Here is a 144,179-nt window from a genome sequence, read left to right as displayed (position 1 = left end):
GAGGAACTTCCCTGGATGTCCAGTGGTTAGGACTCCATGCTTCCAATGCAGAAGATACGGGTTCGATTCCTGGTCAGGGAACTAAGGGGAACTAAGATCCCACATGTCGTGCAGCTCAGCCAAAAAAAAAAAAAAAAAAGAAAGAAAAAAGAAAAAAACACCACAATGATAATTACTGTTGACTAGAAACACTGACCATTGTGAAGATTAAGGAGAAACAGGATATGTTTGAGAAAGAGGGTATGTTCATAGTCTCGAAATATCTCCACCAATGAATATTATTTACAAAGAATTAAATTGTAACTTTACCAAGAAGACGTCTGACAGAAACCATCCTAACCAAGTAATTTAGGTTAATATTACTAGTAATAAAACATATTATCATCATGCACATATTAACTTCAATGCATTGAGGGTACCTCACAGCCGTGGTGTTCTTTTCCCAAATCCATAACCTCAATCTAATCATGAGAAAACATCAGAAAAACCTAAACTGAGGCGCATTCTATACAAAATACCCGATCTGACTCTCTGAAATTTCCAAGGTCATAAAAAACAAGGAAAGACTTAGTAATTGTCACATATTCGAGAACAGCAAGAAGACACCACAAGGAAATGCAAGGTAGGATCCTGGATTGAATCCTTGAACAGAAAAAAAAGATATCAGTGAAAAAACTAGCAGACTCTGTATAAACTCTGTATATACAGTAGTCCCCCTTATCCTCAGTTTCACTGTCCGTGGTTTCAGCTAGCCGCTGTTAACAGTTAATGTTAACAGTAAGTGGGAAAATTAATATTCAATTCATAAGTTTTAAATTGCGCACCATTCTGAGTAGCTTGATGAAATCTCGCGCGATCCCTTCTGGGGCGTGAATCATTCCTTTGCCCAGCGTATCCGCTCACAATTACTTAGCAGCCATCTTGGTTGTCTGATTCGCTGTTTCAGTGATGCGATGGTTGAGTTCAGGTAACACTTATTGTACTTGAAAATGGTCCCAGGGCTTCCCCGGTGGCGCATTGAGAGTCCGCCTGCCGATGCAGGGGACACGGGTTTGTGCCCCGGTCCGGGAAGATCCCACATGGCGCGGAGCGGCTGGGCCTGCGCGTCCGGAGCCTGTGCTCTGCAACGGGAGAGGCCGCGACAGTGAGAGGCCCGCGTACCAAAAAAAAAAAAAGGTCCCAAAGTGCAAAAGTAGTGATGCTGGCAATTTGGATATGCCAAAGAGAAGCCGTTAAGTGCTTCGTTTAAGTGAAAAGGTGAATGTTTACTACTTAATAAGGAAAGAAAAAAATCGTATGCTGAGGTTCCTGAGATCTACGGTAAGAATGAATCTTCTGTTGGTGAAATTGTGAAGAAGGAAAAAGAAATTTATTCTAGCTTTACTATTGTACCTCAAACTGCAAAAATTATGGTCACAGTTCATGATAAGTGCTTAGTTCTGAATGGAAAAGGCATTAAATTGTATAATAAGATATTTTGAGAGAGAGATCACATTCACATAAATTTTATTACAGTATATTGTTATAATTCTTCTATTTTACTCTGAGTTATCGTTGTTAATCTCTTACTGTGCCTAATTTATAAATTACTTCATCACAGGTATGTATGACTAGGAAAAACCTGAGTGTATATAGGGTTCAGTACTATCTGTGGTTGCAGGCGTCCGCTGAGGGTCTTGGAATGTATCACCCGTAGATAAAGATTATTGTAGTTTAGTTAATAGCATTGTGCCGATGTTAATTTCTAATTTTGATAATTTTACTACGGTTATGTAACATGAATGTAGGGGGAGCTGAGAGAAAGGAATATGAGAAATCGCTTTACAACCGTTGCAACACTTAACGTCTAAAATTATTTCAAAATAAAAAGTTAAAATATTAAGTTTCTCAATCATAGAATTTACTTTTAAATAATTTTTCAGAACCTGCTGTATGCTCTTCTACTGCACAAGGTTAAACATGTTAAGACAATAATATTCTGCTGGTAAAGGACCATACATTTAAGAGATATCTTTAAATCTGTGTAGTATTTTTGTTAACTTTTAAATCTTAATAACAGAATTTCATACAACTCAGGCCATGTTTATGCTGACTATAAAAATCCCAAGTTTATCTGCATATATATTACAACTTTTTAAGGATATATCATGATTATTACATAATATTGAAGATTCAGTCATGCTGAAGTTGATGAGTATTGGATTTAAAGTCAATGACTTAGTTTGATTCCAAAGTTTGCTGCTGATACTAGTTATGTGAACTGGGGCATGATTTTGTTTTAATGAGTTTCAAATTCATACTGAGTTTTAAATTCTTTCTTTAACAATTAGAGGTAATTATAATTATCTTTCTTGGTCAACATTTAAAGATTTATAAAAAATAGAAATTATTATCCCAATTATATGATATTTCTGAAAATATGGAAAATTTAGAAATATAGAAGGAAAAAAATGATTGTATATTTATTTTTATCTTTATGCCTATGCATGTATTTACATAATAGGAATCACCCTACATAAATGATTTTATTACTTACTTTTTCCAAGTAACATTGTGACAAAAATTTCCTGTTATCACAAATTATTTGCAAGCAAATTTTAAATGCTGTGTAATAGATATAATAGATACTGGTACGATGACACATGCACATGTATGTATATACATACATGTAGGTGTGTGTATATATATAGTATATAGTATACAACCTGTTAGAATATTTAGGTGTTTTCAAGCTTTTCCTTAGAGTAAGATCCCTCAAGAAACCCATATATTTTCTTCTGTAGCTGAACAATTTATTTTCTATTTGGAATTAATAAATCAAAGCAAGTTGCAGATTAGTTTCCCCAGAAAGTTGACTTCGAGACAGATTACTGTCCAGGAAATATCCCTGTGGGGCAGGGCAGGGAGCTAGCTTAAAGGGAAAAGTTGGTTTGTGACACTTTCTCAAAATGGTCTCAGACAACTTCTTGTCAACTATCAAACTGAGATGGCCCTTCCGAGTTGTCCTGAGTTGGGGTGAGTTTCCAGGTGTTTGTGGCAAAGCACTTACTAACTTATTGGATACAAGGTGCCCAAGAGGAGGGTGAGACATTAGGCAAGAAGGCTTCTTCACACTTTATCCCAAAGAGGGCTGTCTGTGGCAACACTTCACGAAGAGCTGGAGTGTAAGTTCTTTCCTGAGGAGGCGGCACCACAGCGTTCAATATAAAGGCTGTTCAAAATTCTTTATACATTCTAGTAAGTAGCTCTACAAAACTATGGTACAGGGCTTCCCTGGTGGTGCAGTGGTTGAGAGTCCGCCTGCCGATGCAGGGGACACGGGTTCGTGCCCCAGTCCGGGAGGATCCCACATGCCGCGGAGCGGCTGGGCCCGTGAGCCATGGCCGCTGAGCCTGCACATCCGGAGCCTGTGCTCCGCAACGGGAGAGGCCACAGCAGGGAGAGGCCCGCGTACCGCAAAAACAAAACAAAACAAAACAAAACTGTGGTACAAATGCAATTAGTACTACTGTATTAGTTAACTGCTAAAAGTTGCTTTAAAATAGTTCACCTAGGGACTTCACTGGTGCAGTGGTTAAGAATCCTCCTGCCAATATAGGGGACATGGGTTCGAGCCCTGGTCTGGGAAGATGCCACATGCCGTGGAGCAACTAAGCCTGTGCACCACAACTACTGAACCTGCGCTCTAGAGCCCGGGAGCCACAACTGCTGAGCCTGTGTACTGCAACTACTGAAGCCCGTGTGCCTAGAGCTCGTGCTCCGCAACAAGAGAAGCCACCGCAATGAGAAGCCCGCGCACGGGAACGAAGAGTAGCCCCCGCTCGCCACAACTAGAGAAACCCCGCGTGCAGCAACAAAGACCTAACACAGCCAAAAATAAATAAGTAAATAAATAGTTCACCTAAAAATTCTTAGTGTATTTAGTTTGTTTATGGAGTCTTACACAACATAAACATTTTAAAATGTTACTTTATCCTATTTATACATTTACTTTTCCTTGGACTTTATAAAATGTTTAAATATGCTTTCTCACATCTTAAAATTAGAAAAATATTCTACTGTATCTTAGTACTTCACAGTTTATTTCCATATATAACCTCACAAATTTATTTCTGTGTGTAATATAATACAGAAAACATACTTTTCCTTTGTTTTCAAACGGGTCGTCATTTCATGAATAATCAATCAAAGCTTTCCTCATTGATTTGAAATGCCACCTTTATTACACAGTAAATTCTCATATACACTTATTCTCTATGCTTTCCATTGATCTATTTGCCTGTGTCTCCATCAGTACCATACTTTTCATTAATAAAGTTTTATGGTGCATGTCCCTCTCCATTCTTCTTTTTTCCTCATTATTTTCTTGGCTATTTCACACGTTTAATTTCTGAGATGAAATTTAGAATCAGTATGTCAAGTTATGAAACAACCACACCACAAAAAATCAAATCAAAAAGAGATTTGGGGTGAATTTTCATTGAATTTACATATTAATTTGGAAAGAATTGGCATCTTTACAGTACTGAACCTTTTCCTCCAAGGGCGTGACACCCATTTCATTTAGTCAGGTCTTCTTTTTTCTTTTTTAAAGCTTTTGACAAGGTTACTTACTTTTTTTTAAATTAATTAATTAATTAATTAAGTTATTTGGCTGCATTGGGTCTTTGTTGCTGCACGCCGGCTTTTCTCTGGTTGCAGCGAGCGGGGGGCTACTCTTCATTGCGGTGCGTGGGCTTCTCATTGGGTGGCTTCTCTTGTTGCAGAGCACGGGCTCTAGGCACGTGGGCTTCAGCAGTTGTGGCTCGCGGGCTCTAGAGCACAGTCTTAGTAGTTGTGGTGCACGGGCTTAGTTGCTCCACGGCATCTTCCCGGACCAGGGCTCAAACCCGTGTCCCCTGCATTGGCAGACGGATTCTTAACCACTGAGCCACCAGGGAAGCCCTAGTCAGGTCTTCTTGTATGTTGTCATGGAATTTTTCAGCTGATTTGGTATTCACCTCACACAAAATGAGAAATAGAATGAAACATCTGTATAAACTGATTCTAGGAAGAGTTTGTGTCAGGATGACCTAGAATGTTGGCAGTCTGTTTCTAACTGTCCAAACTATAACATCTATACCTTTGAATTTTGTATAAACTTTGTCATCCTTAAAGTATAATCCTTCTTTAGTTGCTTTTTTATGTTTTTGCCTGTATTTTGTATAATAGCTTTTGAATGCAGCAGTATTCAAATAGAGAGCAATCTTCTTTCAAATAGAGAGCATTTACTAACTTTTAAAAATAAACTTAGAACAAGGATAGTAGTTTATCTGAGTCCAAGCTTTGTTTTCTGTGACAATGTTCTTAGATTTTTCTTATTTATAAAGGTCATTTGTTTAAACTTTTACCCACCCCCACCCCAGATCTCTTACTTTTTCATTTTAGTGTAGACATCTTTTCCAGTGTAAAGTTAAAAATGATCATTTACACTTCCTTCTACTGATTTATATTTTGATTCTTAAATTATTTAATATACTTTATGATTGCAGAGTTAACATGTTTTTGTAAAAATTTTAGAAAATGTTAAAAGGCTCTTGCTTCAAAATAAATTTTGGTAATAATAGTAAACTTGAGAAACCACTCTACAGATTTGAGCATTTTTCTCTATCATTTTATATACATATTAGTAAGTAGGTATTTTTATTCTTTTAGTAACTTTTTTTACCTAAAGTATATTTCAAACATGTTTTGTGACATTATTCTTTAGCTTCATACTTTTAGTTGATGTATAATATTTTACCACATAATGTCATAATTTATTGAGCTAGTTCACTAGATGTGGCTATTAGGTTGTTTTCAATCTTTGTTCTTATAAAAAATGCTGAATATAAGCAAATGCTTATTTCATTATTATCAATTCCCAACACTGAAATTACCAAAAAGAGAATGTGGTCATTTTATGCTTTGGATGTATGTTGCCAAACTGTCCTCTGGAAATTTATTATCAGTTTACAGCTGCATATATGTTTGAACTCTAATTAAGTTCCACACTTAATGGGAATTTTTAGCAATGGGAATACAGCAGTGAATGAAACAGACAAACATCTAGGGCATCATGGAGCTTACATTCTAGTAAAGAGAAATCAAAATAACGTAAGATTTATTTATACATACATTATATAATTGCTGTAGACTGAATTGTGTCTACCCCCAGATTCTAAGCTCTAACCCTCCTTGTGACTATATTTGGAGAAAGGGCTTTTAGGAGGTAATTAAGGTTAAATGAAATTATAAGGATAGGGTAATACTCTGATAGGATTGGTGACCTTATAAGAAGCAATCTCGCTCTCTTTCTCTTCACCTGCACACACTGAGCAAAGTCCATGTAGTGCACAGTGAGAAGGAGGCAGCTTTCTGCAAGCCAGGAAGAACACAACTTCCAGCCTCCAGGACAAAATACCATTGGCTGGGTGTCTTAAACAACAGATAACTTATTTTCTCACAGTTCTGGAGGCTGGAAGTCTGAGATAAGAGTGTCAGCATGGTCAGGTTCTGGTGAAAGCCCTTTTCTTGACTTGTAGCTGGCCACTTTACTCTGTGTTCACATGGCCTTTCTCTGGTGCATGACATTGGAGAGAGAGAGCGAGCTCTGGTGTCTCTTTCTCTTTTTATAAAAGCACTAATTCCATCATGGGGGTCCTCATGGTCTCATCTAAATGTAATTACCTCCTAAAGTCCCCATCTCCAAATATCATCACATTGGAGTTTTGAGGGGAGAATAAAAAGCAGACTTTTGGACATGTTACATTTGACATGCTTATTGGACACTTAAGTGGAAAGGTTGGTCGGCAGTGGATATGTGAGTCTGGGAATTAATGGAGAGGTAGAAGCTGGAAATCTCAGAATACAGATTTGGAAGCTAGGATACTCAGAAACACAAATGGAGAAGGGGGGGTGGTAAAAAAAGGAAAAGTATTCCGACTGAGCTCTGATCTTCCATGATATTTCTAGGTTAGAATGTTGAGGAAGAGCCAGCAAAAAAAGACTAAAAAAGAAAGTCTAGGATAATGGTAGGAGTGAAACCAGTGAATGAAGTGTCCCAGAAGCAAGTGAAAAAGTCTTCCAAAGAGAATGATCAAATGCTGCCAGCTGAGCAAGTTAAATATTCACTGCATTTATTAGTCATTGGAGATGTTCACTGGTGACGTTGACAAGAGCAGTTTCAGGGGATTGGAAATGGGAAATCCTAGATTAGGTGGATTCTAGAAAAAAATGAGAGAATACATGTATAAACAATGCATTCAAGAAGTATTGCTGCAAAAAGCATGCGATAAATAAAGGCAATATCTAGAGAGAAAAGTAAAATAATAAAGTTTTAATTTTTTCCCTATTTGCATACTTATTCTTGAGATGGGAGAAACCATAACAGAGTTTATATTCTAATGGAAATGATCCAATGGAGAGGGAAAATTGATCGTGTAGGAGAGAAAGAAGACAATTGCTGAAGTATTTTCCTCAAATAAGTGAGAGGGGTTGGAGAGACTGGTCATGGCCAGGAGCACATACAGTGTATCCATAAGAAATAAGGAGACAATGAAGAGTATATGGGTTCTGATGAAATCAGTGTGAGAGCGTGCTTGTTTCCTGTATTTGGCAACACTGAGAATGATGTCTCTTTTTTTTTTTTTTTTTTGCGGTACGCGGGCCTCTCACTGCTGTGGCCTCTCCCATTGCGGAGCACAGGCTCCGGATGCGCAGGCTCAGTGGCCATGGCTCACGGGCCTAGCCGCTCCGCGGCATGTGGGATCTTCCCGGACCGGGGCACGAACCCGTGTCCCCTGCGTTGGCAGATGGACTCTCAACCACTGCGCCACCAGGGAAGCCCTGATGTCTCTTTTTTAAAAAAATTAATTTATTCATTTTTGGCTGTGTTGGATCTTCACTGCTGAGTGTGGGCTTTCTCTAGTTGTGGCGAGCAGGGGCTACTCTTTCGTTGCAGTGAGGTAGCTTCTCTTGTTGCGGAGCATGGGCTCTAGGCGCATGGGATTCAGTAGTTGCAGCTCAAGCGCTCAGTAGTTGTGGCTCCTTGGCTGTACAATGCAGGCTCAGTAGTTGTGGTGCACGGGCTTAGTTGCTCCGTGGCACGTGGGATCTTCCTGGACCAGGGCTCGAACATGTGTCCCCTGCATTAGCAGGCGAATTCTAAACCACTGTGCCACCAGGGAAGTCCAAATGCTCTCTTTTAAAAATAGGTATAAACATCAAATCATCCAGTTGGAGATAGGCCTTGGGGCTATAAGGTCGGTGGACTTGGGATTTGCCTCCAACTTTTGGCCAAGTAAATTAGATGGCTCTCATAAAAAAGTAGAACGAAGCAAATTCACTGAAAGAGCAAAAAGTATTTAAAAAGTAGACCATTCAATCTCAAAAATAGCTGCTTTTTATATGACATTCTCAGCTTTACATTGTACATTTAGAAATTAGGTTCTGTAAGTGTCCCATGTATCCATCTAAACTTGAGCTAATTTGCCTAGAAGTCTATTCTTGAAATCATATGGTCCATAACTAAGTCATGTGGGGGCTGTGTGTGTGCCTGTGTGTGCACACGCCCGTGCGCATATGTGTGTGTGCACACCCAAACACTGGTTCACCTTTAAATGTTATGGGAACTTCTGCTTCTGGCTATGACAAAAAAGAGTATATCAGACTCACTGTTCTAATGACAGCAACTGTAAAAGCTATATTTAAATAATATTTTAAAAATCTGTTTGCAGACACCAGAGAACAATCAAGGCAGCCAGATCTTGATGGGTACAGTTTCGTCAGAGAAGGAAACACATTGAGGTGAGATCTCTATTTCCTTTTGGAGCATTTTGCTTATTCTCTACAGTAAACATAAATGCCAAACAGAATACAGCATCCTAGAGCCTATGGCAGTCTCTCAGGGCTTTACAGGTAAAAATGAGAGTTCAAGGCTGCCAAAGCAGCCTTGACTTGAAGAGTCAGAATCTTGGAGAAGAGAAAACTCTAGAAAAGTACAGTGCTATTTTTCCTGCAACTTCTCTTTGAGGCATTTGCTGATTCTTAACTGTATAGTCCCAGGGCAAGTTATTGAGAATCCAAGCAGAACATAGTTAATTAAAGAATAAAAAGTTAAGCAAAGAATACAAGAAATTAATTTAGCTGGAGAGACAAAAATTGGATCTCAGGACTTACCAAGTAGTAGGAGCCCTGATAAGGCAACCTAGACTTTCAGCTGAGATTCCTTCTCTGGTAATGCCCTAACAATAAGAGAAATATAGAAATATTCCAGCACAAAACAAGAGATCTAGCTAGAAGTCATGGTGATCTGCCCATATTCTATCTATGCACTATTCAGAAGTAAATTGATAAAAAACCAAAGCCAGAGCACAAATTATAAAATAAATCATAGATAAAAAACACATTACCTTCATGGAACAAATGATAAAATTAATTGCCACTTTTTAATCCGAAACCATGGAAGCCAGACAGCACAATGACATCTTAAGGTGCTAAAAGAACTGGCAAACTGGAATTCTATACTCACTGAAAATCAACTTCAGAGATGGAGTGAAATAAAGACATTTTCAGAAACACAAAAAAATGAGAGAAAAGTAGTAATAATAGTCTTTCACTAAAGTAAATACTGAAAGTATTTTCCAGGAAAAAATAAGATGATTTTAGATGCTTGTAGATTGTAAAAGTGGCCAAAATAAGCACCCCTTCCTCCACCCCCTTCCTTGCGATTTGTCATTGTAGATCCTCCCTTAAGATCTGGGTCCCTTGTATCACCAATTGAATCTGTTTGCTAGGTTGTATGGATTGAATTAGGTAACCCCTCCTAATTCATATGTTGATGTCCTAACCACCAGTACCTCAGAATGTGACCTTATTTTGAGATAAGATTTTTATGTAGGTAGTCAAGTTAAAGTGAGGTCATTAGGTGGCTCCTAATCCAATATAACTAGTTTCCTTAAGTAAAGGGAAATTTGGACACAGAGATATATATAGAGGGAAGACAATGTGGAGAGACAAGGGGAGAAGATAGACATTTACAAGCCAAGGAGAGTGGTCTAAAACAGATTCTTCAGTCAAAGCCTACAGAAAGAACAAACCCTGTCAACATCTTGATTTTGGACTTCCAGCCTCTAGAACTGTGAGAGAATAAATTTCTGTTTTTTAAGCTAGCCAGTCTGTGGTACTTTGTTATAGCAGCCCTAGCAAACTAATACACAGATATACTGCTTTGGCCATTGGAAATTGACAAACATGAAACAGAGGCTTGAAAACTATAAATTGCTCTAGCCACTCTTTGGAACTGTGAAGCCAGCATGTGAAAAATGGTGGGCCAGTCTAGTGGAGGATGAAATACCACATGGAATGAAGTCCCCATGGAAATAAATCCTAGACCAATGAGCTTACCAGCTACCTGACATGTGAGGCAGGCCATTCTAGATCATCCTGCAATTAGTTGACCTGCAACTGACCACAGAAGCATGAGAGAACTTAGCTGTCAGCTAAGCCAGGCCACAATCAGGCTGATACATAGAAACTTGAGCCCAATAGAACAGTTGTGTCAAGTCAACCACTATAATTTGAGGTTGTCTGTTTTATACAAAAATCTAAGAGGTACACAGATAGAAGTAAGAAAATTCAGGAAAGGAAGAATAGCCCTGGAAAAGGTAAATACATGAGTAAATACAACTTACTTTTGACTCTAAGACAAAACTAATAATATTTTATATGGTTGAAAATATATGTCAAATAGAGTAAAATGCCAAAAATAGCCTCAAAATGGCATGATTATAAATAAAGGTAAAGTGTTATAAGGTGCTTACCTTTATGAAATCTGCATTTGTTTGTGTATTTAGGAAGATTTTCTCCACAATAACATAAATATTTGTTTTCTGGTTTTGTTACTTATTTATGTAATTATGGAGAAAACATATACTCTAATATTTTCTTCTAATACGTCTATTTCATGTATTTGTTTCTTCAAATTCAATGTTTTTTTCAATTACCTACAACTTATTTTGGGGAACAATGTAAAATACAAATCTATGATGACTTTTTTTTCAAATAGCTAACCAATTGCCCTAATATCTTTCAAAATATACTTCTTTTTAAATGTACTTAAGATGCCCATTTTTCATATATTAAATTTTATATGTAGAAATGATGTCATTTAAAAATATATATTTTTTCATTTCCCACAATAAGTCATTATGTCCTATTAGTAATACTGCATAATTTTCATTGAATTTTCCAATGAACTTTAATTCTCACTGACATTATTTAGTTACAGACCCTCATCATTTCATATTTTATGTTTTCTAACTGATCTACCTATTAACATAATACTAAAATAAAATATTCTTCCCCTTCTTCTGCTGACTCTCAGCTTAAAAACTTTACTTGTTTTAGATCATTATTTAGGCCTACCCTTCAAAACCCTTGATCTGCTTGCATAATTTTTTTTTTAGTTTACCTGTTGGAGACAATTCTTCATGGGTGTCTCACATTTCCATATATCTTCTTAGAGGCCTTGACAGATTTTGTTCCAGGCTATCTTCTCAAGAATATTTGTATAGCAAACAGCCTTGAAAGATAGAGACTGTATCTTCTTCTGGGACAGAGGTAGATTTGTTTGTTGTCCAGGATAATAATGTCTCCCTCTGGGCAAAGGTAGGGCAGGTTTTCTAGCAGCCCTCATTAAAAGATTGGAATTTTCTAGGTTCGAGTTCCTCAGGGTTCCTCATTGACATAAACTACCTGCATCCACCAGGGCTGTTCCATAAAATATCAATGGGACTTGGGGACAAGCAGAGCCATAGCATACATTACATTTAAAATACCTGCTATGTCATGAGTAAAACAGTCCTCTGTCTCTGACTCAGCATCCATAAAACTGTAGCAGGCTAACTTGTTAACTTGGAAGTAGGGTGTAATTCCAGGCTATTCTAATTCTTACTGCAGTGCTTCAGCCAGGCAGGTTTCCTCAGGCGACCCCACCCAAGTAAGACTACTGTTTTCTGTGGAATTGGTTTCACAGTTTTCTTTCTTTTTTTTTTTGGCTGCACTGGGTCTTCAATGCTGCCCGCGGGCTTTCTCTAGCTGTGGTGAGCGGGGGCTACTCTTCATTGTGGTGCGCGGGCTTCTCATTGCGGTGGTGTCTCTTGTTGTGGAGCATGGGTTCTAGGCACGCGGGCTTCAGTAGTTGCAGCACATGGGCTCTAGAGCGCAGGCTCAGTAGTTGTGGCTCGAGGGCTCTAGGGTGCAAGCTCAGTAGTTGTGGTGCTCGGGCTTAGTTGCTCTGCTTGATGTGGGATCTTCTCGGACCAGGGCTCGAACCCGTGTCCCCGCCCCTGCATTGGCAGGTGGATTCTTAACCACTGCATCACCAGGGAAGCCCAGTTTCACAGTTTTCTATTGGACTTCTACAATATGTTAAGAATTATAAGTTTCCATGGTTATATGACACTGCAACCATTTAAAAAAAAAATTCTTTTTCCAAAATTGAGATATAACTGACATATAACATTGTGTAAATTTAAGGTGTATAACAGGTTGATTTGATATATTGCAATATGTTTACCACAGTAGCTTTAGTTAACAACTCCATCATGTTACCTAATTATTATTTCTTTTTCTTTGGTGAGAACATTTACGATCTAGTGTCTTAGAAACTTTGAAGTGTGTAAACAGTGACAAATAGAATCATATTGCCTTTCTAAGTGCCCATGCTCACTCTGATATTTCAACCCAGGATAACCCAAGCATGTAACAGATGATCTATTAAAATAACCCACTTTAAAGATAATTGACATGGGACTGTCTAACCTTAGATACATTCATGGCTTATTTCAGCATTATCAACCTTCTGATCCTTTTGTTTTTTTATTATCCTCTCTGTTATTCTTTACCGTGATGTTACCTTATATATTTGATAGGAGAATTCTTTAATATTCCCAAAGACATAGCTTGCATTTATCCTCAAGTGCTTTAAAATCTTGGCTTTTGAGGATATACATTCACCTTGCTCATGTCCTGGGACTGCACTTCAGCATTGACAATATGAGTATGTTCCTTGCTCTTAGGCACAGCCATCTGTGAAAATAATATATATACATAATTATATATATATATATATATATATACACACACACATACAGTTCTATAAAATCCTTAATATAATACTTAATGAATACTTTTCACATATAATTTATCATTTAATTAATACACCACCAGTATAAGGTTTTATACTCTCCTTTATAAAAACGAAGGCAATAAAGGCTTAGAATAATGTGATGTGCCAAAGGCACATCATTATTAAGTGATACAGCCTTGTGCTCAGGACCCCAAACTCCAAATCTCAGAGTTAAATGTAATCATGACTGTAACTACTTTGTACTAGGCATTATACTATTGGCTGAGCATACAAAGATGAATAAAATAAATCCCTTCCCTTTAAAGAGACGTTGGAGAGAGAGTGTGTCCCTAGTCTACATTTATCCATTTGTGTCAGTGACCAAGTTTCCTTCACAAATCCTCAGTAGGCAGCCTTCTCTGAATCGTGCAGCTTTTAAGGACGATTCTGGGTGAGTGGTACATATTTGTGAGCTGTAGCTCTAGCTCTACATGTCTCATCCACAAAATGTGTGGTCTTCAGCAAGATCATAAAATTTCTATGTCTCACTTTCATTCTTGGTGAAAAACATGAAAACTACTAGAATAGTAGATGATCCCTGAATGGGCACAGATGGTTTCTGCCTCAGGGCCTTGGCTTTAACCTTTCTTGTTAGAAGACTCACTCCTTCACTTCTTTCACAGCTTGCATCAAACATGTCCTTCTCAATGCAGTATTCCTTAACCATTCCATTAAAAATAGCTCCTCTTGCTACACCTGTCCATTATAAATCCCTTTATCCTGTTTATTACTAGAAACTTCACTGTATATAATTAATATGTCTATTTTCTTTTAGTGCATTCTAGAATTTAAGCAGCATGAGGGCTAGAACTTTGTCTAACTTTACTATTTTATTTCTCAGGCCCAGAGCAATGTTTGGCACATGGTAAGCACTCAATATAAATTTGTTGAATGAAGTAATTAATGAATAAGAAAATATTTGTGAAAAGTAAATGAAGTAATATATAGGAGGCTGAAAATGAAACCCTTCTATGGCATTTTTTTTTTTTTTTTCCGGTACACGGGCCTCTCACTGTTGTGGCCTCTCCCGTTGCGGAGCACAGGCTCTGGATGCGCAGGCTCAGTGGCCATGGCTCACGGGCCCAGCCGCTCCGCGGCATGTGGGATCTTCCCGGACCGGGGCACGAACCCATGTCCCCTGCATCGGCAGGCAGACTCTCAACCACTGCGCCACCAGGGAAGCCCCTATGGCATTTTTTTTTTTTTTATTATAATCTTTTTATCACAGGTGAAGAATTCTTCATAGGTGAATAACACAGGAAAGGATTATAATAATAGAATAGAATAACACAGGAAAGGATTATAATAATAGAATATCATGAAAGTATTTCATTTTCAGTCTCCTATATGTTATTTCATTTGTTTTTCACAAATAGTCATTCATCCATTCATTCATTTATTCAACAAGTTTATATTTAGTACTTGCTATTCTTTCCCAATGGGCACCCTCTCATTGCTAGGGTTTCAATGTGCCTACGTGGTCTTTAATTAAGTGGAATTGTGAAATTATACCAGTCAATGATGCCAAATAGGACCAGTGAATAATACCAAATATTGTGCCAAATTTCTGCAGGAAAAGGATTTTGATGCATCTTTCAATAGCAGCAGTAATTGAGGTACAAGCAAGAGAAGTTGCCCACTGGGAATGAAGGATTTGGGACAGAGGTAGCAAGTAAGTGTTTTCTTTTCTATAAAAGATGTGGTAAGAGGTGATAGATTAAATGGTGAAGACCCAGGAATGAAAATGAGAACAATTTCCCCAGTCCCCTATTGAGGTGAAGGCTATACTAGTGGCAAGCTGTACAAATTACAGTAATGGGCCCCAGCAGGGCCTGAGAACAAAGCACATGACTGAGGAACTGGCAAAGGTGAGAGTCTGTATTGGTTCGATGTAACTGCACGTGGCTGAGGCTTTGGCACTTTGCGAGAGAAAGGTTTCTATATGCTAAACCTCATGAGTGACACAGATAAACATGTAACATTTTTAAAAAAATAAAAGTTTTCATTTTCTAAGCATAATATCTAGATGTGACATTTTAAATTATTGCAATGTGTTAAAGCATTTCTATAATCTTTTTTGGTTTTGTTTTGTTTTGAATTCTTGCTAGGGAGTATCTCAGTAATATCTCAGTAAGCAGCCATAGGTACAAAGGCTATTCCATTCTTTCTCTGGGAACTAGGCAAAAGTCTGCTACTCAGGTAATTAGCAGCTCTCCCTTTATTACCCATTTGAGTTTGGAACTAGGCTTTGAGTTAGTGGGATTTAAATTTGTTGCTGGTCATAGACCCTTTTAAGAATTTAATTTTGGCCCAGGAAAATGCATACACACACATGTAATTTTTGGCATATAATTTCATAAGGACTAGAGACCTCCTAACACCTATCTATGAACCTAGGGAAGACTCTACAATTTTAGCTTCTTCTTTACTTAAGCTGAAGTCCATACTGCTTTAGTTGTCATTGGGTAGTGGCCCCCATAAATTTCTTTGTCAAGAGGTGATGTCTTTTGTGTCATTCCGTAGGTCTCTTGAGTTTCTCCAAAACAGTGGCACTTACACATCCATGAATTGACTTGGATTGCTTCTCTTTCTTCATCTGTCAGCCCTGAGTTCCAAACAGCTCAGACTCAATAGATTCCTTATTACAAACATCTTTGGTTTATACCTCAATGGCCCTTCCCTGCCCTATTACTTTTAATATGACAATGCCTGGGACAGAAAAAGACTTGTTATATCAGTTTTTGATTTGATGGTCAGCTGTTTGCTCTATCCTTGGACTTAATTTCTGTTCTTCAGGCAAGATGGTTTAGACCCCTTTTAAGAGCTAATGCAAGTAAGTAGAGTGAGTACTAAGTTTTTCTTGAAAGCTGAGTGGAACCTCATATCAGGGGAAGCATGACACCCCAAAATCTTTTAAGCTGCTGTTTTAGATTGTTGTGCAGTCTAGCATTTGCATATGCATATGTTTACCAGGCTGTCTATATGGTTGTGCAGGGTGTTTAATGGATAGAGTGAATCCATAAGTATGACTATGTATTACAGATTTCTCTGAAGTGCTGTCTGTTAAATCATGCAGATTTATTTTGTCTGTTCAGCCCGATTTATACTTATTATGGCCAGTATTTTCAAATCATGCACATAACAATGAGAGAATGAATATTATATTAATAAATGTTTTCTCATTGATTGAAATGCAATACCATTCAATTAACATAATATTTTCTCATTAACTTTTACTTAGTCAGTAATAACTGCAATAAAACAAGGGGACTTCATTTAATTCCAATAGATGTTTTCAGGTAGTTAAAAACAGAAACAAAAGCAATTAGCAAAATCCTGATGAATATATTTGGTTTTATTTTTCCCTTAGAAACTAAGGTTAATCTTTAGCATATCATATATTTCATATTATCTTGGATAATATATTATCTTGAATTTTATGTCCTTTTAAATGGCATAAAACATGAACCATGATTTCTATTTATTGTGAAATGTCTCCCTGACCTTCGTCTGTGATATTTACTGAATGAAAGCATTTTAACGTTTTTACTGGAAATGTTTACCTGCTTTTAATTCAATTTACAATAATTAGGTTTATTTAGTCTGCATGAAAGCTACTTATCATGGATAATTGTAGCAAGTAGACAGGGAGATAGTACAAAAAATTGGGTTTCAATCCTAAATTTGTCTCTCAACTAATGAGGACTTTTAGAGTTGTCATTTACAGAAAATCCACCCCAAATAGACTCAAGCAAAAATATAAAAAATAAAAATGGAGGAGAGATTTATTAGTGGTCAAACTTTACGTACTACTCAATCTAGGAGTTCAAATGCTATAGTTAAATATTGGTTCTCTCCCTGTATTAACTTAATTTCATCCACTGGCCTCAACTTTCTGGCAAGCTCTCTTTTTGTTAGACAATAACTAACAGCGCCTGCTTAATTTTTGAGTTCACCACGATTAGAAATAACATATTTTTTGGTAGGTCAGTTAAAAGTTAGACTAATTCCTTGGACTTAGGTCATGAGCTCATATCAAACCAAGCTTAGGCTTGGGAACTAAAACACTCTGATTGGCCAAGCCTGCTTTGTATGTCTGCCATCCCCCCACCGCCCTCCCCAAACTGACAAGGGCAGGAGTCAGCTCTAGCTATTTAAAAATTTTGTGCAATGATTGACTTATAATGAATTCTCAATAAATATTCGGTTTCTTTTTTCATCCATATCTCCCTACACTGCCTGCTCTCCTACCCCAACGTCAAATGTATGATGTACTTATATTCTGTCCAAAACATAAATATCTCTTAAAATTTGGATGAGCTTGTTAGAATATGTCTTTCTCTCTCTTCTTCCCTCCTCAGCGTACCTTTCTTCCTTCTTCCTTCCTTCCTTCTTTCTTTTCTCCATATTCTCTCTATAAGATCTTTAATCATTACATTAGTTGATAAGAGCAAGCAGGATGAATTCCAAGTTCTAACCTCAAAGGTTGCATACTTAAAGCAGTCTGAGTATAAAGTTTCGTGGCAGTAATTGTGAACAAGCACATTTAGCATTGTCCCTGTAATTTGAACAACTATAATATCAATGTTTTCCAAATGAATGATTTCTTATTTAAATATAATATTATTTGTACATATCCTAGGTCAGTTCATGGTAGTTTACATTATACCTAGCTTAAAACATTCACTGAGAAATGACCTAAATTAAATCAGTAATTCTTTCTGTGCCACTGCTGTTAGGTTCAATTACTTGAGGTCAGAGAATTAATATTAGGGCTAACAATAGTTACTTATATAACATTATATCTTAATGAGGTTGAAGTGTTAACACGGGCTAGAGTTATGTCATGAAACTAGTACACATTAATTGAAAAACTGTTGTAATCACACACTGAATCAAATAGTCCAGACTCCTTGACAAGGGCATAATTCAAAAGTAAAGCTCCATGGCTTTACTAAGAGCACCTCAACGAACCTTGAAAAATTTCACAGATTCATTAATCCTCTAACACAATTATGTGGAAATTAGTTTGAACTTTCAAACAGATTTTTAAAAAGCATTATCCATGCCATATTAGGTTTACTATAAAGAGAAAGATAGAAAGACAAACCATAAAAAAAATTGTTAAAAGATAATTTTTGTTTACTACAGTTAAGCTGATTTAGTTTTAATTGCATAAGATACTGTAATTTGAATTCGAGCAGTGTTTACCTATTGAGTTTCTTCTTTTCTTGAACATTCTGAATGTACGTTTTAGCAACTTGTTTCTTTGTAGTATCTATATATTTTAGGAGAACAATTTAATACTTTATAAGAGACACCGTCATTAAATGAAATGAAATCTCATTTGTTAAAATACTGTAAAACTTGAAAACCCTGATTTTTTAAATTGCTGAAATGCTTGTATTTAAATAAAAATATACCTTAATCAAATCAAATACCATGTTGTTATATCTCCTACCTTAACCTGCTGGAGAATGAGCTATCACATTTATTTTTTTAAAAGTTTGCAATCTTAGGCATTTAGAACACCAATTCTGAGCAATGATTGTGCTGGTATTTACTGATAGTGCTAAAGGAGGGAGTGCGGTTTGAGGTGAAAGCAGGGCTCCTTAGGATTTCCATTAAAAATGCCATTAAAAGGCTCCCCTGGTGGCGCAGTGGTTGAGAGTCCGCCTGCCGATGCGGGGGACGCGGGTTCGTGCCCTGGTCCGGGAGAATCCCACATGCCGCGGAGCAGCTGGGCCCGTGAGCCATGGCCGCTGGGCTTGCGCGTCCGGAGCCTGTGCTCCGCAACAGGAGGGGCCACAACAGTGAGAGGCCCGCGTACCGCAAAAAAAAAAAAAAAAAAAAAAAAGCCATTAATTGTTCTAAAAAATTTGTCTAATTGCCAAGTTTCTCTCTCTATGTTTTTCAAGGAACTTCTATTTTCAGAATTTGTACCACCTGATTTGGTATCCTACATCTCTTATTTTTCTTATTTTTTGGTCTTTATTTTTAAATCCTACATTCTGGCATATTTTCTTGCTTTTGTCTTCCAAACCTTCTGCTAATTTAAAAAAGTATTCTGGAAATTTTGTTTTAAAGTTGTAAAATCAGAATAGCCAAGTCAATCTTGAAGAACATACCTGGTGTATTGATATACCTAGTATAAAGCCACAGTAATGAATACAGTGTGATAACAACATAAGAGCAGACCAGTAAATTAGAAATGAGAGTCCAAAAAGAGACCAATGTGAATATGGTCATTTGATTTATGACAGTAGTAGCCCTGGAGTGTGATTGAAAAAAGATATGTTTCATTTACCAATAACTGTTGCTGAAAATATTGAATATTCATGTGAAAAAAATCTTGACTTTATGATATTGTATTGCAGATCAAAATGTGACAAGTAAAATTGTAATGTGTCTACAAGAAAACAAAAATATCTTAATGACATTAGGAAACATAAAGATTTTTTTTTAAGAGCACACAAAAAGTACAAATAGGAGAAAATTGGTAAGTTGATCAATGTTAAACATCAAGAGGTTTTGTTCCTCCAAAGACATCATTGAAAGAGTAAAACTTACAAATTTACTTTACAATTGAGGCCATTGAAATTACCAAGAAACATATTGACTAATGCTAAATTCATTAGTCATTAAGGAGATGTAAATTAAATCCCTATACCCATTATGACTGCAAAAATGGAAAGGCTGACACCAACTGTTGACAAGGATATGGAGCAACTGCTACTGAGAATGTAAATTATTAGAAGCTTTTTGTAAAGCAATTTGGTGGTGAGAATGACAGGAGCTTCTGTGATACTGATAATATTCTGTCTCTTGATATTTATCTTATCACAGGGATGTATTCACTTTGTTAAAATCATTGAGCTGCACAACTTTTGATTTGAGCACTATTTTGGATGTAATGTTTAATTTAAAATATTATATGAATTTCTAAGATGTTTTAAAATTCTTTGTTTCTTTTTATTTTTCGCATGAGCCTGTTCTTGTTTTATATGCTCTTTTTGATGCTCTATCCAGAGTGAAATTTTAAGATGTTTAAACTTTCACATGTTCCTAGGATTTTCTGTTTTTTGTAGATTATTTTTCACATTTGTTACCTTTATCATTTCTTTCCTTCAGACCATATCAGATATCTGTTGATAAATGACTTCTATACCTATTCAAAATGAATCAATGGGAAGAATTACAATGCACTTAGTGTACATGGGAAGGCTTATTTACCTGCAAAGATTGGATTATGGCAAGTGAACAATGAACGAACCACTATGTTGGCATTTCCCAAAAGAACACACTTACGAATACTTTTCTTTGAAACACACTGACATGGACTGCTCTATTTTTCCTCAGGTAATTCACTGAATTTATTTTGAAAATAATTATCTTTTTGTTTGTCCAAGATGAATGCTTAGACACTGGTCGTTTCCTTCTACAGTTGATAGTGATCATTGGTTGCGGTATAGGTACAGAGCATGTAGGCAAGAGACTTTTGAATACTACTGCAATTAATTCTCCAATTTTAGTCCCACATCGTATGCTTGCATCCTATCCTGTCCTAGAATCTTTCCAAAATTCTTATTAGGAGAGTGGTTCTTTCCTGGCTTATAACCTCCCTCTACTCATTCCAATTTGTGAAACTTTCGCTTTGCTTCTTTAGCAACTGCACCTCCATCCATACTCATTTTCCAGAAAATACTTGAAATCTTTCATCTTTTGATGATCTTTCCCTCATGTGGGTTTATAGCTTTAAAATCATTTTACTATCATCTTTATAGTGTCTTTGGAAGGAAAGTATAAATGTATGGACTTAATTTTTAACCTTGAATCACAAGGCATATAAACATGTTTAAATGTGTTTCATGCACATGTGTGTGTTGTAGTTAAAACAGCATTGTAATTAGAGTCAAAAGATAGACCTGAATCTAATTTCACTACAACCATCTATCCAGTAGTTGACCTCAGCCAAGTACCTAATAGCTCTGAGCTTAATTTGTTAATCTAAAACATGTTAATCTAAAACATGAAATGCATCACACAAATTTTGAAATGTATAGTTGTGAAAGATTTATTATTTTTCTCTTTATTAAAAACAATGTGTATCATCTTATTAAACAAAAATATAGAAAGTAGTATATTGTATAATTTTTAAAAATCTTGGTTCACATTCAAGGCAGTAGTAATTGATGAGTCATGCAGATTTTATTCTTGTGAATAATACTAATTACAATAATCAAGTTATTCTGTTTATACTATAATATTTTCTCAAAGCAATTAAGAAAATATAATAAATTACAGTCTCCCTATTTCTATTCAACCTATTCAATTATCTTTACATATTTCATAGCTCTTAAGACTAAAATGAATGCATTATTTTTTTAACTTAGAAGATTGTCAGTATGAGAATCAAAAATATGCACACGTTAATCATGAATAATGTGGTGATTTTGTACTATGTTAATTTAGCTAAAATGGAACTGTGCTTCCAAGAATTCTGTTCCCTGTGTGATTCTCAATTCTCCACAAGAAATAACTGTAAAATTTGGAAGGCAGAAAAGAAGCAGCAGCCGTGTGTAGGCTTGTCAGGTTAGTTTTGGATTAGGTGCTGCCAACCTGAGTTGTCACTCCTTTGCTTAAAATATTCCAGTGACTTCCTAGGCTTTTAAGATATTGTGAAAATTACAATACTGGATAAATGGAATCTATTACATCTAAAATTTTGTTTTGAATTTGTCCTCCAATTAATTATTATACTCTTGACAACCTATACTTAATTTAGTTCCATGTGCAAGCCAAGGATTTTGTCACCTCATGTTCTACCTACACATACCTGCTGGTCTGCTGGTTCTTCTGCTTGGAAAACTTTTATCCTCAGTTTTGATTAGTCTCACTCCTGTAAATTCTTTAGGACTGAACTCAGGGAAAACTTTCTGGCTCCCTACCCCCTAAAATGGTTCTATTCCCTTATTATACAATGCATAGTTTTCCTTTATGGTACTTAGCACAATTGTAACGAAAAACATTGGTATAAAATTTGTGTTAAATCTCCTTCCTTACTGGAAGCTCAAACTGAACAGGAACTGTGTTCCATAGCAACATTTCCTTAGTATTTGTTAAATAAACAAACGAAGGAAGAATTTCAAGTCTGCTCAGGATACTCATAATTGTTAAAAGTAGAAAGATAGTATTTCTCATAGTGTTAATTATATAAAAACACTAGAAAATGCCTTGAAAAGGAAACAAAAACTTAATTAGTAAAAATATGAGTGTCTGCTGTCTCTCTGTATACACACACACACGTGCACACACACACATATTCTAAAACTCTATACAATTAAAATTTAAGAAATAAGCTATATTTCTGTAACAAGACAAAATAAACAAAAGTCATAACGAAAAGGAGAAGGTTTTGAAACATGTATGCCAATATTTCCAAAGGAAAGCGAAAAAAGCAACAGCAAAAACTCATGCCATTGGGGCTTCCTTGGTGGCGCAGTGGTTGAGAGTCCGCCTGCCGATGCAGGGGACACGGATTCGTTCCCCAGTCCGGGAAGATCCCACATGCCGCGGAGCGGCTAGGCCCATGAGCCATGGCCGCTGAGCCTGCGCATCCGGAGGATGTGCTCCGCAACGGGAGAGGCCACAACAGTGAGAGGCCTGCGTACCGCAAACAAACAAACAAACAAAAAACTCATGCCATATTGGTTTCTAGTTCATATTTTATACTACTTTTATACTATACCTTGAGTGAACTCTACAACATTGATGTGTTAATTAACTTTGGGAGATATACACATTATATTATTATTATTTAGCTAGATATAGCTCATTTAAATTAAATGAATGTAGCCTGTTACCGTGAAGTATCAATCATGAGAAAATTTATGAAAAATACCTACTGAAAACACAAAATTTGTTTTCAAGTACTGTCTTTGAATATTTATTTCTATTTTCAAGTTCAGTAATCCAGTTATCTTCAGTAATCTGTGTTGGTGGATCCCACATCAATTTCTTATTAAAAACACATTGTAAGCATTTCCATTATAATGAATTTCTACTACATGACTCAAACTTCATCAAAGATATGAATAAAGAAGAATGATAATATATTCTTTGATTTCTAGGACTCTGTATTAAAATAAAAAATACTATGACTACAGTATTGGAGAAACTAATAAATTGTCACTGGCAATGGGATAATTTATAATTTCCAGTTGATAGGCTAACAGTTCATGAACTAAAAAAAATGAAACAATTTTCAAAATACTATTTTATAATTGATAGTGACAAAATTGTCTTACTCAAAGAAAATGTACCAAAAAAACCCCCTCAGAATCAAATGAGTGAAATTCTTGTAAATAAATACTATCTTTGTGTTGCTTACATAAACAGTTTAGAGCCTACAAAAACTCCTGTCCTACAATCCACTGGATTATCCTTTCTCTGATACCTCTTCTTTATTAATCAGGATCTTTGTTAAGGCACTAATTCAGTGCAGTGAATTTCAGTGACTGAACAATACAGTTTGCAACCGTTAATTATGACGCACATATAGGAAATATTGCATGAAGGTCCTTATTTGTCTGACAGTGAAGAGAGTTTGAGGAGATCTAATTGATGGGAATGTATATGCATTGGACGGATTTGATAAATATTTTTATTGATCAAGAATGTTATGATAGTAACTATCTCAACAGCAGTGATTCCACTATAATTTACTAATAACTGTTGTTATTGTAGAAGTGCCAATTATTTATTGAATCAGTGACTGGATTGTATATACCTGCAATTCAGTCAAGGATTCAATAAATAATTTTTGAGCATCTAACATTTGTTAGACACTACTCTAAGCCCCAGAAATATAATACTGAACAAGACTAAAGAGTTACCTTTCATATAATGCTTCCAATATAATAGCGTACAGACAGAAAGTTTAAAGAATATTGTAAGAAAAGTGAAAGAACTAAATATAGATAAAAGGAAATATAATTTTTTGAGGGTGGTTCTAAAATTTGTCTAGAGAATTATTCAAAGTGGTTTTCCCAGAATACCTTATTTTTTCTTCAGTTTTGAGATATTATATAACTTTCAATGAGATTTTATAATGCTTACTATCTATCTATATCTATCTATCTATCTATCTCCATTCATATTAAAATACAATCTTGGATGGACCATATCATATGCATTGTCTATCCTTGATACACCCTTGAATGTAGAAATGTAGAGAGTACTTAATAACTTTTTTAACTTGAACTTAAATGCTTATAGTTCTTGGGTAAATGTTGAAAACCAGAGAGGTGCTTGCAAAATTACTTAAGTAGCTAAGTACTATATTAGTACATTAGCTATGTGAACCTATAGCCATAGATAGATGATGTAATATCAGTATCATCTTTCTCTTTTAAAGAGGGGAAAGAGCAGGCATGGAGGTGGCCAAAAGACAAAATTTGGCTGGAGTTAGATTGTGGAGAATTGGAGTATGAAAGACTCACCCAAGACAAGCGAAGATAATGAGCTTGGAGAATAGGGCTGATCCAGAAATGATAATGAGAAGGTCAGATGAGAAAACAGTGTAGTATCTAGTAGGGGCCTGAGGAATGTTGAAGCAAGATTTCAAAACCAGGAGGAAAAGATCTAGTGAAAAAAAGATATCAGGATCGTTACTGGAAGTCTAATGGTTCTAAGTTTTGGGTATTAGCTAGCTTTGAAATGTACTTTTATGAGTCAATAGAGAAGATAAGTTAAAATGTCAATTAGAGGAAGGCAGTATTTGACATCTGGCATACTGAAATTGACCGGTGTGTAATGGTCATTGTTTTACAATATTTAGAATGGCGATTTCTGAATCAACTAGGAAAGGAGTTATTCTGGATGTTACTTTTTCTAGATATTTAGGGCTTGACCTTTTGTGTGATGGAGTTCTAAGTATTTTTCTTCAAAATACCTTGTGTATTAAAGTGTGAAATAGTGGATGGTCTTTAGAGTCTACAGACTTGGGTTTGACTCCTTGTTTAGCTCTAATATCTTTGGCAACATCTAACTTCAGTTTCTTACTCATTTAAAATACCATGCCTAAATTTATTTATTTATTTGGAATGTTACTGGATTTAAGTATTCCCGTAGTAACTTACATGAAGGTCTTTATAAGGAGTTATGTTTAAATCAGTTGAAGAAACCTTTATTGAACACCCTCTATGTTTCAGTTCTTAATTTAGGCACTAGAAGGGCTCAATAAATACATATTGAGCTACTTATTTTTTGTATTAATTTTATGTGCAGCCCTACTGAATAATTTCCATTATGAATTCACCATACATTTTGAACCCAGAAGAATTCACATACATCCTGTTTACCTTCTATAGTCCTCATCCGCTTAGGACACAGAAATTTATAAAAGAGTTACAAATATTCACTGGGGGTATATTTCAAAAAGATTTCAAAATTTTTGTTCCTTTAAACATTTGTACATCAAGATAAAACACAGGAAAGAACATGAACAAATGATGTGAAACAGAATAGTTTAATATATTAAGAACATTACCTGATCAGAGCAGAAAATATTATTTTAATTATTTGTTAAATTTTCAATTAAGGAGAAGACATATGTGTTACATTAATCATTTAAATATACATTTCAGTTTTTTTCTAATTTTTTTGTATACTATTCCAAAGATTACTGTAGTCTTGGAGTTTTTGATTAATTTAGTTATTAATTACAGAGTTTTCAGTGTTTCTCTGCAAAGTCTTTATTTCTCAAACACTTATTTTTTGCTCTTAAAGTTGCCATCTGACATTTAATTAGGCTGTCAATGATCATCATCATTTGAAAATCAAAGTTCTAAATTGACGTTAATTACAAAGATAAGACAGTTTCAAAATGTAATTCCCTTTTGGTTTCTTGTTTGCTAGGAAAGTTTTTCTTTTCTTCAGGAAGATGTTTTGCTTGGTGTTTTTTCATCAGTTTTATCCCAGTGATACTGAAATATTTCATTAGGAAATTTTGACACCTTGAATGCTCTACAATATAAATGATTCAACTAAATGCTTTCATTTTGACCTAGATATGAACTGGAAAGGGGAAAGTTAGTAAAATGGTAAGAAATTAGATATTTAAAAATATTTCAAGTTAAATTGCAGAGAAATCTTAGAAGGGCTGAGTTTGGGTAGCTCAGATACCCTTGGACTCAAATCTTGCCACATTATGAAATTATGTTTAATCCAAGAAAGTGAAAAAGGTTCAATCAACATATTTAGATTCAGAAATATTTTGATCCTTTCTGCACTATACCATGCTTTTGTATTGATAAACAATAAAATTGAGAAGTTAAAAAATTGCGCCATAAAATATGGATACTTTATTTGGAATGGAAGAAGAGTGAAAGTATAAAATATAGTACCAGAAGTTAGGAAACCTAAATTTTGGTGCTACCTTGGTCTTTAATATGTTGTATAAGATTCTAATTTATCAGGGCTGAAGCCCAGGAATATTCATTTTTAACAAACTATGTGATACTGAAATAGATGTTCTATGAAGTACATTTTGAGTGATAATTGAATTAGGTGGGAGGCTGTTTCGAAGTTCCAAGTTCAGGGAATTAACAGTTTTCCATGATTAGTATATGGAATGGTATTTATAACACCACACACACAAAAAAACCACCATAAAATGGTATTCTCACTTCCAGGAGGAAAATTGTGCTGGGTGTTTTTCTGGTTAATTCTTTTTAATTTTCTACCTATAAAATAGGAAAAGGAGAATTGAATCATATGCATAATTCAGTAAAAAATATGCTCGGAAATACAATCCTCAAAGAACAGAGCTGAATCCTTTCTATTTCAGTAATCCCAACTTCCAATAATCTTTTAGCAGAATCATACTTATTGAATGAAAGATGAGTGAGTAAAGTATTTAAAAAATTATCAAGATATATGAGGTAAAATTATAATTGGTATATTTTGAAAAATTCTCCCCATTACTTTTGTTAATGAATAAAAATCAAAAGAATTAAAATGTGTTAAATATTTGTACCCTATGATAAATAGATAGGAATATTTCTGGTTAAACTTTTCTGAGTGTCAAAATTTCAGTTAGAGAGGAACTTAGGAATCATTCTTTCACCTTTTCAAAAACACATTTAGAAAGAACCTTCAGTTCACTTACATTGTGATAACTCAGGATATAAGGCCTAATAAAATATAAGATTTTCATGAAGTTTACAATTTAGAATTAATCCCACAGGTAATACTAGATCACCCGAAGCAGGTTGTGAGAAAATAATCTGAAATTTAAGAAATTCCACCAGATTTTCTATGTGTCTTCTCTGTAGTTATATAGCATATGTAAAGGATAGATTATCACACTCTTAACTAGTCTAGAACTATATAACAAAAATCTAGATAGCTCTTAGATTTAGTTCGTAAGTAAAAGAGGCCAAAAGTACACAAATCGACTTCTTGTCTGTTAAGTACAGATGCTGAGGGAATGTTGGTATGTCAGAGATACCAATATGGCATATTCATTTTGGATTTTATGGTTACCTCAACATTAAGGTCAATGAAAACTTGTTTGTATGGTTCCCAGCATTTATTACAGCTGTTGTTAAATATATATTTGATGATTAGATGAGTAGTGTATGTACACTTCATACACAAACACACATACACATGTAATCAGTTCATTGGGATAGTGCCTGAATCAGTTACCTTTAATAATATTTCTTCATTATTATTTGCTTAGTTAATATAAAAAATAGTCATGTTATTCCAGGGAATACCTTAATTAATAGTAAATGAGATTATAGGGAAGTTGTTGTTTGGTTACCTAACTGCTGTAATTAAGCACGTATTTTCTATAGTTGTTTACTAATGAAAATTGAGGGTAGATGCTATAAAACTCTTTGAAACCCCCAAAATAAAAATGATAGTGCTGTTTCAATTGAATTAACATAATCTTTGGCATTAAAGATATTTTCCGATAGAGACATGATCCAAAGTCATTCTTAAGTAACAATGATCAAAAAGAAGGAACAAAATATTTTGTTTTTGAAGGATTATTGTTTGGACTACTTTGGGCTGCTCATTTAAGTTACAGAATTTCTGTAACTTTCTGTACATTTCTGTTCTGCTTTATTTTCTTGTGAATCCTATTTTTTTTCTCCTCTATATGTGTAAATAAGCAGCTTTTAAGCAGTGTGAGTGATCTTTTCTGAGTGAACAGATAAGAAGAGATCAGTAGTGGATATATTAACATCACCCAGTAATTTGATGTTGTGGTGTCTCAGACATATCATGAAGCTGTAAAGAACTAAGTTTCGACTCTCAAAAATGAAATTGGCATACAGTTTACTCAACAATAAACTTTACATTTTAAATAAAATTTAAACTTAGGTAAATTTTAAGGATAAAAGAATGGTAGGACATTTATAACATTTTTAATTGTCCAAATCCATAACACAAAGACTTTGTTTAGTTATGTCTCAAATCCATTACTTAAATAAAAACAGAATTATGATATTTAACCTCTTCTTGTCATTTTATTTATTTAAATCACCATATATTTACTTCTGTGTATACATGGGATAAAAGGCAAACAGACACTGGATTTCTTTTTTCTTATATTTTTAATTTTAATGATTTGTTCCCACTGGCATAAAGGTGCTTGTGTATCATTGGTACAATACAGTATTAAAAAAAGTATGGCCATAAAGATATATGATTATTTCACATGAAAAAGTGTTCAATTTATTAATCATCAAGGAAATACAAATAAAAAACATGTTTCCAACACTCACTCATCAGAATAGCTAAAATTTAAAAAACTGACACCACCAAATGTTAGCAAGAATGTGGGATAACTGGAACTTGCATGTATTTTTGATAGAAAGTTAAATGGTACAATACTTGCAATTGTATTTTATTTTACATTTGGCTATTCTGGTAGCTTTTGTGATGGTATCATATTGAAGTTTTAATTTGCATTTTCCTGATGCCTCAGATTTGGAACATTTTTTTTTTAAGGCTTTTGTCCTTTTAATTTCTTATTTTATGCCTGTTCTTGTTTTCTTCACTTTTTTTCTAATAGATTCTCTCTCTCTCTCCCCCATATCTCTCTCTGCTGGAGTTCTTAATTTTGAATGAAATTCTTTGTCAGATATATGTACTGCAAATATCTTCTGGTTTCTGGCTTGTAATTTTATTCTAGACATTAAATAAATTGTATTTAAATACATTGCTCTTCAATGTATCAATATTTTTCTTTACAGTTTATACATTTTGTGTCTTATATAAGCAATATTTGCTTACATTATTAAGAAAAAGAAGGTATTTGTCTATGTTTCTAGAAAATATTAACACTTTTCAATTCTTCTTATGAGATCAGAATAAACTATAGAATAAAATTCTTAAAAGATACCATCTAAAAGAAGAACAAAAAACTTTAAATATCTAGAAATAAATTTTAACAAAATATATATGTTGGTGCATGATTAGTATATCACTTTCTTAACTATTTGCAAGGATTCCTCATAGAAGCCATTGAGACCTGTAGTTGTATTTCTGGGAATATTTTTCTCTTTTTAGAAAAATAAAGGTTCAATTTCCTTAATAAATGTTATGATATTCAAAATTAGTGATGTTTTCCAATTTTTTTTTCTATTTTAATTCTAATTAAAAAAATTTGATATACAGTTATTTGAAATACATTAATGTATTTTTAATATCTTGGGGACTATAATGCTGACCCCTTTTCATTCTTGTTACCTGTAGATTTTAGTTTTTTCTCCTCTCTCTGCTTCTCCCTTCCTCCTCCCACTCTCTGTCTCTTCTCCTTCACTACCTTCTTCTAGTTCACTTCTTCCTCTTCCTCCTCCTCCTTCTCTCCTCCCTCCACCATTTCCTCCTTTTTCTCTTCTTCTATAAGACTTTTTAGACATTTGTTAAGTTTTCAAGGAACCATTTTTGTCACTGTGGATTTTTCCATATTGCACATTTCTTTTCTCTTTCAGTGACTATTGTTCCTACCCTAAGTTTACTTGATCCCTTCTTTTATTTTCTTTTGATTTTTGTTGATTTAATACGTTTTGATTGATGCCAACCATTGTGTGTTAAAAAATTTCTTGAGATGATTTGAGGTTCTGCATGATGTTATCTTTCTAATGAGAATTAACTTTAGGCTAGGGAAAGATAATTTCAGTACAAGCTAAGATTGAATTGATTGGATACAGGTGTCCAGCTTGTTTTGCCAATTTCTTATCTTAATATTATATTATTAGTCAGGAGTTCCAACTGAAAATCTAAGGTGTTTACCCTGGGGACTTCATCTTGGTGGGACTTGAACTCTAATTTTTATGTCCTCAGCTCTGTGAGACTGCTGGACGTTTGCTATACTTCCCAACTTGTGGGTGGCTGCTTGCCAGTTGGCAAATACCTTACATATAGAGGAAGATAAGAATTACATCTGACTTCTCCTCAGAAACCAGGCAAGTAAGAAGACGGTGGAGTGAAATATTAAAGTGTTGATAGAAAAAACCCTCCAACCTAGAATCCTGTACCCTGCAAAATTATCCTTCAAAAGTAAAAAAGAAAGAAAATATTTTCAGACAAACAAAAAATTGAGGGAATTTGCTGCCAGTCATTCTGCCTGGCGAGAAATATAAGAAGTTTTTCAGAGAGAAGGAAATGAAATAGCCCAGGATCTACATAAAATATGGAGGATCTACATAAAGAAAGGAAGAACATCAAAGAAGGAATAAAAAAAGATACAATAAAAAATATTTCTAGTTTTAAAATTTTCATATTATTAATTGATCTAACAGAGAATATCTAACCATACTGAAGGAGAAGAATAATGTTGGAGGATTGATATTACCTAACATCAAGAATTACTATAAAGCTATAGTACGGCTTCCCTGGCGGCATAGTGGTTGAGAGTCCACCTGCCGATGCAGGTGACACGTGTTCGTGCCCTGGTCCGGGAGGATCCCACATGTCGCGGAGCAGCTGGGCCTGTAAGCCATGGCCGCTGAGCCTGCGCGTCCGGATCCTGTGCTCTGCAGCGGGAAAGGCCACAACAGTGAGAGGCCCACGTACGCAAAAAAGAAAAAAGCTATAGTAAACAGGACTGTGTGGTATTGGTAATAAATAAATAAATAAATTAAAAAAAAAATAGTGTGCCCAGAAACAGACCCACTTAGTCAATGGGTCTTTGACAAAGAAGGAAAGGCAATGAAATGGAGAAAAGATAGTCTTTTTAACAAATGCTGCTGGAACAACTGGATACCAACATACAAAAAGTGAATCTGGACACAGACTTTACACCCTTCCAAAAATTAACCCAAAATAGCTAATTGTAAAATGCAAAACTATAATACTTCCAGAAGTTAAAATGTTAGAAAATCTAGATGACTTTGGGTTTGGTGATGACTTTTTAGATACAACACCAAAGACATGATCCACAGAGAAATATATGCTAATTTGGACTTCATTAAAATGAAAACTTCTGCTCTGTGAAAGACAATGTCAAGAGAGTTAGAAGAAAAGCCACAGGCTGAAATAAAATATTTGCAGAAGACACATCTGATAAAGAACTGGTATCCAATGTATATAAAGAACTCAGAACACTACAATAAGGACATAAATGACCTGATTAAAAAATGGGCAAAAGACTTTAACAGACATCTCACCAGAAAAATGTACAGATGGCAAATAAGCATACGAAAAGATGTTCCACATTGTATGTCATGAGGGAAATGCATATTGAAACATCAGTGAGATACTACTAAATAGGTATTAGAATGGCCAAATTCTGGAACACTGACAACATTGAAAGCTGACAAAGATGTGGACAACAGGAACTCTCATCATTGCTGGTGTGAAAACAAAATGGACCAGCACTTTGGAAGACAGTTTGGTGGTTTCTTACAAACTTAAACGTACTCTTACCATATGATCGTTGGTATTTACTTAAAGGAGTTGAAAACTTATGTCTACACAAAAACCTGCATATGGATATTTATAGCAGCTTTCTTCATATTTGCCAAAACTTGGAAGTAACAAAGATGTCTTTCAGTAGGTGAATGGATAAATAAACTGGTATATCTAGACAATGAAATGTTATTCAAAGCTAAAAAGAAATGAGCTATTAAGCCATAAAAAAGACATAAAGGAACCTTAAATGCATAATAGAAAGTAAAAGAAGTCAATCTGAAAATGCTAAATAATGTATGATTTGCAACTATATGACATTATAGAAAAGGCAAAACTATGGAGACAGTAAAAAGATCACTTGATTGCTAGGCCTTAGGGACAAAGGAAGGATGAATAGGCAGAACACAGAGGATTTTTAGGGCAGTGAATATACTCTGTGTGTTACTATAACGGTGGATACATGCTGTACTACAATTGCCCAAGTCTGTAGAATGTACAGCAGCAAGACTGAGCCTAATGAAACTGTGGACCTTGGGTTACTGTGATGCATCTATGTAGGTTCATCCATGGTAAAAAATGCAGCAGTCTGGGAGATGTTGATTATGGGGAGACTATATATGTATGGAACAGGGGTATATGGGAAATCTTTTACCTTCCTCTCTATTTTGTTGTGAATAAAACTGCTCTAAAAAATCTTAAAAAAAAAAAAAAAAAGATATATCCACTACTGTAATGGCTTGCAACATATTAGTCCACCATCTCCAGGAGCTGAAGTGCTCAATGGCAGTATAAATTTTTAACAGTTCTTATAAATGCAAGTCATTTTAAGATGCTTTAATTTACCAATTTTAGAATGTAGCAACCCTAGGAGTTGGGAGTATGAGGATAGTTTGGATAAGCCACTAATATGTTAATATATTTCTTATAAATAGTCTTGTCTTGTGCACACCCACTAGTTAAGAAAACTGGATTTACCTATTGTTATGATTCTTATTTCTTTTAAAAAGTGTAGGTGTTCAGAAAGTTGATGTTAACTTTTTTTCTCCTTCTCCTTAACTTACATTCACAAACTTTCGTAAAAGATGATCAATTGAACATAGAGTTAAACACTTCTCCCACACAGCCTTCTGCTTTATTCATCAAATTCTATGCTGAAAGGAAAAAAAAAAATGCCACATCTGTAGTGCTTAACCATTTTTAACTAGAATAAGAATCCTGAGGAGTAATCTTTCCCTTTCCAGTCGGATACAAGAGAATTGAAAAAGGACTGCAGAGGGTAAAACTATATGGTTTTAAATGGAATCTTTCATAAAGGTTAAGGTGGAGATCTCAATATAGATATTGAAATATCAAGGAAGAGATGTGTCATTTGCATAGTTGTTTGAATTTCTGAGAGCTTTGAATCTATAATTTAGTTCACTAAAATGGGGAAATGTAAGTTAATGTCATTTTACTGATGAAGAACCTAAGGGGTAATTGTTGTTTTGTCCAGTATGAGATTAGAACTGAACACTCCTGACATGATCTGATCTTTTTCTAAAATAATCATACACTGCATATTGTGCACATGCTCACAGATGCAATTTTAACAGTATGTAGAATATCACACACACACAGATCCCCTAAGAGCTTTAAACGGACAGAGAGCAGTTCTTTATCTTATTCTCCATATGCACACCCAGTTTTTGTTTACCAAGGAAAATCCAATCAGTGCTTTTGGAGTTTATGGGTGTTTATAGAATTCTTTCATCCTGTAAGGTATTTCAAGCGGTTTTATTGCAGTCATACCGTTTCAAGTTTACAGTACAATTCAAACAGCTCAGATCTTAGATAAAAAACAAGGATGAAAGGATGATTGCCCACACCGCAGTTTAAACGGAAACTAGAATCTGCATTACACTTTGCGACAACACTTTTCAAATATCTCAAAACCATGACACTAAGTCTAACTCGGAACAGGAAATTATCCTAAGGCCTGAGTTAAAATTTTTTGTTTTCATGAAAATTAATGAATACATATTTTGCAAATATATTATAAATAAATTTGTAAGAATTACTGAATTAGGATATTTTCATTTTATAAGTTATCGATAAGAAGGAAAATAGTAAAAATCATACCAGTCCCACAAATTAGGGATCAGTGCACTATAAGGGGGACTAGCAGCTTTCAACAGGACCGTGGACTGTGAAAGCTAAAGATGATTTTCCAAGTGGCCATAGTAAGTAGTGGTGATTTTGTCTTTGTAGAATCATCACCAGCATCTGAAGCTGTTTGGGAGGTGATAACTCAGGGCTATAGAGACGTGTATCCAAGCGTACTCCTGTTATTTTGCACTCTGTACAGACTGCTCACGTGGCCTGAATTGAAATGGAGTGGGAGAGCAAACATAGGCATATTTGCCTGGCTGTTTGAATGATTCAGATTAGGTTCTTCAGCAGAACTGCTCTGGCAGGTGGGAACTCTAGGTCAATAGCCTAAAATTCAAGCGCAAGAACTTTTTTGCTTAGTGGGGGTGAGGCCTTAAGGAGAAAAGGAAAAGGATAACATTTTTGATGAACCTCAATTGTATCAGTTTTTATATAGGGATGGGGGGCTTGAAAATGAGCAGTAACTTAGAATATACTTGATCCATAACAAAAGCTATTCCCTTAGCCATTTTGTAGCCATTCTCTCTCCTCTCTCTCTTCCTATGCCCTTTTTTCATTAGTTTCAGGGCCAGCCTACATTCTCAAAAACCTCTGCCCATTTCTTTCCAGGCCCTGGTACATTCACATCTCAAACACACTGTATCTCACTGCTAGAGCTAGGCATACCCAAGAATGTATGTTGCACTTTCCGTGTCAGTATAACTCCAGTGACCGTATCAGTTAGTGAAGTCAGACCCTCTCGGCTGGAAGTGTAGAAATCCTTTCAAATATAATATTCCCTGCTGTGTGTTTCTGTGGCAGATTACTTTTTCTGAAGAAAAACTCAATGTCTGCTTTCTTATCAACTGGCCTTTATTTCCCCCTGTAACATGGTACAGCTCTAGAATAACGGCTGGTTTAAGAGCTACTACAAAAACCTCTGGGGTACTTCTTTTGGGGAAAAAAAAAAAACAAACTTCAATGACATTTTCATAACTCTGCTGTTTCACTACACAGAATTCTGTAAATAGAGATAAAACATCATGAGGATGGACAGGGCAAACTTTGATATACTTATGGGAAGAGTGATGTTTGGGAAGTAGGCTGGCACCTACTTTGTATTCACACTTAGATGAAGCTAGTGCAAGCCTATGTTTCTATATGCGTGGTGCACTCAAAACTTTAGTGGGTCTGGTCCACTTCATTACAGGGGTTCCACATTGTGGTGCTAGTATTTACGGGTCACTGCTTCTTGCGTGGCTGTGACCTGTGTGGCAAATTTTCAGTCACATTCAATCCTATTGTACTCATACCAGCCTGGCTTCAAATCCCAATGCATAAACATGAGAATGGTTTAGAACCTTTGTTGTTGTTGTTGCTACTATTGTTTTTGGATACACAGAAATTTCTCTGGTTACTATGGAATAAGAATATTAGTTTTATTAACTGTGTACAAATTCAACCAATGTTTCGAGTATTTTATGTTGTTTGTCCTATTTAATCTTCAAAACAACAATGTGAAATAGGTATTATTATACCCATACATTATGTATAAGGAAACTAAAGTCTGGGATGTTAAGAAAAGTCACCAGTTGGCAGAAATAAGATTGAAACTTTGGTCTATCTGCCTCCGTAGCCCAGTTTCCTGCCACAGTGTCAAACTATCGCATCCTATTAATAAATACACAAGTATACCCCAGCCTGCTAGAAAGTTGAAATGCATTAGGTAGCTTAGGACTTTTTGTTTAGAACTGGTAGCTGACTTGAGATCTCAACTTCTTAAGGTGCAAGGTGGAGGATAAGTGGATTATAAGTAGTTGTGTGCTGGTAAATGCAAAAATCAGCTCTCTGGGAGTAGAAAAGAAATCAATGTATCGAGCCCTGGCTTGTACTGTTTGCTGGTTTCCAAGGTATAAATACTCCTGCTGTGGCTGATTTCAAACTACCAAATATACATGACTGATTAAAAGTTGGGAAGGGATTTGCATAGCACACTTCATATGTAGTACTTCATATGTAGTACTTCTACTGGACAGGTAAGGATAGATATAATTAACCTAAAAATAACAGTAAAATGGACAATAGTAAATAGTGAATAATAGATACCAGTAAATTATAGTAAAATAAACAGGAAATGATGAGTTTTGAGTATTTAGCTCTATGATTTTAACATAATTTATTTCACTGTAAGTTTATATTATTTAATTTTTAGTAATGCCTGTATTTAACCACTAGCTCACAAAATTCATGACAATTTAACAGTTGAGTCCCAGATGGATATAGGGCAGCTCCAGCACTCCACTGAATAAATGAAAATATTAATGGAAAAAAAATAATACAGGTGTACCCTCAGCAAGAGATACAACCCCATTATGTTGAGGCAATTAATTAAAGAGAACTGAAAATGGCCCTTGAGAAAATGGAACTAACTTATAGCCTTCTGTGATAGTTTCTTAGTCTCTTGTATGTAAGTATTTAGGTAGACTTATCATGGGTAGAACACTACCCATTAAAACATCACAGGACACCAACATCCTTAAAGTAGTATTTCCTTTTCCCCCCACTGCTCCATCCCTTCCTCAGAGCTCATCCCCCCATTCTCTAACCCTTGGTCTCAGAAATTGCTAACTGAAAAGACAGTGGTTTGGAGGCAAGAAATATGAAGTTTCAGCTTGGCTTTTCCAATTACTAAAAGTGAAACATTGAGTAAAATGCATTCTCTGTGAGACTGGGTTTACTAAATTATTAAGTGAGGACGTTCACCAGGTGATCCCTAAGGTCTCTTCCAGCCCTAACACCATGAGATTAATATCTTTCAGGATATTATTTGGCTGATCAGTTTGACTTTTGCTCACCATCATGGAAGTTGAACAAAGGCCATTAATCAGATGGACACTCACAGTTTGTTTTTTCTCCCATTGCTGTCTTCACAAGGAGATCAGATCAAATGTTTAGGAATCCAATTTGATTTGTGCTACCCTGGATATAGTCCAGCAAATTGAACATCATGATAGTACCTTGGCCAGTTCCTACGCATACTGTTTGCCATAATTCCCTTCCTGATTAGTGGTAAACACATCCCGGTTGGCCTGTGGAGGATTTGGATGAAATAAAGGTTTGAAAAACACATCTAAATGACATTCAAGTTAAAAAGCATTTCCTTAAGAGCTTGTGGTCACTAACATGAATGAAATATACTGTGCCACACCTGCTCATCTAATCTTAGCAAATATAATAGTAAATCCTTAGTAAATTCCATCAGCATTTAAGCAAACAAGAAGGAAATTTGTTCCTTAAATCATATGATTGGATTTTACCTTGAAATATCTCATTATTCTTGAAAATATTCTTTCAAAAGATTTAATTTCTTAGTTTCTGTGATTCAAATAAGTCAGTTTAATACAAATTATTTTTTTCAACAATGAACTGAAACTAGTCCTAATAAGTACATTTAAAAATAGTCCAACAGCACATGTAAGACAAACAAAAATATCCTTTACAAGAATGTGCTGTACTTTTATTGTTTATTTAAAGTGCTTTGGGATGGAAATGAATTGGCTTATCTACTGCAGCTCACTATGGGGAACTGCTCATTTGAAAAGCAGGATACTATGGAGAACAGTATGGAGGTTCCTTAAAAAACTGCAAATAGAACTACCATACGACCCAGCAATCCCACTACTGGGCATATACCCTGAGAAAACCATAATTCAAAAAGAGTCATGTACCAAAATGTTCATTGCAGCTCTATTTACAATAGCCAGGAGATGGAAACAACCTAAGTGTCCATCATTGGATGAATGAATAAAGAAGATGTGGCACATATATACAATGGAATATTACTCAGCCATAAAAAGAAATGAAATTGAGCTATTTGTAATGAGGTAGATGGACCTAGAATCTGTCATACAGAGTGAAGTAAGTCAGAAAGAGAAAGACAAATACCGTATGCTAACACATATATATGGAATTAAAAAAAAAAACATGTCATGAAGAACCTAGGGGTAAGACAGGAATAAAGACACAGACCTACTAGAGAATGGACTTGAGGATATGGGGAGGGAGAAGGGTAAGCTGTGACAAAGCGAGAGAGCGGCATGGACATATATACACTACCAAATGTAAAATAGATAGCTAGTGGGAAGCAGCCGCATAGCACAGGGAGATCAGCTCGGTGCTTTGTGACCACCTAGAGGGGTGGGATAGGGTGAGTGGGAGGGAGGGAGATGCAAGAGGGAAGAGATATGGGAACATATGTATATGTATAACTGATTCACTTTGTTATAAAGCAGAAACTAACACACCATTGTAAAGCAATTATACTCTAATAAAGATGTAAAAAAAAAAAAAGAAAAAAAGAAAAGCAGGATAATCTCAAAACCCTTGAATATAGCTGTTTTAACATAGTCACAAAAGGCCAATCTAAATATAAAACAGTTCCAGTAATTCTCTATAAACCTATACCATACCATATTTACAAAGTAAAGACGGAAGTTACCTAGCTTTTCATTTTCTTCAACATCTCATTTAATTCAGTTAACCTAGTCTGTTTGCTTACCTACTCTATTCATGACACTGGGCTAAGCGCTTCAAGAGATTAAAACAAAACCAAAAAACTCTATCTGAGAGAAGTGGTGACAAGACAGATACAGAGTAAGTGGAAAAGTAGCTCCCTATTAGCACATGACCTCAGGAAAAATTAATTAAATAATCTGAACTTTGATTTCCCATCCATGAAATGAGCATAATATTGATACTTAAATCATATGTTTGATATGAGAATTATATGATGAATATATTAAAAAGATATTTGAATGTTTCTTGGAACATAGTGTTATGATACACATTATAAGCAGTTGTTGGTTTGTATTTGGGGGAGATAATAAGCATACATTTATATAGATCTCGTGTCCTAGTGATGATATCTGGAATTTCCTTTCCACCCTCATACTTCTTTCTCATTGAGTTTGCAGTTTTACGTCCCAGAATTTCAGATGAGAAAACAGGGACTTATATTTAATCCTCCTTTTTGGCCGCAGTTGAGGTGGACACCTGGTCCAAGCTTGATTAACGCAATTCCTTCTCCTAGAAATTTGAAATTATAATAAAGAATTTCCAGTGACTTTTGGCAGTGAAGCTGGAATGCATGGAGAACTGGAGCTAGAGAGAACCAGAAAGAGGCAGTCTGCAGGAGGAGAGATAGGAAACCACAGAGCATTATGGAAACCCAGAGAGTAATCCTTGTTTCTCAACCTGCAGTTCTTAATCCCAGACCTTAGTGAGGGCCTACTTTTCTTCCTACCTTCTGTGTTCTTCCATAAATTTTATTTTTTCTTGAGGTCTGTGAAGAGGATTTTGCTTATTTATACCTAGACAATTCCCTACAATCTCTACAGTAAACAATAGTACCATGGTTTGGAGTTTAAAGGACTTTAAATTGTGGTACAGTAATTTCAGAGTGGCTGTTCTGGTTACACAGATGGCAGTGCACACTTCCGAGGAGATGATATTCTTAAGACCAAGTGTGAAGAGCAACCTCTGGAGATGTGCACTGAAGCAGCCACTGTAAACAGCCCTGTTCCCTACAACTGGAAATCTTTGTCCACTGGAACTTATATAACTTTCCTTTGTTTCTGGGAGTAGGGGATTCAGAATGCAAAAAAGGATCAGATCAATGTCAACAAGTATTTATTAATGGCCTAATACACGCAGGGCATGATGTTAGGCCCTTGGTGAAAAGTAGTGAATAATGAGTGTCTTTCCTCAAATTACTCTGTGCACTTTTTCTGAAAAGCAATGACCCTGGAAATAATGGGAATGAGTAGGAAGAGTGATATAAAATGACTTGTAATGTTTTTAATGAAATTAAAGAAATATAGGATCCAGTGAGTCATCACATTGAAGAGCTCAAAACAACTTGGGGATATTCTGATTCTGTGAACTTGAGAGGAAGTGCCCAGTGACACAGAGAGAATAGACAGAGAGGTAGCATATTTAGAATTCACTTATTTATAATTATGCCTACAGCTTGTCCTTATTAACAATATCTTTCTTTTCCATCCTGTAGGAATGCTCATTTCAAAGCATTCTATGCCAAAACATTTGACTTAATTTTTGCTTTATAGCCCAGTCTTCAGGACAGATTGTGAATGATCCTAAGCCTAGAAAGGTAACAAGACTACACAAACACTTGCATTCCACAGAGAAATGTAGCTAGGAAATAGGAAGACATGTGTACAAGTCTAATCTCTTTTTATTGAATTCCATGAGAAACTCAGATTCCCACAGTTTTTTTAATCCATCAAAATAAAAACCTACTGCTATAACATAAATAAGACCTTTATTTAAAACAACAACAACAACTTTTACATAAGGTAAAGTATCTGCAAACAATAACTTGGGGAAGCGATGGAGAGCCTAAGAAGGGAATGCAAGATATGGGAAAGGAATAATATTAAATATTCATAATCATGCCTTCATTTGAATATCTGCAACTGCAGGGAGAAAGGTCAGAATGTATGGGAAACAGGGGCTCTGTGGTTGCCTTCTTCTGATTTTATGTGACCCCAGATCCTGACATGCCTTTGTAGGACTGCAAAGAGGGATCTGTGTGGGGTTTTGTATAGAGAAGAACATGACTAGATGACGTCAGGAGTTGTTTTTTGGGGGAAGAGAATTTAAAAACTGATTTTAAAAAAACCCACGCGCGCGCGCGCGCGCACACACACACACACACACACACACACACAAAAGAGAATTCCCTGGTGGTCCAGTGGTTAGGACTTAGTACTTTCACTGCCGAGGGCCCAGGTTCAGTCCCTGGTTGGGGAACTAAGATCCCACAAGCCATGCAGCGTGGCCCAAAAAAAAAAAAAAGTAAAATAGATTGCCAATTTTTATTCCTTATAAAGTCTGTTTCCTTTTACAGCCATTCTTGTTCTGCTCCAGTGTCCACTTTAAGAGGACTGAGTAGGTGAGGAGGATAATGTGCTCAAGCTATGGATCAGTCTCCTACTGTAGCAGGTAAATGCTGGGCAAGGGAGGGAGTAGTGGAAGGAGGGTTAAGTACACTTGTATGGCATAGGTGTAACGTTTTCAGTCATTACACTTCAAAATCACTCGTAGTCATTCCTAAAAATTATCTTTCCCTAAAATCTGTGGAGAGGAATCTTTTAAAAATATGTAAAAGTATGTGCATATATACTAATAATAGTATAATTAATTTGAGGGAAAAAGAGCTGTTTTTAGAAGAGAAAATAGAAATGAAATGTGGTTTGCTTCATAGTTTTTAAAACTTGAAGTTGTGAGATACTGGTCCCTGGGAACTGACACAACACTGAAATAATTCCTAAACAACATGGCCTTCACCACCCACCCCTCCCCCTCTATCCTGAATCTCTGAGCCACTTGAAGGGAGGGGTGTTTATTTTTATACCTTACCTCTTAGCGTAATGCTTGGCACAGCATTCATACTCCTTATTTTATTTCTCTGGAATTGGAATTGAAGTGAATTAAATTTCTTGGCAGTTTTTCGTGTTGTTGATATCGTTACTACCTTAGGATCCAGGCATCTAAGCAATTCTTTTTTTCCCACAATATACTTCACTTTTACTTCAGATACTTGCTACTCGCACATTTCTCCTCTTTGGCCCAGTATTAGTTAACTTGTGCTGTGTGGCAAACCATCTTAGTGATTTAAAGAAGCAAATATTGGGTTTCCCTGGTGGCGCAGTGGTTGAGAGTCCACCTGCCGATGCAGGGGACACGGATTCGTGCCCCAGTCCGGGAGAATCCCACATGCCACGGAGCAGCTGGGCCCGTGGGCCATGGCCGCTGAGCCTGCGCGTCCGGAGCCTGTGCTCCACAACGGGAGAGGCCGCAACAGTGAGAGGCCCGCGTACAGCAAAAAAAAAAAAAGAAGCAAATATGATATTTCACATGGTTCTGTGCATTGGCTAGGTTGTTCTTGGCTAGGATGGTTCAAGTGGAGGCTGCAGTGGGCAGGTGGCTTGATCTGGTGGTCTCAGCTGGGTGTCTTTGCTCTAAGTGGTCCCTTACCTTTTAGTAGCCTAGCTGGACTTCGTCACATAGTGATCTCAGGTTTCCAAAAGCGGGAAGAGAAAGTAAGCCCTGATGCACAAGAACTTTTAAAGCCTTTCATTGCATCACATTTGCTTGGCTAAAGCAAACTGTATGGCCAAGCTCAGATTCATTGTCAGAGAAAAATACTCAAAAGTGTGGTTACAGGAGACTATGAACCAAGTGGTTGCAAATACTTGATCTCATATTTGAACATGGTCATACTTCAGAAGTCTCTCCCTTGGCACCTTGAAAACCAAGCATCTGATCCATCCACAGTTCTTAAATTTTAGGCCTAATTTTTATGTAATTAATGACCCCCTCATTGAGAAATTAGCATTTGCATTCAAATTTCCATAGTGTTTATATTTTTAACCATAATTCCCTAAGCTATCCCCTGTTGACAGCTCTGCTTCTCCTAGCTCTTTCTCATTTCTTTCACTCTAGCATCTTTGTTATATAATATTTTCACATTAATTTCTAAATGTTTAGGAACATATGAATACATGTGCTCTAATGCTGATTCTATTTTAAGTCACATAGTGTGCTTGCTGGTCCAGTACACTTTCCTTCTCATTATCCAGATTTCAATTCAAATGTCACCAACTCAGAGAGCCTCAAACAAAGTAGCTCTTGATCAGTCTCCCTTATACCATTTCTGTGTTTTAGTTTTGTTAAATCAGTGCGTTATTTATTCTGTAATGCTTATTACCTTACTTCCAATGGTACACAATGGTAGAACAAACCAGTTGATCAAATATTGAAATAATTACATGTAGTTTGGTAAGTAGCCATTGCTCTGAAATCTCCAGAACCCCTGAGTCACCCAACAAGTCCTCTCTGGCACCCACTATACATCCCCATCATCCAGAAATAAAAGGGTTAATTCTGACTTAGCAAGGGATTCTAAGCCAGCTCCTGAACTATGGCCAATGTCTCCTCTAAATGACCTGAGCCTGTGGTGTAACAGCTGTCAGATCATTGCTTGTATGATGCTTCCTAACCTGCCTCTACCATTGAGCAGTGCATTTCCTTGATTTACTATTAGAGGCAAATGAGTTATTTTTCTACAACTCTGTGAACCAGATCCTCTGGGGTTGGGCCTCCAAAACTCAAACTAGACCTAAAATAGCATACGTCTTCGTTAACAATAATGATATTATACTTTTGTATCATTTCTAGAGGAGCAAATAGGTGTGTGAGAATGAAGCTTACGAAAGATCAGTTTTGAGGATATGGATGACATAAGAGGAAAGGTTTGTCTTTTGGGGCTTAATTTAGGAGGAAAGTGCAAGCAGGCCCCTTGATCCCTGAATTGTTATGGGTTGGCATTAAATCAGCCAGTGCCTTTGTAATGAGAGACGAATAGAAATAGTGTACTGAAACTGTTTCTGCTTGCTACATAATTTTAGATTTGCCAAAACATCAAGGATGGTATTTTCAAAGGGTATTGCCGAATTCACTTCAGTTCTATGCAGTGGCTTATCCTTTACCTCTGGTGCATCATATGGCAATTCAGAAAAACGAAACCACCTCCACTCAAAAGTAGTTGCATATTATGACAGCAAGAAAACACCTCAGCTTCGGATCTAGAAGATCTATTTGACATTGCTGTGTTCTTGACCACTCTTCCCCCTTACCCTTCTGTACTTCAGCTTCTCCCTTCAAACGAACAGCTGTGGCCACACACTTGGCCGTTGGCAGCCTAACCCCCAGAAGCCAAGCTCTTGAACAGATTTTCTAGGAGCAGACTTGGGCTCTGTAGTGGCTGCCTGCACACCCCCTCCTTGCTAGCTGGTTTCTTGGCAAGTTCTTTGATTCATTTGATTTTTGGCAGAGCAACTCCCCTGCTGACTGTGAAGTCTCTGATTCTGTCAAATGCCTTAGTCAAGCTGAATGTTTATTTGACTGCCCCTTCCTATCATACCTAAAGATTTAAGTTTTCCAAGATCTATGTTTAGTGTCATACAGAGCTAAATAAAGAAGGGTTCTGCACAGTTGAGTTGTATTGATATGAAGGATGAGAGCAATCCTTTGCCCTAGGGCCAAACCCTCACTGATTCTTTCCAGTGAGAGGTTTAAACATAACACTGTGACCATTTCTTGGCAGAGCTGGCTTTCCCCACCTTCTGGAGTGTCAAGTTACCAACATTCTCAAAGCAAATGCTTGGCCCAGATACGAGGCACTCTCTTTCTTTCTCTCAATGGTGAAAATCTGGTCCATTATTTCCCTTTAATTTCTTTTTTATGGGTAAAGTTGCTGAAAGGATTCTGGAAAAATTTGCTCTAGGTACTAATTGGAACTGGCCTTCTCTCACTCATAGACCTGAGTTCTGATATGGTTAAAATATTCAGCAGCATCTCATCTGATTAGTTCCCCGTCGTCCCACATGCATTTGAAAAATAAAACAGGTGGATATCTGGATGTAACAGGAATTTTACAGAGGGAATTAAGATATTTTATTTCTTAGAGAAAGTCTCTTCTTTAAAACCAGTGCTTATCATCATGCTATGCAATAATTCACCAAGACCAAAAGAAGGAGAAAATATACATTTGGGATAATAGCTGGTAAATGATGGCTTTACAAGCCCAAGAGGACATGGACTTATTTCCTGCTTTGAGAAGATGAATTGAAGAAGAGAGCTGCAATCCCTTTTCCTGTATGAAATATGTATACCAATGCTACTCAAGATCTCTTCTTCAAATATAGTTTGTTTTTATCACATATTCAGCTAATTGTTTTAACCTTCTTATTTAGTTTTACTACTGAATGGTCTGTTATGAAGAAAAACCACATAATTTTGTCATAAATTCAATCTGATCCTGAAATATTTATTTGGCATTTATTATGTGCGATACGTATCAATAATAAATATTTCAGGAACAGAAGACTACAAGGATATTAAAGGTATCTTCATCACCATTCAAGTTTCCATTTTATCTTTTTTAGGGAATTAAGAAAGAGGGAGAATTTGCCCTTTTTGCATCTTTTTGTTCCATTTGGACTTCCAGTGGATTTTTTTTGGCTAGGTGATCTTTTATTTCTTTATTTTTGACCCCTTCACCCATTTCGCCCATTCCCCTATCCTCCTCCTCCTGGCAACCACCAATCTGTTCTCCATATCTATGAGCTTATTTTTTAATTTTCGTTTTTTAAAAATTTAGATTCCATGTATGAGAAAGATCATATGGTATTTGGCTTTCTCTGTCTGACTTATTTCGCTTAGCATAAGCCCTGGAGGTCTAGCTATGTTATTTCAGATGGCGAGATTACATTATTTTTATGGCCGAATAAGATTTCATTTTATGTATATATACACCACAATTTTTTTGTTCATTAATCCATCAATGGACACTTAGGTTGTTTTCTTATCATGTCTATTGGAAATAATGCTGCAATGAACATGGGGGTGCATATATCTTTTGGAGTTAATGTTTTCGTTTTCTTCAGATAAATACCTAGAAGTGGAATTGCTTGATCCTATGGTAGTTCTATTTTTACTTTTCTGATGAAACTCCATACTGTTTTTCATAGTGGCTGCACTAATTTACATTTTCACTAACAGTGCACAAGTGTTCCCTTTTCTCCGTGTCCTTGCCAACACTTTTTATTTCTTACCTTTTTAATTATAGCCATTCTAACAGGGGTCAGGTGATTTTTCACTGTGGTTTTGATTTGCATTTCCCTGATGATTAGTGACGTTAAGAATCTTTTCATGAACCTGTTATCCATCAGTATGTCTTCTTTGGAAAAATGTCTCTTCAGATCTTTTGCCCATTTTTTAATGGGGTGATGATGGTGATTATTATTTTGCCATTGAGCTGTATGAGCTATTTATATATTTTGCTTATCAACCTGTTATCACATATGTAATTTGCAAATATTTTCTCCCATTCAGTAAGCTGCCTTTTCATTTTGTTGATGGTTCCCTTTGTTGTGTATAAACCTTTTAGTTTGATGTAGTCCCATTTGTTTATTTTTGCTTTTTTGCTTTTGCTTTTGGTGCCAGGTTCAAAAAATCATCACCAACACCTATGTCAAGGAGTTTACTGCCTATGTTTTCTTCTAAGAGTGTTATGGTTTCAGGTCTTATGTTCAAATATTTAATCCATTTTGATTTGATTTCTATGTATGGTATAAGATAGTCATCCAGTTTCATTTCTTTGCATGTGGCTGCCCAACTTTCCGAACACCATTTTTTTTTTGTATATTAATTAATTAATTAATTAATTTATTTATTTTTGGCTGCATTGGGTCTTCATTGCTGTGCGCGGGCTTCCTCTAGTTGTGAAGAGCGGGAGCTACTCTTTGTTGCAGTGATCAGACTTCAGTAGTTGTGGCACATGAGCTCAACAGTTGTGGCTCATGGGCTCTAGAGCACAGGCTTAGTAGTTGTGGCACATGGGCTTAGTTGCCCTGCAGCTTGTGTGATCTTCCCGGACCAGGGATTGAACCCATGTTCCCTGCATTGGCAGGCGGATTCTTAACCACTGTGCCACCAGGGAAGTCCCCCAAAACCACTTATTAAAGAGACTGTCCTTTTCCCATGGAATATTCTTGGCTCCTTTGTTGTAAATTAATTGACCATATATGCATGGATTTATATCTGTGCTCGCTAATCTTTTCCGTTACTCTTTGTGTCTGTTTTTATGCCAATACCATACTGTTTTAATTACTATAGTTTTGTAAAGTAGTTTGAAATCAGGGAGCATGGTGACTCCAGCTTTTTTCTTTCTCAAATTGTTTAGACTATTTAGGGTCTTTTGTGGTTCCACACAAATTTTAGTATATTTTTTTTTCTGTTTCTGTGAAAACCATCATTGGAATTTTGACAGAGATGGCATCAATTAACCTTAATTTAAATTGAATCCTCCACTCTGCATATAATTTTATCTGTCAGTATGGACTGTATTGGTTTCACACATTGAATTACAGTTTTGCAGTTTGAAGTTTACAGGATATTTTTATCTATAATAGTAAAAGTATGTCTGTTTGTATTTATAAAAGGGGACTTTAAATTTAAAAATAATATGTGCAGATGCAACTGTGTGTGTGGTTGAACACAGACACACACACACACACACACACACACACACACACACACACGCACATCACCTGAAAGTAGAAGACATTAGTTTTCTTATACCAGATACACTTTTTCTTGAAATTTATAGGTATTCAGAGACAAGTTTAGATCAAGTTTTTCACAAAGTACATTTTTAAAGAAAAGAATAGTGCTTCTTCCTTCTTTATAGGACATTATTTTATTAGTCTATTATTTAATAAAGTATAACATATAGTATCATCATATCTTGTTGTTACGTATAGGTGAGGTATTACTGACTTCCATTACTAGAACGATTCGAATAACTTAACTGTAAATAAATTGTCAATGTGTTCCCTACTCTCATATACAGAGTTGTCATGTGTAATATCTAACTAATTAAAAATCACACCTGTAAATTGGCAGTACTTTAGGGTCTAAAAAGTATTCATGTGTGGGCTTCCCTGATGGCGCAGTGGTTGAGAGTCTGCCTGCCGATGCAGGGGACAGGGGTTCGTGCCCAGGTCCGGGAAGATCCCACATGCCGCGGAGCGGCTACCCGTGAGCCGTGGCCGCTGAGCCTGCGCGTCCGGAGCCTGTGTTCCGCAATGGGATAGGCCACAACAGTGAGAGACCCGCGTACCACAAAAAAAGAAAAAAAAAAAAGTATTCATGTGTATAATTTAAATAATAGGAAATCCAGGGACCATGATTCAATATATGGTATTTTTGAGGTATGCACAAATTACTGCAGCATAAATATTAAGCAATGATCCATTTTTAGGAGGTGGTGGTAAAAATGGATTGACTAAATAACTCATCAGTAGAAAAAAAGAGGCTAAGTAATAAGGATAGAATTTTTAGATGTTTTGGGGAAAATTAGCATATCTAAAATAGTTAAAAGCTTATCAATTATTTGTACATTTCATAAAGTCTTGCAAAGCTTTTCATCTCAAGAGATTTAAAACTGCTAAATAAAAAGTTGGCTAGAAGTAGATGAGATGAGATAGTTTATTTTTTTAATGTTTCAAATTTAAAAGAAACAGATGGAATGATAGACTGATAACTCTGTGCTTGCGGTATAAAACACACACTGCTGGGCTTCCCTGGTGGCGCCGTGGTTGAGAGTCTGCCTGCCGATGCAGGGGACACGGGTTCGTGCCCCGGTCCGGGAAGATCCCACATGCTGCAGAGCGGCTGGACCCGTGAGCCATGGCCGCTGAGCCTGCACGTCCAGAGCCTGTGCTCCGCAACGGGAGAGGCCACAACAGTGAGAGGCCCGCGTACTGCAAAAAAACAAAACAAAAAACACACACTGCTGCAGTTCGTGAGTAACTAGGAACTGATTGAGCAAATATATATTATAATCAGTTCATTTGAATCCAAAAAGTAGTCTATATATTCCAAGCAAACATACCTGAGCCAGTGATACCACTACTATGCTTAGTACATTAAAGTGCCTTCATGAAGAGCATTGATTGCTTAAGGTCAGTAACTCAGAATCATCATAGATTTGTGCCAGAATGTTCATTAAAATAATGACTTGAAAGCCTTCAGCATGAAGCCAAACTAAACAGAAGGACGTCAAACTATCATTATGTACGGAGATATTTATTACTAGACATTTAATAGAAAACTTTGCCCTTTTGGTGACTTAGTTTATGCCACATTGCCATTACAGAAATATAAATATGTATTATCTTCTGGGTGTAGTGAAGTCTCTTTTGGTTAAGAGAACAAAAGCAGAGGGGGCATGGCAACTCTTAATCTTCTGTCCAACATTAGCAGTTATTGCTTCCAATTCAGCAGCCAAGTCATTTAACAGCCAAAGTGATGCCTCAATTCATACTCCATAGCCATAAGAAGCAGAGACCTTTGGGGAAATCTTCCATACACTGCTTGCTTTCCTCTGCCCATCCATCAAGCAAATGAGCAATTTATTTCTGCCATGGTACACTGCCACCTCAATGAATTCCTGAAAGACATCCACTGCTGTCAATTTGAGTATCTGCAAACAACCACAAATAAGTTCAATTTGTTCAATTTTATAAGGGATTTTCAAGTAGTGTCCAACATACCTGCTGTGGTTGTAGGAAAGGGACTTAGTTCTGAAGGAGCTTTAGAATAGTAATTGAGTGCTTAGGATACCCTCAAAGGATTTATGAAATATCCTAGGACAACTGAACTGGGCATGCATAACCATACATTGCTGGTTTGTTGTAATTCAGTTAGGAGAAAATGATTAAGCTACAAGTAATTGTACTTAACCTGAAATTTAACTTATTTATGTAGTAGCCCATGGAGATGTGTCACAAATAAAAATATATCTCATAGAAGGAAAAACAAGATCCTCAGCTTTATGTTGTATACTTATATATTATACTCTATTGAGTAATTTGACATATTAGCCAGTACAAACAATTCAGTTGGATAAAAACTGAAAATAAGTAATTAAGTTAAAAAATCACCTTATGTCAATATATCTTGACCTTAGAATTTTAGTGATATACCTAATAACATTGATGTATATTTCAACCAATATGCCTAGATTGAGCTTTGGTTATAAATATAAGATCATTTCTAAGAGGCAGGATTTCTTTGTGCAGATGTAGCATTACAATAAAGGCATATTCTTATATATATAAGAAAAGGTTTTCAAAGCTCTGTAATTTTAATATTTTACTATGATTCCTGAAATGACCAATGTAGTTACAATTATGCAATAAAATACAAACATATTATCTATAATATTTTAAACTTAAAATCTCTAAAGTATTATTTAATAGAGAAGTACTAACATAGCTGAATTTAGGCAAAAACTATTTTTAAACATGAGATTTTCATTTCATTCTGTCAACTGCATCAAAAAAAACTGCTTTATCATGATGTGATATAAAGGAAATTTGCAGTGCATTTGAGGAAAAAGAAAAGATGAGGGAGAGTAAAAAGGAATATTTTTCACATAACAATGGAAGCTGAGCTTGTACATTGTTACCTGTGTAGCAATGTCTACAGGCAATACCTTTAGTATTAAAAATTATTAGAGTACCTCCTGAAGCTAACTGTAAACAGTTTTTAAACAGAGAGATACTTTTCAATGATACAGAAAAAGGGGAGGAGTATACCTGGAATTTAAAAGATCTTGAAACAAGGAAGCAATCATATCACCAATTCAAAATTTATATAAAGGAATTTTGTACGCTGTACTTCTTTACAGCAGTTACCTGTCGAGTTGGAAAGTATCTATGCATAAGGGAAAATAATTTGATGAATACAATGTTTAAAAAAATATGGTTCTCATCTAGAGCACATGAGAAACAGTTGGAAGAATCCTGGAGAGACAAAAAGTACTGTGTTAAAATTTAGTTGAATTTGCATCAGATGGACTTAAAATACAAAAAAGCTGGGGTATAAGAAAGTGAATACTAATGACCTATTCCTTGTTAGAGATGAGGGCTAGATTCAATGTTACAGACAACCAGTGTTTTACAGAAAATGTTACCTATTTATTACTTCCTTTTTTACTCCACTTGTAAAGAGAAATATCAGCTTCCACTTCCCTATTTTTAAAAATAAATAATAGAAGACATAACAGTCTACTCAGTAAGGACATCCAAGTGTAAACATATACTTCACTTCCTTAGGATTTAAATTAAGGAAAAATAGAAGGAAAAGAAGAGGTGAAAGAAAAAGAATGAGAGTGAGGGAGAGAAAGTAGAGACATAAACAAGAAATAGAAAAGTATACAGAGAGTGAGTTAGTTAGACAAGTATTATTTATAACACAGCAGTGAGCTTTAGAGTGCCAGTATTTCTTTAAAAGTACTTTGACAGTCACTTAACTACTATCCATAACTTTCCAACTACTCAAATATTAAATCACAAAATCATGAAAATATTAAATCATGTAATATTAAATAATTTAAAGTGGTTTCTCAAAAACCACCTAAAGGAAAAATTACTATTTAAGGAAAACAGAAGTATTTTTGAGGATTATTAAAATCAAGCAGAAGGCTGAAGTCTTCACCCCGGGATTTATCATTTTAGACTTATAGCTATTTATAGTAATAAAAAACCTATGGCGAAAATAAATACTAAAAGTAGTCAGCCTACAATATCAACACCATTTTCTCAGGGTGAGTTTTATTTGAAAAAGAAAGAATATAAAATTAGCAGCTACTGTATATATATATATATATTTTTTTTTTCTGAGCCACAATTTGTATTGCTAGACTGGGGATGATTATAAACATCCTATTTAACATTATGAAACTAGTGCACATTATTACTCATGACACTTAGTTTTACTCCATTATTCTACCTGTTGATATTAAATTATATTTCTATTATGGATAACATTATAGAATTTGTTGTCAGATAGACTTAGGTTCCAATAAAATATCTTTCACTTATTAATTACTTAATTTCTGTAATTAATTACTTGATTTCTATTATATAGTCACCACTTGTGAAATTGTGACTGAATAATATGAATTTCAGAGTGTTGTTAGGAGAAAAATGTGTGGTGATTAGCAAAGTGTCTGACAAAATTTCAAGGCACAGAACCTATAGCTATTTATTATTATTTTTATCTTTTACACAAGTGTGAAGAGCTTATAGGTTTAGTTGTCATGAGAAGGAGTTAATACAGTTTGTAATGGCCATTTTCTGTGTAGGTTTGTAAAAGTCCATTTAAAGCAGGTAAGATCATATTAAAAATGGTGAAACTTCCTTCAAATGAAGATGATATTGGGTGGGCCAAAATGTTCGTTCGTTTTTTTCCATAAGATGGCTCTAGAAGCACTTAGTTGTCTTTAACTTCATTTGAAACAATTTTGTTAGATTGTATGTGACAGTTGTCATATCAGTGAGCATTTAAAAGTAGACTTATCAAAATTGGTGAATTTTTGTGTAGCCATTTTAACATTGAAGATGGAAGAAAAAAAGCAACATTTTCCACATTTTATGCTTTATTATTTCAAGAAAGGTAAAAGCACAACTGAAACAAACAAAAAGATATGTGCAGTGTATGGAGAAGGTGCTGTGACTGACTGAACGTGTCAAAAGTGGTTTGCGAAGTTTCGTGCTGGAGATTTCTCGGTGGATGATGCTCCACAGTCGGGTAGATCCGTTGAAGTTGATAGTGATCAAATTGAAACAATAATTGAGAACAATCAACATTATACCACGTGGGAGATAGCCGACATAACTCAAAATATCCAAATCAAGCGTTGAAAATCATTTGAACCAGCTTGGTTATGTGAGTCGCTTTGATGTTTGGGTTCCACATAAGATAAGCTAAAAAAACCTTCTTGACCGTTTTTCTGCATGCGATTCTCTACTGAAACGTAATGAAAGTGTTCCGTTTTTAAAACAAATTGTGACAGGTGATCACAAGTGGATACTGTACAATAATGTGGAACGGAAGAGATCGTGGGGCAAACGAAATGAACCACCACCAGCCACACCAAAGGCCGGTCTTCATCCAAAGAAGGTGATGCTGTGTACATGGTGGGATTGGAAGGGAGTCCTGTATTATGAGCTCCTTCATGGAAAGTAAACGACTAATTCCAATAAGTACTGCTCCCAATTAGACCAACTGAAAGCGGTACTCGATGATAAGCATCTAGATTTAGTCAACAGAAAATGCATAATCTTCCATCAGGATCATGCAAGACCACATGTTTCTTTGATGACCAGGCAAAAACTGTTACAGCTTGGCTGGGAAGTTCTGATTCATCCGCCGTATTCACCAGACATTGCACCTTCGGATTTACATTTATTTTGGTCTTTACAAAATTCTCTTAATGGAAAAAATTTCCATTCCCTGGAAGGATATAAAAGGCACCTGGAACAGTTCTTTGCTCAAAAAGATAAAAAATTTTGTCAAGATGGAATTAGGAAGTTGCCTTAAAAATGGCAGAAGGTAGTGGAACAAAAGGGTGAATACATTGTTCAATAAAGTTCTTGGTGAAAATGAAAAATGTGTCTTTTATTTTTACTTAAAAAACCAAAGGCACTTTTTGGCCCACCCAATACAAGGATAAGGAAGTTTATTAGATTTGTCCTATTGTCTAATACTCAGATTCAAAGGATTCTCAGAAAGATGACTGAAGAACTAGATTTCAGAACACACTTTTAAATTTTAAAATGTTTTTTAAAAAAAATTAGAACTTTAAAATACATGTTTGTAGATGGAACTTTGGAAAATAATTGTTCATGTTACAATACCTCAATACATTTCCAAAAATTGATACTGTAGACAAAATCTGACAGATATCCAATAAAATATGAAATAACAAGTGATTATTATTTTTCTTTTAGTCTTTTTTTCAATTGCATTTTTACTGACATCTTTTTAGAGTACAGATCTATGAATTTTATCATGTGTATAACTTTGTGTATCCACCACCACAAGTGGGAAACAAAACAGTTCTATCACCCCAGAAAACTCCCTTGTGCTATACTTTCATAGTCACGTCCTCCCCTTTCTCCTAATCCATGGTAACCACATATCTCTTCTCCATCATTTGTCTCTTAGAAAATGGAGTTGTGCAGTATGTGATATTTTGAGATTGGCCTTTTTCACTCAGCGTAATGGCCTTGAGATCCATCCAAGGTGATATGTGTATCAATAGTTGCTGAATAATAATAGTCCATGGTCGGGATGTACCATTTTATCCATTCACCAACTGAAGGAATTTGGGTTGTTTTCACTTCAGGGCTTTTACAAATAAAGCTGCTATGAACATTCATACCTCTGTGACTAAGAACATGCATGTCTTTGCATGGACCTAGGTTTTCAGTTCTCTGGGATAAATGGCCAGGAGTAGTAGAGCTGCATCAGAGGGCAAGAATATGATTAACTTTTTAAGAACCTGCCAGACTGTTTTCCAGAGTGACTGTACCATTGTGCATCCTTATGTATAATGTACGAGAGTTCCCGTTGCTCTGTACTCGTCAGCACTTGATATTGTCAGGTTTTATTTTTTTATTGGAGTAAAATTGCTTTACAATGTTTTGTTAGTTTCTGCTGTACAATGAGGTGAATCAGTTATATGTATACCTGTATCCTCTCCCTCTTGGACCTCCCTCCCACCCCCCACCCCCATCCCACCCATCTAGGTCTTCATAGAGCACTGAGCTGTGCTCCCTGTGCTATACAGCAGGTTCCCACTAGCTATCTATTTTACACATGGTAGTGTATTTATGTCAAACCTAATCTCCCAGTTCATCCCACCCTCCCCTTCCCCCCCATGTTCACATGTCCATTGTCTATGTCTACATCTCTATTCCTGCCCTACAAATAGGTTCATCTGTTCCATTTTTCTAGATTCCACATATATGCATTAATATACGATATTTGTTATTCTCTTTCTGACTTACTTCACTCTGTATGACAGACTCAAGGTCCATCCACATCTCTACAAATGACCCAATTTCGTTCCTTTTAATGGCTGAGTAATATTCCATTGTATATATGTACAACATCATCTTTATCCATTCATCTATCATTGGACATTTAGGTTGTTTCCATGTCCTGGCTATTGTAAATAGTGCTGCAATGAACATTGAGGTACATGTGTCGTTTCGAATTATGGTTTTCTCAGGGTATATGCCCAGTAGTGGGATTGCTAGGTCATATGGTAGTTCTATTTGTAGTTTTTTAAGGAACCTCCATACTGTTCTCCATAGTGGCTGTATCAATTTACATTCCTACCAACAGTGCAAGAGGGTTCCCTTTTCTCCACACCCTCTCCAGCATTTATTGTTTGTAGATTTTTGATGATGGCCATTCTGACTGGTGTGAGGTGATATCTCATTTTAGTTTTGATTTTCATTTCTCTAATAATGAGTGATGTTGAGCACCTTTTCATGTGCCTCTTGGCCATCTGTATGTCTTCTTTGGTGAAATGTCTATTTAGGTCTTCTACCCATTTTTTAATTGGGTGGTTTGTTTTATTTTGATATTGAGCTTCATAAGCTGTTTGTATATTTTGGAGATTAATCCTTTGTCCATTGCTTCATCTGCAAATATTTTCTCCCATTCTGAGGGTTGTCTTTTCATCTTGTTTATGGTTTCCTTTGCTGTGCAAAAGCTTTTAAGTTTATTTAGGTCCCATTTGTTTAATTTTGTTTTTATTTTCATTACTCTAGGAGGTGATTCAAAAAAGATCTTGCTGTGGTTTATGTCAAAGAGTGTTTTTCCTATGTTTTCCTTTAAGAGACTTTTAGCGTCGAGTCTTACATTTAGGTCTTTAATCCATTTTGAATTTATTTTTGTGTATGGTGTTAGGGAGTGTTCTAATTTCATTCTTTTACATGTAGCTGTCCAATTTTCCCAGCACCACTTATTGAAGAGGCTGTTTTTTCTCCATGTGTGTTCTTGCCTCCTTTGTCATAAATTAGGTGACCATATGTGCATAGGTTTATATCTGGGATTTCTATACTGTACCATTGAGCTATATTTCTGTTTTTGTGCCAGTACCATACTGTCTTGATTACTGTAGCTTTGCAGTATAGTTTGAAGTCAGGGAGCCTGATTCCTCCACCTCCGTTCTTTTTTTCTTAAGATTGCTTTGGCTGTTTGGGGTCTTTTGTGTTCCCATACAGATTGTAAAATTTTTTGTTCTAATTCTGTGAAGAATGCCATTGGTATTTGGATAGGGATTGCATTGAATCTTTAGATTGCTTTGGGTAGTATAGTCATTTTCACAATATTGATTCTTCCAATCCAAGAACATGGTATACTTCTCCATCTTTGATTTATGTCATCTTTGATTTCTTTCATCAGCATTTTATAGTTTTCTGGGTACAAGTCTTTTGCCTCCTTAGGTAGCTTTATTCCTAGGTATTTTTTCTTTTTGTTGCAATGGTAAATGGGATTGTTTCCTTAATTTCTCTTTCTGATTTTTCATTGTTAGTGTATAGGAAAGCTAGAGATTTCTGTGCAATAATTTTGTATCCTGCAACCTTGCCAAATTCATTGATTAGTTCTCATAGTTTTCTGGTGACATCTTTAAGATTTTCTATGTATAGTATCATGCCATCTGCAAACAGTGACAGTTTAACTTCTTTTTTTCCAATTTGTATTCCTTTTATTTCTTTTTCTTCTCTGATTGCCATGGCTAGGACTTCAAAAACTATGTTGAGTGAGAGTGGCGAGAGTGGACATCCTCATCTTGTTCCTGATCTTAGTGGAAATGCTTTCAGTTTTTCACCATTGAGTATGATGTTTGCCATGGGATTGTCATATGTGGCCTTTATTATGTTGAGAATGCTTCTCTCTATGCCCATTTTCTGGAGAGTTTTTATTTTTTAAATGACAAAATTAAAAAGAGTTAATGCTTCTATGTATCTCTTCCTTCAAAATGAAAACTAAAACTGAAATTAAAAATAAACCCTCAAAGTTCAGTTTATTTATGTGATACTCTTGAGAATTCTTCATATCTAAACATATGAGTTGCCCAAATACTTGTAGTAAGAAAAATAAAAATTGTGGCTTTAAATGCTTTTAATGTAAAAAATAATTAAAATAAATTAAGCTTTCAACTCAGTAGACTAGGAAAAAAGGTGCATTGTAAACCCAAATAAAATAAGTAAAATATGTAAAAAGTGAAAATCTGAAAATAATAAGCATATTATTCGTGTTAATATGTATATATGATTTTTTATATATAGCATACATATATAATTATATATATATATAGCATATATATAATTTTAAAAACCAATAGAATATGGCTTTAATATCAGCTACTAGCTTGATTTGTGATTTCTCATCTGGACATAATTGATGAACATCTTACCAATGCTGCTATTGAACATGTTCCCCAGTATTTTGGAGTGGAGGTCATGCGAGTTGAGTTTCTGCCTTTTGAAATCAAAAGTTTTAACTAGTTCAACTGGTCAATTCAATAGGCAATGTTAATGGTCTATGGCTTGCCTAAAAATATTAATACAAGTATCTATGACAAAACTAACAATAATTATTGACATACCAGTGTATGTGCTTTGCTTGATGGTCCTTTTAATCTTCACAACAAAAAACTAAGAGACACTTTTTTATTATTATTATTGGGGTATATTTGTTTTACAATGTTCTGTTAGTTTCTACTGTACAGCGGAGTAAAGTAGAGTTCCCTGTGCTATACAGCAGGTTCTCATTAGTTATCTATTTTATACATATTAGTGTATATATGTTAATCCCAATCTATCAATTCATCCCATCCCCCTTCACCCCTTGGTGTCCATACGTTTGTTCTCTACATCTGTGTCTCTATTTCTGCCTTGCAAACCAGTTCATGTTTACCATTTTTCTAGATTCCACAAATATGCATTAATATACAATATTTGTTTTTCTCTTTCTGACTTTCTTTACTATGTATGGCAGTCTCTAGGTCCATTCATGTCTCTACAAATGACCCAATTTCATTCCATTTTATGGCTGAGTAATATTCCAGTGTATATATGTACTACATCTTCTTTATCCATTTGTCTGTCGATGGACATTTAGGTTGCTTCCATAACCAGGCTATTGTAAATAGTGCTGCAATGAACATTGGGGTGCATGTATCTTTTTGGATTATGGTTTTCTCAGGGTATATGCCCAGTAGTGGGATTGCTGGGTCATATGGTAATTCTACTTTTAGTTTTTTAAGGAACCTCCATACTGTTCTCCATAGTTGTTGTATCAGTTTACATTCCCCCCAGCAGTGCAAACACAAAAGACCCTGAATAGCCAAAGCAATCTTCAGGGGGGAAAAAAAAAAAAAAACAGAGCTGGAGGTATCAGACTCCTTGGCTTTAGACTATACTATAAAGCAACAGTAATCAAGACAGTATGGTACTGGCACAAAAACAGAAATGTAGATCAATGGAACAGGATAGAAAGCCCAGAGAGAAACCCACGCACCTATGCTCCAGTAATCTGTGACAAAGGAGGCAAGGATATACAATGGAGAAAAGACAACCTCTTCAATAAGTGGTGCTGGGAAAACTGGACAACTACATGTAAAAGAATGAAATTAGGACACTCTCTAACACCATACACAAAAATAAACTCAAAATGGATTAAAGACCTAAATGTAAGACTGGACACTATAAAACTCTTAGAGGAAAACATAGGAAGAACACTTTTGGACATAAATCACGGCAAGATCTTTTTTGACCCACCTACTAGAGTAATGGAAATAAAAACGAAAGGTACTTTTTTAAAAGTGCTTTTCTAGTTGAAGCATCTGAGGCATAGAAAAGAAAGTAACTTGCTCAAATTCATACAGCTAGTAAATATGTTTGTTTGTTTTACTTTTTGTGTTTTAAATTTGAAACTGTAGTGAAAACTTAGAAGTTGTTACTGGTTAGGTTATTACTGTTCAGAGAATCCTGGTCTATAGTGCTATAGTGATATATGTGTGAAGAAAGGCAACATAATATATTTGTCATAGCTGTTAAGAGTTTGACTCTGGATTCAGCCTCCTAACACCTGTGAAACACTTCCATATGTTCAGAAGTCCATAGTTAGCATATAATAACAACTAAACACTAAGATGATAGAATTTTTAAAAAATCATAAAAGAAATAAAATTAACTTACAGTGTCAGTATATGAAAAAAATTACAAATCTGAGAATTTTAAGAAATCGAAAGATGGTATAGTCTTATATTGTAAAAATATCAATTTTCTCAAATATAATAGCTAAATGAAAAACTTCTCAATTTTTTTTATTTACACATTCATCTCAAAGATTAAGAATACAGGGAAGATGAGTTTGAAAATTAATACTAATTAATACTAATGAGTGTGTTCATATGTTTGTACACACAAATTATTATGAAGCTATAATAATTAAATGATATAAAATTGGCACAAGAAGAAATGAATAAGCAGAACAGAAATTCTGAAAGCAGACATATATATATTTATATGAACACAACACATGTGCGCAGGCATACGCATGCATTTGTTAAAAGCTGAATTTGAAATCAGTGTGAAAATGGTTTTGTTGATACATAGGAACCTAGGATTCCATTTAATTCTATGCACCAAAGTAAGTCCTGGGTAGATGCAGCATTTAAACAATTTTAAAACATGGAATTATGATATTACTTGGGGAATTATATTTATGATGAATACTTACATATCCGTAAGTGAGGACAATATTTCCAATATTTTAAGGTTAAAAAAAACAGAAAATATTGATAGACATTTTCAACTTCAGCACACTATTTAAAATAAAACCTAAAACAATGAAAGCAAAATAAACCAAGGAGAAATAGGACAAACTGGAAAAAATATATTTGAAAAACATATTAAATAAAGGAGGCATCCTGAGTAAAAGAGAACTTTGACAACTGACAAACAACATTCCTAAATATGTACAAAAATTTAGTTTACTTTAGTATTGTTTGTGATAGCAAATAGGAGAAAAACATATGTAACAAGATGGTCCTGATTATATGACACATCTTACATATGTAGCCATTAGGAACATTAGAGAAGAATATTTTACAACCTTTACAAATCCTTAATGTATTGTTCCATGAAACAAAAATGTTTTAAAAAGTAACTACAACTTGAATCCCACAGAAGGGGCTAGGAAAAAGTCAAAACATTTGACTGTGCGGTCAAACAGTTTCCTGTGTGGTCAGGGAAATCCATAGAACGTATGAACAATTACATGAGAGATGGACCAGGAAACCTGGGCTTCAGATGACCTAAAAAATATGAATAAGTAGAGGATGAGCACCAACAAAGTGCCCTACTCAGAGTGAATCCAGAGCACAGACAAATAGTGACTATGAGTACAATTCATACTACAAGGCAGTAAATGGAATGTAGAGAGTGAAAGTATTTTTAAAAAAGGAAATACATTGAATGTAGACCACAGAAGGACAGTAGCAGCAGTTCAGAAGAAAATGTACAAATGTCTTTGATAGTAAAGTTCTTGAAATAGAATGAACATCCTCTGGCTTTTCTTGAATTTTTACAAAAATATAATGAGTAGATAGTGAGAAAATCTATAAAGTTCTGTAATGTAATCATAAAAAGAAAATAAGTGAATAAAAGAGACAAAAGCACAATGCAGGAATGGACTGGAACTAATATTTGAGTGTTTACTCTCTGCACAGCATTTTAAGAATGACATTTTATTTCTACCTCAGAAGTTTCATTCTATATGGAATATTAAGTATGTTAAAGATGAGGAAACTGAGATTCAGAGAAAACAATCTCAGAAAAACTCAGTGACTTACTCGGAGCACACACCAGTAAAGAAAGGAGTTGAATTTGAAATCCAAATCTATTTGACTAAAAATCCCAGGATCCTGCCTCCACACACCTGTGCACCCAGCACCGTGCCTTGACCACAGTGGTGCTTAATAAATATTAGCTGTGTTGCTATTGTCATAATACTAAAAAACAGCTTCCTAATAAATGATGACAGCACAATTTCCAGACTAACTAGGGCTGCATTAAAAATGGATGCCATTATTTGCCATCTATATTTATAATTTTTTTTTAGGAAGAATATGTACAGGGGAATGGTGGATTTAGGCAGGAATAGCTGGAATGGAGTTTGAGAATATTTTCTGTAGGATAATTGAAAGACAATAAAAACAAGATGAAATTTTTAACCATTTTTGCTCATGAGACCTTAGAGTCCAAAATTCAATAGTGATTCATACGCTGAAAATCCAAAAATAAGATTTTGAAGGTGACACTCTTTCCTTTTTAGAGGCTTGTAAACAGCTTTTTTACTCTTCACTTAATAATGTTTTCTTTTAAAATATGTCATCTAAAATCCATTTGTAAGACATTTGTCAAACAAATGTCCAGCATTGCTTTATTTTCATGCTTCATTGGAACTCAAATCATACACACTACTCTTTCTGCACATCTTAATTGATTTTATTTACACCCTTAAAAAAAAATTACACCTCAGTGAGAGTTACTTATTAGGCTGCTAAAAATGAGAAATTTATTTTCTAAAGTGCTCTTCCAAAGTATGTGCTCAGAAAATCTGGACACTTGTGCAGAATGAAGTGATTATTAAATAAGTGTTGCAAGTATTAATATCTGGATTACAAATATCTCTATTAATATCAAGTGCTAATTATCTATCTTAATGACTCAAAAACTCTTGAAAATTATATCACTGGAAGAAATGTTAATTGCTGTTACAGTAGTTATGAAGCACATGTCAGCCAAACTGTTGATATAAATTCATTTTTTTTATGGTGGAATATTCTAGCTTTATTCATAGTGCTAAAAGCAAAAGTATAAAAGCTTTACATCACCTAATCATGTTCTTTCTCTCTCTTCCCTTTCTACCTTTCCTTTTTTTGTAATTGAGAATTAGTCTAAATACTTTCTAAATGAAATATTTTGGCATGTACATTGAGCATAATTTTATGATCCAAATTTATAGTCTATTAAATGGGTAACATATCTATGATTGTAATTGAAGAGTTATTTTTGAGTGTGTTACATTTGAAACCACTGGTAATATTATTATTACTATGCAGAATAGCATCTCTATCTTCTTAGCTAGCTATTAAGCATAGTCAAACTATTCTGGATTTTCAAGTAGTAGTAATAGAATTGGAGTAAGATTTTTTTCCCAGCATAATGCCACAGGAGACTTATATAAAACTCAGGACATTCAGAAAATCTCTGTTTGTGGTCAGTGAATAGTGCAAAGCCCTTTCAGCTGTGTTTCATTGTGAGCTGACAGATATTGGCAAGAATGTGGGATGATTATAAACTCTCACATGTAACCCTTGAGAAAGAAGATCATGATGTAATAAAATGCATTGACCTCAGTAAAGTGTTTAATGGGAAACATATTCTCAATCATGCCTTTCACACATATGCTTGAATTCTTATGTGAATTACTTAAAAGTAACTACTTATAAAAGGCATGTGTATAACCTTGATTACTTTAACAAACTCTTGTATAAAAGCTAAGTTATATCTTCTTACCCAGGGCTCCCTAAAGTCTCTACAGGAAAACTGAAGCTCAAATTTCAGAGTTTGTGAGTTCTTTTACAGGGGGTTGGCAACAGAGCTATGGAAGCACTCCGCAGAGGTGTAGCAAAAGATAAATGTTCTTTTTAGTTCAAGTTTTCTTTATATTTTGACTAATTAAAAAAATGAGAGGGTACTTTGTTTCTTAAATCTAGTACATACAGTGAATGGAACATTTCATTATGATGAGGAATTCCAAGAAGTGTAAAGAAATCTCAAGGACAATCTTAAAAATATTTCAACATGTGCTTTTACAAGCAAAGTAAAGCCACATTCAACTCAGTTAAGCAGACTCACAATCACTTAGGGGCTTAGTATCAGTTCTTCATTAGACAATCTTTTTCCTAATTAATATTCATTACAATGATCACCCATCTAAAACTTTCATTTGGAAAGTGCCTAAGATGTATTTATTTTTGATGCAAATAAGACTATTATATAGATGCCTATGGAGGCCTCAAAATCTACTTTTCTCAGATCAGTTAGAAATTACATTTTTAAAGGACACGATTTTTAGACAGGTATACAATTACGCTTTATTAAAATGTCTTAAACACCTTTTCAATCATTCTGGTTTAGAGAATGCTAAAGACATATGGTCCACAATCTTGCCAAATATCATTCTTGTATGATTAAAAACATATTAAAATATTTTTTTTTAATCTTTTGGTTGCACTGCATGGCATGTGGGGTCTTATTTCCCCTACCAGGGATCGAACCTGCTCCCCTTGCATTGGAAGTGCTGAGTCTTAACCACTGGACAACCAGGGAAGTCCCTGAAATCTTGTTTTCAATTGGCACATTTGATATATTCTTTTACAGAACGGTTTGTGGGGATGTGGGATTACCCCCTTTACCTTATCTTTGAGATTTTATCCTCATTGGTAGGATGACCATATAAATTATTATCTAATTCAGGTTACTTTTTCGAGGGAGAGAAAATGCAACTGATAATTTTTTCTCAGACAATAAGCATCAATTGATGTAGTCCTAGGGAATTTAGAAAGTATGGTTACTCCAATCACATCAGATAACATCTACAGTCTCTCATACAATGCCCTAGAGTCCCATTGTATAGAAGAGTGGCAGAGATTCCTTTCTGCTCAGAAAAATCCATATTCTTCTCTTCTTCTTAGACACACAGCTAGACCACATTTTCCTTGCTTCTTTATCATTGTAGTCAATGGACTGTGGCACTAGATGTAGTGCCGTTTCCACATCTAGCCTATCAAAACCTCCCACTCTTGCTCCTCTGTGTCCTTTATCCCTTCTGGGTGTCTGACATGGCCATAACTTTTAGGATGACTTTGGAAACCTATGTTTTGAAGATGGTAGAGCTTTTGTCAACCTGGATCTTGAATGACTGCATGCAAGATGACTCTGCCAATCTTCTTACCTATCCAGCATATTACCTTAGGAAGAAATAAACTTCTCAGTGCTTGTTATGAGTTGAATTGTGTTCCTCTAAAGCATGTTTAAATTCTAACTTCCAGTAGCTCAGAATGTGACCTATTTAGAAGTGGAGTCGTTACACATATAATTAGTTAAGATGAACTTATACTGGAGTATGGTGGACCTTAATCCAATATGACTGGTATCCTTATAAGAAGTGGGAAATTTGGGCACAGACACAGACCTCATGTGAAGACAGAGACAGACAAACACAGAGGGAAGATGGCCATGTGAATATGGAAGCAGAGACTGGAGTTAAGCTGCTACCAACTAAGGAGTACCTGGGGCTACCAGAAGCTGGAAGAGTCAAGAAAGGATCCTCTCCTAGAAGCTTTGGAGGAAGCATGGTCCTGCCAACATCTGGATTTTGAAATTTTAGCCTCTAGAACTTAGAGAGAATAAATTTCTTTGTTTAAAACCACTCAGTTTGTGGCCCTTTGCTAAAGCAGCCCTAGGAAACTGATAAAATATTGAAGTCATTGTGGACTTTCGTGGTTAGCATCACCTAATACGGAAAAAATGACCATGGTTCTGATACAGTAGGATTTTAAAAATATATTATTCATATGACAGGACTAGATCAATTCCCCGGTTTCACAGTTGGAGCAATTCTACTTCCTTAGAGTTGTGGTTTTAGGTATTTTCAAGGAATGGATAATTTGTGGCTAGGTGTTTTATTCCAGAACCAAGTAGCTTTGCCAAAAAGGGAGTTATTTGCTAAACAGTCCACATGAATGGATAACAGATCTCCATCCATGTATGCGAAAAGTCTGTTTAGTAACCATCTATGCTTAAATATAAAAATTAAATCTAAATCTAATTAACTTGAAATCCCTTTGCTCTCCGAAACATAAGATTTAAGCAAACTTCAAATAACTTTTCCCTGTGCCAACTTTTATTGCATGCATAAGCTTATTTCCCCTACTGCTACTTAGCCCACTCCTTAACCAAGTACATTCAGAAAGCAAGATCCATGTCTCAGGAAGTATTAAAAAAGCACTAATTATAAAATAGGTTAAATAATTCAGTCATTTAGAAGGAAAAAAAAATCCCAAACACATCTGAGTACTAATCCATGAATGACAAACATGTTTGTAAACAATAGCCTATGAACTGTCTGTGAAAAAGCTTGTGGCTGAAATGAGTTTGCATTGTTACGTGAGAAGGATGTACAGAGGAAATGTTAGAAAGGATAGAGAACAAAGCCTTTGAATAGGGGCAAAGCATCAATTGTAAGTATAATAAATATCTGACATAGATCACCAAAATCAGTGCGACTTGTATTTATTTACCATCAGGAAATACAACAAAAGCATTTGTGATATACTAAATAAATAACAACAGCAACAACAAATCCCAGAGATAAACAAAAGCGTTCTAAGCTGAATGCCACATAGGAAATGTATAAAAAGCAGTAATATCTGAGGCAGTAGATAGAGCACCCCTGAACTTCCTTCAGGAAATGAATTGCTAACACATGGCAGCCAGCAGCAAATGCGCAGCCAGCTCCCAGTCAGAGAAACATGCCTTATCCACAGGTTATGGAATAAACACAGATGCAGCAAAATGAGTCACCAGAGGAAAACAAAAATCTAAATTGAAGGTAAATGAAGCTTTGTGCACATGCATGACAAGAAATCCATTGAGCAAAAGTAATTTTATATCTGTGCCAGAATGGCTGTCTTATATATTGGAAATAGGGAACAGGAGAGAAAGGAAATTGTCACATAATAGCAGACCTTGAAGTGTACTAAAATAGAGAAGGCCTTCTGTATTGGCACAAAAAGAAAAAAATATACTCTAACAGGTAAAATTCATTCAAAGTGCTCTCAAAATGGGATGAAGAAATGTTGATACATAAAAGAGAGGGGGAAAATGTCCAACGGAAGAAAATATTGAGAATAAAAAAAATGTTCAATGAAAGATGCAACAGAAAATAATGAGATTCTAGAAAAAATACCTTCCTTTATAGCACACATAAAATGACATAAAAATCAATCATTTCCAGAATATATTCTTATAAAGTTACTATATAACTCTTGCTATTTTTTCAGAAGTTACCGTAAAACTGTCTTATTTTATTTGAATCAATTATTAGTGCAGGGAGGACATTAATTTCTGAATTATACTGTATACTAGCACAGGTTTTTCTATGCATTCAAAACAAAAATTCCATGAAACTTCCCTTGTTATTTTAACCTTATTTAGCCTCTGCAGTGTGTCTCTGCATTTGTGGGTATCTAGGATAACACTGGCAGGAATTTCTTGAGACAGAAGATTATAGGTTTGCCCCTTGGAAAATTTGTATAGGGTCTATAATATTTTTCACTTAATATTGATAGCAGAGTTCTTTTGGCTCAGCTTGCTTATCAGAGAAAGGAAGTGGTATTTTCATGTCTTATGAGCTAACTTTAGTTAGTAACCTTGATGTGAATTCACCTTCACTGCCTGCCTTGTGTTTTTAATGAGAGAGTAAACTGAACAAATGTAAGTATTCCAAATCTCTTTTCCAAGTGTGTCAATAGTATGAAGTGACCTTGGAGAGGATCTCGGCTCACCCATAACGGTATCTTGGTAGAAAGCCATTTGGCCCTAATGGGAGCAGTGGGTCAGCTCATCCTGCCCAGTTGGCAGGGACATGCTATATCGGGCACATGCTGCTCAGTGAAACCATCCACATTTGGAGCCCTGAATGTTGGCTGCTACAAGGCGAGAAGGAAAGAAGAAATCACTCTCTCTCCCTATGCTGATTCTCTCTGAGCAAATCTGTCTTTTTTTTCATTTGTTTAGAAGTCTATACAGGTTCAAGGTACAAGTTCAATCAGTGAAGCAATCTAAACAAGAGTTTTGCTGAAATAGCAGACCTGCAGTGGAGACCTTACTGGAAATTGGGAAGGGATGAGAATGCATTTGCTGAAAGATGTTGGTCTCCTTAGGAATGGAGATAAATTTGGATCCTTGTAGGAGAAAAGTATGATACAGTTAGACCAGATTAATAAAGACTATGTAGTAGAAAAATCCTGTAGTTTTATCTTTTCCTTTTCTTTGTGGTAAGAAATAAAAAATTAGGCACCAATAGGAAAACAGAAGAAAACAAAAAAGAAGCTAGTGGTCCTTAGATAATATCCAAAGGAAAAGCAAAAGGCTAAGCATAATATATTTGCCATGTAATAAATGGGCTTCTCTGCTTTTAAATTTTTTTCTCATAAAAACACCAGCAAAACCACACATGTGAATCTTGATTCACCAAGAAAAAAGACAGAAAACAAGAGATTTCTTTCATTAAAGACAGCAGTTAATAGGTAAAGAAATATTGAACCTTCTCACCTGGTGATTCTGAACCACCAAGGGCCAATAAAAGCCTTTGAACTCTATAATCAAAGCTACTCATGACCCTAAGGGCTATTTGATCCCAGAATTGTGATCTGAACCTCACAAGAGGTTCCAATTCTCCAGGAAAGGAATCAGGCAGGATAGGGCATAAGGATTTTAAGGTGAAGGTTTGTTTAGGGAGTTGTAACTCTTGTTGATATTTCTATTTTGTCAGTATGGTTGGCTTCTAATGTGTCATTTTGGCTAAGCTGAACTATGTTTCCTGGAATCCTCTTCCTAGAATGTTTCTGGCTCAGATTGGTCAGGACACAATATATGAGAGATTCGGAAGCAGTGGCAATGTTTATTCTTGGAAGGTTGAAGTAAATCATGTATGTCTTTCTGAATCTGCTTGCTCACCTTGTTGATTGGGCAACAGTTGGGTTCTTCACTGCCAGCTCCCAAGCGATTTTTTTCCCTTGCACTTCTCCATATCCTGGTGTGAGTGAGGCCAGAGCACACTGGAGACATCGTGGATTCTAATGAAAGATAGACACAAGCCCCATCTTGTTCTTTGAGGTCTTCATGTGTCACTGCTCATCCCCACGTTCCCTTCTGATTGTCCAGGGACTTCACACTCAACACCAGCAAAGAAGAAACAGTGACACTGAGACTGTCCTACCAGCTCCTACAATCGTGTAAGTTTGCTTCACGTTACATGTCTCTTATTCTACATTATTTTCTAGTGGTTCTGAATGAATGTTGACTGATACGGACCTTTTTCTCTAAATGCTTTGATATATTCAAAGTCTGGTATATATTAAGATCCATTCTTTTAAACTATCATGATGTATTTTACAATTATACTGCTAAAGTTTCCTTATTAAGATGAATTTACTTAAGATTTTTAGAATCTTCATCAAAAAATAATAAAAATGGTTTATACAGAAATTCAGTAATGCCTTCACCATCTAACAATTCTCTACCTCTTTTTTCAGATCAAACTCAGTTCTGCATTGTTCCATTTTTTCTAAGACTAAATGAGACATCAGAATTATCTCACATCCATTTTTTTCTGTTCTTAAGAAAAGTAGGCACTTGTTGCTACTGGCTCAATTGTTTATTTTAATTAGAGTGATAAATCTTATAATATGTGAAATTGTAATTAACATTATTCATTAGGGAATGCCACAGAAAATATAACAGATTTCTGGCATTTAAGAAATTTAGTGCTAATAACTTACATCTTTGATTTAGTCTAAGGTGACTATTGCTTTTTTCCCCACCCACATCAGTTCTTGTTTTAAACTGCTGTCTCAAATTAATTAATAATAGTAATCTTTTTATTTAAATTATATAAAATACACTAGAACTCAGATAATTAACCTAAAAAAATACCTACCTGTTTCTATCTCAATATTTTCCGGTTTAGATTTGACCGGAATGAAATAAGACGGTATGTTTGAAGAGTTATAGATCCTTTACTATCCTAATGTCCCAATTCTAGTTTTACTTAGTTACTTATAGAGATTCCAAAGGATGTTTGAACAAACTAAGTAGTTTCTCAAGGTAACAACTAACGTTGTTTCACAGGGAATTAGACAGTTTGTCATATTTGAAATAAATTTCAAGTGAGAGAAAAATGCAAACAAATACTCAACCAAAACTGTGTAATTTATGGGCAACAGTCATAAATACAAAGCCACTGGCATTAAATATCTTATCCTCATTTTGCAGTAAGAGGAAGTTAACAGCTTGCAATCTGTATTTGTTGGAAATTAAATATTAGTGAATAAGATAAAGAAAAAAAAACGGTCTCTGAATGATTAGATTCTTTTTTTAGCACGTTTGATTTGGAAAGTTCGGGACCCGTAATAAGCCCAGCTGGTTTCTTATGTGTTAGCTATGTTAAAAATATATTAGAGGTTAAAATCTAACTTTCTAATTTCAGTAGTACCTGCATATGGCTTTTTTGGTTGCCAGAATGATGCTAGGTGTTCAGTTGCATTTTATATATATATTTAATTTCTGTTTTAAAATGCTTGTGGAAATATGGATGCCACACCTGAGAATGGCAATATGCTTTTTTTTTTTTTGGTAAATGTACACTGAGATTATGTTATTAGAACAAAAAATAAATACTTTACAAAATATTACCTAGCATTTACTTAATCTTTATCAGTCATTCCGAATATGAGCCTTACTTAAATTACTAGATAGAATTATTCACTCTTAGAAAAATATCTCTCATGATACAACTCATCAATGCTTGCAGTGATTATTACTTTTCAAAGATATAGTTGAATAAAGCCTTTCTTCTCTACTACATGCCATTATAGATTATATGGAATATCTATTAGAAAGGTTAAAGGCTGACTCTTTCAAAACTACAAATTTGACAGTGCACGTTTGTGACCTTCAAAAGATTAATTTTAATGACCTTGACATCTCTCTTAGATAAATTGAAATATATCCACATGTATGTGAAACAAGGATGAAATAAAGAGCCTAACAGTCGAATAAAAGAGAAAAAACCAGATAGTTTTAACAGAAGAGCCACTTGAGTCTTTTGTTTTCTCTAGGAGGCAGGTCGATGCCAGCTAACCACATGGGCATAACAGAAGGTACTGCGGGCAGGAATATCAATGAGGTTGATTTTCCTCACCTTAGGGAATTGAAGCAGGCTGCTATACACCAAAAGGAATTGCCTTCTTGGGAAGAAAGTGGTCCACCTTTGCCCCCTTTCTCCCACTCAGAGCACCAAATAAGCAAGAGTCAACTCACTCTCCCTGTACAGATCTGTAGCTTCACAGTTGGAAATTCTACCACCAATGGAGCCAGCTGCTGTCACACTCCCTGGGAAAATTTTTTTTGCCAAGCAGAAAAAAATCCTTCTTTGAGTCACAGTACCCCAAGCATGTAAGGTGGTGTCAGTGCTGCCCCAGCTCTGTGAGACAAGTTTAAATTTGGTAGGCAGATAACAGGGATTCTTGGCCTCAACATAAACCCCAATATTTCTCCATGGTTTTTCCTTTGCTCCTTCAACAGCAGAACTATGCTTCCCTTAGCTATATGGCCAGGCAAACATTCCATCAAACACAGGAGTTTCACAATTTAGCTCCTGCACACCAAGAGCAGCTGCAGCATACCTCTAAAACAGGAGTCCTGGAAATGGTAAAGAGAATCAGATAGCGTGTACCACAGTATTTCCCAACCCTTTTGTGCTCCAGGAGCATTTTTCAATGCATAATTAAAGAGTTTTTAGGGCAGTGTTAAAGGGGGTAGAATATGGTGCCCTTCAGAATTAGCATATTGGAGGTTAGTAAATGAAAGAACTTTAAAAGGAAGGAAAACCCCAGACACTGATGTTTGCTCTTCTCTACAGTATTCTCTTCTCTACCTCATTATTCATTGCAGGTCTCTGCCAAAAATATTGAGGGCTCTATGTTGTATGAGTGTGGTGGGGATAGGGCAAGAAGAAGGGGGGTTGAGTGTTCATATGATTTGCAAAAGGTATAATCTACCTGTAGTATTAAAGCTGAAGATTGATATCTGGGGGGAGAAGATCACTGATTTAAGTATTCCTCATATTTCCTTGCACATGGCATTCAATTCAGTCAAACAAATCAAAACCAATAGAAGTCTTTTTGTGAATCAATACAGGGCTCATAGCATTTGAAGATGGGACTAATCTTCTCTCCACAGAATAATGTATCCGCTCATTCAGTAAATATTTATTGAGACCCTACAGTGTGCCAGGCACTGATCTAGAATAATGTTATTTTGCAATGAACAAATCAAAGTCCCTGCCTTCAATGGAGTATCCATTGCAGAGTGGGCAGTAGAAGGAGGAAACAGAAAATAAACATTTACTAATGGTTTGTCAAATGGTGATGCATGCTTTGGGGCAGAGTAAGGAGGAAGGAAGGATGAGGAGAGCAAGGATAGGGGAAATGGTTTGTGATTTTTAAATATACTTCTTAAGAAAGGCTTTGCCGAGGAGGTGACATTGGAACAAAGATTTGAAGGCGTTGAGAGGGCAAAACATGCGTATATCTTGAGCATTCAGGTGGAGAGAACAGTGCGTATGGAAGTATAAGGCTTAAACTTTGCAGTGTGCTCAGAGTGACTGAGGGACAGGAAAGGGGCACATCACTGAAGTGAGTAATGGTAAGGATGGGGAAGTTGTGTCTGAAATAACCACCATGCTTGCTGTGAGATAAGATATTTAAGCAGAAGTTATACAAGCAGAAGAAAACTATGATCTGACTTACATGTTAAAAGGTTTGCTGTATTATTCTATTGAAAATAACATGTAGGTAGCAGGAACAGAAATAAGTAGAAACATTAGGAGGCAAGTGGAATTTTAATTCGGCTGAGAGATGATGCAGTGTTAAGAGTGGTGGCAGTGAAAGTGATGAGAAGTTATGGAATTTTGCTTATATTTGGAAAGTGAAACCAAGAAGATTTTTATGATGGTTTAGATTTGGGGTATGAGAAGAGTTGTTAAAGACAACCCCAACATTTTTAGCTTGAAAAGATGGAGTTGCATCTATTAAGCTAGGGATGACCTCAGAACAATTGGTTGGAGACATATATAAGGTTTTTGAAATCTGAAATAGCAATTCGGCATTCAGTAATCGATGCTGAGTTGGCAATAGGACATACAAGTCAAAACTTTAGGGTTGTTTATGTAGGAGGTACAGATTAGGCATTTTACTTATAGAGAATATTTAAAACCTATGAAACGTAAGGAAGCAAAAAGCAAACACTTTAGCCTGCTTTCATTATCGTAAAGCATTTTACATACTACAGTTGGAAAAACAAACAAACAAAATGCTCTATGCTCTGAAATTAAGGCAAAACCAAGATTGCCTTTATTGTTTCTGGCCCTCAAATTAGTAAAATCTTGACTATTGCTCATAAACCTGGATTTTGTAACAAAAAGAAATCATCCCTGAATTATGATATACTGATATCTGAAGATACGCATGACCTTTGTGAATATAATAATTTGAGAAAGTTGTTATCTTTCTGTCATGAACAGACTAATGCAAACTACTACCCTTGAGAAGTTTGCGGGTTTTTTCCCCCATTCAAATATGTGTTGTGATTTTTATTTGGTAAATCAGTACTCCTGATATCTGACTCCCTTCCACACTTGAATAGAGTTTTTCTTTTGCAAAATGCTATCTCCTAGGAACGAATCCAGATAGAGAAGAGGTACAAACTGAGGCTGGACAGTGATTCTCAATCCTGGCTAGATATTAGAAATGCCTGGGGAAATGGAAAAACTATCACTGTCTAGGTCCCGTGCCAAACAAATTACATTAGATTCCTTGGAGGTAAGGTTCCAGTATCTGTTTTTTAAAAATCCTTAGGTAATTCTAGTGTATAGCCAGTGTTGTGAATCATTGATCTGTAGGTTGCAGAGATGAGAAGAAACCAAAAATGAGGACCAGGAAGGAATAGGTAGTGAGAGATGAGAGGACAAAAGAGAGAGAGAGAGGGAGAGAACAGAGTGTTGGCCTGAAACAAATAGACTGCCAGATATTTCTCCTGCAAAGATGGACTTATTCTGAATCAGGAGAGAATTGCAATTCGGGATCTGCAACCATTGTGGGCCACATGCAAGTCCCTAAACAGTAAGGGAAGGAGAACACTTTTAGAGAGAAGAAGGAAGTTGGGAGGGCTATAGTAAATGAAGAGTCCATGGCTTTACACTCGATGAGTCCTTATCAGGAAAAAAAAGTGTATCTTCTTTCTGTTGGGCTCTGCTATATCAGGGCATGAGAGTTTCCCTTCTGGTCTCCCAACTCTGTTTAATTGAGGTTTTTGTTTATTCGTTTTAAATATTTCTCCCTTTTGATCAATATCTCTCTCCGAAAGCATAACTGATCTAGAGTCAGATTTTCTAGTTTCAGGGGCTTTTTGTCCCTCAGTGTCAGGAAGGAACTTTTCTGGGTGTAGTGTCTCACACTGAAAGGAAACTGCACCATGGAAATCTTTTAAGGTCACATTCAAGTAACAAGGAGGGGTAGGAGAGAGAACTCTCAGGCACTTTTAATCTAAAGTCCATATGTTATCAGGATCATAGACATTAGGGGTGTCTGTTCATAATCTGAAGTGTTATGTCATCATCTAAATTTTGGCAACAAACTTCCAATAAGCCTGGTCCAGATATCCTGGGAAGGATGTCTCATCAGATGTCATCTGCTTCAGTTTTGGGAAATCTTGACTTTCAGGTCACCAGATGATGTGCAGGTCCAGTCAGGGTTTGGCACTTTCTTTAGGTGTGTCACAGGAATGCAAGTCTATTCCTTGGAGTTCAGCAGCACAAGGGTTACTTAGCTGTACTTGACGGGGCCTTTCCCAAGAGGTTGAAAAGAGTTCTTCTGGAGGTGTCTTTTCTGATAGACAAAATCTCCAGATTGCAAGGTGTGATGCTTAAGGTCTTCATCTTCTGAAGGGGTCCTGTGAAAAGACTGCTCTATCAAAACATGGTTATTTTTAATAGAAGCAATATTGGAGTATCTCTCTTTTTATCAACTGTGAGTCAAAAGAAGGCGCTAAGTGCATTAGGCGTCCCGTGATTATCTCAACGGGTGAGAGTTTATGAATTCTTAAAGGGATGGATCTGGGATTTAGAAGGACCAACAGCAATGCCTTTGGACAAGGTAGTTGGAGAGCCTCTATACATTTTGCAAATTGAGTCTTAGTAATACTGTTAGTGTGTTCAACTAAACCAGAGGATTGAGGGTGGTAAGAAAGAGTATGTGTTGTTAAAACTGACCAAACAGCACAGACTTGTTTAAGCACCTGGCCAGTGAAATGAGTTCCTTGATCACTATGAAGTTTGAGAGGAGTTCTCCAGGTAGGGATTATCTTTTCCAAAACAACTTTAGCCAGAGAAGAGGCAGTAGTCTGTCTGCAAGAGAAGGCTTCAGTTCAGTGTGGAAATGTACATACCATAACTAAAACATATTTGTATCCATTTGTTGGAGGAATTTGTATAAAATCTACTTGCCACAGCTCAAATTGTCCATTAAGGCAGTAAAATGTCTGGGAGCAGTATCAACAGGCTTCCCTGGGTTGTACTTTGGACGAGTGTGACAAGACCGCACTTTTTGCAGCTTTGTTAATATTTCTCCCCCGATATTGATTCAGGAAGGCTATCATTTTGTCAGTAGACTAATGGTTTAATGCATCTGCAGTGGTGAGGATTGGGAATTTTGGAGTCTCCAGTAGGACTGGGTTGTTATTTGGTTCAAATCAGAGCTTTCTCTTTTTATAAAACAACAATTGTTGAATTTCCAATCTTGCTTTTTTCTTTTCTGAGATCAATTACTGGGCTTCTCTAGCCAGCTTTTCTAAATTATCTTTGGGGAAATATCCCTTTGGGCCATGACAGAGGTTTGGCTGTTGTTGGTCCCTTTAAGGGAAGTATTCCTTGCAGAAATATCAGCAAGGTGATCTGCCTTAGCTTCCAGAGAGTCAAGTTTAGGATGCCCTAGAATCTTAATAATAGCTAAAGTAGCAGGTAAAAGTATTGCATTCAATAATTCCTGAACATAGGGGCCATTTTAAATTGTATTTCCACTGGAAGTAAGGAAGTCACATTGCTTCCACAATATTCCAAAATCATGAGCTACTCTGAAAGCTTATCTACTGGCAGTATGAATATTGGCAGTTTTGTCCTTGACTAAAGTACATGCCCCGTAAGAGTGTATAATTCAGCCTGTTGGACTGAAGAGGCCAGGGTAAAGATGCTGCCTCAACAGCATCAAAAGGAGTTGTAATAGCCCACCCGGCACAGTATTTGCCATCGTCACCTTTTAAATAAGAACCATGAGTGAACATGAGCGATCTGCGTTACCCAGTGGAATTTCCTGTAGATCATCACAGGGAGCTAGGAGGTGGTCTGTCAGCCTCAAGCAGTCATGAGGGACTTCACTGATGATGGAGGGGAGAAGAGCAGCAGGGATAAGTTTATTACCATGTGAAAGAGCTATGTGAAGAGCAGTTAACAAAAAGACCTCAAAGGAGGTGAGGCGGCTGCCTGAGAAGTGCTGAGTTTAATGGAAATTCAGGAAAGCCTCTAGAGCATGAGGTACAAAAATGGTCAAAGGGGATCCCACAATGATTTTTTGGGTGGCCTTAACCAAAAGGGGTGTGGCCATAATGGCTCTAAGGCAAAGAGGGTATTCCCATGCCAGAGGGTTCAGTTGCTGGCTGTAAGACCCCATGGGTCAATGGCAGTCCGTGTTTTTGGGTGAGAACCCCCAGGGTATTTCCTTCCTTTTCATATACAAAAAGAAAAAGGGACATCTGATAATGGGGATGCCCAAAGGCAGGTAGGTTTATCAAATGCTCTTTAAGCCCTTGAAGGCTATGTTGTCCGGTCCCACCCATAAAATTGGGTTGGGGTTGTTACTGTTGAGTAAAACATATACAGTTTGGCCGTAGAGAGAAATTTGGAGTTTAATTTCAACAAGAACCAACTAGCCTGGGAAAACCTCACTGGTGCTTAGTTTTGGGTTTGGGGAAACTTAGGATTCCATGAAGTCTATCTGGATGTAGGTGTAGCCCTTGTTCTAATATCAGATACCCTAAATATTGAACCTATATTTGGGCAAACTGCAGGTTTTATTTGGCAAATTTATGTCCCTTTAAGGCTAAATGCTTTATTAAGTGGATGCTGTCTTCCTGTGAGGAGGCTTGAAAAGGAGAGCAAAGAAGCAAATCATCCACATGTTGCAACAAAGTAGAACTTCTAGGGAACTTCATGTCCTCCAGATCAGCCTTCAGAATTTGCAAGAAATAAGGAATCTCAGTATAACCCTGAGGTGCTGCTGTCCAGGTACATTGTTTTTCTTCCCAAGTGAAGGCAAAAAGGTATTGAACAGTTTCATCAACTAAATAATGCACTGCATAAATCAATTACACTAAAGAATTTACTTCTGGTAGAATGGATGCTAGTAATGTATGAGGGTTAGAGATAACAGTGTTGTTTATTGCTTGTAGATCCTGGACAAACCTCCACCCTTGGCCCTTAGGTTTTCTCACTGGTAAAATGGAAGAGTTATATGTGGTAGTACAAGGGATAAAGAGGCCTTGAGCCTTGTAATCTTCTGTTATGGTCTTCACGCATTGAAGGGCTTCTTTACTTACAGAATATTAATTCTGGGAAGAGGTTTTGAGGTGTCTGTTTGAATTTTGTTGGGAGGTGTGCTGTAAATTTTGCCATCAGTTGGAGATTCTGTTCAAAGGAAAGTTGTAGCTGATTCAAGAGGGACAAATTTTCAGTGTTTCCAGAATCAGCTGTAAGTACTGTCAGAGATGGAACAAATAAAAGATGTCAAAGGGTCATTTAATTCACCTGGTGGCTCACTTTGATGACTGCTGTCAATTTCTAGAATTATTTCCCCCTTTTGGGAGAAAGAAATTCTGGCATGATACTTCTCTAAGAAGTCTCAGCGTAGTAAATGGATAAGGGTGGAGAAACTAAGGGGGAAAAAGGTGTGTATCTCTCAAAGGGCCTAAACAAAAGGGAATGGGTTCTGTATGGTCAGGCCACTCAAGATGGTTGCTCTCTTGCTCTCTGTACATCCCCTGCCGACCAGTGCCTGCGTCACCTACACCCTACTCACTTGACTGACTTTCCCTTGTACTCGCTCCAGACCCAAGCTAGTGATTGTTCTTATCCAAGGGGCGGTGAGGGGTGTGCCCCTCCACTGGTTTCCCTGGTAACTAATGAGCCCACCTGATGTCAATTCCCCTATAAGTGGTCATCTCCGCCCCCTCCCCCCACCCGCAAGCCGGGAGCGAAGATTGTCGCCTGCTCGCTGCGCTGTGCAGGCAGTGGGGTGTTGCTCCAGGACCTTGCTTCAGACGTGTAAGTTCCCCAACCCATGAAACCATTGATGTCTCTCTTGCTGACTCTGGGCTCCTTCTTCAGTCTTGAAGCTGGGCAAGTACAGGCTTGCAGGCCTGCGAGGTGCAGCCCAAGAGTTCAGAGACAGGAACCTCTTGAGATTCATTAGAGATCCCCATTATTGGAGCTGTTTTAGTACTCCAAGGCAGGGGCTGTTATATTGTAGTGGGGCTGTGAACCAAGAATGTGGCTCCAATGTCATTTAGGATTGGAAGAGATTCATCTCCAATCTGGAGAAATGTTTTTCCAAGCCAACTAAGAGGGAGAATTGGGAAGGGCCTTGTAGTTCTTTGGAGCTCCGTCATTGAGAACTGGAGGACTTTTGGAAAGCCTGGTTAGAGGGCTGAAGGAGCCTAAAGTGCTTACATTTGTAACAGTCTCTTTTCCAGCGTCCTGACTTTTTGCAATAATGGCGGAGACTAGGAGGCTTTGGTTTCATTTAGGAGCCTTCGTTTGCCTGAGTTAGAATAAGAACTTTGGTGATCTTCCTTGGAGGTGACTCGTCTAGAGTACAAGAGAGCTGGTTTGCCAGATAAAAACTACTTGGGAAGAATCAACATCTGAAGGAAGACCAGAATTTTCTTTAAAAACAATGTGAAGTTGATTGTAATATTTACGAACAGTTTCCTCAGATTTTTGTGGGCAAGCCTGAATTTTGTTCCAATCAACAGGCATTGGAAAAGCCATAAAAATTGTTGGATAAAGTTACCTAGTGATCAGGCCTGAGCCTGATCATATACAGTTGACCCTTTAACAATGAGAGGGTTAGGGGTACAACCCTCTGAATATCCATGTAAAATTCATAGTTGGCCCTTTGTATATGTGGTTGCATTCCCTCTGTATCTGTGTTACCCCAAAACTGGGTTTGTTTCTTGGTGGGTATCAAGCCAACAGACACAACCAAGCCAAAGATTGGGGGAAGGAAAGATTTATTACTTGCAGCAAGTAAGGAGAACAAGGGGGATATTTCCCAAAGCACGGTCTCCCAGAACAGCAAAATTGGGGAAGTTTTAAGCTAAACATACCTGCATATTTGTGAAGGGGCTTGGGCAATCCACAGAGTCCAAGCTCTAGTTGACTGAGGTATAGAAAAGGTCGACATCATCGTCCCTTAGGTTCCAGTTGACTTGGTGTTTGAGTGCTTGAGGCTAATAATCTTTACCATTGAAACAGATTTAGGAGTCTTTCCAAATAACATATTATCTTTGCTCTTATTACTTCTCTTTCCTGATAATAGGCAGTGTTTCTGCATTCTTTTGTTCCCTTAAGAACACTAATTACTAACACCTGTCTAAGGACAAGCATTGTGGCCAGGCTTAGCTCATAAAATAGCTTATGCCCAAAATGGCTTCTCTTATGTCAAGAAACCCATGCCTGATTGTCTTTCTCTGGAGACTCCCTACCCTATCTGCTTACATCTGCAGTTTTACATCCTCAGTTTCAACAACCAAGGATTGTGTAGTACTGTAATGTTCACTGTTGAAAAAAATCTGCATGTAAGTGGACCTGAGCAGTTCAAACCAGTGCTGTTCAAGAATCAGCTGTAATAAGTTAGTGGGCTGGTTGCCCAGTTGTAATTCTAGGGGCCTTTCAGGATATTCTCATTTAGCAAGTTTTCATCCAATGCTGAGCCTGGCTTTCACTGACAAACATGAACCAGGCGATATAAGTCAGAAACCAGGTTGATAAGTTTGAATGACAATATTAAATTCTTCAGCAAATTTGTGAGGATCTTCAGTTACTTTGGAAAAAATCTTTGACTATGGTTCACAGTTCATTTTTAGTCCAGGGAGTATAAGAAATTAAGGGGTTAGTCTCTGGTTTCTTAATTTTAAAGGGGCAGGTTCTGACAAGTTCAGCGGAAAAGGGAGTAAGGAGAGTTTCAGAGAAAAGGGGGAGTTTGGTGAGAGAATTAGTATGAGATAATTGAGGGTAGAGTGGAGGCACAGTCAGCGTAGAAGGACAGGCAGAAGATGATGCAGGAGGTGAACTCTGGCCGTGATGAGCAGAGAGAGAGAGACATGACCACGCTGAAGGTGAAGCCTGAGACAGAGGAACCAAGGAAGAAGAGCCTGGGGTTTTGGGGGCCATTTTATCTTATTTTAATTGTTTGTTTGCCGCAGTTAATCTTAAAATTATAGTTTTCGAAGAGGCAATTTTAGGCTCTTGATAAAGTTGGGAAGCCTCAAAATACCAAATGAAATAAGCATTCCATTCAGGTCTGGAAAGTTTAGTGATTGCAATCCAATTCGGTTTTAAGGAAATTAGGTTTGTGGATTTTGAAAATTCCTCATGATGGTCATTGATATTCTAAATTGCCTTTGGTCAGGTGAGTCCATTTCATTAGAAATTCGCAAGAGGAAGGACTATGGCTTTTAAATATATAATTGGCCAGAACCCTGGAGAGGGGGAGGGGGAGGTGTCCTCAAAATACTTAGATAACTGGGATCCCATTTCCTAGAGGTCTTTCCTCCAGAGTAAAGAACAATTTTCAAACAGCTCAAACAACTTACAGCACAAACAGCTCAACTCAAACAGCTGGCAAGCCAGTCCCAGCCAACTCAAAGGAAACTGCTTGGTCCCAGGGAAGCGAAGCCAAAGGCTTTTTCAGCCCATGTCTAGGGAATAGCCCTTCCAGAGGAACGGGCTGAAGCCTGAACACACAGCGCTGTTTCATTTGAAGCAACTCCTTCTAAAGGAATTGGGCCGAAGGCATTTTCAGCCAGCTTCAGTTGAAACAGTCTGATCTCAAGATCAGACCAAAGTGCCAAATGAGTACTTGTAAACAGAACAAGGCCTTGAGGAGAAAGAGGAAACCTTAAAATAGATCCTGAATAAAGCCTGGAGAGCCTCAAGTGCAAGGAGGGTAGGAGCTCAGATTCGGGAGAAAGAAGTAGCATCAAACTCCAGGGTAGGGAGAAAGCCGTAAACAATGGGCTTGATTGTGAATACTGCACCTGTTTTCTCACCAGCCTCAGAGCCTTCGGGAGTCTTCTCTGGTCCCAGTATGGGCCGCCAAATGTTTACCTCAAACAAATAGACTGCCAGATATTTCACCTGCAAAAATGAATTTGTTCAGGACCAGCAGAGAATTGAAATTCTGGATCTGCATCCATGGTGAGTCATGTGCAAGTTCCCATATGGCAAGGGAGGGAGAACACTTTTATAGAGGAGAAGGAATCTGGGAGGGCTATAGTAAACGAAGAGTCCGTGGCTTTTCGTTGACTGAGTCCTTGTCAGGGAAGAAGAGGGGTTCTTCTTCTCCCTGTTGGGCTCTGCTGTTGTCACAGGTGCGAGAGTTTTCTCTTCTGGTCTCCCAGCTCTGTGGGACTAAGGTTTCCGTTGATTAATTTTGAGAGAGGGAGAGGGAGGAGAAGTGTGGTTCCCGCAGCCAGGTGAAGAAATTGAAGGAGGAGGCTGTTACCAATTACGTCATGTCTACTGATCGGCTAAGTAAAATAAGTACAAATACTTGGTCATCGGCTACAGCAATGTGGCCATCCTGTGTAAATTTATAAAAGATGGTTCTCTGGGTTCAAGAGAAAATGAAGGTGGGAGAATTAGAAAAATATTATATAGACAACACTTTTAAGGAGTTTTTCTGTAAAGGAGGGAGCAGAGGAATGTGTAGTCACTGGTAAGGCTGTGGAATTAAGAAAGGGATTTTTCAGATGGCATAAAGTACCACGTGTTTATATACAGTTGAGAAAGATTCTGTGTGTGTGTGTGTGTGTGTGTGTATATATATGTCTATATATGTGTGTGTGTGTGTATATATATATATATATATATATAGTGAAAAAAATTTATGATACAGTGATGAAAGAGATGAGTTAGTGAAACAGTGGCCCAGAGTACATGAAAAGGAATTGAATCCAGGGAATAAATTATGGGTTTGGCCTCAGAAATAGTAGCATGTGATTCAATTCCAAAAGGAAGGAAGATAGGCTATGTGGGTACAGATGCAAGTAGATAGGTAGTTTTACAGAAAAAGGCTTGTGGAAGTTCTATCTGATTCTCATTAAAATATGAAAGAGGTCATCAAGTTAAAACGATAAGAAGGAAGAGTGTTAATGGTCTGAAAGAGAAAAACTATCCTGCAAAGCTTCTCAAGGTAGGAACCCCAAATCAGCAGCCATTCATCATCTGGAATGCAGAATTTTGGGTCCCATTCTAGGTCTACTGAATCAGAAACTATGTTTATCAAGATCCTCAGGTAATTTATATGCAGATTCAAGTTTGAGAGGTACTGATCCAGAAAAAAGAGTGAGAGAGTTAAAGAATTAGGGAAATACGGTAGGATAGCTTGCAAACAGGAAGGGCCTACTTGAAGATAATGATCATGAGTTTAAAATGAGACAAATTAGTGTGGTTATGAGATTTTATTCAAACAGTTCACCTGTGTGGTGCAGGTAAAAGAGTAGCAAGAGTTGCTTCAATTGAAGTTGATTTTATCAGGAGAAGACAGAGTGATAAGTAAGAGGGTTTATGGTAATTTCAAGGGTGTGATGATTCTGATGATCAGGGATTTAAGGTTGAGTAACGTAGGAAATGAGGACTAGAGGCTTGTTCAAAGCCCTGTTAAAGTACTGTGAAAGTATTATCTCTGTTTGCATCTCTCAACATCTCCAAAGTAGTATTGTATCTCCAATTTGACTCCAGTAGGGATAATTCAATTTCTTGGAAAGCAGTAGCAAAAAAGGAAAAAGCTACTTACGAAGGACCAGAGAGAAGATTGGGATGCATACCTGAAAAGATTATGGTCAGTTTCCTGAATGTGGACCAGGTTTTGGTTGGGCATGAAAGAAGAAGAGGCTGAGTAACCAACTCAGAATGCAGCAGATTTGAAAGAAGGACCTTTAGTTAAAAATAATAGGCAGCAGTGTGGAGAATGTCTCAGCTTTAGGCTCTGCCTCTGGTTGCAGTTCAGAAAAGAACATCAACTACCAACTATTACACTGATAAAACACGGAATTTAAAGTGTGTACCGAGTACGTTAGACACTGGGTAACTTGTCTAAGAAAAATTGCACCAGACAAATTAAACAGGTAAGGGAGGTTTTATTAAAAACTGTTGCAGTAGAGATCAAGACTATTGCAATAGGGGAGAGAGAACTCAACTCTGCTGAAATGAAAGGGAGGACAGTTTTAGGCACTGAAGTGAGCTGGTGGAAAAGTACTGGAGGACATTGGTGGGAGGTTGGTAAATGTGATTAGACTGTTAATTGGCACTTATTGAAGTTGACTCCTAGCTGGCACAGAGACTAAGAGGTAGGGGCATAATCTTTCTTGACAATTATATTTCAAAGGGATGGCTTCTAGGTCCTGGAAAGACATTCCTGGTTTGTAAAATTGGCAAGTGGCTGGGAGAAGATTTATGTCTCAAAGGAGCAGAGAAAAAATTTACAATTGCAGGTTTTCTAAGAAAAGGAAGGTTAGAAGTCTATGTTTAGGAAGAAAAAATATAAAGTTTAGGCCATCATGGGAATGGGGAATGTTAAGGCCATGTTGGTCAAACCCTTCCCTTCAAAGCCCATCACCTGGAGATAACCTACAATATAACAGTAATTAGACATGCATAAGCCATTTAACAGAAAACAGGAAACTTGAACATCTTGGGCATTGGTGGCATAAAGGGAATGATTTGCCCCTAGACTGAAGTTGGACTAGACAGAACCAGTTGCAGGTTTCTCAAGAACTCAATGATAAACGTAGTGCTTTTATATTAATCTTTACTTACCATCATAATCTATAAATCATGTTAGTAGACACTTTCAATGTTTTCATTATTTTGCACTCAACATAAGTGTGATGTTTACTATTAATAGATTAGCACTAAGTACAAAAAAGAACAAACAAAATCAGAACAATGGACATGGCTAAATTGTTCTGTTAGGACTTCTGCTCCCTGTTGGAAAGTGGCAAAGGGTCTTGCTCTGGAACACTGTTCATATTTGCGAAAGTTCTTAATTTTAAGTATGTGGGTTGGAAAGTTTATGTTATATTTTTGACACTATACTTGAAGGGATTAAATATTCAAACCCCTCAAATCAGTATTAAATCACACATCAGTCTACCACATTCTGTAGCAATATCTATTCACAGTTACTGATGATTTAGTAGGTCATTCTCAACACTGTGTTGCCTTGACCATGTACTTTTATATATTCTTTGAGCAATGATGTTAACATGTGAGAAATTTCTTTGGCCCTGGCTTGATGTCATTTTAGGACTTTGACTTGTTGAAGCAGGTGTATTCTACTTTATTCTGTGTGATACAACGTGCTCCTGCTTAATGACTGGGAAGGACTATACGGCGGCAGAGGTTCGGATGGTCCCGGGCCTGTGGCTGCCTGGCCACCGACGGCTGGGGCGCAGGGCAGGAGCGCGCGGCCACCCTGAGTCTAGTGAGGCTGGTGCCGCGGCCAGGCCGGGTCCGAGGCTCCCGGTCCCTGAACGCGTGGAGGGCAGCGGCCTGGTCTGGCCTCCGCCATGTTGTCGGTTTTAATTTTCATTCAGGTTAAAGATGGACGCTTGAAGCATAGACTGCATGCACTATGACTTCAAAGATCATGAACAATTACTCAGCCATAAAAAGAAATGAAATTGAGCTATTTGTAGTGACGTGGATGGACCTAGAGTCCGTCACACAGAGTGAAGTTAGTCAGAAAGAGGAAAACAAATACCGTATGCTAACACAGATATATGGAATCTAAAAAAAAAAGGAAAAGAAAAGGCAGTGAAGAACCGAGGGGCAGGACAGGAATAAAGACGCAGATGTAGAGAATGGACTTGAGGACACAGGGAGGGGGAAGGGTAAGCTGGGACGAAGTGAGAGAGTGGCATGGAGTAATATATATTACCCAATGTAAAATAGCTAGCTAGTGGGAAGCAGCCCCATAGCTCAGGGGTCTAGCTCAGTGCTTTGTGACCACCTAGAGGGGTGGGATAGAGAGGGAGGGAGGGAGATGCAAGAGGGAGGAGATATGGGGATATATACATATATATATATATATGTATAGCTGATTCACTTTCTTATAAAGCAGAAACTGACACACCATTTTAAAGCAATTACACTCCAATAAAGATGTTTAAAAAAAAAGATCATGAGCATTTTACTATTTTCTGATGCCTTACACGGTCCAAATTATAGACAGGTGTTTATTATTTAGATTTAACTATAACTAGAAATGGCAAACCTCCAGAAAATTAATAACATCTGCATATAAAGCATTAAATCAGTATATCCCTCAAACATTGCCAATTAGAATTTTATGTCCTTAGTAGATAAAATTTGCTGAAAATGTCTGCCACAGAATCATCATCATTGTTTTCATTGAAAATATTTTTAGGGGCTGATGTCAATTTGTAATGAAATGTGTCCAGAAAAATGTTGAAGAAAATTGGTAGAAATGAAACTATATATCTGTTTATTTAGCTTGAAAGCCTGTTTTCAAAATATCTAGCACTTTACAGTCTTTACCGTCAGGAGTTGTTTATTCAATAATCATCATCTGTGATATTGGTGGATTAAATCAGTATACCTCAGTTCTGAAGCAAAAGTATAAAGAAGGAGAATGGGAAACGAAGAGAAAGAAAATATTAGAATTGCAAAGCAAAGTCATTATACAGTGTTTAACTCCTGTGATAAAAATTAACTGTTTCAAATATTGACAAAGGCAGTTTATGAGAAAAAATACCTTTTATGTAATATTGCAAAGCATCTCAAATCTTAATTTTAAATGGTGAAATGAGGGTTAATTTAAACAAAAACTGTCCAGAGAATGGTTTAAGTATATTGAAAGCCTGGTTGAGATGAGTGTTATTAAGGAGACAAAAGGTATACCAGGAGGGGCTTCATGAAGCAAGGACAAAAGTACCTTTCAAGATCAAGCAGAAATGAAATTGTTTCTAAGCCTGTGCCAAAGTTAATGCCACTGCAAGCACATACTATGCTTAGCAATTTTAATGATGCCATCTTAAAATGAAAAACTGGGGATACGTTGGTGTGAATCAAATTACCATAAATTTTTAAATGCTTGAAGTTAGAAAATAGACAAAAATCTTCACTGGTAACTGAAAATGAATCAAACAATGGAATGCTAGTTGGAAATGAAAAATGTGCAAAGAAGCAGAAGCAAAACAGATAATAATTAAAATGTAGAGATACCTAATTTATCTGGTATTATCAGAGGAAGAGTTCTTCCACCTAAAGGAAATATTCAGATGATTGACATTTACCCCATTAAGTGCTCCAGTTATTTTCTGTTTTAACTATTTTTGATGGATATCATTCTTAAATGAATTACATACTTCCGTGCCTTATTAAACAAGAGGTACTGAGTATAATCTGACTATTCTTCGATGACCTGGATTCATAATGGCAGATAAATGTAATGGAAAAAATACAGAGCTGATGTTTAGATAGATTTCACGGGCTCCTCCAATTACTGACTTTGTGACCTTGGATAAGTTGTTCTCTGGCCTCTCACTTATTTCTATAGTTGGAGAGAAAATTATATACCTTGTAAGGTTATTGTGAGGATTAAAATACTAACATATTTGTAGTTTATGTAGTAGGCATTCAAAATGTTAGTAATCATTTTACCATGACATGATATACAGTTGATTTCTTTACAAGTTATTGCAGTTACTGCAGAGACGATCAAGAGAGGCTGAATAGAAAGAGATCTGAAGTAAATAGTTCATGTTTGAAGGACATTATTTGCATATTAGCAGGCAAATCTGGAGCAAAGAATAGTACTAAATTTACCTAAGGAAACAATTAATGAGATTGGGGAAAAGTAGAGAGGGAGCATGAAGCTGTAAAGGTAAATAAAGGCTGTTTCGTCCAGGAATATATAAAAAATAATATAAAGATGTTTGTATTTTGAAAAGTAAATCTTCTCTATTTTTCCATACCTCTGTAAAATTTGTCACAAACATACAAATACTATGCATAAATGTTGTAGGGTATGTTTTGTTTGTGTGGTATGTGTTTATAAGCACCTAGTATGTTACCAGATTTGATCTTGTCACTTTAAGCTTTTTAAAATTACAACACTTGTGGGAAAAAAAGCATCCATTTGGTACAATTGCATAAGAAGATTTTGCCTTTGTGAAAAAAGCATCCATCTGCTACCATTGCATAAGAAGAATTTGAGTTTTCTCAGTAGGTCCCTTCCTTTTGACCATATTTAAATGATTTGGCCGGTAATATCAGATTCTTATTTGGTATTATGATGATCACTTACCTGTTTCAACAAAGATAGCTTTTTTTTTTTAAGATGTTGGGGTTAGGAGTTTATTAATTAATTAATTTATTTTTGCTGTGTTGGGTTTTTTTCGTTTCTGTGCAAGGGCTTTCTCTAGGTGTGGCAAGCGGGGGCCACTCTTCATTGCAGTGCGCGGGCCTCTTACTATCGCGGCCTCTCTTGTTGCGGAGCGCAGGCTCAGTAGTTGTGGCTCACGGGCCTAGTTGCTCCGTGGCATGTGGGATCCTCCCAGACCAGGGCTCGAACCCGTGTCCCCTGCAGATTCTCAACCACTGCACCACCAGGGAAGCCCAAAGATAGCTTTTTTTTTTTCTTTTTCATTTTTTGGCTAGTTTTGGTGATTTTTGGAGAATAGAATCAAAGTAAAATGCCTGTAATACTCATCATTCAGGATTTCATTCAGGATTCTCTTTCCTTTCTATAGATGATAAATAAATTTTTAAAAATTCACAGGAAAAAGCATGAGAGCCCAAAACTTGAAATCAGATCAAATAGTATTATCTATGAGGAATAAGCATATTCTGCAAGTTTTTATATCAGTGATTTAATTTTTCTGTCAGTGATCACAAGCATATTATATTCCCTTCAGTACAGTAATTCCACAGCAAATGATAGGAATATAGTGACAAATACCTATACATAGCAAACATACATAAATGTAAAGAGAAAAATTCAGGTCAGATATTTAATGGAACCCTAATAAATTTTAAAAGGACACTGGAGATTAGGGAAAGATGAGAAAGTGACAAATTAATAAACAAGATACTTTTGGGAAAATAATTTTAAGAAAAGAACAAGCATCCTGATTGTATATACAAGTTTTCTTTTCTTTTATGTGTTGGCTGATTTTAACAGGAAGTTCCAAAATTTAGATGAGTCATATTAGACTTCTAAATCCATAGAGGATGAAGTTAATGACATTTTAAGTTTCCATAATTTCTTTATAATTATGTTTTCAATAAGGCACAAATTAATCGAGATGTATGCTAATTGGATGGAAAAGGACTGCAACCATTTCTAAATGATCAATATAATAATCAGACTATGTTTAAAATCTGTATTGTATGATGCCTCTTTTTATAATTTTAACAAGGCATTTTAATATATTGTAAGTAAAATGCTCTCTTCATTTGATTAAAAGAGATGGCTAAACTGCTCTTACTAAGCATTATTTAGAAACTCAGGTAGTTTCTTTAGGAAGAAACTACTTTTTTAATTTAAAAAATTTTATATTGGAGTATAGTTGATTTACAATGTTGTGTTAGTTTCAGGTGTATGGCAAAGTGATTCAGTTATGCATATAACTATATATATTCTTTTTCAGATTCTTTTCCCATATAGGTTATTACAGAGTACTGAGTAGAGTTCCCTGTGCTATACAGTAGGTCCTTGTTGATTATCTATTTTATACATTGTAGTATGTGTATGTTAATCCCAAACTTCTAATTTATCCCTCTCCCCCCAACACCTTTCCCCTTTGGTAACCATAAATTTGTTTTCTAAGTCTGTGAGTCTCTTTCTGTTTTGTAAATAAGTTCATTTGTATCGTTTTTTAAATTACACATATAAGCAATATCATATGATACTTGCCTTTGTCCAACTTACTTCACTTAGTATGATAATCTCTAGGTCCATCCATGTTGCTGCAAATGGCATTATTTCATTCTTTTTTATGGCTGAGTAATATTCCATTTTATATATGTACCACATTTATTTATCCATTCATCTGTTGATGGACAGTTAGGTTGCTTCCATGTCTTGGCTATTGTAAATAGTGCTGCAATGAATATTGGGGTGCAGTATTTTCGAATTATGGTTTTCTCTAGATATATGCCCAGGAATGGGATTGCTGGGTCGTATGGTAATTCTATTTTTAGTTTTTTAAGGAACCTCCATACTGTTCTTCACAGTGGCTGTATCAATTTACATTCCTACCAACAGTGTAGGAGGGTTCTCTTTTCTCCACACCCTTTCTAGCATTTATTGTTTGTAGACTTTCTGATAATGACCAGTTTGATGGATGCAAGGTGATACCTCATTGTAGTTTTGATTTGCATTTCTCTGATAATTAGCCATGTTGAGCATCTTTTCATGTGCTTTTTGGCTATCTGTATTAGAAACCCTCTTTTAATTGCGGCATGTCAAAAAATGTTTGCTGTATCCAAGTGTGAATGTATTGTTTCAGGAGAGTCACATTTGCAAAAACACATTGTGAAAGATCTATTAGAATGGGAACTTGTTATGGGAAGAAACTAACAGAATAAAACTTTTGAAATCAATCCAAGGCAAATTACAAATTTATATTAACTAATCATGTCAAGGAAACCTATCCTCATTGTTGGTATTTTAGGGATACCAGTAGGTAGTCACAGAATCAGAACTTATGTCATAATCAAAAAGTGTCTCTTAGTGATGTTTTTACATATACTGTAAAAAAGAAAAAATACGGTATATATTACTGCCTCAAATAATCAGCTACCTTTTAGAGCAGTTACAATAAATGAAAAATGTTATGTTTATATTCATTCATTCAATTTTTGATGCTTTTTATTTTTGGTGTATAATGTAAATTTATCAACTTATTATTACTTCTGCCTGAACAACTTCTTATTAACTGTCTTATAGGATAAGTTTGCTGGCAATAAACTCTATCAGTTCTTTTCCTGATAAAATCTTTATTTCTTCTTCATCTTTAAGGATAATTTTTCTGGATATAGAATTCTGGGTTGATATTTTTTTTCTTTAAAAATTTTAAAGATCTCACTCTATTTTCTACTGTCCTGTATGGTTTCTAATGAGAAGTCTGCTGTAATTCTTATCTTTTCAATTGTATGTAAAGTGTCTTCCCCAGTCCCAGCTCACCCTTGATTACCATCAAGATTTTCTCTCCCTTTTTTTGTTGGTTTTGTTTGAGTACGATATACCTAGTTTCTTTGTTGTTTTAGTATTTATTCTCTTCGGTGTTCACTGTGGTCTGGTGTCTGTTACCACTAATTTTGGAAATTTTAGAGCCATTATTTCTTCAAATATTTCTTCTGCTCTGCTCTCACCTCTTTTTTCTGGTATTCCAATTGCACATATGCTATATATATTGTTTCATATTTTACCACAGTTCGTGTGTGCTCTGCTTTTTTTTCTTTACTCTTTTTTTCTTTTTGCAAATTGAGATAATTTGTGTAATTTCTATTGCCATATTTTCAAGTTCACTCATACTTTCCTCAGCTGTTTGAATCTACTGATTAGCCCATTAAAGGCATATTCATTTCTATTATTGTGTTTTTAATTTCTAGTATTTCTGTTTGATTATTTCTTATTTATTTATTTTGTAACTTTTTATTTTATATTGGAGTATAGCTGATGAACAACGTTGTGATAGTTTCATGTGCACTGCAAAGCAACTCAGCCATACTATTTGATTATTTCTGATAGTTTCATCTCTGTATTGAAATTATTTGCCCGATCCAGATCTAGCATGTTTGACTATCTTTCCATTAGAGTTGTCAACATATTAATTATAGTTATTTAAAAATATATCTGAAAATAACTATCTATTGTCATATCTGAGTCTGCTTCTGGTAGTTGCTTTATATTTTTAGACTTTTTCCCCCTTGCCTTTTGTCATCCCTTGTAATATTTTGTTGAAAGTGGAGTATGTTATATAGGACAATAGACACTGAGGTAATAGGCATGTAAAGTGAGGATTTGTGTTAATATAGTTATGCTGTATTTGCAGTATGCTGTTGTTGTGGGCACCAGAGGGCTCCTCTAGTGACCTTTTATCCTTTTATTCCCCACTCTTGGCTTCAGGTCTCCCTTTTCTAAAATCCTAGAGAATCTATCTCTTGCAGATCTCCCAGCTGTAATTCACTGGTATTATTATTGGAGGCTTGTAGTGTAGTGGTAGGGTGTAGGACAGAGAAGCTTATGCTAATGTACTGAGTAAGTCTTAGTCCTTGGAGTGTTCAGTGAGCCTGTGTAGTTGAAGTATGACCTTCACAAATGTGCCTGTCCTTCCACCATATATATAGTTTTTCTTCTCCCCATTTCTTTTCTCAGCAGTAGTGAGTGTCCCCTAGTGTTCAAAAGCTATATCCTTGAGGTGCTCTTCCTTGCAGATTGAGACTTTTATTTTTTTTCCCTCAGGTGAGATAGTGTTATGGGCTAAATTTTGCCCTCCTCCCCCAAATTCATATCTTGAAGCCCTAAACTCTAGTACCTCAGAATGTGACTGTATTAGGAAATAAAACCTTTGAAGAAGTGATTAAGTTAAAATGAGGCTCTTAAGGTGGTCCTTAATCCAGTCTGACTGGTGTCTGTGTATAGGAAATTTGGACACAGAAAGAGACACCAGGATACATATGTATAGAGAAAAGACCATGTGAGGACACTGTAGTAAGACAGCCACCTACAAGCCAAGGAGAGAGACCTCAGAAGAAACTATCCATTCTGACACCTTGGTCTTGGACTTTTAACTTCCAGAAATATGAGAAAATAGACTTACATTGCTTAAGGCCCCCAGTCTGTGGTATTTAGTTATGGTAGCCCTAGAAAGCCAATACAGATAGGGAGACTGGGCCTGGGTGGAGTTCCCTTCCTCTGAGATGAGTTTTGCATGTGTCCTCAGGCTCTGTTCTTCCCTCTGCAGATTGAACATTTGCTCCATCAGGGAGAACAATCTTCAACCTCATCCTTACTATATGAGCTTTCTTAGGATTCCGACTGATCTTTCATGGAGTTCCTGGAGTAAAATCCTTCAGATGGGTGGGAATTTCCCTAATACTGCATCTCCCAAGATATTTTCACTTTCTTACTAGCTCACACTCATGTTTTAGAAATTTGCCAAAACTTCTAGTTTAATATTCCTATAAGATTACATAGTATCTGGTGGTTTCTTCTCAGGTAAGCAAATGCTCAGCTTCTGTCTCTCCTTGCAGGTATCTTTCTTTGGGTTGGCCTTGACTCGTGTCATCTGTTATTTGATGGTTTCACAAAAAACCATTTGTTGCATGTCCAGCTTTTTTCTTGTGTTAAGGATAGAAACTTTCCTTTTTTAGTTCACTACATCTCTAAGCTTAAACTGAAAGTCATATTAGGATATTTAAAAACATTATAAATATTAAGCATCACTTATTGTTACAGACAAATAAAATCTTTGGAGTTTAATACTGAAAATAAGAATACACATGGTATGTGGTGAATATTTAAGATTTTTTCAATGTCTAGAATCCACTTCTTCTTACTTACCACACCCATTTTATTTAGAGAAATTTCCTTTTCCCCCTGTGTTCACTAACCAATGGCATGTTTCCTATGCTAGACTAATATATACTTCCTAAAATTTGGATCACGAGCAGAAGGACAGTGGAACTGAAAACGGTTGCATTTCCAGTCATCCCAAGGCTATAACTTTGACCATAATAATTCTGCTACTGTAATGTTATTTTGTTTCTGTTTTCTGGACTCTGGAGATAGCTTAGTTTCTACAATTTTAAGTCTGATTTTCTAGCATCCCTTGGATTCTGTGTTTCAAATATCTTTCCAATAAATTCCATTTTGCTTGATTTGATTAGATGAGTTTCTGCTGCTTGCAATCAAACAATCCCAACTGATAATCATAATAGAAGATGCTGCTTTCTGGCTTATTTGTTTATAAGTGAAAGTTTAGTTTTTCAATGGATTTGTTTGTATATTTTAGTTACCTCATTATAGCATTAGAATATGTATAAGTTTGCATTATTCTTAAAGCTTGTTTTTGGAAACAAACATTAAAAAATTGCAACAATCTGTGAAGCAATTCAAGGATGGGCACACTTAGCAGGGGTAACTGAAAATGGGACAGGTGTTGAACAGTTCAACCAAATATACAATTGGTTGGAACACAACAATCATCTGAGTTGACTGTGAAAGTTAGGTACATATAAGCTTCTAAATTTCCCTGTAGGAGTTCTCTTACTTTCTTAATATATCCTAGATATTTGACTCTATGACACTGTTATCTCAATGGTAGCACAATAGATGACACACAATAGAAGTTGGTTGCAGTAACTCAAGCATGCAGCTAGTGAATATTTAAACAGAAGGCAAAGGTAAGTTTCATGCTAAGGTAAGTAAACAGTTCCTACTGTTAACACATATTGCTTTCATATAAGGAAGATAAATCTTCTATAGGAAATATTTGAAGGAACGTTACTATCAAAAGAGAATATACAGCTTACTAAAAACAAAGATTCAAAATGAAAAGAAAGAAGCAAAAACATGACCCATAGGCTAACAACTGACCTTGTTCATACTTACAGTATTAATTACACTGCAGCACAACTTTGGTCTATAGAACTACATTCTCCATTTGATCATGTGTATCTTGAATGTGATAATATATCTTTTATATTTGCATTCTCAACCCTATCACTGAGTCTGACATACAATAACTTAATGGTATAGTTTTAAGGAATAGATAATAGAATAATGCTGCAAACTAAAGAAAAAGTACTCAGCCTATTGCTGTTTTGCACTTAATTTTTAAAATAAGATTGTTGGTACAAATCTAAGAAGGGGGAGCAGTGGAAAATTGCATCATTGAAACTTCCCATTATGTCTGTTCTGGGCTTCTAGGTGTCAGCCTCTAAGAATTCTAGAGATAGGAAAGTAAAAGAGTAGACAACTTGGGCTTCCCTGGTGGCGCAGTGGTTGAGAGTCCGCCTGCCGATGCAGGGAACACAGGTTCGTGCCCCGAGCCAGGAAGATCCCACATGCCACGGTACGGCTGGGCCCATGAGCCATGGCCGCTGAGGCTGTGCATCCAGAGCCTGTGCTCCACAATGGGAGAGGCCACAGCAGTGAGAGGCCCGCGTACCACAAAAAAAAAAAAAAAAAAAATGAGTAGACAACTTATGTTAAGTATAAAACTACCAAAATTGGCTGTAAACGTAATTAAAAAATAAGTCATGGTAGGTTGAATAATGGCCCCCTCCCAAGATACCCACATTCTAATCCCAGCCTCTGAATATGTTGACAGAAGGGACTTTGCAGGTGTGATTAAATGAAAGATCTTTAAGTGGGGGGGATTATCCTGGGTTATCCAGCTGGGCCCAAATGAATCGTAAAGGTCCTTGTAAAAGGGAGGCAGGAAGTTTGGAGACAGCAGAGGAAGGAGTGATGAAGGAAGCAGAGTTTGGAATGATGCACTTTGCAGATGGAGTAAAGGGGCCATGAGCCCAGGAATTCTAGAATCCAGAAAAGGCAAGGAAATGGATTTCACCCTGGTGCTTCCAAAAGGAATCTAGCTTTACTGACACTTTGATTTTTACCTTCTTAAGATTAGTTTGGGATATCTTGGTCTCTAGAACTGTAAGATAATAAATATAAGTTATTTTAAGTCACTAAGTCTGTGGTAATTTGTTATAGCAGTGGTAGGAAACTGCCACAGAAATAGTCTATGATATCAACACTAAGTGTTTGGGAATTCCCTGGCAGTTCAGTAGTTAAGGCTCCATGCTTCCATTGCAGGGGGCACCAGTTTGATCCCTGGTCAGGGAACTAAGATCCTGCAAGCCACGCAGCATGGCCAAAAAACAAAACACTGCTAAGTGTTTTTATGATTCTTAGTTAATACCCTTAACTGTGCAAACGAGACTATTATTTACTTTAGGATATTATGATAATACCAATATTTAATTGTAATTTTGTAACTATTGTTTTTTTCTAATAGTAGACTTGCCAGTCTTTAAGATAAAACTATACTAAATAACAGTTTTGATCAATGATATAAGGAAAGACCTTAGAATTTTCTTAAGGAAATATTGCTTATGTTATTCAAATAAATTACATATTAAACAACCTATGGAAAATTATATTGTTTACATTTTTGGTCTTTCATTCAATTCACTATTATGTGAGACAACTCAAACGTATATTTCAGAAACTTAAACGAAAGTGATAGGAACAACTACAGAAAAAATACTTTCATGAGAAATCCTAAATTTATTGATGTGTAAACAAATGATTACGTCCTGTGATGTCTTCACTGATAGATATGTAAATAAGTTAATGGGAGAAGAGAAGAGAAAATATTTATATCTCCTTAAAGAGGCTCAAAATGATTTTCTGAAGGAGGTGGTATCCTTGTCTCTATTCTAATGAGGCTTAACTGGATGTTTCTAGTTCACTTTTTTTCTCTTTATTTTTATCCAACTTTTAGACATATGCACTTGGATGTTCCAAAGGACCTCAAATTCACCTTGCCTAAACTTATGCTCTGTTAAATGAAATATTTTTCCTCATCGCTGTTCTCTCTTTTTTTGAAAGATACCTATATTCCCCCTTTCTCCCAGGCACTAAATCTGGGAATCTCACTTGACTTCCAAGGTATAACATATGTCTTAGTCTCTTTAGGCTGCTATAACAAAAGTACCATAAAGATTCACTGGGAGATGGGTTGTGTGACTAAGTTAGAACTGGAGGAAGTTCAGGGAGAGAACTATACACTCTTCCACAGTAGATAGTGACTCAAATTCAAAAATTGAGAAATAGCGGTAAATACATGATCTTTAGAATTAAGAAAGTAAAAAGAGCTAATAAATTTAAAATCGGCTGCAGTACTTAGAGTTAAGTAAGGATGGATTGAAAATACCTATTTTTCATTGCACACCTTATATTTTAAGCTAGGTACATGAATTGCTTAGTTTGGAAAGAATATAGTTCTAATTTTGAAAAACTTTTGGGGTGTTAGGCCTTAAGGTGAAGATATCCACATGCAGATCTGTTCCATACTACCTTATCCTCATTCCCATCCTTAGATATTAATAATTTAAGTATCAGTAATATATTAAATTTTATGTGTAGTATTTTATAAAGTATCTTCATATGAATTATCAAATTTCATTTTGCTAATAATCCTATGAAGTCCAGAGAGCAGAGGTCGCTATGTCTGGACTAGGATTATATATATGTATTAAATTATTATATATAATTTATATATTATATATAAGCAGTATACTATATCTACATACTATATCTACTTGCTATTTATATAAAATCTAGAAAAAGCTGTGTACATTGAAATAAAGTTTTCAGGAAAAACTGATCTTTCAAGTAATTAAATGAGTAGCAAACAGCAGGATGTTACACAAGGTTATGTGAACATACTGAACAATAGTAGAAACAATATAATGTTTAGTAGAAATTATAAAGAAATTGGCTGTGTGCTGTGACTAAAATGGGCCTAAATTATTTTGATTTTTATAAAAAATATTGAACATATAGTAAGTTCAAGTTGGTGTCTTAAAAATGGGTTATAAAGAGGAATTTAAATTCTTCATTAACCTCAGTTTACAGTGAAATGTAGAGTTTAAAAAAGTAATGATAGTGATAAAGGGCTTTCTATGTTCCAAGCACTGTACTAAGTGCTTTACATGCATTGCCTTCCTCAGTATAGCATCTACCCCAGGTGCTGGGCCCCATTGTCACCCCCCAGTTTACAGAGGATGGAGCCAAGACTTAGAATGATTAAGTAATATGCCCAAGGTGTCACTGAGGTGCTAAGTGTTGGAGCAGGTATTCAAACTAAGGTAGTTGGGATCTAGAGACATGTTGATAATCACTATACTTTAAATATATATATATATAAAAATATAATAGCAGTAAAAATAAATCATAAAAGTAAAAAAAAGTAGATAACATCATGAAGAACTTTGGAGCATAAAATACATGTCATTTGTGCCCTTATAAACAATCATAATAAGCAGAATACTTAGGGCCATTGTATAGCACCACTATAAGAAAAGTAAAGGTAATCACAACAGGAATTCAAAGAAGCAGAACCATATGGGAGGAGACTTCTGGATTAAAAAAATATATATCTTTAGAAGCTTAACAGTAAGATGGTTCACATAAGTGCACATAAGAGCACAGACCTTGGGACCAGATAGCATGTGTTTGAAACCTGGCTCTGCAATTTACTAGTTCTGTGACTTTGGGCTAGTTACTTAACATCTTTGTTCTTGGATTTCCTCATTGGTTAAAGAGAGGTACTAATAGTATCCATTTCATAGACTTGTCATGAAGATCAGATCTTTGCTATATATAACATGCTGAGAATAGTGTCTGGAAAAGAATAAGCACAATTATAGGTTTTTGATACTGTCATCATCATCACCATCGTCGTCGTCTCATTATCATTTTCATTGTTGTCAATATCATATTTATATTATTACATAATAATCCATTGGTGAAAAAGTGTACTTTAAATAAAGAGTTGAGATTGTGAAAGACAAAGTGCAGCAGACAGTTAAGGAGATGATTTTATTCAGACTATAGTACAATATTAGGGAAATGTTCATTAGTGAGACATGTCTCATATGAAAGGGATCTGGGAGCTTTATGGAGATCATGATGAAGTTCAACATGTCAGTTCTGTCTTTTGTTTAAGGCAAATGTTGCTCATTGATGAACAACTCTGAGTTGATTATAAATTTCCTGAGTGAGACAAAGCAGCTTGTAAGAAATAGTCTACGGAGGATTCTTTTTGGTATTTTTTCTGTAAAACTAGTTTAACCATCTATTGGGTCACTTAAAGTTGGGAATCTTTATGGTGACAATGGTTTATTGTCCTGGAGATAAGGCAGCTTACAAGAGGAATGCCTAAAATGAAAAAGAGAAATACTAATATAAGATTATATTAAAGAGTCCAGTGTTGAACCTTGAGGTTAACCTGTCTAGTGGATTCCAAGAAGCTGTTAAAAGTTACAAAGCACTGCTAGTTGAGTTTTCAGAAAATTGATGTTCTTTAGCTAGAAAATTGATGTTCTCAGTGTTGTTGGCTGTAGTCTCAGTGACCTTTTGAATGCATTACCCAAGTGTTTTGCCAGACTTCTTTATGTTCCAGACAGCAACTTGTCCAGGAAAGATTCTGGCCCATGCATGGTCTGTAACAGTGGTGAGTCCTTGAGGATTTATATCAAGTAGCTGGGCTTCAGCTTGCAGATCCTGAGGAGAAGGGCCAGCTCCAAGGCAATCGAGAGTCATGATAGTGAGCTGGGCAGTCATGTTTTACTTCTCTTGATACTGAGTCAGACAGTAGACGGAAAGATTGCAAAAGTAAGTTTGGAGGATTGTAGACAGATATTAGAGAAACTTGGTAAAATTAAAAATTTGTTGAGGATTGACAATTTGGACATGGAATTGGATCCAGTCCAATTTACCAGTAGGTATCAAAACTGATTGAAGTCAATTGAACCTCCACAAGGTAAGACAATTTGCGTATCTGTTAGTTACCTGTAATTTAGAAGGAAGTAAAATATATCTCAAAAGACAATGAATAGGACAAGAATTTGATAACCCAGAATGGTATACTATAGATGATGCATAGTTTACCATTGAAACACAAAATTTTTCTCTAAAGTAACCCCTCTTTTGATCAAAAGTCATCTCAAGGAAAGATTATTCTCGATCACAAAATAAGACTGGCCTCAGTAGATTTGGTTTGATTGTTTACATAGAGGAAGCAAGAACTGTAATTTACTATATTGGCCTCCTTAAATTTGCTTTACTGGGTGTTTTCATTAAAAAAAAAAAATCTCAGATTGGACTTTTAAAAGCCTCATAAGCCTAGAAGTCAAGCCAAAAACTGGTATAGTAGGCAGAATAATGCCCTCCCACCCCCCAGAAAAATATCTACATCTAATACCTGGAATCAGAGATTTGACCCCTACATGAGAGAAGAGGGAGTTACAATTTCAGATGGAATTAAGGCTACTAGTCAACTAACCATAAAATGCTGAGGTTACCTTGGATTATGGTTATCTTGGGTATTCCTGCTGCTGGCCCCAGCCCTCACCAGTGCAGCTCACCACTGCCACCAGGAGGCACCTGCAATGGGACCCCACAGCCAAGTGTGATACTGTATGCAAATAAATATATATGTATGTATGTATATAGTCTTGAGGGCATTATGCTAAATGAAATAAGTCAGACAGGGAAAGACAAATAGGTATGATCTCATTACATGTTGAATCAAACAAAGCCGGACTCCTAGAAACAGAGAGTAGAATGGTAGTTGCCAAGGACTAGGTGGTAGGGGAGATGAGACATTGGTCAAAGGGTACAAACTTCCTGTTATAACATGAGTTTGGGGGATCTAAGGTACGCATGGTGACTACAGTTAACAGTACTGTATTATGTACCTGAAATTTGCTGCGAGAGTACAGCTTTAATATCATACCATAACAACAACAGCAATAACTAAATGGTAATTGTGTGAAGTGAAGGATTGTGTTAAGCAACCTTATTATGGTAAGCACTTTACAGTACAACTTTCAGTTATAAGAAAAATAAGTTCTGAGCACCTAATGTACAGGATAGTGACCATAGATAATAATACTGTATGGTATACTTCAAATTTGCCTAGAGTAGCTCTTAAGCTTTCTTAACTATACACACACACAAAAGGTAACTATGTGAGGTGATAGATATGTTAATGAACTTGATTGTGGTTATCACTTCACAGTGTATATGCATATCACATCATCACAGTTTGTCAGTTATACCTCAATAAACCTGGACAAATGAAAACAAAAACTCCCACAAGCTATGAATTAGAAGAAACTTGTCAAAACAATGGGAAAACTTAGAATACTAAAATACTGTTAGAATTCTAGGATAAAATCATACTTATAATAAAGTTTTCATACCCTTTTGGCTTTAAAACCTTGAATTGTTCTGGAGATTGGTTGAATAATAATGTGAACATACTTAACACTACTGAATTATACACTACAATGGTAATTTGGTAAATTTTATATTTTATGCGTATTTTACTACAATTAATTGGTTTTTTTTAATTTACTAAAGAAAGAAAGAAAAAAATTGACCCGCACTTGCTGACTTTGTGGATGGAGGAAGGTGGTCACCAGCCAAGGAATGAAGGAATGTGGACGGCTTCCAGAATCTCAAAAGGGTAAGGAAATGGATTTTCCTCTAGAACCTTCAGAAAGGAATGTAGTCCTCTTGATACCTCGATTTTAGCTTAGAAAACCCATTTTAGACTTTTGAACTACAGAACTGTAAGGTAATAAATCTACAACGTATTAAACCCCCAAATTCATAATAATTTGTTACAGTAGCAGTAAAAACTCACACTAACTGACCGTCACATGAAATACCTATAAATGTGGGTGAATGCCTCTCTTCTTATAGTCCCCGAAATATACTATATTTCCTGGGCTTGACAGGAAGTGACCTTCCTTAGTCACCTTTATGGCTGGAAATCCTGTAAGCCAGACACTTGGGCAGTTTTCCCAAGAGGGCTTTGTGATCATTGGCTCCATAAAGTCAGCCTTTGTTCCTTAACATTGTTTGGTCACATCTGATAAACTGAGCGTATCAAATATGATATCCTAGGCAAGGGCTTGGTCGCATGTTTCCAATTATGTTCTACTAACAAGAAAGACATATTCTTATTGAATCCATTCAAATAATCATATTTCCACAAAAATAAGAATATTCAGTAAGATTTTTTGAATTCTGGAGGGTCAGGCAGGGAGCAAAGGATATCGTTTACAAATGTTTCATTTCAGTTTACAAAAGTGTAATTTACTAAATTGTTATGAATTATAGATAGCTTAAGAGAAAAGATAAAGATTCTTTAAATGTCCAAAAACTAGCATATAAAAACATCAAAAATGTTTCAAAATAATCCACAGTCATCCCTCATCAACTCAGTCTTATGTAATCAATCCTTTCTGTGATCTATCTTGGGTTAGCATCTCATGAACTCACCTGTTTCTTTCTTAGAGTTCTAGAAATTCTGACACAGTCCAATGGAATGGACCTAAACCTTTGTAACACTGCTATTGGGAGCCTATACCAAAAAAGTACCTTGCATAGTCCTTTTCCAGGGATCTCTGACACAGTCCTTTGTTAAAGATAAAGGATTCTGGCTTGTAGCTGATTGCAGGTGCTTTCAGGGCAACGTCAGAATAAAACAAAAACTACCTGTGAATGACAAAGGACTTGAAAAGGCTGTAGTTAACTTAATACCGATAATTTGCAAAACGGAAAGATCAGATGAGAATTCATAACAAGAATAATGCAGCTGAAAAAAGATTTTGGTTGCTTCTGTGGAATGCAAAACAAGACAAAAGGGGCTTCCCAGGTGGCGCAGTGGTTGAGAGTCCGCCTGCTGATGCAGGGGACACGGGTTCATGCCCTGGTCGGGGAGGATCCCACATGCCGCAGAGTGGCTGGGCCCGTGAGCCATGGCCGCTGAGCCTGCGCGTCCGGAGCCTGTGCTCCGCAACGGGAGAGGCCACACACAGCAGTGAGAGGCCCGCGCACCGCGGAAAAAAAAAAAAACGAAAAAAACAAGACAAAAGTCAACTCCAAATTTTTTTGGACAAAATATTTATAAACATAATAATTATGCCTATTTTCATTAATAGTACATATTAAAATTAATAGTACGAATGAAAACACATATTTACAGAGTAAAAAAACTTCAGATATAACATATAAATAAATTGACATAGTGGACCATGAGTATACCAAGCATATCATTAGAATATACTAAGAATATATGAAGGCTATAAAGTAAAGAAATTCTTTAGGTCTAAAGAGGTCCTAAACATCTGTATATTAATAAAAACTCCACAGTTAAGTGATATAAATCTTCAATTGAAAACCAGTATTCTAGAAGAGGCTATTTTAAATTAAAGAAGTAAATTACGGCCAAGTTAATGTTTTAAAATTAATTGAATTTATGACTGAAAACACAGTGCCTAATATGGGGCAAAGCAGCTGCAAGGTGCTAATAAATAGGAACATGTCATGGACAGCAAGGACAGTGACTTCCCATACAGCATATATTTTCTCTAATAAATATATTGATAATACTTGATCAATGCAAATTTAACCCAAGGAAATCTATGTATATATTCAGATTTGACACCTCTTTCCGTGCAACTCATCAATAGTAAAACATATCAAATAACCCTAATTATTTCTGGCACACCTGTTTTTACAAAACGAAAGCACAAGTCCTTTGTGATTTTCCAGGAGTCCTTTGGGAAATCACACAGGTAATTTTAAGTGGAAAAGGTCACTTATTATTCAATTTTTTAAAGTAATAGACTGTTTTTTAGAGCAGTTTCAGAGTTACAGAAAAATTGAGCAGAATGTATGGAGTTCTCATATATTCCCTTTCCCCACCTCTGTTTCTCCTATAATTAACATTTTCACTGGTGTGATGTTACAATTGATGAACCAATAGTGATACATTATTGTTGACTAACATCCATAGTTTACATTAAGTTTCACTCTTTGTGTTGTACAGTTCCACAGGTTTTGCCAAATGCATAATGTCATGTATCAACCATTATCGTGTCATACAGTATAGTTTCACAGCCCTACAAAATGCCTGTGCTTCACCCATTCATTCCTTTTCTCCACTACTCCCTGCCAGCCCCAACCTGTGGCAACCACTGATTTTTTTTTTTTTTTAACTATCTCTATAGTTTTGCCTTTTCTAGAATGTCATATTGTTGGAATTATACAGTATGTAGTCATTTAGACGGGCTTCGTTCACTAAACAATGTGCATTCAAGTGTCCTCCATGTCTTTTTGTGGCTTGTCAGCAGCTCATTTCTTTTTATTTCTGAATAATAATATTCCATCAGATAAATGTGCCACAGTTACCGTTGCTGTTTTTAATCCATTTACTGAAGGACATCTTGGTCTCTTCCAGTTTTTAATCAGTTATGCAAAACTGCTATAAACGTTCATGTGCGGGTTTTTTGTGTGAATTTGTTTTCAACTTCTTTGGGTAAATACCAAGGAATGGGATGTGGATCAAATGTTAAGAGTATGCTTAGTTTCGTAAAAATCTTAGAAACTGTTTCCAAGCAACTGTACCATGTTGCATTCCCACCAGCAGTGATGAGCATTCCTGTTGCTCCACATCCTTACCAGCATTTGGTCTTGTCCATGTTTTGGATTTTAGGTATATAGTGAATATTATTTTATTTTAATTATTAATTCTCTTAGTGACATATAATGTTGAGCATATTTTTATATGCATATTTGCTATCCACATATCTTCTTTGTTGAGGTGTCTGTTGGGATCTTCTGTTCCATTTTACAATGAGTTGCTTGATTTCTTAATGTTGAGCTTAAGGAGTTTTTTGTGTACTTAGGATACAAGTCTTTTATCAGATATATGTTACGTAAATGTTTTCTCCAGGGCTAAGGCTTGTTTTTTCATTCTTTGCACAGTACTTTCCTCAGAGAAGAAGTTTTTAATTTCAATTAAGTCCAACTTATCAATTTTTTCTTTTGTGGATTATGCTCTTGGTGTTTTAAAAACTCATTGCCAAAACGAAGGAATCTAGATTTTCTCCTATGTTATCTTCGAGAAGTTTTACAATTTTACATTTTTTTTTTTAGGTCTATGATCCATCTTGTGTTAATTTTTGTGGAAGTGTCAGGTCAGTGTCTAGACTTATTTTCTTGCAGCTAAACATCCAATTGTCTCAATTAAATGTCAGTTATTCCATTTGTTAAAAAGACTTTGTTTCTGCATTTGATAGTCTTTGCTTTTTTTTTTTTGAATCAAAGATCAGTTGAGTATATTTGTTTGGGTCTATTTCTGGTTCTCTATTCTGTTCCATTGATCTATTTATTCTTTCACCAATTTTATGCTATTTTGATTGCTGTAGCTTTTTTTCTTGACTGATTTGTGTTTACATACTAAATGTCTTTTTTATTTCATAACTAAAAAAGGAAGAATGCCCAGAGAACTAAGAATAATATGTATGTGACAGAATAGATTTGTGTAAACTTGATTGGAACTTGTAAAGTGTGGAATGAGAACGAATTGTCCTCTAGAAATAACTGTAAAAAGATGGACTCTATAAAAAAGGAGAAATTGACAAGAGAAAAACGTCAGCCAAATCTATTTCATTCAAAATTAATTTCAGTGTCAGATAATTCTTGAATTTGCATAATGAATTTCCATAGAACCCTCATACATGAATCTCTTAGACACTCCAAAGTTCTGGGTTATCTGCTATGATCAGTATGAAGAGCCAAGCACTAAATTTCCAATATTAATTAATTGGTTAGGCAAATTACAAAATGTTTAATCCATTAAGAAAATACATTATATTAACAAACTTTCCTCAGGTGGAAAAAATACTGTATAGTCTGTAACGTAAAATTAGAATACAAAATTAACTGTGAATGCAAACAGAATATGAGTAAAAAGAAAGATATAAATAAACACGAGTGCTATATTTGTGTAAGGGGATATGTAATGGACCCTTTTTCTTCAATTTTGTATAATTTTCATTTTCTGTAATAAATATCTTTTAAAAAGTTTTATTGAGAAATAAATATATACTTCACATACCATAATAGTCACCTATTTAAAGGCTACAATTCAATGGTTTTTAGCATATTCACAGAGTTGTGCAACCATCATTACAATATAATTTTAGAATATTTTCATTACACCTCAAACAAATCCTGTACCCATTAGCGGTCAGTTGCTATCTCCTCTCTACCCCACAGACCTAGCCAAGCACTAATTGACTCTCTGTTTCTATAGATTTGCCTCTTCTGTACATTTCAAATAAACGGATTCATATAATATGTGGTATTTCTGTGACAGTTTTTTTCACTTAGAATAATGTTCTCAAGGTCATTCATGCAGTTTGTATATCAGTACTTCATTCCTTTTTATGGTCTGGTAATATTTCACATTTTATTTATCCATTCATCAGTTGATGGACATTGACTCTGCCATTACAAAAGTGCTTCTTCATATTTTCTTTAAAAAAGAGAAGAAAATTATCTTAAAAATTTGTATTTTGACAGGAAATCAAATGCTATTTGCACACGTGTATACCTGTGTGTGTGGGTAAGGGTGGGGACCTTGAAGAGGTTCCCTGGGTTTGATATTAGCATAAGGGGAGCAGAAAAGTAATATATAGAACAGTGGCCATGTGGTTTATAGTTTATTCCAGGGTCTCTAGACCCTATCTATAGACACATCATTTCTGATAAAAATGATGAACATATACTTAAGTGATAAATTGCTTTCAGTAAAATTAACTCATCTATTTGATGTTTTAAAAATTTATTCATGAGAAAAATCAATATTTTTGGTGTTGTTTATGTGAAAAATATACATGGCCAAATATTAGATATGGGTATATTTTATAGTAAGCCTATATAAAAAATTACCTAGACTCTAATTAAACTAGTAAACATTAAGAAAAAAACGTGAAATCATAGACACTTCAGAATCATCAGAACCTAAATACCAAGGTACCATATAAATAACATGTTTTCTTTAAAATTCTAATATATGAAAATTAACTGAAATTTTCAGGAGGATCAGAGGAAATATTTTGAGAAATATCTCAAAAAATACCACAAAAGAGAAAAAGTTATAAAATTAGAGTATCTATCTGGGAAATCCTATAAAAGTAGTTATACAAAGAGCGAGCTGAAAAAATAGTTTAAAATTTATCAAATAAATAAGAAAATAAGTTTCCAGAATTAAAGGTCTCATAAAATGAAATGATTAGTATAGTTAATGAAAAAAAATCTTATAAATTTATATTCATCATTAAATTTCAGAAGAGGTAAAGAGATTCTTAAAATCACTGAGGAAAAACATCAAAAAAAAAAAAGGGATTGGAATTACTTCCCTACAGTAATACTAGACACTGGTATTTAGTCTTCAAAATTTCTGGTCCCAAATTTCTAGTCTAGAATTCTATGCTTAGTAAAAATGAGTATGAGGGAGAAAATAATGATATTTCGGACATGAAGTATCTTTAAAATTCATCCAATATACCATTTCTTCAGGAGCTACTAGAAGATAAGTTCCGCAAAATGATGACTAAACCAAGAAATAGGATAATATTGAATTCAGAAAAGAGAAGATTAAAAAACACCTCAGAGGTAAAGGTCACACTCCAGATAAACAGCAAGAGAAATACCAGGATGACAGCTAAGCAGCACACCTAGGGAGGAACCAGCCAGATTGAAACATTGGAACAGGAGGAAAATTATGTATGTTTCTATTGGCAGTGAATGGAAAAGTGGAAAATCAAGCAAACCAAAAAAGTATTAATTGCTCCAATAAAATTTAAATTCATACAGCCATTGATATTTATGAATTGAACATTTAATCCTCAGTGATGACAAGTTACAATATTATGTGCCCTGAGTACCAATCCTTGAAATTCCAATGCTTCTACTTTAGAAGGTAATGAAGAAGGGAAGTGTAAGTGTGAGTAGAGAATACCATCTGCTATATATACTATGATAGATCTAAATCCTTATCCCTCAGTTGTGGAAATGTTATATTCAAACCTCAAACATCAGGAAATGGCAGCAAATGCAGAGGCAAAAGAAGAAGAATCAGCTTAAAGAGTTGCAAATGATTATTTCCTGAGATTAATAAACTCAGAAAATGAAGGAGGAATGGGACATATAACTACTGTGGTTTTGCTTTTTTTTTTAAATAAAACTTCTTGAATTTGAGACTGACAGGGATTTACTTAAAATGGAATAAGTTTAAAAATAGCCATAGCAAAATATATAATTCATTTACTTCTATCACCTAAAAGAATGTGGTGAAAGGAGCAGAGAGGGAAGAAATGGCAAGTACTTCTCCCATCACTCACTCCTTTGTACTCCTTCAAGAAGAATCCCAGAGGAAGAAAAAGACAAAAACTAAGGGCAATTTGGTTATGGGACTCTCACTGTAATGATTTCATTAAAGCATTCTTCCATTTTATTTTCCAAAATCAAGTGATCATGCAATGTTTATCAAGGAATGACTGAAGAGCTCCTTTAAAGAGTAAACAAGGATGCCTTTCCTGATTGTCCACATTCTGTTTCCAGTGCAGCCAGCATCCTCTAATATAACCAACCCTATCTATCTGCTTCATATAAATATGCTCCATTAATATGTTTCTATTTAGTACTTTGCAAAAATCAATTTCTATATGAATAATAGGGGTATACACAGGAGTGTACGCAGCACGTATGTAGCTATTTCTATCGTTGTTATACTTCTGGCAGTTGTCTGCTTGCAGTGAAAAGAACTACATTTTGCAGCATCTTTACTCCACAAATTTAAATGTTTTAGGTGATATTTTTTCCACAGAGACAGTTATAGGATGCAGAGAGAGGCACAAATTACCAGCATGTCAATTATAATAATGCTTTTACATAATAAGTAGTAGGTCATAAGAACCACTAGTCTCCTTCTTGTTACTAAAAACATAGTGCCAATCAAATTCTATATATGTGGGTAGTGGCTTGTGAGGGAGGTAATAAAAGTGAGCAAACAAATTATTCCTATTAAAAGCATACCTTGAGCATACGAGACAATGCATATTAGGCCATGTTCCAAGCAAAGTGAGAACAGGAACCCAGCAGTGATAGTCTCTTTTCCCAGACTTTTTCAAAGATACCATAAATAGAGTCTGACATTAATGTTTACAGAGAAGAGATAGCTTGTAGGAGTATTTGGATACTAATTTGTAGAGTAATAACAGATAATGCTCAAATCCCTGTGAGTGGTCTGAAAAGAATATGCAAAGGGGCTCTTTAAGGTGACAGTTTATGCTTCTCTTATAAGAGAGGGCTTCTTAACCTGAGGCCCATGGACTCCCAAGGGTCTGTGGATAGGATTCAGGGTTCCAACACAAAAATTCATGCCTTATGAAAGGCAAAAGTGTATATCTATATCACTGTAGTATCAGAAGTACATGCAACTTTGTCACTAGTAGAAATGAGAGATTTTAGATATCACAAAGCACTTATTGCAGATATTTTGAGATACAGTTCATGCTCATTAACACTTCAAGGTTATTGTAGTTATTAAGTATACTATTAGAACTTATTATTTTAGGCACTAATAAACAATAATGTAAGTTTTTAATATTTTTAAAACTATATTTCAGCATGTTTGGTTTATATTTTAGTTCTATGCACTTTGTTCATTTAAAAACTTTATTCTGAAAAGGAGTCCAGGCTTTTACAAGGCTACCAAAGTGATCCATGGATCAAAAAAAAAAAAAATGGTTACAAATCTCTGGTTAAATTCAGAGGTAAAAATATTCTACTTTTGTTTCAGAATTGAGTGCTCAGATAAATCCAGGAAGTCAGATGTTATTTGGGAATAACTTGGAGGATTTTTTTTTTTTGATAGAAGGGAGGAGAGCTGGATATTTTAGAAGTTTTCTAGAGCATATACAGGTCTAATGTAGGAACATGAACCATAAAACTTTAGACACTTTAAAATACTGTATTGTACCAAGTCAATGGGGAGGAAGAGAGAGATTCCCTGGGCAGACGGAGATAATGGATGGGGACTCCAAGTATGGATGGAGACATTCTGAAATGGCCAGAGTGTGATTTAGCAGTCCATTTTTACTTTTCACTGTGATTTTTCACTGTGATTGAATTGAACTTGTTCATCAGAAATTGCCTCTGGCATCTGATTTTTCCTCCATTTTCTTTTGATTTGTCTTTTTTCATCTAAATCATGTCATACTAATCCTCATTGCTATCGAGCATCAGAATATGACATTCCTGACAGAGCAAAGGACTTGGGTACTCAAGGTCTTCGTCAGCCATAGCTGCTCACACTACTGACAGTCAATAAGAAATCAGTGCTTTCTATTTTTGTTTTAGTAATTTGTTTTTTTATTACAACTTTTATTTTTAACAGTTCAAGAGTTGAAAGTTAAAAATACCAGATATAGGTTGGAAAGCATTCTTTTTTTCCATTCTTAATTTGGTACCCAGTTGAACGTATTCAAAGATGCTGTTTTCAAACCATACATAATTGTTGGGAAAAACAATCTAGAAGATATCTCTAGAACTATCAGTTGAAACTATTCTTTAGAAATCCTTTATGAGTGTATCTGGATGCTCTGACCCCCTCGAAACATTTGTGACATTTGTAAGCTTGATCTTTCTTCACATTGTAAATTGTAAACTAATAACAACAGGGACCAGATATCATGTCTTTTATGTAAACCCTTGCATAGACTATATACAGCCAAATGCACTGTCATTTGTCAACAAATATTAAAGAGATGGTACCACATTATAGAGATTTGTTTTTTCCAAGTATTTATATTTGTGCTACTTAGCATGAAGATTCTGCAGCAGAGATCTTATTTTGCATCTTGTTTAGGGTCATGATGCATATAGCTACTATATTTGAAAAAGATGATTTTCAAACCATCATTATAAAATCAATTGATGATTTTATAATGTGCCTTTAAAACTATTCATTTTAAGAATCATTTTCAGGATAAAATTCTCTGGCTTTAATAATTTCTCCGAATGTAAATCTTTTTTTCTTGTTATTCTTACCACACTTTCGCTGAAAAACAAAACAAAACAAAAAACTCTGCTTCATTTTTCTACAGTTATTACATTATCCTTCCCCTGTTCTCCTTGCTTCAGGTCTCATATATTAAATTTCTTCCAGTGGTTTCTCAGTAGTACTTAGGTGACTTCCAATCCATTTGATTATCTTGCACTAACACTTCATTTTTATCAATTTGATTATAAGTATTGGAATCCATTTGTACAGTCCACAATTTCTTACCATAGAGAATAATAGCAAACCAATGATAAAATCCTTTGAAAATCTCATCCTCACCTGATGGTGGTGATAATATTTTAACAACTTTGAATTAGACTTGAAACATGGCACGTTGTTTTTCCTTTAGTACATCTTTCCTCTTTTTTTTCTAATGGGAAATTTTTATCATATAGTTTGGATGCTTTATATGATGATTCAATACACTAACATCAATATAATATGCTTATTTAGAGCATGAAATTTGGACCTAGACTGCCAGGGATTAAATGCTTCCTGGCTGTGTAACCTTGGGCAAGATACTTAACCTCCTTTGTTTCCTCATCTCTAAAATGGGCACATTCTATTATTGGTCAAATCAAGTGAGGAATGCACCCCACGTTGAAGATGTTGGAGAAATAGACTTCACCTTTTGATGAAAAGAGTAATGATACCATATTGCAGAGGAATCTTGATATAGGGACTCTAATTCATTGGAGGACATTACCATGATGATAAACCACTTGTTGACTAATTAAACATACAATTTATCTTCTTATAGGATAACTGATCTGGGTTAAAGGTGGGAATATCCTTAGCCTACATTATTCCATCTTTCTGCTCGCCAGGTTAAATTTGGACTCTCTGAAGGGCAAAATGAATGTTTTCCTGTCAACAAATTCTTCCCAAAGCTCTTTGTTTAGTTTAAGAGAAAACCTTAGACTTTCTGGAAAAAAAAAGTTCTGTTTGTCCATCAATGATTTAGGACAATTTTTTAATAGTGTCTTTGTTGAAATACAGTTGACCCTTGAACTACACAGGTTTGAACTGATCAGGTCCACTTATAAGTTGATTTGTTTTTCAATAAATACATATTACAGTACTACACAGTCTTCGGTTGGTTGAATCTGTGATGCAAAACTGAAGATACGAAGTGTTAAGTGTAAAATTATACATGAAGTTTTTGAGTGCTCGGGGGTCAGCACCTATATCCTACTTGTTGTTCAAAGTCAGTTGTAGACTGTCAGTTTAAAATTTACCTGTTCCTGAACCCAACCTGACAATCTTTGGCAGGTGAGAACAAAGCATCTTTTCTTCTCTTCCCCCACCCCAGCTTTATTAAGATATAATTGACATATAAGGTTGTGTAAATTTAAGGGGTAAAATGTGATGACTTGATACACATACATTTTGCAAAGTGATTGCCACAATAAGTTTAGTTACACCTTCACCTTCCGTGATTACACTTTTGTTTCTTTGTTGTGGTGAGAACATTTTAGATTTACTCTCCAAGCAACTTTCAAGTATACAGTACAGTATTGTTAACTATGGTCATGATGCTGTACCTTAGATCTCCGGAACTCATAACTAAAAGTTTGTACCCTTTGACCAACAGCTCCGCATCTCCCCGACCCCACCAGCCCCTGGAAACTACCAATCTATTCTTTGTTTCTGAGTTCAACTTTGTTTAGATTCCACATATAAGTGAGATCATTCAGTATGTGTCTTTCTCTATCTGACTTATTTCACTCAGCATGATGCCCTCGAGGTCCATCATGTTATCACAAATGAAGAAGGAAAGGATTCCTTCTTTTTATGGATGAGTAATATTCCACTTCATATATATATACATATATATGTATATATATTTCCTTCATTCTTTCATGGATGGACACTTAGGTTATTTCCGTATCTTGGCTATTGTGAATACTGCTGCAGTGAACATCGGGGGTGCAGATACCTCTTCAGGATTTCATTTACTTTCATTGGTATCTGTGCATTTGAGGAAACAGTCTCTTCTTGTAGCCTTTCTCAGCAGTTGGGAGGGACTGCTCACTTGCTTCTCTGCCCTGGCAGGCTGTAGGATGTAATTTTTAGTTGCCTAGAATCTCTGGCCAGGCTTCCTGTTTCAGTGGGCTGGTGACTTGCTTTCCTGCTAGAATAGGCTCTGAGACTGGGATGGTCTACCTGCTGGTGAGTAAAACTCAGAAGAACTGCTGACCGCGCTTACTGGCCAGATGGGGCCACTAGCTTGGCTCTGCAGATAAAGAGAGCCACTGGTTCTCTGCCTGGGTACTATTGCCAGCAGGAATGCAGTCTGCCAAGATCTGCATACTTGTTGCTGTGATCCCTGTCACCCTTCTATGTCTCTAGCTGATTCCCCCAATGATTCCCAGGAGGCAATACCTAGTAGGTTCCCTAAAAGCATCCTGTAATGCTGGAGAAGCTGGATGTCCACCTTGGGCTTTCATTATTCCACTGGAGAAATGGTAGGTCCTTGGTGTAGTGTTGGACCAGCCTTGGGGAGGTGGTTTTCCACAACTCTTTGTCATCCAAGAGGTTGCTTTAACCCTATTCCCAAGTGGGATCTTCACAAAAGTGTCTTTGTCTATGGATAATTGCCAGTTGTTCTTTCTGTGAGGGGAATTGAAGTCGGGAACCATCTATTTCTCCATTTTGCTGTGTCACTCTGCCTTATTTCTAATACAAACTTCGGGTGATTCTTAGGCCTAGTAATGTTAGAGAACCATTGGTGTATTAGACATCGGGATACCACATTGTATGAAAAAAATGTGTATGTTCTTCTATAACACTCAGAAGCCTCTGTCTTTTTCTATAACGTGACAGAAGATGTAATAGTCCTGGTTAAATTTTATTTCACCCTCATTTATAACATTGTGATAATAAGCTAATAAGTCTACTGTATTCTAACTCGGAAGGCCAGGTATATAGACTCTCCTCCCTAGGTTTAGAGAGAATTCTCTGATACGGTGACAAGAGTAGCTTCTGTGGCTGAGAATAAAGTTTCTAATCAGCAGGGGCAGGGAAATACTCTTGGAATACAATATATTAAGAAGGATGCCCATAACTAAAGTCAGGGGACTTGATATGGAGATGAAGTCTTGCATACATTTAGGTATAAGTTAAAAGTCACCAGGATTTAGGCATGTCGTTAACTTTCATTTTATTCGCAGGCTATAGATTTCAAAGTCTTGCCAGGAAAATATTTTTTAGGCAAGGAGTTTAAATGCGTGCTATCAATACCCTTGGAAGGGTGGGGGAAACAAATGTCAGAGAAGGCTCATGGAAATCTCAGGAAATTTTTAAGTTGCAGAAATTATAGAAAAACAGCACTGCTAATTTCAGCAACCTGCAGTATCTAATTAATTGATTCATAGGGAAATATCTGGAAGACACAACATAACCTTGCTTTCAGCCCAAATCAGTGTGCTTGCCTACTATTGTTAGGACTAGAATGAATTCTATTTCTCATCTACCTCTAAAATCTTGTGAAAGCGACTTTCTTGGGCAGAATCTAAGCTGGAACTCAGCTAGGGATTTGGTCTAAAAAATGTAGTTTTCTATGCTTCTTTCTTCAGAGATACAGGAGACAAGTTAGAGAGACAGATATACTGCTGAATACAAGCAGACATTATCCATATTGCCTAAGCCATAATCATATGTGATGTTCTTCCCTTTTCTGAGATTAAGAGAGACTGGGAGCTTGTTAGAATGTGATTCCTACTATTTCCCCAATAGAATCAAGCATCTATACTGTTCAGAAGCACAAAAAATATCCTCATTCATACTAGATTTTAAGAATCACTGCCCTAGAAGAAGAATCAAGTTATTTTATATTTCAATAAAATATATGTCTCAAGTTTTGAATGAAAACCTAATGTGTAATGGATTCTGGAAGCAAAAGCCTAGTTGTGTCTATACCAACCCATGCACATCAGTATACACGTGCGTATTTAATATTATTTATCAAATTTAACACAATTACTACAACTGATTTGGACACTATTATAGCGCTTAAAAATAGATTAAAAATGTGAAAGGCAAAGGTTTTGGCATAAACTGCAAAATGATAATTTTATAAGAATAATTTTCTAGATTATTCTTAAGAGTTGTGATTCTCTTCATGTTTAGGGAGCAATTAAGGATCTCCCCACAGTAATTTTAATGATTCTAAACGTGAATAGCTATGAAATTTTAAGGAAACCTACCTTTTATTGCTAAGGTAGGTTAAATTATATTTTAACTATTTATCTTAAAATGTAAATTATAGTCATCATATAATTATCTTCATAAAATATATGTCTCAGTGGAAATAATGTCTAAAATGTGGAGGCAGTGCTCATTATTCTCAAAAGCCCCATTCTCATCTAAAATTTGTGAATCTCTAATATTTTCACTTGATTTAGGAAAAAGAACCAGATGACATTCAGTTAATTTTCCTAATGTTCAAGTTACTTCAGACCAAGTTAGATCTGACCTAAAAGAACTAGGTCTCCAAGGAGACTTAACTTTATTCTCTTTATAAATCTATAATTTCTGGGGGTTGCCTCCCTTACTCTCAGAGGCTTCTCATGAGTTTATAGTAACTGGTGGAAAAGTTAACAAAAACATCTTAAGTTCATTTCTTTTCAGTCTAAAACTTTCAGCACAGGCTGAACATTTTATGAAGTTACTGTTCTCCTTTTCTTTCTTTTTAACGTCTTTATTTGGGTATAATTGCTCTACAATGGTGTGTTAGTTGCTGCTGTATAACAAAGTGAATCAGCTAGACATATGCATATATCCCCATATCTCCTCCCTCTTGCATCTCCCTCCCTCCCACCTTCCCTATCCCACCCCTCTAGGCGGTCACAAAGCACTGAGCTGATCTCCCTGTGCTATGTGGCTGCTTCCCACTAGCTATCGGTTTTACATTTGGTAGTGTATATATGTCCATGCCACTCTCTCACTTCGTCCCAGCTTACACTTCCCCCTCCCTGTGTCCTCAAGTCCATTCTCTGCACCTGTGTCCTTTATTCCTGTCCTGGCCCTAGGTTCTTTAGAACCTTTTTTTTTCTTTTTTTTTTTTAGATTCCATATATATGTGTTAGCATTACAGTATTCGTTTTTCTCTTTCTGTCTTACTTCACTCTGTATGACAGACTCTAAGTCCATCCACCTCACTACCAATAACTCAATTTCATTTCTTTTTATGGCTGAGTAATATTCCATTGTATATATATGCCACATCTTTATCCATTCATCTGTTGATGGACACTTAGGTTGCTTCCATGTCCTGGCTATTGTAAATAGATCTGCAGTGAACATTGTGGTACATGACTCTTTTTGAATTATGGTTTTCTCAGAGTATATGCCCAGTAGTGGGATTGCTAGGTCGTATGGTAGTTCTATGTTTAGTTTTTTAAGGAACCTCCATAATGTTCTCCATAGTAACTGTATTAATTTACATTCCTACCAACAGTGCAAGAGGGTTCCCTTTTCTCCACACCCTCTCCAGCATTTACTGTTTGTAGATTTTTTGATGATGGCCATTCTGACTGGTGTGAGGTGATACCTCATTGTGGTTTTGATTTGCATTTCTCTAATGATTAGTGACATTGAGCATCCTTTCATGTGTTTGTGGTGATCTGTATATCTTCTGAGGAGAAATGTCTGTTTAGGTCTTCTGCCCATTTTTGGATTGGGTTGTTTGTTTTTTTGATATTGAGCTGCATGAGCTGCTTGTAATTTTGGAGATTAATCCTTTGTCAGTTGCTTCATTTGCAAATATTTTCTTCCATTCTGAGGGTTGTCTTTTCGTCTTGTTTGTGGTTTCCTTTGCTGTTCAAAAGCTTTTAAAATAAATAAATAAATAAAAGCTTTTACGTTTCATTAGGTCCCATTTGTTCATTTTTGTTTTTGTTTCCATTTCTCTAGGAGGTAGGTCAAAAAGGATCTTGCTGTGATTAATGTCATAGAGTGTTCTGCCTATGTTTTCCTCTAAGAGTTTGATAGTGTCTGGCCTTACATTTAGGTCTTTAATCCATTTTGAGTTTATTTTTGTTTATGGTGTTAGGGAGTGTTCTAATATCATTCTTTTACATGTAGCTGTCCAGTTTTCCCAGCACCACTTATTGAAGAGCCTGTCTTTTCTCCATTGTATATTCTTTCCTCCTTTATCAAAATAAGGTGACCCTATGTGCGTGGGTTTATCTTTGGGCTTTCTATCCTGTTCCATTGATCTATATTTCTGTTCTTGTGCCAGTACCATACTGTCTTGATTACTGTAGCTTTGTAGTGTAGTCTGAAGTCCGAGAGCCTGATTGCTCCAGCTCCATTTTTCTTTCTCAAGATTGCTTTGGCTATTCGGGGTCTTTTGTGTTTCCATACAAATTGTGAAATTTTTTGTACTAGTTCTGTGAAAAATGCCATTGGTAGTTTGATAGGGATTGCATGGAATCTGTAGATTGCTTTGGGTAGTATAGTCATTTTCACAATGTTGATTCTTCCAATCCAAGAACATGGTATATCTCTCCATCTATTTGTATCATCTTTAATTTCTTTCATCAGTGTCTTATAGTTTTCTGCATACAGGTCTTTTGTCTCCCTAGGTAGGTTTATTTCTAGGTATTTTATTCTTTTTGTTGCGATGGTAAATGGGAGTGTTTCCTTAATTTCTCTTTCAGATTTTTCATCATTAGTGTATAGGAACAAGAGACTTCAGTGCATTAATTTTGTATCCTGCTACTTTACCACTGTTCTCCTTTTAATCCCTTTCCATACCTCATGAACACCATTTACTTGATCATTTCTTATTCTGCCTGCACTAGCCTGTAATCAGGATTCTTCCTTGTTCTGTTCAGTATTCCAGCCTCCCTTGGGTCAGTGCCACCTTAGCTGATATAAACTTGGTCTTCCACAGTTTTCTATACCTGCAAGCAGCAGGAAAACCTTTTTCTCTTTAGGGTAGAGCATAAGATTGATAACCTGACAAAGCAATTACAGTAAACCTCTATTACAAGGCACTTCACTATTTCACAGATTCGATTATACCTTGGGTCAAACTATGACCATTGTGTACATTGTGCATTTCTCTTTATATAATATATAAGGAGCCTACAAAGTGGGTGTTATCTTATCCTCTGACATCAGCATTATTACAGTGGTCTCTTTTAATGCACTGATTCATGTTGCTAGATAGAAAAAAAAATTACTTTCTACGCAATTTTCAAGGACTAGCAGATAAACAATGTCAGAAAATAATATCAGGCATCATTTTGTCTTGTAATATAAGCTTATCCCATTACATATTGTCCCAGTTATAAAATATAGTTGGTGATTTATAGTCATAGGCCAAATATTTTAGAAATGATTTTATGTGAAAGATGTTCTAAGAAGATAATGCTATTTGACTTAAGTAAAAATATTTATTCATATGACTGATGATAGCAGATGTCTCTGATGCCTGCATGTTACATCTCTCCATTCCACAGTTCTGTGCACTTAGACTCATCTTGTGGTAAGGTTCCCATTACATGCACTGATCTCTTGTCTTCAGGACTGATGCGTTAGGCATAGTGCCTGGCCCATACTGCTTTTAGGAGCCCACAATAATGTTTTAAATTTCTTTTATAATTAGAAGAAACAAACTTTAAGTCTATAAAAATATTTTAATATATAATAGTAATATATTTTTCTTTATACAAATGCAGTCATAAAATGAGAATTTAATTTCTTTTTATGGTGAAAGGGGCCAATCACAGTCATAATGTGGCCTTGTATGTCTTCCCACTTTCTCCATGGTTGTCTGCTTGGCCATATATAAGTATAGCTAGGATGTATAGGGGAGTTAACATTCCCTAGGGCAACAAGGTGAGAGTAGCAGCCAGGTAAACAATTTTGAGAGGAATTTTTATGTTTCCAGAAAGAATGAAGTCCCTGTTGCCCCTCTATCACATCTTCATATACTCTATAAAGCACATTTATATACATTTTTCTTCTTCTTTTCCTTGATGTGTAGAGTCAATTTCTCACTTTATACGTATAGAGAACACAAACTAAGACTCTTGATTCTGTACTTCACCACCAATTTCAGTCTTTTAAAATATAAAAATGTTCTTTAGATTTCTTGTTCCCAATTATATTTACTCTTATACTAACAGATTTATTGAGATTTAATTCACATACCATAGACTTCACCATGGTAAAGGGTACCATGCAGTGGTCTTCAGTATATTCACAGACTTGTACAACCATCATCATTACCTAATTTTTGAACTTTTTCATCACCCCCAAAAGAAACCTCATACCAATTTGTAGTATTTCCTTTTCCTTCTTTCCCCCAGCTCCTGGAAACCACTACTGTACGTTGTCTACATAGATTTACCTATTCTGGACATTTCCTATAAATGGCATTATATAATCTACAATCTTTTGTGATTGGTTTCTTCATTTAGCATAGTGTTTTTAGGGTTTGTTCATGTTGTAGCATGGATAAGTACTTTATTCATTTTTATGCTTAAATAATGTTCCATTGTATGAGTACACTACTTTTGTTCATTCATCCGTTGATAGACGTTTGTATGATTTATGCTTTTTTGGCCATCAGGGATAATGATGCTATGGACATTTGTATGCAAACTTTTGTGTAAATATATATTTCAAGTCTCTTGGGCTTTTACCTAGGATTGAAATGCTGTGTAAAATGGTGACTCTGTGTTTAAGTTTTTGAGAAACTCCCAAATTGTTTTCAAAAGTGCTTCACATTTTCACATCCCCACTAGCAATTTTTGAGTGTTCTAATTCACCACATCCTCGCCAATACTTATTCCTGTCTTTTTTATTTTAGCCATTCTCGTACATGTAAAGTGGCATCATATTGTAGTTTTGATTAGCATTTTCCTAATGACTACTTATGTTGAGCATCTTTCCATGTGCTTTTGGCCATTTGTATATTTTCTTTGGAGAAATGTCTATGCAAATATTTTGCACATTTTTAATTGGGTTGCCCTTTATATATTGTGCATACAATGTTATTATCAGATAAATTATTGCAAATATTTTCTCCCATGTGAGTATCATTTCATTTTCTTGATCGTTTTCTTTGAGTCACGAATGTTTTCCATTTTAATAAAGTTTAACTATTTTTTCTTTAATACTGTGTTTTTAATGTAATGCTAAGAAACCATTGCCTAACCCAAGGTCACAAAGATTCACTCCTATATTTATTTTTTATTTTTATATTTTTAGCTTTTAAATTTATGTCTGTGATCCATTTTGAATTAGTTTTTGTACATGGTGTGAAGTACAGGTCCAATTTCATTCATTCTTTTGCATGTGAATATCTAGGTGACCCAGCACCTTTCATTGAAACAGCTATTATTTTCCCATTAAGTTTTCTCGATAACTTGTGAAAAACCAATTGACCATACTGGAAGAATTTATTTCTGTATTCTCAATTCTATTCTATTGATCTACATGTCTTTCTTTGTGTCAGTATCTCATGTCTTGATTAATGTAGGTTTCTAGTAATTTTTGGAAACAGGAAGTGTGAATCCTCCAACTTTGTTCTTTTCTCCAAGATTGTTTTGGTTATTCTGTGTCACTTATATTTTCATATGAATTTTAGGAGCAGCTTCTCAGTATCTACTAGAAAGATACCTGGAATATATGATAAAAGTTGTGTTGAATCTGCAGGTCAATTTGGGGAGTATTTCCTCAGTGTACAAGTTTTCAATCCATGAATATGAGATGTTTTCTACATACTTAGGACATCTTTAATTTCTTTCAACCATGTTTTATAGTTTTAAGTTTACAAGTCTTGTACTTTTGTTGAATATATTCATATTTTATTTTTGTTGGTGCTATTATAAATGGGATTGTTTCTTTAATTTCATTTTCAGATTGTTCATTGCTAGTGTTTAGAAATGTAATTGACTTTTGTTCTTTGATTTTGTACCCAGTAACTTTGCTGAACTCATTTATTCACTCTATAGTTTTTCTTAATGGATTCATTATGATTTTTCTATAGACAAAACTATGTTAACTACAACTAGAGATGGTTTTACTTATAATTTTCCAATATTGGTGCTTTTGTGTTCTTTTTCTTACCTAAATGCCCAGGCTAGGACCGTCATTCCAATGTTGAAATGACGTGGAGTGAGTGTATATCCTTGTCTTATTCCTGATCTTAGGTAAAGCTTTCACAATTAAGTATGATATTAACTGGAGATTTTTCATAGATATGCTTTATTGTTTGAGAAAGTTCCCTTTTGCTACTACTTTGTTTTTTGTTTTAAATAATGAAAGGGTATTGGTTTTTTTCAAATGCTTTTTCTACATCTGTTAAAGTGATCACATGGTTTTGATCTTCTAAGTCATACGTTGTTATATTAAGCATGTAGTTTTTTTGTATTTTGAACCAACCTTGTCTTACTGAGATAAATCCAGCCTTGACATAGTGTACAGTTTTTTAAAATTTATTGCTGGACTTGATTTGTTAGTATTTGGTTGAGAAGTTTTGAATCTATATTAATAAAGGATATTAGTCTGATTATTTTTCTCTTGTGTTGTCTTTGCCTGGTTTTGGTAGTAGGGTGTTGCTGACCTCATTGAATGACTTGGGAAATATTCACTCCTCTATATTTTAGAAGGGTTTCTGAAGATTTGGTGTTATTTCTTCCTTGAATATTTTTGTTAGAATAAGCCAGCAAAGTGATCTGGGTGTGGGATTCCCTGTGTTTTTTTGATTAATAATTAACTCTATTTGTATAAATCTTTTCAGATTTTAAATTTTATTTTTTGAGTTAATTTCAGTAGTTTGTTTCTTCCTGGGAATTTGTCCGTTTCATCCAATTGTTGCATTTTTTTGGCATAGAAATATATTATCTAGTGTTATTATTTTATATCCTTTTTTTTATCCTGTAAAGAAGATAGTGATATCCCTTTTTCCTTTCTGAATTTAGTAATTTGAGTCTTGTCTCTTCTTTCCTGGTTACTCTAGCTAAAGTTTTGCTAATTTTGTTTAAACCTTTCCAGAGAAACAACTTTTGTTGATTTTCTCTATTTGTTTTTCTATTTCTGTGTCCTTTTCTTCTGCTCTATTCTTTATTTCCTTCTGCTTGCTTTTGTTTTTAATTGATCTTTTTGTTTCTTCAGATGAAAAGTTGGGGTGTTCATTTGAGATCTTTCTTTTTTAATACAGGTGATAACAGCTGTAAATTTCTCTCTATACACTGCTTTAACTGAATCTCCTGAGTTTCGGTATTTTGTGCTTTTTGTTCATCACAAAGTATTTTAAAATTTTTCTTGTAATTTGTTTTTTGAGCCATTAGTTTTCTAAGAGCATATTGTTTGTTTTCCACATATTTGTTTAATCCCCAAATTTCTTTCCTTTATTGATATCTCATTTAATTCCATTGTGGTTGGAGATTATGCTTTGTATCATTTAAATCATTTAGAATTCATTGAGGTTTATTTTAAGACCTATCAAATGGTCTATCCTGGTGAATATTCCACATACACTTAAGAATAATACTCTGATATATGCTCTATTGTTGGATTGATTGTTTTATAGATGTCTAAGTCTACTTTATTTTTTAAATGTTGCTTAATTCTTCTATTTCTGTGTTTTTCTTCTGCTTAGTATTTCTATCCACTATCTAAAGTGGAATACTGAAGTCTCTAGTGATTGTTGTTGAGTTGTTTTCCCCTTCAATTATGTCAACTTTTGCTTCATGTATTTTAGGGCATTAAGTACATATATGATTATAATTATTATATCTTTTTGTGGGTTGACCTTTTATATTCTAGAATATCCTACTTTGTATCTAGTTATTTTTGTCTTTAAGTCTATTATGGCTGATAATATTATAGCAACTGCAGTTCTTTGTATGGTGTATTTTTTTCCTTCCTTTTACTTTCAACCTATTTATGGCTTTGAATCTAAAGTTCATAACTTGCAGACAGCAATTAGTTCATGTTTTTTTTTTAATTTACTTATTTATTTTTTTAGTTTTGGCTGTGTTGGGTCTTCATTGCTGCATGCGGGCCTTCTCTAGTTGCGGCAAGTGGGGGCTACTCTTTCTTGTGGTGTGCAGGCTTCTCATTGCAGTGGCTTCTCTTGTTGTGGAGCACGGGCTCTAGGCCTGCGGGTTTCAGTAATTGTGACATGCAGCTCAGTAGTTGTGGCTTGCAGGCTCTAGAGTGCAGGCTCAGTAGTTGTGGTGCATGGGCTTAGTTGCTCCATGGCATGTGGGATCTTCCTGGATCAGGGCTCGAACCTGTGTCCCCTGCATTGGCAGACAGATTCTTAACCACTGCACCACTAGGGAAGCCCCAGTTCATGTTTTTTAATCCCTTCTGCCAGTCAGAATTTTTTTGAGTGTTAAATCCACTTAGATTTAATGCAATTACTGATTAGGTGAAACTTAAGTCTGACATTTTTGCTACTTTTTTCTATGTATCTTAAGTCTTTTTTGTACAGTTATTCCTTTTTTTTTTAACTACTTCTTTTTTGCTAAATAGATATTTTCTAGGGTATTTAACTCTCTTTTGTTTCCCTATCATATTTTTTAGTTATTTTCTTGGTAGATCTCCTAGGGATTACAATTAACATCCTAAGTAAAGCAAACTAGTTTATATTAAGGCAAATTGAATATATATAATGTGTAAAAACTTTGCCCCAATATAGCTCCATTCTCCACTTCTTTGTCCTATTTTCATATAAATAAACACTTTTATATAAGTTCATCCACATAGTTTTATAATTTTTTCTTTGTACAGAAGTGAAGGATTACAAAGAAAAATACATTCACAATGTCTTTTATATTTACCTATGCAGTTACTTTTACCAGTGCTCTTATTTTTTCCCATTGATTTGAGTTATTGTATAGTGTCTTTTCCTGAAGGACTCATTTAATATTTCTTATGAGGGAAGTCTTCTAGTGATGAAATCTCTCATTTTTTGTTTATTAGGGTATGTGTTAACTTCTCCTTCAATTTTGAAAGATAGTTTTGCTGAACGCAGAATTCTTAGTTAACATTCATTTTCTTTCAGCACTTTGAATATGTCATCCCACTGCCATCTGGCATCCATTATCCTATGAAGAGTCAGCTGTTAATTTTATTGAGAATTCCTCATATGTGATGAGTTGCTTTTCTCTTCCTGCTTTCATCATCCTTTTTGTCTTTGGCTTTTATCAGTTGCACTATGATGTGTCTAGAAGTGGATCTCTCTAGTTCATCCTTCTTGGAGTTAACTGAGCTTCTTGGATGGGCAGATAAATGTTTTGCATCAAATTTGGAGAGTTTTCTTTTTAAAAAAAATTTTTACTGTTATTTATTCAAATATTCTTTCTTCTCCATTCTCCTCTCTTGAGATTCCAATTATGCATATGTTAGTAAGCTTGATGGTATGTCACAGTATTCTGAGACTATATTTATTTTTCTTTATTCTTTTTTTCTTTCTGTTTCTCAGATTGGATAACCTTAGTTGACCTATCTTCAAGTTCACTATTTCTTTCTTTTTCTATCCATTCCAGTCTGCTGTTTATCCCATCTAGTAAGTATTTTATTTCATTTCAGTTATTATACTTTTCAACTATAGACTGATTTCTGCTTTCTTTTTTAATAGTTTCTATCTTGATTAATATCTGTTTGTTGAGACATTATTCCCACAGTCTTCTTAATTCTTGAGACATGGTTTCCTTTAGCTCTTTGAACATAGTTATATCAGCTCTGAATATTAAGTCCAATGTCTGAACCTTCTCAGGGGTAATTTCTATTGACTGGCCTTTTTCCTTGTGCATGGGTCATGCTTTTTTGTTTTTTGTGTGTCTCAAAATGTTTTATTGAAACTTATATATTTTAAGTAGTATAATGTAGGATCTGGTGACTCAGATCCTCCCCTCCCCTAAAGTTTGTGTTATTGCTGATTGTTGAGTTATTTTTGTTGTTCTTATTGCTATTTGTTTGTTTGATGTCTTTCCTGGACTAATTCTGTAAGGTCTATATTCTTTGACTTGTGTGGCCACTGAAGGCTCTGCTTCGTTAGTGTCAATTTCAGCTAATGATTTGAAAGAGATTTTCTTAAATGCTTTGAGCCATTAAGTCTCCCAATCTTAGCAGAAGAGCCCTATATTTGTTTTGGTGTTTCCTTTCATTGCTCATGCAAGCAGTTTACAACTCTGCCTTAGCTTTCACTCACTTCCTCCTTGTCAGAGCTTCAAGGTCAGACAGAGCTGAGGATTAGGTCTTCTTCCCTTTTTCTTTGGCATGAACACACGCTTTCACATGGGCATTATCTTCTTGATTTCTAGGAATAAGTTAAAGCTTTAAAAGTCCCCTATTAATCTCATTCTCCATTTTTAACTTTTAAGTTTTTGGTCATCCTCTTCCTATTGTCACCTCAGGCAGGTGAGATTTTTAAACAATTGCCACTGATTATTTTAGATAAATACCCATGGTATAGACTGTTTGCCATGAACAAGCTCTGATTCTGAGATTTACGCTTTTGGGGAACTGTACAGTCAGGTAGATAGTGACAATAATCTGGGATGGAACTTGAAGGGGATTTCTTTTATTTTTCTAAATAATTATTTCTATACAGTTCAAAATCATCTCAAACTTACAAAAAAGTTGCAAGTACAGATAACTATTTTTTCCTCTGAACCATTTGAAAGTAAATTGACATAATGCTCCATGATTCCCAGACATTTTAGTGTGTCTTCAGTACAAGTAAAGAGATTCTCCTAGTTATCCACAATACAACCACTGAAATCAGAAAATTAACATTGATCTCCTATTCCCACCTAATCTTCAGATCCCACTCAATGAAGTTGTGCAAACTGTCCCAAGAGTGTTTTTTTTTTTTGTTTTTTTGTTTTTTTAAGTAACAAAAGCATCTAATCCAGAATCAGGTATTACATTAAGTTGTTGTGTCTCCTCAAGTCTGGAATTAAATTTAATTTTAATATAACGAAGGACAAAGAAAAATCACGACTTTGGAGGTCACTGGCTCTCCAAGGGTTGGGTGGAGAGGCCAATAGTGAGAGGGCTGCTGCCTTGGACATCCGGCCACAAAAAGCCACAGGGGCTGCCTCTGGAGATTCTTCCCCACCGTCCAGAGCAGACTGGGAACAACTGGTCATGATTTTTTGTTCAGGCCTTTCACTTAGCACTAGATAACCCCAGATGAAGTTATTAAATAATCTAAGTGACCGACCGGTATATACAGGCAGAAATGCTTCTGGGAAATGGATTTCATCCACTGCTTACCAACTTTAGTCTTCTGTTTATTTTTATTATTAAAATGTTTAATAATATTTATTAATATAGCCAATCTTTATCAAGAAGATACTCTAGGCATTTTGCTAAATGCTTTCATTTAATCATCGCATTGAAGTCTAACAATATGAGGTATGTATTATTATTAATCCTATCTTATAAATGAGGACAGTGAGGTATGGAGAAATTAGATGAAGTTGTCTAAAATCACACAGATGGTAAGGCCTCCAGAATTCACATCCCTTGTCACCTCATACATATGCATGGAAACATTTTTAATTCCTAATGAAATAAAATGAACTTCAGTTTCCTGAAATCTGATTCTTCCTTCTCTGAAAGAACCATTGAAAAAATGGCTTTTCAATTTAAGAGAGAGACTTTGACCCTAGTCTACCTCAGGAGGACACTAAGATTTTACCCTTCCTCCCTCAACAAACAGAGATCAGGCCAGGCAAGGTCAGTAAGTGTGGGTAAAACATTTATTTTGAAAATTCATTTGGTGCTTAGATGATAAACAGGAATTAAGAGCCAGTATCTTTTACTTTATTGTTTTACTTCTTATCATTTTTTAAGCTGTGGTAAACTTTGGTGTACCAGATATAATTTCATACGTGTGGACTCCTGAAATATGAAGTAATGTTGTAAAATAACACTAAAAGAAAAGCTGGGCTTGTTATTCTTTATTCCAGTAGCATGATTTACCCAGTACTTGCTTAAGTGCTTTAGGTTCGTACTCTTGAGCATCTGCTGTGTGCAAGGCACTTCAGAGCCATGAGACCCAGCTACTAACGTAAGATTTCCAGAAGGCCTCCCCACACAGTTGCTAGTAAGGACTTTGTATGCAGCCTTGCACCTACTGGCTCCTCTCTGGGGCCAGGAGACCTCCTTGCCTGGAGCTTGGCTCTTACCCTCTGAGAAGTCATTTGTCCCGATGCGGAAGCCATGCCAGAGGATTGTAACTCGTTCAACACTTACCACTGGGTTGGGAGCATATCAGAGCTGAATCTTTCATAAGGGGGCTTTAGGTTTTGAGAAGAAGGACAGCGTCCCATTGTCCTTAAGGAATGATAACACCATGAGGAATTTCCTCTAGGAGAAAATAGAATGTTTCTATCGATCATCAACCATCTTTGCAGTCAGTGGGATTTATTGGCTCCTAAGGTCCCAGGATTCAGTCAGTGTAGGAAGCCATATCATTAGCCTACTCTAGGTCAGAGAACAAGCCTCTTCTTTACTGAACCCCAAGGTGTCCAGAGAGGGTGAATTCACATGATTTAATCAGTTCTTTTGGTTCAAGGGTAAAATAATTTCTTTCTGACGAACAAAGCTAATGCAGAAGTGGAAAACTTATTTATGGTGATTCTCTATTCAGCAATTTAAAGATGCCCTTTCAAAAATTACTTATAGAAGATTGTCAGCAGACAAGAATCATAATGTAGCTAACAATCTGTCTTCACTGCTTATATAGTACTTGGCTCATTGCTGCTCCTCAATGGAATTTGACTGAAGAAAATCACAGAAGGGGCAGTTGCATGTGGGCAGGTACAGGATTGATTTGGGACAGCCCAGTGCCTCCCCATCCTGGCTCTGGAGAAGAGGAGCCAGCAGGGAGCTCACAACCAGAGTTTGCTGGCTGTCTGTGGAGGAAGGTATCGTTGGGATCCTTCAATAACTCTTATTAGTTGTTAGTTTATCAGAAGAATATCTGACGAAATTTATTCACTGACTACTGCAGGTAGATCAGGAAGTCGTACTCCTCAGGGAAGGAAATAAGCAGTGCTTCTCCTGCCATTGGCTCTGTTTGGGTTTGTTCCACTGGCAGCCAGACAGAAGGCTGACTTGGTGGTTTGAGACATGCTGCATGGTGGTGACAGGTAGGATATGCAGGCTATCCTGGGATCCAGTCTGATTCTGATAATCTCAGCCAAGACCTGTGCAAAGTTAGTCTGGGATGATCTTCAGTTTCTGTCCTTAAGAGAGAGCTGGTCCACTGCCAAGATCCACTGCTCATCACTCCCTGCTCTACTGGAACTTGAGTATATTCTTCTCATGATCTCATACACTTCACATATCCGACTACACACATAACATTCACAGGTCTCTTACATTTTCTAGTAGGTCTTTCAAAATTTTCTCTAGGGGAGCCTATTCTACACTGTAACTCAATTAAAATCAACTAAATTTAGATTTCCTTTTGTCTGCAAGGATTCTGCCTACCAAAACTGTATGGTGCCACTGGGCATCTTGTGCAAACATAAGAGACCTTGTTTAGATCACTGTGTTACCGGAGTCTTTGGAAATGTGTTGTTAATCCTATGGAATATTGATCGACTGTGTTTATTTCAGCCTATAGCATGGGGAGCTAGGAGATGATGGTTTCTAGGCCAAGAGGGCCTCACTTTTTTTCTCTTCTAATATCAAACATTAAAATTTAACATTTATCTACTAAGTATACTACTTACTACTAAGAGTCAGTACACCTATTGCCTCTATGTCAGTGCTTGTTCCTTGTATCAGTATTTATAGTTTAGACAGATCATCCTTTAGCCAGTCAGCTTCCATGTTGGGCTCCTGGTAAAAAATAGAGGATAAATGCATGAGGTATTTTTTTTCTCACAGAGTCATATGTCTCCTGGAAAATTGTTCTTCATGTCTTCATAGTACGCTTTTGGACACCAACCATCTATAGTATTATAGTAAAATGTGAACTTAGGTACATGTTCTTTTATGATTTCATTGTCTCTCTTCACCACCTCCATCATTTCTTGGCTCCCAAGGTAGGCAGCACTAATGAGGCAGAATGGTTCCAATGCATTCAGAAAGGAAAATTCACTCTGTACATTAATCATTCGAAGGAGCATTCTGATCATCCAGGACTTGATTTTCTCCGGCCACGATTTAAGTAGTAAGTAGCCAGGAACATAGAGAACATCAAAGCCAGCACAAAAGTGGATTGGCGAGCTTGCTGTTGGGTGACTCAGTCATTCACTCAGTTGCTGGAGAGAGCAGAAAGCAGCGAGTTATTGGGAGCTCAGGGGCATATGCTTCAGAATCTGAAGGGAAAAAGAGCAGCCTACAGAATGACCAATGACCACAAATTTCATTTCCTTTGGCACATGAGTTCTCAGGAAAGCTAGTTTGTATTCTACTTGACCACAGAGTCCATAGATGTCCTTAATTTCTCGAGCATTTGGATCGTCCAAAAGTTGTCAGAATCTTCTTGTCCTTGGGGGCCACGGCATGCCCAGCATGACTGATAACCCAAACTGGAAAGCGTCTTTTTGTTGAAGAATACAAAGCCTTTGCAAATGGCACATAAAAGGCATAAAAACCTGTGTTACCCGTAATAAAGAAAATAAGCAGCTTAGGTCTGTTGGCACTTTGAGTATTAACGCGGTCAGCCCAGGGCCCACATTTTAGAACCTGTGTTTCAACTCCACAACATGAAATGAATTCCTTAGGCACAGGAGTTCCTTCCTTGATTTCTGCGTCCATTTCTGTCTGCCTAGAAGGCAGCAGCCTGCACCGTGACCGTCTTGGTTAGTGAGGGGATTGTTTTAAATCCATTCTGCTCCCTCCAGTGTCTGCAGGGCTGCTGGTTTTCACAGTTGCTGCTAGCCGGGCTATTGTTTTTCAACACTGCTGCACAGTAGGGAGTAAGGCGTGGGCACAGGGCCTGTTATAACATTTCAAACCTCACTCATCTTACTTTTTTATTGAATAATGTTTTCTCAGGTATTTTTCAAGCATTTGGTTAATTTCTAGAGTTCTAAAAAGTTGATTTTGTCAATCATTATCATTGCTTTTATGGAGGAGCAGTTTTTCAGAGGTCTTGCTCTGCCATTCCTGAAATGCTTCTTATCCAAATGTATTTTCAGTCTACATGTTTAATTTTCACCTCAGTATTCTTACTACTCAGGTTCTGAAGTAAATAAATATCTAAAGTGGAAGAAATCCAAACTGAATATATCCACTATCCTGGCTTACTAAATTCAAGGGTGAATTTACTATGGTTGTCAGTCTAACAGGAGTCCGTACTTTTTTTTTCATTCTGGAAAAAAATATATATCACACAATGTGAAAACAAAGTGTACAGCATGTTCTTTAGTTTGAATTTTACTATAAATTGCTTTCTAGATCTGGAACTTGTTCAGAACATTTTTTAACAGATTAAATTTTGCCTTCTTTAATAAAAGAATAATGTGTCCTCTATGGTGAACAAGCGTTGTAGCAAAATTCTGTATTTAAACTGATGCTCAGCATTGTGTATTATATATTTTCTTTGTATAACTATCAAGTTTCAGAACTTCCATATGCTCCTGCTTACAAACAAGCCTGCATCTAAACATTATCTACTTAACTTACATCCAAAAAAAAAAAGAGCCTATATATCCCCCATAAAGAAAATTGTTACAATACCTCGTAACTGAGATGTATGTATGTATATCTGCTTGCCACTTTAAAAAATCTTTTGCTTGTGCAAAATTAAGAGAAAAACCCTAACATGGTTCACCATGGAAGATACAAAAATCTACTCTCTGAAGTTATGTGATGCTAATTATAAGGTGGGGAATAATATATTGAAGGTATTATTATCACTATTGTTATTTACAAAGCATTTACTTAGTAACTTACAGGTAATAAATGGCTGTTTTACCCACTTCCTGTGATTTCATTTTCATTTTCAATGTTTTATTTACTCCTCTGTCTGCCCTGTATCAGCCAGTTACATTCTGTATGTATTCATTGATTCATAACTTCATTTATTTACTTTATACCTATTAGGTATCAGCTGTAAGCTCTTTAAGGGAAGGGACTAGATCTTATTCATTTTTGTCTGCCTAATTTCTATCACATTGGCTATATAGGAAAACATATAAAAATATAAAACAGTGCAATATTTTAGTATTACATACTTATTTTTGAGATTACAAATTGGTTGTTCCATATGAAATTGTTAATATTTGATTATTTATTTATTTATGTTTGGCTGTGTTGGGTCCTCGTTGCTGCATGTGGGCTTTCTCTAGCTGCGGTGAGCGGGGGCTACTCCTCGTTTCGGGGCGCAGGCATCCCATTGTGGTGGCTTCTCCTGCTGCGGAGCACAGGCTCTAGGCATGCGGGCCTCAGTAGCTGTGGCACGCAGGCTCGCGGGCTCTAGAGCGCAGGCGCAGTAGTTGTGGCGCATGGGCCTAGTTGCTCCGCGGCATGTGGGATCCTCCTGGACCAGGGATCGAACCCTTGTCCCTGCATTGCGGGCAGATTCTCAACCACTGTGCCACCAGGGAAGTCCCAATATTTGATCATTTTTGACTTTGCAAAATGGAACTTCATGTGATCCACCTTAATATATGCACAGAATAGTTAAAAGATCAGATTCCAATTCATAGAACGGATGAAATTTGTCTTCACTTCAGGATTTAGTTTGGAAGCAGGGAATTTGGTGATTATCACCTTAAAGTATATGCACCGCCATGTTCATTGCATCATTATTCACAATAGTAAATAATGACATGGAAAAAGCGTATGTGCCCAATAATGGATAAAATGATGAAATGTAATACACACATACACACACATACATACTGGAATATATTTCAGCCACGAGAAGGAAGAAAATCAGCCTTTTGCAACACAGGGATAAAGCTTGAGGGCATTGTTCTAACTGAAAGAAGTCAGACAGACAAAAGCAAATACTGTATGATTTCATCCTTATGTGGAATCTGAAAAAGCTGAACTCATAAGAAACTCATAAATAGTGCTTGCCAGGAGTCTGGGATAGGGGAAATGGGGAGATGTTGATCGAAGAGTATAAACTTCCAGTTATAAATTGAATAAGTCCTGGGGATCTAGTTTAAAGCATGGTGAATATAGTTAATGGTACTGTGTTATTTACTTAAAACTTGCTAAGAGAGTAGGTAATTATGTGTGATGATGGAGGTGTTAACTAAGCCTATTGTAGTAATCATTTCACAGTATATATGTGAATCAAATTGTCATGTTGTACACCTTACACAATATATCTATTATATCTCAGTTCACTGGAAAATATGTCAAAAATAATAATTACTGTTTAATCTTAAGTGCAATTGTATTCTTTTTCCCCTTGAATTTACTTATGATAGATAAAATTTGTTCAGTTTTAGACAGATAACATTGTCATACCACATATATCAATTAAGATGATTTCCACTGGAAGAAATTGGAAACCTCATTAAACTGGCCTAATGAGTGAGGACATTTTAAGCTTGCAACTAGGAACCCAGAGGAGTATGTGTCCCAGGGTCAGCTGAGTTAGAAGGTTCCATTTTATTGTGATTCCCTCATTTATATTCTTTAGTTTGTTGGCTTCATGTCTTATACCCTGATGTACAAAAAAAAAAAAAACAGTGGGCGCCATCTTTTATATTTGCTTTCTCTTGAGTGTGATTCCTTCTCAAAAACCCCAGACTCTTTATATATCTATTCCTATGTCTGGGACATCTGCTGGTGGCACAGTGGTTAAGAACCCACCTGCTTCATTTTTGAACTCAAAGGATATCTCCATACGTCAGACAGTAAGTGGATCTGAATAGTACAAGGGGCGCAAGGTAGCAAATGCTGGTGCCACATCTACATCCTATCAGTGAGTTCCAGACCATTTCCAACTGACAGCACTTGCGTTTCTTTGCCTGAAGAACCCATCTATGCTAAGGGGTTAAGATTATGCTTAGCCCCTTCAGACTACTCCAGGAAACACTGGTTTATGCCATTGCATGAGAGATATAATGATACTGACTATTAAAATGATTGTGCATTTGGGTATTTTCTATTCAGTGCAGTGAAAGAAGAAATGCTATGAAAGAAGAAAATGACAGGCTCATTTCAGCTAACTGCCAACTCATGATACACAGTGAAATGTAGAAAGATTCTATGGGAGGATTAAAGAGAGTCTCATCTCCTATGGCTGTGGGGAAAATTTTTCTAAAAATCATTCCCAAAACCTTGAATGGGAAAATATTGTAATGATTAGGTAAATGCTTACCTAATGTACAAAACTGGATACGACATCTGGTGAAGTTGGGCCGCTATATTTTAAGATAAAATATATAATTTGAACCAACAGCCACTTTGTGGCACTATATCCCTGACAGGTAGAATACACTGCTTTGAGAACTACTGCATGGAAATAAGACTTGCTTCTCTCATTGTCATTTCCATGACCCGTTTCGGAATTTGTGTTTCTACGTGCACAACTTTAAGCACCATTGGAATAAAGAAACTAAAGTGTGAGGAGTGGTGGCTTGGGGGAAAAGGGGGAGGGGAAGTGTGCTTCTATCAGGGAACACAAGTAAGCGTCCACTAATCCTGACCCTTAGTCAGGATTATGGCTGCTGCTTTGTCATTTTGGATTCCTCTTGACAGTAGATGTGCAGGCAGGAAAAAGGAGTTTATTAAGTCTTTAGTGTCTACATTCATTAATATTGTCTTGAACACCAGCATGAAAATCCTGGAACAGGGTAGATTATAATTACTTATATACACTATTAACTGTTCAGGGCTCACTTTGCCCTTATTTTTATCCCTGGGATGATGTGAGAGGAACCAGATACAATCCTGCATGTAACAGGATCTACTGTAGGCAAGTATCGCAGAAAATAACTGGCATTTGTAGAAAAGAAAGAGCTAGCTGTCCTTCCTCTCCTTCTAAGAGTCTCTTTGGGAACATAATGGGAAGGATCCTGGGTCCTCACACTTTGGAATCTGAATAAATATTTCTTGGGAAAGACAAGACTTGTGTATACAGCTTTACAACTCAAAGGATATCTCCATACGTCAGACAGTAAGTGGATCTGCATAGTACAAGGGGTGCAATGTAGCAAATGCTGGTGCCACATCTACATCCTATCAGTGAGTTCCAGACCATTTCCAACTGACAGCACTTGCGTTTCTTTGCCTAAAATTTTGTTTGTTTGTCTTTACTGAAGAATTGGAAGTTACTTTGCAAAGGTAACAGATTTGAATATCAGGATATGCACTCCTTGAGAGCATATCTATGTCATGATTGAAGAAATCCGAATAAAAAACCCAGCTCTCGCTCCTGCTGAGGGAGGCATGTTTTTACAACATTTCTCAAAGTTTTTCTGTGGAATTACATTTTTAAAAAGTGTAGTTAATCTTAACTGATAGCATTACCAGAGTGAACTCTAGGTGCCTTATCCCACAGGAATCTGTGGTGGTGGCTAGTAGATCATGTTCTTTTTTGACAATATGGCTGCTGCATAGGATGTGGACATATGTAACTTAAAAAATATATATAGCTGACAAGCAGAAGGCTGATGTTGGATCCCCGAATGGAAATTGTTATAACTCACCTGATTTTCAAACCTAAGTTCAAACCCTGAACATTTGGATTGAAGTGGAGGCTAGATCTCTTTGGCAAAGGACATTGTAATGTCCCTTATTGTAAACTCTTCCCCTAAAGAACTCTACTGCCATTTAGTAGAGTAACTGTATATTTAGAAAAAGAATATACAGAATTCTTTCATGTGCTATTAGATATTAACCATTAACTGATTCTGATATCAGAAGAACAGAAATGTCATCATTATTTCTTGGTTTCCAAGAGTGCATATTGGGAATGATAAACTAAACAAATGCCAGATTGGCTACTCTGGAGTCTACCATAGCTAAGAGTCTGTGTCAAGAAGGACAAAACAAAATCCCCAGAAACTGCCCCTATTTCAGGCCTAAAATGTAAATCAGAAGGAATACCGGATCCTAGGATAATTTGCAGTGAATAATGTCATCCTCAAAGAATGAAGATGCAGTGATTACCAGCATATCCCAGTTTAATTCACCTGTACATTCCTGAGGGAAAAAGCAAATGAGCTGTGGAAAATGACAGAATAGTAAGTGGAGCCCCAATCTTAGCTGCTGTGCTGGATGTGGTGCTTTTATTGGAACTGATCAACATAGCCTAAAATTCTTGGATTGTGACTACTGATTTGAGAAATAATTTATTTTAATCAACTTCAGAAATGAGGATCAAAAGTATTCACACTCACCTGGGAGGAAGACTAGTACACATTAACTTCTTGCCCCAAGATCATGTTAATGCTTCTCGGTCTCATTGTAGTCTACAGGGACCTTGCTTTTCTTTCCTAATGCTGGCTTACTGTTTTGGTGAGTCATCCTAACATAATCTTGTTAACAAGGGGAAGGAAGTACTTTGGATTTTGTGGTGTAACACATATGTACAAAGAATGGGAGATAAATAATCTAAAGATTCAGAGTCCTGTCTCAAAAGTGAATCAATAGTCTGGGGCATTTGGGGACAGCTCTCTAAAGTATAAGAAAATGTATTGCACTTTTTATTCTTACCACTTATAAAGATGACTCAACTATGAGGTTTTCTCTCGGTTTCTGAGGCAGCATATCAATGTACTTGAAAATACTGCTACTGCTGATGTATATGGTGTGATTCAGAATACTGTTAGTTTTTAAGAGGGGCCCAGGGCAAGAGAGTACCTTCAGTCAGTTGCAGTCCATGTTGTACTGCTACTGGGCCACATGTGCTGCTAGTACCTCATCTTGAGCACACATTGTATTTTACTACATTTTGCCCCAGAGCCTAAGCTAATGCTGTGGGAACTCCACCTCCATGTAAGCAGAGTCCAAACGTAGAGAGTTGTTAAGGTGCCAGGAGCATTCCTTACCAAGGGGGTGTTAAGTGCTGGTTTATAAATGCTCTGGACTTCCGTCATTAAGACACAAAATTTTTACATATAGTTTGTAAAATATTGGTAAGCTTCACGGGAACTTGCAGCAAAATACAACATCTATTGTTATAAAACAATCTCAGCCTCAGTTATACATCCTTATCTTTGGCTTTGCCCCTTCCTGTCTCACTCTCTCAGTTCCCTCACTTGCATGTCTTGAGATAACCAACCAAATAAACCACAAGAGAACCAAGAAGAATTGTCTCCAAATATGGACTTACTGATTTTTAAAAATTGTTTATTTTCTATTTTATTAACTTATAAATTTCATCTTTCTACTTTCTTTAGGTATAATTGCTTTTATTTTTCTAACTTATAAGCTGGTTAGTGAGCTCATTAAATTCTAGGCTTCCTTCTTCCTAATATGTGCACTAAAGGCTATTGATTTCCCTCTAATCACAAATACACAACATATTGATAATTGAATTTCCATTATTACAGGGCTAAAATATTTTCTAATCTAATTTCCATTATGATTTACAAAAAGAAAACTTAATTACCAAACACTCAGGTATTTCCTAATTATTTTTTGTTGTTGTTGTTGTTGATTTCTAGCTTAATTTCACCATGGTCGTGTTACACATTTCATATAATTTCATTCCTTGAAAACTTTTTGAGATATGATTTAGAGGCTAATTTGAGATCTATTTGGATAAGTTCTTCATAGGCATGTGAAAATAATATCTATCTGTTACTCTTAATTATAGTGTTCTTTGTGTCAGTTAGATCAGGATTATTCACCTTGAGCAAACTTCTATAGTTTTTTTGGTCTGCTTATGCTTATTTTGTCAATCACTGAAAGAAATTTGCTAAATCTTCCACTCTGATTATAAATCTGTTAATTTCTCCTTTTAGTTATGTCAACATTTGTTTTATATATTTTGAAGCCATTTAATTTGGGTACATACTAACCAGAATTGTTATCATTTCCTGGTGTATTAGTTTATTATACTGAAATGTCTCTCTTCTTTTCTAGCAATGTTTTTTGCCTTAATACGTATTTTTCCGAAGATTAATAGAAAATAGAATAGAAAAGCCAGATTTTTTAATTGAAGTATAGTTAATATGCAGTTATGTTAATTTCATGTATCTTACATAGTGATTTGAAATTTGCATACATTATGAAATGATCACCACAGTAAGTCTAGTAACCATGTGTCCCTATACAAAGTTATTACAATATTATTGATGATAATCTTTATGGTGTGTATTATATCTCTGTGACTTATTTATTTTATAACTGGAGGCTTGTAACTCTTAATCCCCTTTACCTATTTCACTCTGACCTACCCCACTTTGCTCTGTCAACCCCATTTGTTCTCTGTATCTGTGAGTCCATTTTTGTTATTTTGATCATTTGTTTTTTTTTAGATTACACATATAAGTGAGACCATATGGTATTTGTATTTCTTTGTTGGACTTATTTCACTTAGCATAACACCCTCTAGATTCATCCATGTTATCACAAATGGCAAGTTTTCATTCTATGTTATGGCTGAGTAATATTCTATTGTGTATATACCACATCTTCTTTATCTGTCCATCCATTGATGGACACTTTGGTTGCTTCCATATCTTGGCTGTTGTAAATAATGATGCAATGAATATTGGTGTGCATGTATCTTTTCAAATTAGTATTTTCATTTCTTTGGATATATATCCAGGAGTGGAATTGCTGGATCATATGGTAGTTCTAAGTTTTTTGAGGAATCTCCATATTGTTTTCCACAGTGGCTGCACCAATTAACATTCTCACCAATGGTGTTTGAGGATTCCCTTTTCTTTACATTGTCAATATTTTTTACTTGTGTTCTTTCTGATGATAGCCATCTGACAGGCGTAAGGTGATATCTCATTGTGGTTTTGATTTGCATTTACCTGATGATTAGTGATGATGAACATCTTTTCATGTGTCTGTTGGCTGTATGAATGTCTTCTCTGGAAAAATGTCTATTCAGGTTCTCTGCCCATTTCCTAATTGAGTTGTTTGTTTTTTGATGTTGAGTTATATGAGTTCTTTGTGTATTTTGGGTATTGACCAGTTATCTGATATATTTTTTGCAAATATCTTCTCCCATTCAGTAGGCTGCGTTTTTGTTTTAGTGATAGTTTCTATTGCTGTAAAGAAGCTTTTTAGTTTGATGTAGTCTCATTTGTTTATGTTTGCTTTAGTTTCCCTTGCCTGTGAAGACAGATCCAAAAAAATATTGCTAAGACTGATGTCAAAGAGAATACTGCCTATGCTTTCTTCTAGGAGTTTTATGGTTTCAGTTTTTACATATAAACCTTTAATTCATTTTGCATTTATTTTTATATATTTTGTGAGAAAGTAGTCCAGTTTGATTCTATGCATGTAGCTGTCTAGTTTTCCCAACACCATTTATTGAAGAGGCTGTCTTTTCCCTACTGTATATTTTTGTCTCCTTTGTCATAGATTAATTAACCATATTAATGTGGGATTCTTTCTGGGCTCTCTATTCTTTTCCATTGATCCATGCATCTGTTTTTTGTGCCAGTCTGTTTTTGATTATTGTATCTTTGTAGTATAGTTTGAAATCACAGAGCATGATACCTCCAGCTTTGCTCTTCTGTCTCAATATTGCTTTGGTTATTGGGGCCTTCTGTGTTTCCATACAAATTTTAAAATTGTTTGTTCTAGAATGCCATTGGTATTTTGATAGAGATTGCACTGAATCTGTAGATTACCTTGGGTAGTATGGTTATTTTAACAATATTAACTCTTGCAATCCATGAGAACAGTGTATCTTTCCATTTGTTTGTGTTATCTTCAATTTCTTTCATCAATGTCTTAAAGTTTTCAGAATACAAGTCTTTTACTTCTTTGTTTAGATTTATTACTAGATATTTTATTCTGTCTGATGCAACCATAAATGAGATTGTTTTCTCAATTTTTCATTCTGATAGTTTGTTATTAGTGTATACAAATGCAACACATTTCTGTATTTGATTTTGTATCTTGTGAATTTACTGAATGAATTTATTAGTTTTAACACTTGTTTATTGGAATCATTAGGGCTTCTCTTTATACTGTTGTGTCATCTGCATATAATGACAGTTTTAATACTTGCTTTTTTATCTGGCTGCATTTTGTTCCTTCTTCTTGCCTAATGACTGTGAATGGGACTTCCAACACTAGGTTGAATAAAAGTGGCTAGAGTGGACATCCGTGTCTTCTTCAGGACTGTAGAGGAAAAGTTTTCAAATTTTTGCTGTTAAGTATGATGTTAGGTGTGGGTGTGCATGTTTGACCTTTAAGACACTGAGGTACATTTCCTCTATACCCACTTTCTTGAGAAATTTTTTATCATAAATGGATGTTGAATTTTGTCAAATGCTTTTCTCCTCATCCACTGAGATGATCATATAATTTTTATCCTTCATTTTGTTAATATGGCGTATCATGTTGATTGATATATGGATATTTAACCATCCTTACATCCCTAGGGTAAACCCCACTTGATCATGGTGTGTGATCCTTTTAATGTATTGTTGAATTTGGTTTGCTAGGATTTTGTTGAGAGTTTTTGCATCTATGTTCATCAGTGATTTGGCCTGTAATTTTCTTATCTTTTTCTTTTCTTTCTTGTTTTTTTTCTCTTTTCTTCTGTGTGTATGTCTTTGTTTGGTTTTGATATCAGGGTAATGCTGGCCTCAGAGAATGAGTTTGAAAGTGTTCCTTCCTCTGCAGTTTTTTGGAATACTTTGAGAAGAATAAGTGTTAACTGTTTTTAAAATGTTTTGTAGAAACATTACCTGTGAAGCTGCCTGGCCTCGGACATTTTTCCGTTGGGAGCTTTTTGATTACTGATTTAATTTCATTACTGGTAATTGGCCTGTTCATACTGTGTATTTCTTCCTGATTCAGTCTTAGGAAATGTACGTTTCTAGGAATTTATCCATTTCTTCTAGGTTGTCTATTTTATGGTAGTATAATTGTTCTTAGTAATCTCTTAAGATCATTTCTATTTCTGTGGTCCTGCTTGTAACTTCTCTTTCTTTTCTGGTTTTATTTATTTGGGCTCTCTCTCTTTTTTTCTTGATGAGTCTGGATAAAGGTTTATCAATTTTATCTTTTCAAAATACCAGGTCTTAGTTTCATTGATCTTTTTTTTTTTTAGTCTCTATTTATTTCTCCTCTGATTTTTCTTATTTCTTTCCTTCTACTAGATTTGGTTTTGTTTGTTTTCCCTTTTTTAGTTCCTTTAGGTGTAAAATTAACCTGTTTGAGATTTTTCTTGTCTCTGAGGTAGGCTTGGATTGCTGTATTTCTCTCTTAGAATTATTTTTGCTGCATGCTGTAGATTTGGATTATCGTGTTTCCATTTACATTGTCTTAAGGCATTTTTTGATTTTATCTTTAATTTCTCCAGTGACCCACTGTTTGGTTAGTAGCATGTTGTTTAGACTTCAATTGTTTGTGGGTTTTGCATTTTTTTCCGGTAGTTTATTTCTAGTCTCATATCATTGTGATCAGAAAAGATTCTTGTTATGATTTCAGCCTTATATTTATTGGGATATGTTTTGTGGCCAAACATGTGATCAGTCTATCTTAGAGAATATTCCATATGTACTTGAAAAGAATGTGTATTCTTCTTTTGGATGAAATGTTCTGTATATACTTATCAAATACATCTCATCTAACATGTCATTTAAGGCTAGTGTTTCCTTATTTATTTTCTGTCTGAATGATCTGTCCATTGATATAAGTGGGGTTTTAAAGTCCCCTACTATTATTGTGTTACTGTCAATTTCTCCCTTTATGTTTACTAATATTTACTTTATGTACTTACATGCTCCTGTGTTGGGTTTTTATATATTTATAATTGTTATATTTTATTGGATTGATCTCTTTATCATTATGTAATGTCCTTCTTTGTCTCTTGTTAACAGTCTTTGTTTTAAAGACTGTTGTGTCTTATCTACCTGTGTGGCTCTTCGTGGCCCAGGGCAGCTTGGAGTGGAATGATTTATTTTGGATAAATAAAATGATTAAGCATTTCTTTTCTTTTTCCTCTAGTTTGTTTTATAAATCATTTTAATATCATTTTATTAGATGCATTAAATATTACTACATGCATTCTTGATTTATTAGTACTTCCAAATATACTTAGCATTTAGATTTTTCAAGACTCTCTATAAATTATAGGACTATGAAACACTAACCCCATTTAAATCTCTCCCATCTGTTGTATGATTATCATACTTTTTAATTTTGCACATATTTTATGATCCCTAGACTTTAATAATTGTTTTACACAGTTGTTTTATTTTCATATTTCTCCATTTCATTGTTCTTCATTGCTTCCCATGTTTCTGTGTTTTCCGTATGTGGCAATTTTCTTTCTCTCTGAGGAATATCCTTTAGTATTACTTTTAGTCCAGATCTACAGGTGTCATATCGTCTCATCATTTAAAAAAAAAAATCTAGTAATGTCTTTATTTCACATTACTTTTGAAGTTAACTAGTATATATTTTTAGGCTGTATTGGAGTAATACAGAGATGTTAACTATAAACTCTGGAAAGAATTTTTTTCTTTAAGTATTTGAAAGTGGTACTGGAGAGTTGCAAAAATTTTGAAAGAACACTGAAGAGCCAATCATTAAAAGGCAAAAGCTGAATGAGATTTATGTTTATATACTAATTTTATATTTATATTTCATTCATATAGCTTGAGACAAACCCTACTTCTTGGGGAGCAAAACAGCTGAATCTGAACTATAAAATTTTTGCCTTTTTGGCTTGAGAAATTAGAAGATAGAGTTTGGGCCATCTAGAACAGTAGCAATGTTAGGGAACATACCCCTTAAATAGAGAAGCCCCCCAAAATGTGTGTGAATTGCAGTCAGGTTTTTGAATGGCCCCAGAATTCCAAGATTCTAAGGAGCTCAAAGTAAGGGACAGATAGAAGGTTAAGAGAACTGAGCAGAGATGTCAATCTGCCCATATAGGGGAGATAGGGTTTGTATATTGTTCCAGCCAAGTCAACTCTTTGCTACAACTCTTAAATTTTTGCTCTTAAAAAGAAGATAAATGAACAACAGTCTGTATGATATGTCATCCGTAATGCCCATTAAAATTAAAATTAAATTACTTGAGATGAGTAGAAACAGGAAAATATGACCCAAAGTTGAAAGAAAAAGTAATCAATACAAACCAACCCAGAGATAATCTAGATTTTAGAATCAGTAGGCAAGGATTTTAAAGCACTTATTATAAATATGTTCTTGGACTTAACAGAAAATATTGTTGTAATTATTATATATATGTGCAATTTAGGCAGAGACATGAAAACTAAGGAAATAAAGCAAAATGTAGAGTTCAAAAGTACAAAACTTGAAAAAAATTTCAATTGATGGAATTAAAATTGCATTGTACACTGTGTAGGAAATAGTGAAGTTGATAATATATCAATAGGAATTGTTCAACCTGAATATTACAGAGAAGAAAGAATTTTAAAAAAGAAAGAAAATATAATATCAGTGACAACTGGGACAATATCAAGGGATAATTGAAATTTCAGAAGTTGAGAAAAGAAAATAAATTTTTAGAAAATGGAGTAAATAATGACAAAATTTTCCTAAATATGGTAACAAATGTGAACTCACAGATTCAGGAAGCTCGAAAATTCTGAAGTAGGGTGAATAAAAAGAAAATGATATCTAGGCACATCATAGTCAAACTATTAAAAACCAAAGATAAGAAGAAAATCTTGAAAACAGCATAGAAAAGTGATATGTTATATATAAGGTGAAAATTACAGCTAACTTCCCATCATAAAAAATTGAGTCCAGGTGACAGTGGTAAAGCATTGTTAGAGACCTGAAAGAAGAAAATTGCCAATGCAGAAATCAATATACAGTAAAAATATTTTTTAAAAGTTAAGGTAAAATAAAAGCATCCTTTGCCGAATCAAAAGCTAAGAAAAATTTTTGAGTAGAACTGTGCTTCCAAACATGCTAAAGGGAAAATCATCAGACTGGAATGAATAGTAACATAGTGGGGTTGGTAAATGAAGTTATACTCTTGCAAGTTTCTATATTTTATTTGATAGGGTATAATGCTAATCTTAAATCAACTGTGATGTATTAAAATATAAATGGTAATCACCAGAGCAAACATTTAAAATAATACAAAAAGCTATAACTGAAGAGACAATAATACAGAAAATAAAATATATTACCTAACTAATTTTATTAACACAAAAGTGGGTAGGACAGAAGTACTAGAGGAAAAAGTAAATGGAAGTTATAGGAAAAAAAGCAAAATGATAGCATTAAACACAATCATTTAAATAATTATATTGAAAAATAAATGAACTGATACTCTAATAGAATGCATATTTGTCAGACTGGTCAAAATGCAAGATCAAAATATATTCTGTTTACGAGAGGTGAGCTTTAAATAAAAAGGTATAAATAGATTTAAAATAATTGTATGGAAATAAAATTTTACGTAAACACTAATCATAAAGAAGAGAATGTCCAAAAAGAACAGAAACAGGAGAATGAACACAGTTCTAGCCCATGGCAGTAAATGCATAGCCATGTGCACCCTTTGTGAATATGACCTGCTTCTGTTCCTCCTTTTATTTTTAATAAATTTATTTATTTTTTAAAATTTATTTTTAGCTGCGCTGGGTCTTTGTTGCTGTGCGTGGCTTTTCTCTAGTTGTGGCTAGTGGGGGCTACCCTTCGTTGTGGTGCATGGGCTTCTCACCGCAGTGGCTTCTCTTGTTGCGGAGCACGGGCTCTAGGCACACAGACTTCAGTGGTTGCAGCACGTGGGCTCAGTATTTGTGGCTCGCGGGCTCTAGAGCACAGGCTCAGTAGTTGTGGTACACGGGCTTAGTTGCTCCGCGGCATGTGGGATCTTCCCGGACCAGGGCTCGAACCCGTGTCCCCTACATTGGCAGGCAGATTCTTAACCAACGCGCCACCAGGGAAGCCCTGTTCCTCCTTTCTTAAGTCAATTTGGGTGGGGGTGGGCGGTGGCATTTGCCAGATCAATTGCTGCCTGTGTTCTGAGGTCAGGGGTTTACTGCTGGCTGGGTTCCATGTTTGGGTGGGCCTGCTGGCTGGGCTCTGCAGTCAGGAGGGGTGGTTGGGTGGCCTCCCTGATCAGGCTGGGCCACTGGCTGCACTCCTTGATCAGGTAGAAGCACTAGCTGGGCTGTGCAGTCACCTATGGTCAGGCAAGGTCGCAGGCTACATTCTCTTACAGGGTGGTGACACTTGAACTCCGCTTTTGGTCAGGGCCGTGAGCTGGGCTCTGCAGTTGCTGGTGAGGTGGGGGTCTCAGGTTGCGCTCCCTGGCCAGATGGTGCCACTGGCTGAACTCTGTGTCCAGGCAGGGCCACAGGCAGGGCTTTATGGTAAAATAAGTCCTCAGGCAGTGCTCTGTGATCAGACAGGGATGCAGACTGTGCCCCAGAGTTAAATGGGGCTTCAGGATGGGCTTCGTGGCCAGATAGACATCTGGCTGTGCTCTGCTGTTCGGCAAGATCACTGGCTAGGCTCTTTGGTTGGGAGGTGCCTCCAAGGGTATCCTGCAGTTGGATGTGCTAGAGACTGGGCTCTGAGGTCAGGAGGGGTCATTGTCTACGCTTCCCAGTCAAGTGGGGCTGTGGGTTATTATGCTCCATGATTGAGCGGGTCACTGGCTGGGCCCCCTCTCTTGGCCAGGCCGTGGGTTGTATTCAGCAGTCTAGCAAAGCTATAGGCTGGACTCTGCCATAAGCTGGGAGAGTTTGGGTTATTTGGTTGTGCAGGGTCACTGTTTAGACTGTCTGGTTATCTGGGGTTGTCTAGCAGACTGTCTGGTTATCTAGCAGTTGTGTAGTACTGCTGACCTGGCTCCCTGCCCGAGGGCAGCTGTAGAATAGACTCCATGGCTGCCTGGATTCTCAGGTCAGGTTTCCTTGTTGGGTGGGACTGGAGGCTATACTCAGCAGTTGGGCAGTGCTTCAGATTTGCTTTCCTGCCTAGGTGGGAGGTAAAATGGGCTCCAGATCCAGTGAGGCTTGTGCTGGGCTCCTGAATCAGGCAGAACTGTCGACTGAGGGCAGGCACTGGCTCTGCTCTGCAGATGGGCAGAGCCACTTGCTGGGATCTCTGCTAAAGCACCACTGCGGGGAGGAATGCAGTGTGAGATCTAAGCACTGTTTGCTGTAAACCCCACTCCCTTCTCCATCTCTTTCTGTTCTCCAGAGGTCAAGCCCTGCAGGGTCCCCTAGTGATCCCTGGGAGAGAAGATCTGAGTGGGCCTCTAGGGAAGCATACTGCAAGGCTTACTTTTTCCCACTTTAGAAACTGTAGGCCCAGAGGGGCTGTCTTAGTGTGGTGCTATGGCAGCCTGGGATAGGAAAATGCAGAGCGTAGCCACTTCTCTTACCCTTCTAATGTGGTCCTTCTCCACCTCTATGGTCCAGGTGAGTGCTGCAGCCTCATCCCTGGGTACTGGGATGTTCTCAACAGTGTCTTGTCTATAGATAGTTGCTAGTTGGTCTTCTTATGAGGGGAATTGAAGTCAGGAACAATCTTATGTCGCATCCTGATAATGTTACCCAGAAACATTCTTTTCAGAAAATAATGTTTCAAAAAGCTGTATTTTCAAATATAGTTTGAAATATATAGTTTTCAAACTATAGTTTCAAAAAACTATATTGCCATGAAATAAATGAAATTGCCATTGCATGTGGAAATGGAAATTGTAGTCACTATCCATTGGAGGCAAAGAGCTTAGTTTGTTATAGCATCCTGAGCAGCAAGTTTAGATTATTATCCTATATTGAATATTAGATAACTGTGTCAAGTGATGTGTTGGGTAGTTAGTTAGAATATTCATTCTGACCCCTCTACTGTTTCTTCTCAGAGAGAGATCTTCATTTTTTAATTTAATATATAAAACTGTACTGACTATGATTGAAATTTGAATTTACGAATGTGACCGACCCCATTCAGTCTGTCATATAAGGACATTGAGATAATCATGCAAAATTAAGTTAGTATGTATGTCTTTGAAACTTGTTTCTATTTATTCTTTATGTAGTTTAAGTTAGTCATGAGATTAGCTACCTCTTTGAATTGGCTTTCTTTTTAAGATGCATGCCACACATGTCAATATGTCTAAATGGTCCTTTTTCCAATTTTCCTGATTTTTGATTCATGTGTAAAATTGTGAATCAGATTGAATCGCCGAGATGAATCCTCACACCCCCCCCAAACTTCCTGTGTGTTTGCACCCTGTCTGTTTGAACATTTATATTTAGAATTCTCAAGCATGCCCAGGGAGTAAGAAATATACAACAGAAACATCTGTTCCTCTTGGC

The 144,179-nt window shown here is 35.9% G+C and overlaps 1 pseudogene; it reads right to left on the bottom strand.

Moving 5' to 3' along the window:
* Positions 1-126,588: 126,588 nt before the first annotated feature.
* LOC132425282 (lipid droplet-associated hydrolase pseudogene) lies at positions 126,589-127,563 on the bottom strand (annotated as a pseudogene).
* Positions 127,564-144,179: the final 16,616 nt, after the last annotated feature.

The sequence above is a fragment of the Delphinus delphis genome, chromosome 5, assembly GCF_949987515.2.
Source record: "Delphinus delphis chromosome 5, mDelDel1.2, whole genome shotgun sequence".
Classification (NCBI taxonomy): Eukaryota; Metazoa; Chordata; class Mammalia; order Artiodactyla; family Delphinidae; genus Delphinus; species Delphinus delphis.
The sequence above is the reverse complement of the archived record's forward strand: the minus strand, read 5'-3'. Positions and strand labels throughout refer to the sequence as shown.